The sequence below is a fragment of the Balaenoptera musculus genome, chromosome 17, assembly GCF_009873245.2.
Source record: "Balaenoptera musculus isolate JJ_BM4_2016_0621 chromosome 17, mBalMus1.pri.v3, whole genome shotgun sequence".
Lineage (NCBI taxonomy): Eukaryota > Metazoa > Chordata > Mammalia > Artiodactyla > Balaenopteridae > Balaenoptera > Balaenoptera musculus.
In genome coordinates this window covers 2,357,321-2,479,216 of record NC_045801.1, presented here as the reverse complement: position 1 = coordinate 2,479,216, position 121,896 = coordinate 2,357,321, and the positions used below count along the sequence as shown (strand labels likewise).

Here is a 121,896-nt window from a genome sequence, read left to right as displayed (position 1 = left end):
CGGGGCTCCGGGGCGCGCGCGCGCGCCCGCGTCTCCCCGGTGTGGGGAGAGCTCCCATTGGGCCGCGCCGCCCACGTGATGCGGCGGGCCCTGCCCGCGCGCCCGGAGCGGGGCCGCGCACGCGCCCCGGACCCGCGTGCACGCGCACGCGCCCCGAGCCCTCCGCCCGTGAAGCCGGCGCCCGGACCGCCAGGTCAGTTTCCTCGCGCCCGCTCGGGCGGGGGCGCGCGCGTGGTGCGGGCGCGTGGCGGGGCGCGCGCGGCCCGAGGGCGGGCCGACTCCCCAAGTCCAGGGACCCTGCTCCTGGCGGCCGCTGCGGCGCGAGCGCGGGCCTGGAGGCTGCCACGTGCAACTCTCAGCCCGGGGGCCGGCTCGGGACTCCGCCCGCCGCTTCCCCCCGCGGCAACGGGACAACCGGTCTGGGAGGCGTGACCCCCTCCCCCCGCCCCCGATTCTGGGGGCGGGAGACCCCCCCCCACCCCGAGTACCTCTTCCCCAAGGGCCGGCAGGGTGTCGGGTGCTGCCCCCCATCCCCTGGCTCAGTTTCCTCCTCCGCACAGTTTGGGGGGACTTGGTCTCTAGCGCTCCTGCCCGCCACAACCCCACCGGATTCCCTGCGTCGTGATGGCGGGGGGTGCCGGCGAACGTCGCCGAGGCTGAGCTCCAGGTCCCGGTACAGGTCCGCGCCCCGGCTTTCAGGCCACTCTGGGGCTGCTAGCCCGGCGGTGCCTCATCTGTCCAAGCAGTCCCCCAGCTTAGAGCAGGTCTCAGCCTTGTCCTAGGCGGCTCGTGATGCGCTCCTGTGTTCTCCCGGGCAGCTAGCTGGTGGCCGGCTGAGTTGGGGTGGGTGGCGTGTCAGCTCCAGGCCAGTAGAGCAGCTGTCGCCCTGGTCTGGCCTTCCTGGGTGGAGCATGGTGACTCCACAGGCCGGAGCCTGATAGCGGGTCTGAGGGTGGGTGGAGTCCAGGCCAGCTGGTCACAGTGTGCCGGGCACTGCAGCCCTGGCAGGTGGGCATGCGCTGTGCCTCCTCTCCTGGCTGGCTGGCTCTGTGGTCAGCCCTGCATGTGATGGTGGGTGCCTGGGTGCTGGGCATCAGTGGTGTGTGGACTCCAGGGGGGCCTGCTCCTAGGCTGGAGCAGTGTGGGGCTGTGGACCAGAGAGGGTCAGCCGACACAGGATGCCTGTGGCCTTGCCCAAATGGAGACCCCTTTGCAGCTCTGTGCAGGTGCCTTACCTCACTGACCTCAAATCCTCCCATGAAGTTCTTAACCCCACTTCTCAGATGAGGAGACTGAGGCCCAGAGAGGTGGAGTCATATCCAGCCCCTCAGCCTGCAGACCTCACCAGAGCCTTGGTTTTCCCACCTGTGAAGTGGGTGCTGGTTGACCTTCCCGGCAGGCTGCTGTGAGGAGTAAATGGGCCCTGAGGCAGGCGTGGGGGGTCTCCCCACGGCCACCCAGGCCTCCCTTGCTGCAGGTATTCAGGAGAACAGGCCGCCCCCCAAATGTCCCCCTGGGGAGCTGACCACCCCCCAACACCCCCATAGTGCTTGCCACGCACCATGTGCCAGGCCCGGTGCTGGACTGAGGGATGGACGATGGCAGGTCCCGCCTCAGGCCGTGGCGCTGTGCCTCCTCGTGTCCTTGTCGTCTGGGTGGTGGTCCTCCGTGGGGTCACAAGGTGGTTTGGAGTCTGGCTCTGAGCAGCCCGTCAGGCATTCCTTTCTCACTGAGTCACCAAAACTTGAGCACCTACTGTGTGCCAGGCCCCGATAAGCTGTTATCAAGACTGACCTGGGCCCTGGCCCCGTGGAGCTGGCAGTCAAGTGGAGGCGCCCACACACACAGGTGGCTGTGCCGTCTTGGGTGTGTCCCCGCCGAACCTCACAATACCCTCCTCTCACTTGGGACGGTGACGCCGTGTGACGGGTGGGGCTGTGTGTGCCCACTGACGCATGTGGCCAGGGTCCACTCTGCCAGGTGGGGCTCCGGGCACTGAGGACCAGGGAGCAGAACAGGTGTGACCCTGCTCTCCTGGACCCTGCCTTCAGTGCTGGGGGTTCTGGCGGGTGGGTGGGTGGGCTGCCGGGCTGGCTGGAGGGCCCAGGGCTTGGCCAATGCACCCTGCCGTTTTCCTGGCCAGGAAGCTGGGCCTGGAGGGACTCTGAAGGCTGGAGGGAATGAGGGCAGGTCCGTTTGTGTGGAGCAGGGCTTTGTCCACGTCCCCAGGGTCACAGCGTCTCCTGCCGCCGGGACTCTGGGAGAGGGGTGGTGGCTCCCCTTCCGGGTGGGGAAGCCGAGGTGCAGAGAAGGTAGTCACCAGGTGTGTTGGGTGCCTGCTGTGGGCCGGGCCCCTCCCCCATCCTGGTCTGTCCCGCAGCAACTGGAGTCATTGTCTACCTGTCCTGCAGCGAGAGGCCAAAGTTCAGCAAGGCTCCTCACTTCCTGAGGTCACAGGGGCTCTGGGCGGTGATGGCTCAGGGAGGGGGCCCCTCTGTCCGACCCCACCTCTGGCCCAGTGCCCCGAGTCCCCCGGGCAGGCTGGGAATTGTTCCTGTCGGGACTCTGGAAGGCTGCCCAGGTCAGGGGTGTGTGGAAGCCCCAGCCAGGCCCAGTTCCCGCCACAGTGACTGTTCTGCTGCCTGGGGTCTGTCCCCTCCTCCGCCCAGGCCTCAGTTGGGAGTGTGTGTCCTCTGCGAGCCCTCGCAAGGCAGGTGGTGTGTACATTTGTTTTTTTTTAATATTTGTTTATTTATTTGGCTGTGCTGGGTCTGAGTTGTGGCATGCAGGATCTTCGTTGCTGCGTCCAGGATCTTTTAGTTGCAGCATGCGGGCTCTTAGTTGCGGCATGCGGGATCTAGTTCCCCCACCAGCGATTGAACCCGGGCCCCCTGCATTGGGAGCGTGGAGTCTTAACTGCTGGACCACCAGTGAAGTCCCTGGTGTGTACATTTGGATGTGAGGACCTAAGCCTCAGTGCCCGAGGGTCTCAGCGGGCAAGGAGGTGGCTTGAGCCTTGTGGAGGCCAGCGTTCTCATCTCTAGAAGGTGACGACCCCCCAGGATGGCTGGAGTGGGGTCCCGCTGTCCTTGGCCATCACAGCCAGAAGGGAGTTGAGGAGAAACTGGTCCGGCAATCAGACCTGAGCCCCGCGCGGCTCCTCCCGCTGCCCCAGCTTCTCAGGCCTCTGTGCCACGAGCCCCCTCTCTATCCTGGATCTTCCCGGCCACCACCTTTATTGTGCACCTACTGTGTGCCTGGCCGGAGCTTGGCTGAGTCCTGGATGAGTCCAGGGGTGGGTGTCACCACCCTGGGTCTCCATTCTGCACCAGCAAATGAGGGACTGGATCAGATCCGAGGTTGTCAATGGGGGAGGTGCTCCCAGATGCTTGGTGCTCTCTGAGGTGCGCCCACACGTCCCCCAGGAGATGCTGATGCCCCCGGGAAGGAGGCATGCGTGGCTGATGTGGGCAGGTGGAAGGTTGGGAGCCCCCAGACTGTGTCGTGCTGTGGTTCTATTTCCTGACTCAGATTCTGAGGCAGGGGGCGGCAGGAGCCGTGGAGTGTTCTAGAGCAGGGTGGAGGGATGGTCTCTGGTGCGTGGCTGGGGGCTGATGTGCTGGAATAGGACTCAGCCAGGATGTCCGTGGGTGCTGCTCTGGGTCTCCCCAGCACCCCGGCCTGGCTGCCCAGAGCCCCCTTAGTCAATGAAAGGTCATTAGCCATCTGGCTTTGGGCCAACTTTTCTCCTCTGGGGTCTCAGTTTCCCCTTCTGCAGAAGGGGGGCTCTGACCTGCTGTCACCAGCTCCTCCATCCCCCCAGCCCCTCCTGGGAGCTGCAGGAGCCCGTTCCCATGGCCTCGCTCGCCACAAAGACCCCGAAGCAAGGGCTGGCCCAGCTGGAGGAGGCGGGCGGGCAGGCAGCCCTGCCCTGTCCCCTTCCCATGGGATTGGTGCTCCCGGCCCCTCTCCTGGCCCCGGGGCCCCTCTTGTGACTCAGGCTTCCTGGAAGAGGCGCGGGAGAGCGACGAGGATTCCCCGCCACCCCACCCAGAGTTCCCGCAGTGACCGCCTGCATGTCCCGTCACCGCCCCACCGCTACCTACGGTGGGCTTCACCTGCTGTCTGCTCTGCGCCTGCCCCCAGCGGGCGCCCCTTCCTGCTGCTTCCGCTGCCACCCTCTGGGCATCGTCTGGTGGTGCTGGGACAGGCCCCTCCTCCTCCCTTGCCTGGACCAGGCCCTGCCAAGCCAAACATTTCCTCCCCTTTCATCTCCCCATGGGCTCAGCTGCTGAGCCTTCTCCTGGCCTTCACTTCTCTCTGGCTGGCTGCCCAGTGGCCCATCTGCTGGGAATTGCCATGCGGAGCTTAGGGGGTGCCCGAGGGTGCCCGGGGCTCCCCATGGTGACCTAGCAGTCCCCTCTGCATAGCCCTAGGGAGCCCAGAGCCGTGGCCCCATCTCTGCCAGGCCTCTCTGGGTGACCCTGGGCCGGCCCCTGCTCTTCCTGGGCCTCAGTTTTCTTGTCTAGAGAGTGGAGAGCTTGGAGCAGACCTTGGACCCCACAGCAGACTGGGTGGGGGGTCAGGACAAAGCTGGTAGTCTTGGCGGTTAAGCCCAAGCCACCTGGGCCAGGCGACCTGCTTGCAGCCCTGCGTCTACCCCTTGTGACCGGCCCGGCAGACTTGCCGTGTACAGTCTCTGAAGCCTGCAACCTCGGGAAGGGCCGTCTGTGGGTGTCTCAGTTCCCCTGTCTGTCAAGTTGCGCTCTTGGGCCAGACCCTGTGCAGGGAGTGGGCAGAGAGGGCCTGGGGCCCTGCCGTGACGGTACCTCCTGGGCCCAGGAGCTCATGTTGGGGGCGGGGACCATCCAAACAGCGCCCCATGTTGTTGTTCAGTACAGATTCGGTGAGGCTCCTTACGAACAGTCACACAGCCCAGGAAATTCACAGCTGCTCTGGGCTCTGGGCTGCGGGGCATATACTGGATCTCACAGGGACAGGCTGCCCACGTGCAGCGTGATGTATCTCACTTGAAATTTCCCTCACCACTGACTGTGGGCCTCTCTCCTGATGGCACTTGGGGGCCCGGGTCCCGGGTCTGGATGGACCCTGTTTATGAATCAGTACCCTCGTGACGGCCTCTTCTAAACAGGGCCCTGCATCCCTCTTGCCCCCGTCACCACCAGCTTGGCTGCTGTGTAGTGGTGTTGGGGAGGCAGCCTACTGGCTTGGCCTGGCTCCTGCCTTCCTGTGCCCCTTGAGGGGCTGCCAGGCCTGCACTGGCCCCTGTAGGGGATGGGAGAGGGCGGAGAAAGGTGGTCCTGACCCCAGGTGGGACCATGGGTGAACAGGACCTGCAGGAGACGACTGTCACCTTCCTGGAGCGTGTGTCCCCAAGATGTTGAGGTCGTGTTGGCGCAGGAAGTCAAGGTAACCTTCTGAGAGGAGGTGGTGTCTGTCTGGGGCTTGAAGGATGTGGGTATCACAGTCGCTGGCGGGAGGGGCTCCAGGAAGGGAGAGCTGGGCGAAGGCAGCTCCTGGGAGCTCGGGGCCTGAGTTAAGAGCGCCCCTCAGGGGCCCTGTCGTGGTCTCGCTCTAGGCCGGAGTGGAGCTGGTCCAGCGCACGGCCTTCATCCTCACGGCCAGCTGTGTGGCAGTGGCTGTCACTGCCCAGTCTCCCAGGCCACGTACCCTCTGCCCAGGGTGGCAGGCGCGTCTGGCTGGTACCCCTCGAGTCGGGGCTGTGCGGTCCTTGTAGAACGGCCTGGAGCCAGACTGTCGTCCCCTCGTTTACAGATGAGGGGCCTCCAGGTGTGTGTGGGACCGGGGGGCAGTGGACCTCACCCCAGTACAGCCACCGGCTCATCTGGCCCGGGAGACCCTCCCCTCTCTGGCCTCAGTTTTCCCTGTTTCTCAAATGGGGCTGGGAGGACCTGCCTCCACGGGTGGGTGACAGTCTGATAAGGAAGGGGCATCTGGTGAGCAGGAAGCCCTGCTTCTGGCCTCTGGTGTTAACGTGCCGGTCCGTGCCTCAGTCTCCCCCTCTGTAAGTGGAGGTGTGCGCCCCTTTTGTGGGCGTGTTGGGAGGTGTAAAAGGGGGCCTCCCGGGGTGTGCAGAAGGTGCCCTGCTGAGGGTGTAGCCCTTCCCCGCTGCTCGCCCCTCCGCCGTGGCCTCCAGGGCTGGGCCGTTCCCACGGTCGCCGGGCAGCCGCAGGAAGCCATCTGGAGGCCTTGTTTACCCCTCCTCCCAGCTTCCCTGGCAGGAAGTCACCGGAAGGGCCGTCCCGAGGGGCCCCCTGGCCTGTGAGGACAGCCAGAGGCTGGGGGTCCCTGGGTGGAGCGTGGGGGGCAGGGAACGCGGAGGACAGAGCCAGGCAGAGCCCGCTGGGCGTGTGGGCTGGAGTGCAGATTGAACCATTCATCAAGGGTGTTCCTCTGTCCGTCCACCTCGTCAGCTGCCCCTGCCCCCCACAGGCCCCCGATGAGGCCCAGCATGGCCACAGCCCACGAAGTCACGGTCTGCAGACAGCAGTGAGGCCACCGCAGCCTCGGCCCTGGGTGGACTGTGTGACATTAGGGGAGGTGTGGGGTCCAGGGAGCCGGGGGAGGAGCCCCTAACCCCGGGGAGGGGTCAGAGGAAGGGACTTTGGCGCCAGCTGAGGGTCAAGGGGGAGGCGTCTAGGGGAAGGGCTGGGGGGAGAGCGCTGCAGGTGGAAGGGGGCAGCCTCTGGGGCGTTAGAGGTGGAAGGGGTCTGGGGGCATGGATGGTGACGGTAGGGGTGGTCGTGCCCCACAGACCTCTTTCTCTCGTCCCCTCCCCCAGCCCTCCCGCCCCTCCCCCAGGACCCCCAGGAGACCCCCAGATCAGCCTGCAGGTCTGGACGTGGTTGGAGCAGGGTCGGGGCCTGGGCTTCCGCCCCTCGGGACGTGCCCAGCTGCCCCGGCATTTGCTGCAGCCCCGATGCCCACTGACTGGCCTGAGTGTGGCCGGCCGGGCCTGGGGACTGTTCCCACAGACACTGCCAGCTGGGCCTGCCCGGCGCTAGGAGGGACGCTGACCCCTCAGGGCCTCGCGTCCTGTCTGCTTGGCTGCCTTGTGCCTGCCTGGGCCTCCTGTCTTCAGAAGGAGCCTGGTGGGCTCAGGGGTCAGACAGCCCTGCCCGGCCAGCCCTGGGGAGGCCAAGGAGCACCCCACCTTGGTTTCCTCCCCGCCCACCCCCTCGCCCGCCTCCCCTCCCCCCCCCTCCCCCTCCGCCCCTCCCTCCCCCTCCCCCTCCTCCCCTCCTTCCCCCTCCCCCTCCTTCCCTCCCTCCCCCTCCCCCTCCTCCCCTCCCTCCCCTCCTCCCCTCCCTCCCCCTCCCCCTCCTCCCCTCCCTCCCCCTCCCCCTCCTCCCCTCCCTCCCTTTGGAAGGCTCTGGCGCAGGTTCTTATGGGCAAAGCCTCCCAGAGAGTGTGCTGGGGTTTCGGGGCCAGGGTGAGTTTACGGTACCCCACCCCGGGGAAGTGAGCGTGAGAACCAGGGCTTCGGGCGGATCGGGGATTCAGGAGCATGCTGCCGGGAGGCGTGTCCACCGGCCAGTCCTGGGTGAGACTGGATGGTCCAGGGGCATCCATGGGCATCCATGGGCCGAGGACAGACACCCGTGAGCCTGTCCCGGGAGGGTCAGTGACCGTTCCCAAGCCTGCTGCTTGCGCTGCTTGCACTGACCCAGCCTCACGGCCGCGTGGGGTGTGGGTGCCCCGTTTGTGGAGGATCAGCTGCCTCCCGGCGGTAGAGGGCCTCTGACCCCAGGTCCGAGCAGTGTCGGCCTCGCTCCGCTGCCTTGTAATGAAATGCCACGTCCAGCGGAACGTGGAAGCAGAGGGAAGGGTGCTCTCTTAAGAGACGTTGGCTGCGTGCGTGAGCAGGAGTGGGGGAGGCAGCAGGAGGCTGAGGCTGGGCTCCCTGGCGCTTGTTGGGATGCTGCTGAAATGGGAGAAGCCTTGAGGGGTGTTGGGGGAGCCCTGCGCCGAGAGCCGGGAACCTGGGGAGGCTGGGGGGAGGCTGGCCGAGGGACGGTGGCTAGCCTCAGCGCCCAGACCATTTCTTCCTGGGTGCTGCGTGCTCTGTTGATGGAACGTGACAAGATAGTGCTCTCCACGCCCCTCCCCTTCTGCCAGGGCGTCTGGGTAGAAAGTAGGTTGAGATGGGAGCTTCTCAGTGCGTCTGGAGTCCAGCTGGGGCAGGGGCTCCTCCTCAGCCAAGGGCCTCTCTTCTTCTCTTGCTGCTGCTGGGGCCATGGTCTGGGGGCGCCTGGCCCTCAGGGTCACCACCTGGTTGCCGTGGCCAAATTGGCTGTCATGCTAGGAACTGAGCTTTTCTTCTGGAGAGCTCCTTTGGACCCAGAGCATAGCCAGGGCATCCAGTAGGTGCTCAGTAAGTGTTTGTGAGCTGGTGAGCCGGCCTCCAAGGAGGTGGGGTCTAGACAGGCACAGGAGAGCCAGGAGGGAGTCCTGGGTAGGTGGCACCCATAGGCAAAGGCCTGGTGGCAGTGTGGGATGGTGCAGGGGCAGAGAGCTGGCAGAGGGCACAGTAAGTGCAAAGGGCCGGAGGCAGGATCTCAGAGGCAAGTTTCAGGAACAGCAGGAGGGCAGGTGAGGCTGGAGCTGAGGAAGGGAGTGGGGGGAGGAGGAGGTCAGTGGGGTGGGGCCTTCTTTCAGGCCTAAGGACGAACATAGGCTTTCCTTCTTCGTGATGTGGGTGCCGTGGGAGGGTTTCAGCCGAGGAGGAGAGGATGGACTCAGCTGTCACCACGTAGGGAGTCGGGGGCAGGGTTGGGGGGACCTGCGATGCCAGCGGGGGTCTGGTTCTGGGCAGATGCTCCTCAGATTCCTGGTCACCCCAGGTGGCTCCAGGCACCTGGGCCCAGGTGTTGCCATCTCACCACCCATGGCAGCCCTCTTGCCCCCGGCTGGGGATTCTGGGGAGTTTCCATTTCCTTACCTTGAGCTTGATTCTGTGACACGCCTGGATTTGGGATTCTGAGGACCGGTGCCCACCGCAAGCCCGCCTGCCCTAGGGACCAGCTCCCTGTGGTTCCCCTGAAGGCTGGGTCACCTTTCTGCTCCCTGCCCTTTCCTGCCTCGTGGCCTTTGCTCAGGCCATGCCCTCCGCCCAGACACCTACCCCATTCACCCAGTTGGATCTTTTAAGGCAAAAGGGGGACGGCGTGTCCTTCTGTGACTATTGGGTGCCGCCCAGCAGGCCGCCTGGGGCAGTCCAGCTCTCGAGGGATGTCCGTACCTGCTTCTGATTGAGTGGGGCCTGGATTGGGGGGGGGTCGCATGAATGTGCAGTTTTGTCTGGTGGAGGAGGTTGCCTCCCTGGGGCCCCGTCGAACACCGCCGGTCTCTTCTCCCCTCTCCCATTTTAGCTCTCAGAATCTGCGGGCTGAAAGCACTCAGTGCCGTGAATTCTCGAACCAGCGTTGCCCCCTGCCAGCTCCGTCACAGATGATTGACTGGATCTCAGACTCATAGTCACTTCATGTGTGATAGTTGTGTTTTTAACTTCTAAAAAGGCTTTGACAAACCTTTCCCACCCTTGAAGGCCAGCACTGTCCCGCCTGGAACCCTGGAGGGCCCCTCCCCGTCCGGCTGGCTGCTGGGGCCTCTGTCCCTCCCAGACAGGCCCAGTGCCCTCGGCAGCTTGGCGCAGCCCTGACGGGCCGGGAAGGGGCTGACCGGGTGCCCCCAGGTGTGGACCTGGGTCCTCTCTGCCCGCCCACCCTGTGTCACCTGGACCCCCCTGTCCAGCACCGCTCCCCTGGTACGTGCTGCTGCCCCGTCCCTGTGGGTGAAATAAAGACAGACCTGGAAATGACCCAAATGTCCGTCAGCTGGAGAGCAGGTCACGCAAAACGTGGTCTCTCCGCACAGTGGCCTAGTACTCAGCAGCCTGACCTACCCTGCAGCCTGGGTGACGCTTGGAAGTGTCATCCTGAATGAAGGGGGCCAGACGCAAAGGACCACACGGCGATGATTCCATTTGTGTAAAGTGTCCAGAACAGGCAAATCCATAGAGAGAGAGAGAGCAGATTCCCGGTTGCCAGGGGCTGGGGCGGGGGGATGGGGAGTGACTGCTAACAGTTGTGGGTGTCTTTAGGGGGTGATGGAAGTGCTCTGGAATTGGTGGTGGTGTGGTGATTACACGACACTGTGAATGTACTAAAAAAACACCGAAGCGCACACTTTCAAATAGTAAAATGGCGAACGTCACGTTAGGTGAATTTTATCTCCATTAAAAAAAAATGTAAACGGCTCCCCTGCCCCACACAGCCTGGCTTGAGCAGGCTCACAGTTAGTCTGCAAAATAGGATTAACCCAGCTCTGTCCCAGGGTTCGAGCAGGCAGGGGCTTGATTCGCTTGCAGGAGAAAGTGAAGCAGCCCCTGTTCGCTGCTTGGGACGTGGGCTGCTCAGCGGGTGCGGGAGAACAGGTGGGCCATCCTTCCTCCCTGGCCTGAGTTTTGCTGAGTGAATGGAGGAGTGAGGCTTAGGGGCAGGTAGACGGCTGTGTGCAAAGTCCCCGCCCTCCCCTGCCCTGTGACCCTCATCACCCTGATGCGTGGGGCCCGTCTTCTTCTTTGTCTGGGATCTGTCTCCGGTCTCTCCCCTGCTTCAGTCCCCTGAGCCCGGGCAGCAGGGTGCACCGGGGGGCGCGGGCACAGAGCAGCCCCTGCCCTGCCCTGCTCTGCACCCCGGGTCCCTGCCCCGTGCGGAGCTCACAGAATCGCCGAGGGGTCAGATGGAGCCAAGAGGGCACCCGCTTGGTCACCTCTGAAGTGTGCCCCCCTGCCCATTCTGTCCCTGCATACGTTTCTTTTTATGTTGGCCTTGCTGGGCCTGGCGAGTAGGGCTGCCGGGCCCATGCACCCACCTGGCTCTGGGCACTTTTTTTTTTTCAATTGAAGTATAGTTGATTTACAGTGTTAATTTCTGCCGTACAGCAAAGTGATTCATGTGTGTGTGTGTGTGTGTGTGTGTGTGTGTGTGTGTATACACAGACATTGCTTTTCATATTCTTTTCCATTATGGTTTATCACAGGATGTTGGCTATGTCAGTAGTTCCCTGTGCTCTGCAGTAGGACCTTGTTGTTTGGCTCTGGGCGTTTCTGCCCGGTGTGAAGGTGCAGCCCAGGGGCCTCCTGGTCCCCGAGGGGCTGACCCGCGGCTGCCCCCCGGAGTGCTGGCCCGGCTCTGCTGCAGGAGGCCTGCGAGCCGCTGTGTCCTTCTGACCGTGGGAATGGCCTGCAAGATGCTGCCAGGTGGAGCCTTTCCTGCACCCTGGGGGCCACCCTCAGGCCAGCTCGTCCAGCCCGCAGCCCGCAGCCCCTCCCGGGAGGCTGTTGTGCTGTGCTGTGCAGCCCGGGGAAAGGGACTGAAGTTGGCCCCTGGGCAGGGAGGGGTGGAGGGGCTGGAGCAGCCCGCGGTGCCTGGCGCAGGTCTGCCCTCTGGCCCGCAGCAATGCCCAGAGCCTCCCAGGGAGCCAGGGCCCGGTGCAGACCCCAGGCTGGAAGGCGCCTCAGCCCCTCAAAAAGCTCAGGCCCGGGAGAGGAGGGGTTTCCCTCGGGTCATCCGTTCTGATGGTGCCTTGCTTCCTCCCCTGGGAGCTGGGCAGGTGCTTACGGCGGGTGGTGTAGGCAGCCCGGGTCCTGATGCCCAGCTCCCCAGGACGCGCTGTGCCCGGCCCTCTGCTGCCTTCTGTCTGGGAAGGCAGCTCTGCTGGCATCGGCGGGGCTGCTGAGGGGGCGGCAGGGGCTGCGGGGAGGGTGGCACGGCTGGGCGCTTGGCGGGCACTGGGCTCCCTGTGGCTGGGGCCTTCCCACTGCCCGCTTGGGCTGGGCATCCAGCCTCGGCCGTTCTCAGGGCAGGGGATGCCTGCATCCAGGAGCTAATCCTGCCACCCTCAGGTCATTGTCGCCACGGCATGGCCAAGGTGGGGACACAGGGGAAGCGGGGAGGGGTGTGTGCTCTGCCCCCACCCCTGCTGTGACGTTCACACAGTGACCGCCAGCGTGGCCCGCCTGCAACACTCCTCACAGCCACGAGTCTTCATGGTCCCTCTTCACAGATGGCGCCCAGGCTCAGAGAGATGGTCCCAGACACACAGATGAGCAGGAGTCGGGGGGGGCCAGGCCAGGAGGCTCTCCGACCCTCACAGCTGGGAGGCTGGGGCCCAGGGTGCCCTAGCCTGGCGTTGCCGAAGTGGGGTTCTGTGAGGTGCCTCATTGCTAGGGCCTGGCTTCAAATACATTCTGGAGGGACTTCCCTGGCGGTCCAGTGGTTAGGACTCCGCGCTTCCACCGCAGGGGGCACGGGTTCGATCCCTGGTCAGGGAACTAAGATCCCACATGCCGTGTGGTGCAGCCAAAAAAAAAAACCGCATTCTGGAAATGCGCCACTGGCTGCCCTTCAGATCTTCAGGTCCCCATGTCTGTAGAGACATCCTGCGGGCAAGAGGTCCCCTTGAGTGTCCCAAGGAACCCACTGGGAGAATCATGAACCTGAACGTGGACCCTCCTGGGGGTCCCAGAGTCCTGTCAGAGCCCCCGTGGGCGTCCAGCACGGTGGGAGCATTCGGGGGACGCAGGCAAGGCTGCTTGGGAGAGGAGTGTCCTTCTAGACCCGGGAGAAGAGCCAACGGCAGCTCCGTGAAGGATGAGCTTCCAGTGAACCTGTTCTACCGATGAGTAAACTGAGGCACAGGGAGGTCGAGGGGTGTGCCCAGGGTCACACGGCTTGCAGGGGGAGCCAGGACGGGAAGCACGCCAGGCTCCCGAGCTCGGGATCTGCTGGGAAGGGCAGACTCTGTGGGCAGGAGCAGCTTGAACAAGGCTGTGGGGCAGAAGCCTGGGCCTGGGGTGATAAGAGGGAACTGTCCCCTCCCCCTCGGCCCCCAGAGAACCTGCCTGGCCTGGCGGTTTGAGTGAGGCTGCACCTCAGGGTCTTCTGCCCTCTCTGGGCCTCAATGGCCCAGAGGCCAGAGGTTCCCATGGGCCAGATGGTCATTGGTGCCCACAAAGTTATGGGGGTGGTGGGGACCCACATGGGGCAGGTGGAGCCCCAGGCTGGAGGCTGTGTGTGGTAGGGTGCAGTGCTGGCATCTCCGGGGGTGTGGCCCGGCAGGGCAGGGGGTGCCCGTGTGGGCACGGGTGGGGGGGGTCCCTGCCACGGTCAAAGCCTCCTGCGGCCCTGTGCGCTTAGGGTCGAAGCCACTGGAGAGCGGAGAGCAGAGCCCCCGCTTGTTTCAGGGGTCGGATGTGGTTCTTTGTCCGGCCAAGGGCCCAGCACAGAGCTTGGTGGCCGAGAAGGCCCTTAAATGCCAAGGGGACCAACGTGACCCTGACACACTAATGGTGCCGATGGGCTTTTTGAAAGGGAGCCAGCTCAGAGAGGACGGACAGCGGCGCGGGGTGCCCCAGCAGGCCCTCGGCCACAGGTAGAGACCCCGCGTCCTGGGGCTGGGGCCTGCCTCGACCGCCCCTCTTGCGCCGGCTCTTTGGGGGCGCTGGGGGGCTGCGTCTTGCTGCCAGGCTGGCCCAGAAATAGCTGTGACCTTCCGCACCCAGCTTGGCAGCGTCTGGGGCTGAGAGTCCTACGTGCGCCCGGCTGAGTCCTTGCAGGGCGGTGGGGCTGGTTATTTTGGACGTGGCCTGCCGAGGCCAGGTCAGAGCTCTTTCCCGCGGCTCCTGCAGGCCCCTCTGACGTGCATCCACCAGGGCCTTGGCCAGCGGCCCCGGCCACCTCTGTGATCTCGTGCCCCCTTCCTGCCCGCCTGACCATCAGTGGCCCTGTGCTCCGGGCGCAGCAGGGGAGGGGCGGGCCCGGGGACTGGGGCAGGCGCCGGGTGATAGGGCCGCCTCCTGGAGCCCTGACATCTGTTGGAGGCTGGGCCTCAGTTTCCCTCCAGGGGCTGTTTGAAGGAGAATGTACACAGAAAGTGCCCACCCTGGGCTGGCTGGGAATCCTGGCCTGGAGCCTCAGGCAAGTCACTGATTGCATGGTCTGAGCCTTGGTTTCCTCATCCGTAAAATGGGGTGGTGGGTGTCTTCCAGTGTGGCTTTGGGGACAGATGTGGGGAGCGGCCTGTGACGAGGGCACGGTGTGGGGCCGTTACATGGAGGGGTCCTTGGGCCTTCTCCCACTTCATGGGGCTGGACGCTGGGCCCAGGGACGGGACATACATGGGAGGTAGGAGGAGGGCGGAGCTGGGTAGTGGCTGAGTGTGTCCTGAGGCTGCTGGGTGGCCCGTGGACCTGGGTTCAGCTGGGCTGCAGTCTCCTCTCTTGTGACCTGGGCAGAGTGTGCCTCTCTCCCGCTCTGGCCAGGCCCCTGGGTGTGGTGGTGAGCGGAAGTGACCACCACATGCTGACGCTCCAAGGTCCACTCACCCCTGGGGCCCACAGGCCCCCCGGGCACCGTGCTAACAGGTCCAGCCGTGCAGGACAGGCCAGTTCTGCTCCCCGCCTCCCTGGTGGGTGCAGAGTGTTTGGGTGGGCACAGGGGACTGGCTGCCCTGTCTGAGGGCAGAACCTCCCTGCCGAGGGTGCTGGGGTGGGAGCCGACCCTGCTCCCCGTTGGGACTGGGGCGCCCAGGAGCGGCGGGGAGGGGCCGCATCACTTGCGGGGTGCTGGCTGCAGCTCACAGCCCTTCTCCTCCTCTCAGTCCCTCCTCACCCTCGGGGAACCGTCCCTGCACTGTCCAGGGGTCCCAAGGAGTTAGCCATAGCCACTACTCCACGAAGAGGGGTTTGGGGCCGTGGCCCAGTTTGATCAGGCTTCATTCTGCAGAGTGGGCTTCGCTGGAACCTGCGTGTGCACGCCACCTGCTACCCTGCAGGCCACGTGAAAACTCCGTGGGCACCTACGGGGTACAGTTCTGTTTTCTTATCTTTCAACGGGCCTGTTAACTCCCGCTTTGTGCTGGTGACTCAGAAGGCCCAGAGAGGTGAGGAGATGGGCCCAGGGCACACAGCAGCCAGGGGAGGACTTTCTCAGCCGTCGTGGGCATCCCAGTGGGTGCTCCTTGTGGGCCTTGTCCCCTTGCCAGCTGAGGACCCTGTGGGGTCTCCAGCCGATCCTGGTGGGTGAGGATTTGGTGGGCAGCCTCCTCCCGGCCAGTGAGAAGGCCTGTTAGGCCACATGAACCCTCTGTGAGGGCCCCGGCACCCACCCCTGTTCTCTGAGGCCCCAGCCCGGGAGCCCAGTTTAAGCCCGGGGTTCCCTCTGCTTGTTGAGGGTCCCGTGTATGCGCTCGTGGAACAGGACGGGTCGGGGCTCTGCCTGGGGAGCACTTAGCTCTCGGGGAGGCCAGGATCGGGGGCCTCCTCTGGGCCTCCTGGGGGCCTTCACTTGAGCAGGGGGGCCTGGGGGGTGCGAGCGCCTCAAAGGGGCCGTTAGCTTCAAGTGGATCCGTGAAACTCCATGCCCTGCTGGGACGCCACGCCCGTTCTGGACAGCGGCCTTTAGGGGCCTTGGAGACGGGGTGGCATGGTGCCAGGAGTTGGTGCCAGCCCCACGGGGCCCAGGAGGAACGCGCCGGGGCCTGTGGGTGCAGGTCCAAGTCCGAGGGTGGGGCAGGCTTTGAAGCACTGCTCCTCCAGGCTAGAATCCCAACCCAGCGCCCCGTACTCCGGAGTGACGGGCTCTGCATCTCAGATAACCAGAGCCCTGGGACTGGGGGCTCTACAAGCAGGGAGCCGGGGGCGCGGCGGGGCCTACAGAGCACTGCTGCCAACTGCCCGGGTCAGCCCAGCTGCGCGTGTGAATGCAGATGCCAGGGCCCCGAAGGGGGTGGTGAGGCCTGGGCCTCAGAAAGGTGGGCTACCCATCTGTGTGTGGAGGTCCCTGGCAGTGTGAGGCTGGAGGCCTGGGTGGCTGGGGAGGGCTTTGGGGACTGGCCGAGGCACCGGGGTAGCCATGACGGGCTGAGCCTGGGTGACGGGCCCTTAGGAGGGGCCTCCGTCTGGGGGTGGCAGCCGGTGGGAACCAGTGGGGACTTGTGGATGTGGCAGGGGGTGGGGAGGTTATGGGGTAGCCGTCTGGGTGGCATGGGGTAGAGGCCCCTCCTACAGCTAGGAACTGACCCCATTGCTCACCTGGCAGGGAGCAGGCATAGCGTGGACTTCTTGGTGGCCTCCCTCTGCCCCCCAAGAAGTACAGTCCTGGGGGCTGGGTGGGCCTGAGATACCCCCCCCCCCCCCCCCCCCCCCCCCCCCCCCCCCCGCCGCCATGGGCTCCAGCCCTCCTGATGTCACCATGACTGGGGCAGCATCCTGGTGGGGGAGGGGCAAGTGACCCTGACTCTGGGAAGCAGGAACAGTCCCTCCCCCACGGTGGGGCTCCCACTTCCTCAGTGCTTTTGTAGGGCCAAGGATCCCAGGCCTGGGCCGGGGGGGCTAACCCGCCTCTTCGCTGGAGGAAACAGGAGGAATTGAGCGCCGGGCTCAGTGGGGCTCTGGGCAAACCTGGCTGCCCCCTGAGCAGGCTGGGGTGGGCACCAGGGGGCTGCTTAGGTTGGGGGCAGGCTGCAGAGGGCTGGGCTCTTTCTCTGGGGGTGGATGGGGGTGCGGTGGGCTCCCCACCCCAGCGAGGGAAGGGCCCTGGGACCCCTTTTCCAGCCCACAGGCGGCAGTGGGGAGACACGCCAGAGGCCCGGGAAGCCTCCAGGCTGTCGCTGCGGTCCCCCACCCTCCCAGCTGCAGGGCCTGGGCTCTGGTGCCTCTGACCCCTCCCCGCTGTCTCTGAGCTGGCCCCGCCTGCCCCTGCTGCCCCCGTCAGCTCTGGCTGCCAGCAGTTACAGGGCTCTGGGGACTGTCCTGCCCCCTGCGGGCCCCGGAGCCCGGCCCAGCAAGGGAGGGGGGCTCTCCTGCCTTCTTCCCGGGACCAGGGTGCCCGCCGTGACCTCAGACTTGTGCCCCAGCCCCCCTGCTCGGCTGCCGGGCCTGCCCTGGGAGACGGGATCCTTCCGGGGCTGCCCCTGCCTGAGCCCCCGCCTCCCGCGCAGGCGGGTGGTTCCAGGGCCTTTGACGTGGGGAGGGCGGGAGGCCAGGAGGCTGGGAGGGAGGCCAGGCCGGGGATAAAGCTGGGCTGGGGGCCGGCCTCTGCGGACTCCAGGACTGAGGACGGAGGGTGAGTGTCTGCGGGCTCGTGGCAGGCTCAGGTGGGGGGGGGGGACCGGGAAGTGGGCAGACCCCAAGAGAGGGCGGGGCCCAGGGGTCCCCAGGCCTTTCTGTTCATGCTCGCAGCTCAGCTGGGAGCCTCAGTGGTTTCCTCCGTCAAATGGGGCGAGGGGTCCTTTTCCTTCCAGAGCCCAAACTGGACCACGTGGGAACGTACACCCTCCTCCCAGGCTCTGTGATGTTGTTGTGCAGCCCGGGCCTCTGGGTTGTGGTACCCCCTGCCTCGGCGGTACAGGGGGAGGGTGACCAGCGGTCCTGGTCACACGGTCAGAGGTGGAACAGGGTCACAGTGCAGAGAAGGGACTCAGGGCACATCGGGGTCCAGCCTGGTTCTTCTGCCCCTTGGGTAGTGACCGAGCCCCCTCTGCACCCGTGCCCTCATGTTAAATGAGGGTCACGATACAGTGACCACACGGGTGATCACGTATCATCACGTTGGGGAGTGAAAGGAGGAGGTGCTGTGAATAACCACTCCTCGCCAGCTGGCGTGAAGGGAGCCGTCCGGGGCCACCTGGCCAGCAGGTGCCCTTGGAGGTGCTGCGGGGGCTGGAGAGAGCCCAGCCCCCATGCAGTCTGTGGTTGGTTTGGCCATCAATGCAGATTCGGAGTTTGAGCCTCATAGCAACCAGTGGGGCCGCGTTAAGTCCCCTCGTACAAAGTGAATCAGTGGAGCTTTCAGGGATGCAGAACCCCCAGCCGATAAACAGAGGACCTCACGATCTGTTTGACCCTAACAGTCTTTAGGCTCTGTCAGAAAGCAGGTTCTCGACAAGGGGTAACTGCCGTTATTAATATTTATTGTTAATAAGTGGTAGCTTAGATTGTCATCCATTGTTATCTTGGGTTTTAATAACCCCCTGAGGGGGTTGGAAGTATCCCGCTTTCTAGGTCGGTCATAATTGTGTGCAAAGCAAGAGTTGCTGGGCTCTGAGTTGAGGACCGGGAGCTCAGTGGCTGATGCTTGTGGCTGGGCCTCCTGGCATCTGTTCCGGCTGCTCTGAAGGCCTTGTCTGTATTAACACTCCCCCGGGCTGGGCTCTGCATGGATGACGTTTGCATTGATTCATTGGGGTGAAGAGAAGGAACCCTAGGCTTAGAACCAGAAAACCGGGTTTCGGGTGGCTCTGCTCCGCCTCTCTGTCTGGCCTCCGTGTGGAATGGGGCTCATAAGTCTTCGGCCTCTGATGGGGGTGCGTGTAGCAGTGAGGGTGACAGAGACAGCGGGGGTGGAAGGGGTCCTGCGCTGGCGAGCAGTGCTAGACGGGGCACGCTGTTCTCACGGAGCTCACGGGGAGTCTGATGTGTCCCCGCTCGGGGGCCCCTGCCATGGGTGTGGGTCCTGAGTCTCTGCCCAGAGGCCACCTCCTCAGAGAGGCCTCCATGTCTACCCCCTTACCCCCCAGTCAATGTCCTTTCTGTCGACCTCAATCCATCGCCTGGTTGCGTGTCCCCCCACCGACCCCCGCCCTGCCCTGAGGGTAGGGTCGTGAGGGTTCGCTTACCCCTGACCCCCAGTGCCCACATGGATGCTGGGTAGGTACACATAGGAATAAAAACCCAGGCCTGGAGGGCACCGAGGGCTTCCTGGAGGAGGAGGGCACCTTCACCTGTTCTTGTGGGTGAGGAGTGTCTGGGGGCATTTTGGGCCCCAGAAAGAAAAGGGAGATTGGAGGCATGAATCCTACAGCCCCCTCCTTCCCTCCCCCTACTGAGGGTAGAGGGGCAGGGCTGAAAATTCAGAACTTAGTTTCCTAGGCTATAGGGAGCCATGGATGCTGTGTGGGCAACAGCAGGGTGGGCGCCACCATACCATCTCCCGCCCCAGGCCAGGCCTCGCTGTGGTGACCACTCACTGGGGGTGGGGTGGGTGAATGACATGGGACCTTGATCCCGGGTCTAGTCTGGGGCTGGAGGCAGGATGGGCCCCCGTCAAACCTGTGTTGAGCCTGCCTCTGAGATAAGAACACACGTGTCTCTTGCTACCCACCCTGGTGGGGAGGGTGGGCCAGCTGGTTGGGTGGAGGTGGAAGAGAGAGAAGGGAGGGGTGGGGGGCTGGAGGTCCCTGCGATTCCCCTCCCCTGATGGGGGCAGGGTGGGCGGGCCTCCTTTGAGGACAGCTCTGTGTCCCGAGTTTGGGTCTCGGGTGGGGTCCTGAGCTGCCTGGTGGTGCTGGGGTGGAAGGGGCATAGCAGCACGGGGGAGGGACCCGGGGAGGCAAGGCCCTGACACGGGGGACGGGGGTCGAGGGCTCCGCGTCCAGCCTCGGAGGAGGCCGAGGCGGGTGGCCACGCTGAGACTGGAGGAGGGGGCGGCGTCTGTGCTCCGGGGTGAGGGTACCACAGGCAGTGCTGACGGCCAGGCTGTGGTGGTGCTCCGTGCCAGGCCTTGTCAGGCAGCTGCTGTCGTTTCCCTCTTTGCAGATGAGGAAACTGAGGCACAGAGAGTAGCCGCGGAGGTCACCTGGTCAGTGCAGATTCTTGGAGGAGACGGTGTTTGATCTGGAGCTGGGGAAGGTGGGCTGCAGGGGAACACGGGGTGGTCCCGGGGAAAGAGGCTCGCGGTCAAGTGCCTGGAATTCCATGGGGGCGATGCTCCCCTGGCAGGAGCCAGGGGAGGGGAGGCTGGGCCGGTGGCAGGTGTGGCCCAGGTGGGACCTGGGTAGCCCAGTGACAGGTGGCGCTGCGAAAATGCTACGTTCTAACCCTTTAAGTGACAGCGCGGGAAGCTGAGGCGCAGGGTGGAGGGAGGTCTCTGCGAGGAACCCAAGGGGCTTGGCTCCAGGGGCGAGGTGCCCCCAGGCTCAGTAGTGCTGCCTGCATGGGGGGCACTTCCACCCCCTCCTGGGGCAGCTGCAGTATTGTAATTAGCCGGCCCGCCCGTGCCCATGGGAGGTGGCTTCTCAGGGTAGGGGTGGGGTGGAGGGCGGTCAGCAGTCCCATTTGGGGGTGGGGCGGGAGAGGGTTGGGCAGGCTTTATGCCTGTTCTGGTGACTTCTTCCCCTGTGTCCCCCAAGCTTAGCCCAGCACCCGGCACTGGAAGATGCTCAATGAACATTCGTAAGTTGGATGAATGAATGAATGAATGAATGAATGAACGAACGGATGCTGGCTCCTCTGTCCCCCTTGGAGGGAGTCCTGAGCTCTGGGCCGGGAGCAGGGGAGGCTGCAGGGAGGACCCTGGTGGCAGAATGAGCTCAGAGCCAGTGCTGAGGCCTCGGTAGGTGGGCAGTGTGGGAGTGGGGCGTCTTGGGCAACGATGGGTGAACAGTGGAGCTTCAAGCAGAGGCAGGCAGCCCCAGGGGTGCAGTCCCCCATGTACCTGGACACCTGCGTGAGCTGCGGCCAGTGTGTCCCCGTGTGATGTCACAGGCGGCCTGGCCAGCAGTAGCCACACCTTCCAAGCCATCTGTGCCCCCAGCTGTAAGCCCCCAGCAGGAAGCTGGGTCTGGGAGGGAGGGGTGCTGTCTCTGGCACCCAGGCAGGGGACCTCCCCCCAGCGGGGTGGCGGAAGGGGCACCTGCAGGGCACCTGGCGGTCCTGCTTTCCCTGTTGCACCTCAGTTTCCTCGTCTGAGCTGCTGCATGGTGGCCACAGAGGCCCCGTTTTCCAGCCGTCAATGCCTGTCCCTTTGTCCCCTCGACACCCCGGCAAGGCAGGGCTTGTCATACCTTTTGGTGAGGAGCCGGGGCTCCGAGGGGCAGGTGGTCACAGGCAGCTTTGGGTTCAACCCCAGACCCGCGAGCCCAAAGCTCTGCAGGCAGATCGGCCCTTGTCCTCCTGCCACTCCTCTGCTCAGCCCCCCTCCTCCGGCCCTACTCCTTTCCTCTCGTGCCAGGTCCCTTCAGGGGAGTGTCCAGGCCCAGCAGCGTGCGGCCAGGCCAGCTGAGGCCAAGGCGGGGAGGGCCAGGGGCCTGGGAGCCCGGCTGTGGGGAGGCCCAAGCCCTCGCCAGGACTGGGGCAAGGGCAGCCTGCAGAGTGGTAGCAGGCACCCTTCACCACGTGGGTGCCTGCCAGGTGGGTGCCGTCGAGGCCAGGGATATGCTTAGCGTGGGCCTGGCGAGCTTGGCGTGCCCGTGGGGCTCAGGAGACCCGGGGTGCCTGGTCTGGCTCTGCTCTGTGCCTGCCACTGATGACAGCCAGGGTGGAGCACAGCGGCCTTGCCCACACTCACGCCAGTGCCCACCTGCCTGACCACGGAGGTGGCAGTTATGGCTTCTGGGTCTGCAGTGTAGCTGCGGCCGGCCCGGGCAATGCTGGCGGCTGATGGCATGTGAGAGCGGGCCACTTGGGTTGGCAAGTGGGTACCATGCCCCACGAGGCACCATTAAAGCCACGGTGTGGTGAGGGCGGCCCATGCAGCGCCCAGGGGCAGTGGTGGAGCTGCGGGGAGTGTGCTTGCAGCCCTCCTTCCCATCTCCAGATCCTGGAGGGTAGAACAGGTGCCTTCCCCGGCTGGAAACTCAAGCCTACTCCCAACAGCTCTGCTTCCAGGTCACAGCCTGGGCGGCCCCTGACCGGCTTGGAGCGGGCCCCATTGGAAGGTGCCTTCCCTTCCTGGCAGTGTCACCATTTGTACAGGAGGCCTCAACCCCAGAGAGAGCAAGCGTTGGCCCCGGGCTACACAGGGAGTCAGGGCAGCTGGTCAAGCCCTGATGATGAGGTTCCAGACACGAGGAGCATGCCTGTTCCCCTCGCCGGCCAGCTCCTCCAGGAAGCCTTCCCTGACCACCTGATCCTCCAGTTCTGCCCTTCACAGCACCTGCTGTGCTGGCTTATTCTGCCCCAAAACTTTCCTGCCGCTGGTCCCCATCCCAGCAGGGGGCACTGAGGAGGCCATAGAGGGAGGGATTCATAACTTGGGGAGCTGCCCGAGGGTGGAAGGTGCTGCCCAGGAGCAGTGAGCCCCCTGTCACCGGAGGTGTGCAGGCTGGCGATCAGATGGCGTAGTGACCTTTGAGTTTCCTCTGGACTTCAGGGGCTGGGATCCTGTGATGGGTTCTGGATGGTTCCCGGATCTGGACCTCTGCCCAGAACGTTGGGTCACTTGTTCCTTCCACAACAAGTGGGGAGCCCTCCTGGTGCCAGGCCCTGTGCTGGAGGTGGGTGGAGTCGACAGCCTCTGTGCCCCTCCTTCAGGACACCACCTACCCTGGGGCCAGGACTCTGCTCTGAAGGGCATGTGGCTGCAGGGAGGGGTGGGTGGGGTGGGAGTGGGAGGCGGTGGAGCTTGGTCAGCGATCGGGGCTGGACCCTCGGTGCCACGGGTCCAGAGGCAGGAGGGTTCTGGGAAGGTTTCCTGGGGGATCAGCGTGGACTTGGCCTGTGGGGTCTCCCCTCCCGGCCCCCGAGCAGAGTGTGGACTTGGGCTCGTCTGGGAGGGTTCCAGGAACGGCTCCTGCCTTGATAAAAATAGACTTCTCTGAAGGGCTTGGGACTGTGCCAGCTGCAGCAGGTGCCCCCCAGGCCTGGCCAGAGCGGGTGCCCCAGGCGAGGGTGGACAGGGGTGCCGGGGCCCAGGCTTGCAGCCTCAGCAGCATGGTGGGCTCTGGGTCCTGGGTGCAGTGTCACAGAGCCTGATGGGACCTTTCACCTTGTACGGATGAGGATGCAATGTGGGGTGGTAGAAGCAGCTTGCCCAGGGCTCCTCTCTCCCAGAGGGCCAGGGTCAGGATGAGCAGGGTCTCTGGGGCCCAGCAAAACTCAGCCCAACTTTGGTTCTTCTGTTTCCTTGGGCAAGTCCCTCGACCCCTCTGAGCTGCTGTTTTATTAATACAGTGTGGCCGACGTGTCTTGTTCATGGGACACAGTGTCCAGCATGGTTGTCTGAGGGGACAGACTCTCAGAAGTGGTCAAGGTGGGAGAGTGGTGGGGCCCTGAGCGCCCAGAGCTGGCCTTTAGGAAGAGGCTGCCCGGAAGTGGGGACCCAAGAGCACTGGGAGTGGGAGTCCTGGCCCGAGCCCACCTTGGTTCTGGGTGGAGGAGCCCTTGCTGTGAGCCGGTGGGCAGGCCACCTGGCTTGGCTGGGAGGGGGCTCCGGCGGGCCTTTCTGCCCTGTACACAGCTGTCCTGTCCTCACCTCCTCTGCCTGCTTGCCCGGCTGAGGGTGGGAAGAGTGTGGGTCCCGGCATGGCTGACACTCTGGGTATGTGTGTGGGGAGAGCCTGGGAGGGGGCCGTGCTCTGGGCTGGGCCCCTGGCCAGTTCCTCCCACCCCGCCCCTGCGGCGCTGACCGATGATTGCAGGGGCCAGGCTGGCTGTCTGGGAGCTGGGCTCAGAGCCGGGTTCCCAGCGAGGCAAGGCCTCTGGGGACCCTGTGTGCTGGGGGCTCTCCCCACCCTGCTCCACCCCCTTCCGAGGGCCTCCGTGTGGGCCGGGGCAGGTACAGGGTTTGACTGCGGCGCCAGGCCTGCACTCTCGGGCTCACAGGCTGGGGAGCACTCGTGTTCCTGACATGGTGCTTCCAGGAGGTGAAGCCAGGACCCTGCTGGTGGGGGCAGGCCCGGACCCAGGGAGGGCTTCCCATCACAGAGGGCCTTGTGGGGAGGGGGCGTCTGCACTGAGCATTGGAGGATGAGCGGGATGTGGAGACCGCTCCCTGTGTGTGCGGGTGCTTCGGTTTCCTCACCTGCATACGGGGGGAGGGGCGGGAGGGGGGAGGGGCGGGATGACAGCACCAGCCCAGGGGTGTGGTGAGGATTCAGTGAGGGACAGCAGCGTCTGGCAAGAGCTGCCTGGGCCACGAAGGGGGCACACAGTGGAGGGGCCCCCGGGTTTGAGGCTGGAGAGCTGGGCAGGGCTCTGAGCAGGAGGGCTTCAGGGCCAGACCAGGTGGTCGGCCACCATCCTGTGGGTGTCACCCTCGGGAACCCACCTGGGCCACAGGCACCCTCCTTCCCATTTGCAACGTAGGGAGCGCGCCCTCTGGGCCTTGGCTTGTGCTGAGGTCCCCGCCAGGAGCCTGGCTCCACGCTGAGCTCCTCACGACCTGGCGCCGCCCCCTCTCCGCAGAGCGAATCCTTCCTTGGAGAAGGAGGGCCATGGGGAGCCCCAGAGGGTTCAGGAGGGCGCCGGAGCACGGCGGGAGGAAGGCGGGGTGCGCGAACAGCGCCCCCGCCCTTGCGTTTCCCCTTCCTCCGCGGCGTTTCCTCTCCCGGCTCGGCCCTCCGCCGCCCCTTTGTTTGCCCCTGCGCGCGGGCCGGGTCGTGGTTATATTTAGGCGGCAGGTGTGGGAGCCACTACGAGCCGGGTCGCTCGCCGGTCACCGGCCACGCCGCCCACGTGATGCCCGGGCGCTATAAATAGCCCCCGGCAGCCTGGCCGCGGAGCACCCGTGGGGAGGCCGGCGCGCCCCGCGCACTGGGTCTCGGCCGCCGCGTCCCGGCCCTGCCCGGCCCCGCGCGAATGGAGGCGGTGGAGGCGGGACGCCTGCGCGCCGGTGAGCCGGACCGCGTGAGGGCGGGGGGCGTGCCGGGAGGACCCCAGCCCCGCCCCGGGGAGGGGGGCCGCATCCCTCGGAACCAGCCCCCCACGCCCGTTTCCCCCCACCCCACCCCCGCGCCCTGCTGCTCGAGCACCGCGGGACAGGATGCCCGCGCCCAAGGCGCCACCGGAGCCCACTGGTCCCAGCCCCGCCCACGGTGCTCCCATGCCCGCCCTCCTTAGCTCTCCTGGGACCCCACTGAGCCGTGGTCCTCCAGCCTCCCCCCATATCATACAGGGTCCCGGGTGCAGAGAGGCTGGCGCTCTCCGAAGCCCTCTGCAAACTCCAGCTTCTCAACCAGCTGTGCCACCAGGAGTGAGCCTCCTGGACTTGAGATTGGAACGCCCGCGGGGAGCACTTCCCGGGGCCTGGCTCGGTCAGGGCCCAGAGAAGGCCCTCCAGCTCTCCCTGGCTGGTTTATTCATCGGCAGACAGGGGCCAGGATGGGGCCTCCCCTAACGGGTCTGGAAAGGAGGACTGTTCTGGACATAGAAGAGGGCTCAGAGCCGGCCTGGGTGGAGGCCGCTGGGGTCGCAGCCCAGCAGTGACGTGGGGCCGGTGGTAGGAAGGCCAGAGGGAGGGGCCTTGGGCTCCCAGAAGGGCTCCCGCATCATGGGGGGTGGCGGCCAGAAGCAGTGGCTGGTGGACTTGGGTCAGCCCTGCCTGGGGGCCTGCTCAGTGACCTCACTGAGGGGGTGTGGTTAGGAGGGAGGGCCCCTCCCTGGGCGGGAGGCCACAGGCCTGGTTGAGCCACAGGCCTGGCTGCCTGGGGCAGGAAAGGGGGCTTTCACTGCTTTGCTCTCACCTGGGGGTGTGGGCCCTAGACATCGAGGAGACAAGTGGGGTGTGTGGCTAGACCCCGACCCGGCCTGGGCAGTGATCTTGGTCCAACCTCGGCCCAGACCCTGACCCCATTCTATCTAGGGCCGGGCCCTCTGACCGCAGCCAGTCTGACCCCTGACCCCTGCCAACAGGTGACCCTTGAGGCTCACGTGGGCAGCAGTGTGGGGTGGCTCTGGGCCCTCAGCTCTGAGGGCCATCCAGGGACACTGGCAGAAGAGCCAGGCCATGTGCCCTTGCCCCTGGGGTCTCCCCAGGTGCCCAGCAGCTATGGGCGGTGAGGTGGCGGGTCAGGCCCTTGGAGAGGCCTGTAGTCCTGTGGCTTCCTTGGGCCTTTGCCCTCCTTTCCTTCTGGTAAACACACACGCACACAGGAACAGCCCGCAGCCCCAGGAGGGGCAGGTGTTTGTGTGCTGCTCAGGGCGCCCGCGGCTGGCTCTTTCCTTGCCTGCACTGGGAGCCGAAGCTCGCTCTGGGATGGTGCGGGATCCCTTCTCCCTGTCTTTTGCCCCCTCCCCGGGGACGCCCGCGTAACCCTCCTAGACAAGGCACGGAGCAGAGTGTGAGCCTGGGAGCAGCGCTGGAGGCCCTCCACCGCGTCCGGGTCCCAGCTGCGGGCCCTGTCTGCACCCAGGTTGAGGCTCCAGGGGCCCAGCCGGCCTGGTGGGCAGCTGGGGAAGGGGGTGCTGGGCGGGGCAGAGGTAAGAGTTGTCTGCCGCGGGGGATGGAGGACCTGCCGGGTGAGCAGGTGGGATTGGGCCAAGCCCCGTGGCCAGGGGGGTCTGCTGACCACTGGGTTGTGCCGGAGGGACCTTGGCAGCATCTCGTTCGGCCCCTCACTGTACAGATGGGGAAACTGAGGCCGGTGACGTGCCCAAGTTCTCCCAGCCCGTCTGTGCGGGTGGGAGTGAGGCTGGCTGTGTGCTCCTGCTGGGGCCCCTGGCCCTGGCCCTTTGGGGCCTAGAGAGTGAGAGACAGGCATGAGGTGCTTGATGGCTGTCTCTGAGGCCCAGCAGCGTCCCTCCTTGAGGCCCTGTCACAGCGGGACCCCACTCCTGGCCACCTGCACTGTTACCATCTTGGCAAGCACCTGGTGGCCGGCCCTGGCCCTTTGGCCCGTGTGGTCTGTTCCTGCTTCTCCGAGCTACTGGAGGGCAGAGCCGCTTGTTTACCTCCGGTGCGTGGCCAGCCCTGTGGGCGAGTGGTGGACGGTGGTCCAGGGCAGAGGCTGACCAGAGCCGGAGGTTTCCCCGGGGAGCCCTTGAGAGATGCGTAAGGTGGCGCATGGCTGTGAGTGAGGCTGCCACACCCTCACCCCGCTGTGCTCTGGCGCCTTGGCCTCCCCGCCTGAGCCCCTTTCCCGGAGGACTGGCTGGCCCAGAGCAGTGTGGGCTTGGAAATGCCACAGAGGCCGGTGTTCTGCAGAGGAGGGGGTGACTGTCCCGGGGCGGGGGTGGGCATCTTGGGGTGGCCGGGCTCAGGGGATGGGGGCTGGGCCTCTGTTACCACAGACTGCCCTGAAATCCGTGTGTCGGGGTTCAGCACGCTCCCGGGGGAGGGGTGTGTCCCTCCCTCCGTCCCTCTCTGCCCTGTCCTGGTGGCTGTCCTGTCACCTCAGGGCTCTGGGTCAGCCCTGGCAGGAGCCGTCCTTCCTTGTGCTCCCAGATGGGGAAACCAAGGCCCAGGGAGGGTGGCTCGCTCAGCGTGGCCTTGCAGCAGGGCCCGGGAGAAGCACCGGCCGGGACCCCGGCCGGGACCCCTCCCGGGAGTTGGGGCGCCCAGGGACCCCTTTCCTTTTCATTTCTTGTTCTCCCCTCCTCCCCAGACGCTGCCTGCCGCTGACCAGCCCGGGATTTATGGAGAGGGCCGCAGAGGGCCGCCCTGAGTGCTGCCGCGGCCTGCATCGCCGCCGCGCCTGCTGCTGAGGCCCCGCGCCTCCGGCCCTCACCATTGCCCTCGCCCGCCCATGGCCCCCGCCGCCCGGCCCGGGGCCGGCTCTGCCGCCTGAGCCCCCTGCCCCCTTCCAGGACTCGCCGTACCCCGATGGGGTAACGTGACGGAGGCCCCGTGTCACAGCCGCCTGCACCCACCCCAAGGCCGCCCCGTTGGTTCAGTTCGAGTTCATTCTTCCTTTGGTCCTTGGGGGTTTGGGGCCTTTGAGTGAAGGCGGCCGTTGACCTGTCCACGGATGCAGACGGGGCGTCCCCAGCGACAGGACAGCGCTGGCCACGGCCACAGCAGCCGGACTCACTTTGGGCTTTTTCGAGTTTTCTTTGCTGACTGTTTTTGGTTGTCGTTATTTTTGCTTTTGCCCCCTTGTAATTATCCAGCTCCGAGAGGCAGGAGCTTGGGCTGGTCCATTTTACTTCCGGGGGGCTCTTTCGTTCCTTTCGTTTTTTAAAGAGTTGGGTTTTCTTTTTTAATTATCCACCCGTTAACCCGGGCAGCATCCTCCCCCCTCCCAAGTATTTGCACAATATTTGTGCGCGGCGTGGGGGGCAGGTTTTTAAAGAAGCGCTTTCTCTCTGTTGGACGAGCGCAGGGACCTCGTTCTCCTTGGGTTCTGGGGCGCTGCCGGGGCCGTCTCCCGCCCGCGTCCCCGGCGCCGCCCCGCCTTTGGGGCGCAGCCATGGCGCGGATGAACCGGCCGGCCCCCGTGGAGGTCAGCTACAAGAACATGCGCTTCCTCATCACGCACAACCCCACCAACGCCACCCTCAGCAGCTTCATCGCGGTGAGTGTCCAGCACGTCCGGCCGCGCGGCCGGGGGCCTCCCGAGGGCCGCAGGGTGAGCCGCAAAGCTGTCGGCCCAAGGACCGCGCTTGGGAGCGGAGCTGCCAGCCTGGGCACAGGGTCCCCGGGGGGCACCCGAGGGTGTCCTTCCTGCAGAGCTGGTGTGAGGACTGCGGGGGGATCAGCTGGGCCCGCTGGGGCCTGCAGGGTGGGCAGCGGGAGTCCACGCTGCACGAACAGAGGCAGGTTCAGAGGCAGGAGGAGAAACGGGCCTCGCCTCCTCAGGACGTCACCTGTGGCCGGGGCAGTCCCGAGCCCTTTGCTGGCCGTTTGGCCTCTGTGCAGAGGCTGAGCGAAGGAGGAGGGAGGGTCCCCCAGGTGAGGAGTGGCTGCTTAAACAGCCTGGACGCAGGCGGCTGCAGGGGGCTGGGGCACGAAGGCCACAGATATCTGCGTGAGGAGGGGCTGGGCGGGAGTCCGAGGCGGCCACGGGAGAGAGTGACCACTGTACCCTGAGAGCCAGCAGGTTGAGGTGTGTGCTGCTCATGGCCCCAGCAGATGGGGCCAGATGTGTCTGCGGAGCCTGCGGTTCTCCACATGGCCCCTGCGGGAGACTGGCCTCTGTAGTGCTCCTTGCTGTTTGCAGAGCCTGTGGCTGTGTGCAGGGCCATTTGTGGCCTCAGACCTCCAGCCATTCCCTCTGCAACATGAGAAAAGCTCCCTTGAGCGCTTGTCACGGTTGAACAGGGGCCTGGGCACGAGAGGACTTCAGCAACTCCATAGCGAGAGGCAGTGGGCGCCCTGCCACTGGGGGACCTGGACCCTGGACATTGAGCTGGGACCCTGTAGGGGAGGGCTGTCCCCCTGTATAGTCTGTGATTAGGGTCAGGGCTGAGTGTGCCCAGGATTAGGGCTCAGTGTGTGACCAGGATCAGTGCTCAGTGTGTGATGAGGGTCAGGACTCAGTGTGGGACCAGGGTCAGAGCTCAGTCTGTCACTAGGGGCAGGGCTCAGTGTGTGACCAGGGTCAAGGCTTAGAGTGTGACCAGGGTCAGGGCTCAGTGTGTGACCGGGGGCAGCGCTCAGTCTGTGATGAGGGTCAGGGCCCAGCCCTGGGCTGGGTGGAAGCACCCTCGGCTGCAGGCACAGAGGGATCTGAGGTACCCCTTCGGCCTCAGAGCCCTGCACCACCGCCCCCTGCTCCCCGCATTCTCAGAATAGCTCTGTGCTGTCCTCACTGTGTCCAGTGTCCCCGTCACATGATGAGCAAGGTCCAGCAGCTGATTCCTCACTGCTCCTAAAATAGCTGCTGGGAGCAGGTCGGGGTGGGTGCAGCCCCGGCACGTGGACCCCATGGAGTGGAGCCCTCCACCCCAGCGTATAAATATCCCTACGCCTGGCTGTGAACTGCCTTGACCTTCTCCCTGGTAGCCCGGGGCTTCCCCGCTGGTGTGCAGGGCCTGGCTCCCTCCTGGGTGCCATCTGGGCAGGTGCCTGCCCTCCCCGCCCCGAGACCTGCCCCGCCGAGACTCTGAAGGCCCCTGATTGGGGTCTGGCTATGCCCCTTGACTGGACTTGTCCCTGCAACCCTGGCTGGGAGGGCTGCCCAGAGCAGGGACCATGCAGGGGCTCACATGTGGGCTGGTGGCGTCCTATCCCTGCCTGGGGAGCCAGGATCTTTGCCTGGAAATTGCTGATGTGATCTGGGGTCCTGAGCACCCGGGAGGAGGGAGGTAGTGCTAGGAAGCTGGCTCCCGGCTGAGTAGCCACGATGGCAAGGAGGGTCGGTGGGCCCAGGGACAGTTGCCCCAGGAGCATCAGGAAAGACTGTCCCACCCTCGGCAAGTCACTGAGCCTGAAAGTCAGTGAGCCACTGGGGATTCACGCTGGGGATCAGCCTTTCTGTCTGGTCAAGGGGGGCATGGCCTGGTCAGGGGGTCCGCAGCCCTGAGCCCCGCAGCCCTGGCTCAGCCCTGCCTTCCTCCCCCTGCCAGGACCTGAAGAAGTACGGGGCCACCACCGTGGTGCGTGTGTGCGAAGTGACCTATGACAAGGCCCCGCTGGAGAAGGATGGCATCACCGTCGTGGTGAGGGCTGCGTGCTGCTGCGCGGGGTCGGGGGGTGGAGGTGGCTGGGGCTCCTCACTGGGAAGCAGGCACGCGTGGCCTCTCTGCGTGCCCCCTGCCGCGCCCACCTCGCCGTGTTCGTGCCCAGGCCTCATCTCTAAGGGTCTGGGCTGCCTCAGGGGCGCATCTCTGTCTCCCTGCCTGGCGTTTGGGGCCCTGTCGCCGGGCAGCGGGTGCCTCCGGGAGGGGGGGCTGGGGGCACCTGGCGGGCCCCTGGGGAGGCTCTACTGAGGCTGTGGGGAGGGACCCTGGGGGCTGTTTCCTTGGTCCCCGGTGCTGGGGACCGACGTCTAGGCGGCAGGCCCTGTGGGATGGGCCACGGGTTTCCCGGTGCCTCGACCAGAGCCCTGGGGCCAGCCCTCTGGGGAGGACGCCGAGCCAGGCGACTGTGGTGAGAGTGGTGGAAGGGTCGGAGCCTCGGGGTCAGACGGGCCTGCCTGAGTCCCGCCTCTGCCCCTTCCCCGCTGAGTGACCCCAGGTTCCTCACCTGTAGAGCGTGGGTGCTTGAAAGGCACCAGGTGAACGCTGTAAAGCGGCCCGTAGTACAGGGAGTCCGCAGCCTTTCCCACTCCTCCCACTGCAGCAGGAAGGATTTGGGTTAGACTTACAGCAGCCAGGCAGACCGGTTTCCTCCAGGGGTTGCTGAATCCGGAGTCCGGCAGCAGGATTAGATGACCCGGGGGCCTAGCCTTGGTGGGCGCGTGTGGATGCACTAAACGGCACTGAGTCTGCTCCACTGGGACTTAAGTGTCTCCATCCTCACTGGGCCCGGCCTGCTCTGTGCAGCTGTGCTGGGGGCTGGGGACGCAGACAGGCACATGTCAGCCACGTGTGTGGGCCAGACCCCTTGGGCCTCCTGACCCAGAACCTCTCAGGCTTGGGTGAGGGTCAGGCTTTGACCCCAGAATCGCAGTGTGGGCTCATGGGGAGGGGAGTAGGGCTCCCGGGGCCCCTCAAGGAAAAGAGCAGGGTGTTCCGGGGAGGCTTCCTGGAGGAGAGGACGGCCGAGGGAGCGGAGAGGATGAGGAGGAGCCTTGCAGTGGGGAGCTCCCTGGCCCTGTGCCCTGACCCTCACCCTCGTGGGCTCCCGACATCCTCTGCGCTTCTCAGGGTGCCCGTGGGCAGGCCGGCCTGCGCCCCTCGCCCCACCGTCCGGTGTGGAGGGCCCTCACGGGCTGCTTCCTTCTGCAGGACTGGCCGTTTGACGACGGGGCGCCTCCACCCGGCAGGGTGGTGGAGGACTGGCTGAGCCTGCTGAAGACCAAGTTCTGTGACGACCCCGGCAGCTGTGTGGCCGTGCACTGTGTGGCCGGCCTGGGACGGTGAGCTGGCCGGCGGGGCAGCTGGCTCGAGCCGGGGGACCCTGTGGCCTGGCTCACTCTCGGATGTGGGCGCCGAACCCACATCACACGTGACCTCCTTCCTTGGAAGTTCCCAGACCTGGGCGGGGAGGAAGTCCTTCCCACAGTCTGACCCTGCTCCCTCCTGCTGTGGTTGGGACTGTGCACTTGAGCAGGAAGGAACTGCCAGCTCCGCCCCTCTGCAGGCACAAAGGCCCTGCCCCCAGCTAATAGCCTGGGTTTCACTGAAGGACCCAGGTGGTGGAATCCCCGTTTGCAGAGGGACTGGCTGAGGGGGGTTGATAGCCAAGAGGCAATCTCTTATCCACAACCAGACCTAAGCCCAGCGCTTCGCTCTCCCTCCTTCAACCCTCCCACCAACATATTTACACACAAGGAGCCTGAGGCACAGAGAGGTTGCCTGGCTCACCTGAGGTCACACAGCAGGGTTGGGAGGAGCAGGGCACTGGGGGAGTCTGGGCAGCCCTCAGGCCCCAAGGGGGAAGGCATTGCTCTGTGTCTTAAGTAGGCGGCCTGTCAGGGGACGGGTTGGGAGCAGAGGCTCGGCTGATCTGGTTCTGCCGTCCACTCTAGGGCTCCGGTCCTCGTGGCTCTGGCCCTCATCGAGAGCGGGATGAAGTACGAGGACGCCATCCAGTTCATCCGACAGTGAGTGGCCCGTGGGGGAGGGCGGTGGTGAGTGCTCAGGGGTCCGGGTTGAGGGGGCCCGTATCCTGTGCTCCCCGCCCCGCAGGGGCCCAGTGCCCTGCCAGTGGGCACTCCTGCCCCCTGGCCCCGGGCTGTCCTCTGAGGCATCCCCCAGTCCAGTGCAGCCTCCCATTGTGGTACCTACGCACCGCTCAGGCCGCCTGGCCCTCACTGAGAACTGGTCCCTGAGTGCGGCCTTCTCCCCTGGCTGGGAGGTATGAGTGAGGAGAGGCTACAGCGAGGGCCTGGCTGGTCCCATCTCCGCGGCCCGCGGCTCCCTCGGCCTGGGGCGCGGCAGTCAAGGCAGGCTGGGCTGCGTTGAGTAACGAGCAGGTCCACGTAGGGAGTTGGGGCAAACAACTCTTTAAGCCTCCAGCACTCCTGATGTGGGGTGTCATTCTCCTTACCTGGGAGAGGAAGGACCCCCCAGAAGCCATCCAGCCCAGCCCCTCTGTGAAAGGAGCCTCCTGTGGCACCCTGCCCACCTTCCCTAACACCCCAGGGACGACTGACACATGGGGGTCTTTTGGAGCCACCCTTCCAAAGCCCTGGCCCCTGGGCCCTCTGCCCCAGCTTCTCAGCCCCCACAGGGGTCTCCCCCCCTCCCCCTCCTCGGGTTGGGGGCTCCTGTCTCCCCCACTGCTCCTGGGAACAGAGCCCGGGTGGTGCAGGGTCCTGGGGTGTCAGCAGGGACAGTGGGGCGGATGGCAGAGGACCTGGGCCTGCGCTGGGCCCAAGCCCGCCCCCAGCCCAGCCGCCGTGTGCGTGCATGCGTGCGTGTGTGTACGTGTGTGTGTGTGTGTGTGAGAGAGAGACACGCACGCGCTCTGTGCCTGGGTGTGTTCTTGTGCTGCCTCCCCACTGGCGGCTCCCAGGGCACAGCCACCTCTTTCTCCCAGAGGCAGGCTTGTTTACCAGCCAGGCAGCCAGCCCTGCGTGCACCCGTGGGAGCTCAGGCCTCCTCGGGAGCCCGGCACTCCTTCATACACGCACACACACTCGCGCACACAGGCACACGCTGTTTCTCTCCGTGAGCCTGTGTGCAGCTCTGCGCCTTGGCGCAGATCCAAGGGGCACCAGGGGGAGGGCCGGGCCTTCACCAGAGCCCTTCCCGCACCCACCGTGGTGGCGGTTCCCCAGCTTGAGGCGCGAGGCCCGTGATGGGGGGCTGGGCCCAACCCGGCGACTCAGAGAAGCACAGGCTTGCTCCTCCCCCGCTCACGTTTCCTTGGCCAGAGCAAGTCTGTGGCCACGTCTGAGGTCACGGGCAGGTGGGGACACATGACCTCCCGAAGCGCCCGGTGGGCAGCCCTAGGTGCCCTCACACCTGGGCAACTGAGGTCCACCTCCCCCCTCCTCTACTCCCCCTCCCAGCCAGCTGGGATGCCCAGGCTCCAGCCCTGCGGCCTCTGGGGTGCCAGGGCCTGGGCGTGAGGTGGTACCCAGGTAGACATGGGGGCCTTGGAGGGTGGGGGTCAGGGAGCCAGCCTGGAGGAGGTGATAGCCAGGTGAGTCGAAGGCCAGCTGCGGTGACTGCAGGTGATGAGGGAGGGTGATCCTGGCAGCAGGAGCAGCCCGGGCAAAGGCCTAGAGGTGGGACGGGCTCTGCTGGCCACGAGGACCCGCTCCAGCCCCACTGGACTCTGGTGCCTCGAGGCCCTGGGGCAGGGCAGGCGGCCGAGCCGGGTCCCGCCTGATCCCCACCCCTGTTCCGTCTGCCCAGGAAGCGGCGTGGAGCCATCAACAGCAAACAGCTTACCTACCTGGAAAAATACCGGCCTAAGCAGAGACTGCGGTTCAAGGACCCACACGCGCACAAGACCAAGTGCTGTGTCATGTAGCTCAGGACCTTGGCGCCCTGGCCTCGGGCTCAGCGGGGCTCCATCTCCCTCCTCTCCAGACGCCTCGGCACACCCGCCACCAACGATCCGGCCCGCCCCACGCGCCCTTTGCTGTCTCCTGTCACCGTCCCCCTGCGTCTGTCCACACACACGTGCAAGTGTGTGTGTGTGTCTGCTCGCACCACTGTCTGGTCCATCCTTCCTTTTGTCTACATGCCCCGCGTCTCTGTCTCTTCCTCGGTGTCCTATGTGTCTCTGTCTGCGCCCTCGGCTCCTTCTGTCCCTCTGAGGCTTAATTCCCCCCTATTCTCCCCCTCACCCCGCGCCCCTGGCTCTCCTGCCAGTGCCCTGCCCCTGGGCAGCTCTCCTCTTTGGCCCGTTTGTTTGGGGGCTGGTGTATTTTTTAACCACTGGGCCCGGCCCCTCCTCGGCAGCCCCTCACCCTGACCTGTTCTTGGCACCTTAAATTATTTGGTCTGGGGCGGTCAGATGTTCTGGACACTCGAAGGCAATAAAACCGGACCCTGTGGCTGTGTGTGCTTGGAGAGTGGGGTCGGGGGCCAGGCGGCCTCGAGGGAGCAGGCGGGGCCCCGGGAGGCCCCTGAGCAGGACGGGCCGGCAGCCCCTCCGGCCGGCTGTGCTGGGGCGCCCCCTGGCGTCCACGCCGGGTCCCTGCGCTCCCTGGCTTAGGGGCAGGAACCATCCCAGATAGAACAAGGGCTGTGGCCTGAGCGGGCTGTGGCCTGAGCGGGCTCCGCCCGGTTGCCATGGTGCTGTTTCAGGGCCGGGTCACCAGCGTTGCACCTGTGCAGCACAGGGTGGGTCCCTTGGTAATTCCGTGGGGCTTGTGTCCAGTGGGGTGGCTGCCCTGCCCTGCCCCCACCAGGTGCCCTTAGAGGCCCGGAGCAGGGAGCGGGTGATGGTGGCCGACGGCGTCTGCCGTGATAGGTCAGAGTGTGTGTGGGCGGGGCAGGGTCTGCCTGGGGGCATGGGTTGCCCTGCTCCCAGCCTCCCCGTGTGCAGCTCTCAGCTCTGCGCCTTCCCCAGGTGGGATGGTGGCCCACCCACCAGCTCACAGGCCCTGTCTCCCCGCCCCTGGTCTGCTGTGGCCGGCCTGGCAGTGAACTGTTGCCGCTGGTACGGTTCATGGGGCACCTCCCGTGAGCCCGGGTCTAGAGCCCCCCGCCCTGCTGGCAAGGACCGGGCTCCCTCCACTTGAGACTTCTCCTGTCTCGGTTCTCCTGGGGGCTTGCCCAGTCACCGTCGGCTCCAGGAACCTGTTGGGGCCAGGCCCACCCAGCTCTAAGCTTTTACTAAACCAGACTTCCCAGAGGGAGGGTGAACTGGGACCGGGTGGAGGGATGTGCGGGAGGCCTGCCTGCCCACTGCCCGGAGGTGGCCAGGGGGCAAGTGCTGGGTGAAACCAGGAAGACCCCCCCCGCCCCGTTTCAGGAGAGATGGCACTCCCACCCACCAGCTGGGCTGAGGGGATCCTCCCCCTCAGGCCTCTTGGTCCTGAAGGAGTGCACCCCTCCCCCCCAGGCAGGGGGTTGCAGTGGAGGAGGGGGGGGCACCCACGGAGGTCCGTGGACAAGATGGAGAGTCGTGAAAAGGCAAACCCACCCAGAGCTCCTCCTCAGATGCCCTGTTCAGAGGTGCACAGACGGGGAGACGGGGCTCCCGGGTGGAGAGGGGCCGCCAGCCCTACCGAGAGTTATTTCCTCCTTTCCCCAAACACACCCAAGAACACAAGTGAATCTGGGGCGTTTCCATGAAGTTGCTGTATTTTTTCAACCCACCATCCAAGTTTTGGGGTCTCCTGGGTGCCAGCCCTGTGCAGCCCCATCCCTGCCCCGAGGGGCTCACAGTCTAAGGGGCGTGGTGAGCCGGGTAGGGGGGGGTGCCTGGCCTCAGGAGGGGCTGACCGAGGGGCAGGGAGCCTTGTTTGGCAGGCCCTCGAGGGATGGGGCTTGTGGAGGTGCCGAGGCTGGGGATGTGGGCAAGGCGCTCCGGGTGGAATCTCTGCCTGGGTGGAGTGGGGAGGGTCAGGGAGGGCACGGGGCGGGGTGGGGGGGGAAGGCGGGGGGCAGGCTGGGCTGGGCTGGACCTCCTGTTGGAGGGTGGCCGGCTGGGGTCCCGAGAGAGACACCTGGGGGGAGGCCCTAGGGAGGACTCAGGCAAGGGAGGGTCTCACAGGCAGGGAAAGGGCCCACCTGCCCATTGCACAAGTGGAAAAACCAAGGCAGGGAGGGGAAGGACCTCCTGAAGGTCAGGTGGGTCTCCAGGGGCTCCCTGGGAGTCAGGGGACCCCTTCTAGACTCAGCCCTCCAAGGGGTCTTGGAGGAAGGTCTTACTACCCATTTTACAGATGGGACAGCTGAGGCTCAGAGCTGAGACCCTCGCCTCAGGCCACACAGCTCATCCAGGATGGGCCAGGCCCACCAGGAAGGTCTGACTCTGGGCCAGCCTGGTTCCACTGCCAACCCCGGCTGCCAGCCCTGACTGGACTCAGGAGGCTAGAGATGGGGGTGGAGGGAGACATTGAGTCCCCTGGGCTGAGGGAGACCAGCCAAGGGGCCTCTTGCCCACTGTCAGCACCCCCGTGACTATGGAGCTCTAAGCTGGAGACAAACTGAATGCCGTCGGAGTGCCTTGGTGAATGGCTCCACTCAGCCGTGAGCCCCGAGGGCCAGGGCTGCCCTGGGAGTGCCCTCCCAGCGCCCAGGACACTGGCAGGCCATGGCTTGGGCTCTGGCCAAGGGGAGCCCACCTGATCTCCATGAGGGGAGGGGCTGTCACTTGCAGGGCGCTGCACAGACTTCCCAGTTTGTCTCTGGGGGACACGGTCTCTCTGCCCTCCCGCAGGCCTGCCAGTGTCTCCTGGGGCTTGCCTGGTTCCCCTGGGGACCCACGGAATGGTGGGCGGGGAGCGTACAGGTGTGACGCATCTTTGTTGAATCTAGATCTTTCTTTCAAATGGAAAAATGTTATGCAACCAAGCTCTGTGTGGACAGGGCAGGGCTGCCTGACACGGTGAGCACGGGGCTGGGGGTGGGTGAGGAGGAAGGTGAGGGAGGACGGCTGGAGGTCACCGCGGTCTGGCTGCCATCTGCTGAAGGAAGGAGGACTGCCTGGTGGCAAGTTCTTGGATGCCGGGCTCTGGGTCATTCTTAAGATCCTCAAAAGCTCCAGGAGAGGAGAGACAAGTCAGAGGTGCCCCCTACGGTCCCGTCTGCCCACAGCCCCGCCCTGACAGGGTAGCGCCCTCATTCCCACCTGGGGTGCGGGGGGGCAGGTTGGCACCCAGACCCCACCTCCTGGGCCTTCCAGGCCTGGGTGCTCCCCTTCCCCACTCCCACCCCCTCTCAGCCCCGCGTGTTTGGGGGTCCACCCTCCCTGCGACACGGGTGCGGGTGTGGACGGGCTGGGGCCACTTAACTGCAGAACAGCAGCTTCGTGTCCATGTCCTTGACCATCTGGGACACGGCCTGGGGGTGGTGGCAGGTGGTATAACCTGCGTGACAACGAGGAGCACGCTGGCCGGTGGACGGGGGCTCGGACCCGCTCCTGACCCTCCGAGGCCCCCCCGCCCACCCCACCACCTTTCCTCTTGCCAGTGGCCCTCGAGCTCCAGCTGCAGTGGCGTGGCAGGCGCTGGGCGGGTGAGGCTCAGGGTGCTCAGGCGGGGCAGGCCCGGGGGTCCCCGAGCCCGGCCCCCGCTCACCCATGAAGAGCACCCATGCCCAGGTCTTGATGTGACGACGGCGGCTGTGCAGGTAGCTGGGGGCCTGTGCCAAGTGGATGCTGAGACCCTCCTGGCTGTGGCTCATCTGGGGAGCACGCCCGTCACTCGCTGGGGCCAGAGGGCTGGGCCCGCACAGAGCACGGACCGGAGCCCCAGCCCCGGGGAGCCCGGCTCCCGGCCCCCCTCCCCTCCCGCCCCCCGCTGCGGCCCCTAACCAGGCGGCTCCGGGGGACGTGGCGGGCGCTGAGGCTCGCCTCCCAGGCCGGCGTGCAGGAGAGGGTGCGCCGCCGCCGCCATCGGGGCAGCACTGAGCCGCGGTGGAAGGCGAGCTTGGCCTGCTGTGGGGACCGCAGGGGAGGGCCCGGGCTGGGGTGGGGTCTGAGGAAGCCGCAGCGCGGGCGCGGCCCCTCCTGGGCTCCTCGGCTCCTTCCCGCTGCCTGTGAGGCTGCGCTCAGCCCACCCACCGCCCTGGCCGCGGCACCAGGCCCCGCTCCACCGAAGGCAGTACTCGGCCCCCATCGGCTGGGAAACCGGCCGCTTATTATCCATCTCCCTGGCCGCTGGGAGCTCCAGGAAGGCTGAGCTGCGTCTTAATGGCCTGGCGTGGGGCACGGGCTGGCACACAGTAGGGCTCAGCCCATATCTCAGCAAGTTCAACGAGCAACCTGAGCCCCGACTACAGGCCAGGCGCTGGGGACACAGCAGTGAGCAGGGCAGACAGTGTCCTGCCCACAGATGGCACGGCCACGTGTTTGCACGTGTGTGTGAGTGCACGTGTGTGAGTGCACGTGTGTGCACATGGGGAGGGGCAGGGAAACCAAGGAGGGGGCCAAACCTGCTGCCCCAGGGAGCACCCCCTGCCATCTGCAGACCCCCAGCCCCCAGCCACCCGTGGGTCCCCAGCCCCGCCCGCCAAGGCGAAGGCCCATCGGGAGGCAATGACCGTGACGACGGCCCGGCAGCTGTCCTTCAGGTGCAGGAGCAGGGCCACCATGCTCTGGTGCACCTGGGTTCTCAGGCCACTTTGCTTTCTGCCTGTCATTGACGCCACCGGCTCCCCGGACAGTGCCATGGCCGCTGCCCGGATTCCATCCCGCTCCTGCAAGGCAGAGGCTCAGGGCCAGAGCCAATCCTGCCTGGGGGTCCTGACCCTCCACTCCGTGGTGGGGATGGGGCTCAGTCCCCTCAGTGGGACCCTTTCACCTGGGCTCAGGGCTCTCAGGGACAGGGCTCTGCCTTCCCCCTCAGACAGGGCTCCTGGGGAGGGTCACAGGCCATCCTCAAGGACCTGAAATCATTTCTCTCTCATGCTCACAGTCACATCCTGACAACCCGAGTGTCATGAATGCAGCTGGGGGGCGGGGCTTATCCCTCTAATTTCCCAGTGAAGGAAAATCTGCCATTGCAAACGTGCTGACAGGTCAGGAAGGTGAGGACAGGTGGGGTTGGAGAGAATGGATGTCGGCGCTAGTTCAGCCCCATGGAGAAGGGCGAGCGCCACCTGGTGGCCTCCCGGCTGGTCCACTTGCGCCGGTGCACACCCAGGGAGCTGCCCTGGACCTCCACCTCCCCGCCCCAGCTGGACCGTGGCCTGGGATCCTCCCCGCCTTCGAGGAAGGGAGCGGGGGAGGCACAGGAGGGCCACGAGATGGGGGCGCTCGCCCCTTCCTGGGCGCACTCACGTCGTCGGAGAAGGAGCGGGCGTTGATGGCGATGCCAAGGCTCTGGGCCTCTGTGCTGTGTGCGCCCAGGCGGTGCAGCACGTCCGACACGGGGCCCATGACGCGCACCACCACCGGCTCGCTGCTGTGGAAGAAGCCGTCGAGGAAGGGCGGCGGCAGTCCACGGAGCAGGTGTCCCTGGGGGAGGTGGGGCCGGTGGGCCGAGGGTGCTGGGACACCTGCCTCTGCACCCCCTGCACCCCAGCCCTGCCGGGTAGACCCAGAACCAACTCAGACTCTGCCCTTCCCAGACCCCCATCCAGGCCTGGGCACCTGCACTGTCCCCCACACCCTGCTGGATCCCGCCCTGGCTCTGCCCATGAGGGAAATGAGCTCCGAGCCCTGGTCTGTCCACTCGGAGCTGTGGACAGACTGCAGACAGGCTTCTCCTCCCTGAGCCACTGGGGGTCCTCCTGGGGTGAGGGGAGCATTAGCCCCGTGCTAGTTGGCTCCCAGGTCCTTCCTGTCTGTCCCCATGCTGGCCAGAGGGCCCCCACCAAGTCCTGGAGACCACCCTTCCCTTCCTCTGCCCCACCCTGCCTTTACCCCCATTCCTGGCCTCCCCATGGGTCAGAGAGGGCCTGGGGGGCTGGAGGAGACAAATTTGGTCAGGTGGGCACACACTGAGGTCGCGGCGAATCACATCATGGGGAGGTGGGTGCACCAGTGGTGGCTCCAGACCTTCTATGCTGCAATGACCATTTCCCTTTTTTACATTACTTTAAAAGAAAAAACTAAGCTCACTTTCGGCCAATTCTTTCTGCTCCTCTTGTGTGCAGTGTGCTCATGAACTGTCTGGATGTACATGTCAGAAAGTGACATGTCAGCAAATGGATGTTTCCCACCATCAAGCCCCTTATCAATGACTTGTGCAAACTAGGCTGATTTTACAACTTTTCAGCAAGTTTTAGGCAACTTCATTGGCTTCCTAAGCTGTGTTTAGTTTTACAGTATTAAATTCATTTCAGTGACAAACACTTTCTGAGCACCAACTGGGTGCAGCCAGGGTGCTGGGACCCAGGTCTGGCAGTGGACTGGAGAAGGACCCAAAGTTAAACATACAACATGGCGTGTGTCAGTCAGTGACGAGTGGTATGATACAGCAGGGCAGGGCTGGGACCGACTGGGGTGGAGGTACCAGCAGAAGTGGTGGTTATGAAGGTTTTTTAAAAATTATTTTATTTATTTATTTATTTATTGGCTGTGCTGCACGGCATGTGGGATCTTAGATCCCCGACCAGGGATCGAAGCCGTGCCCCCTGTATTGAAAGGCAGATTCTTAACCAATGGACCACCAGGGAAGTCCCTAAAGTTTTACTTTTAAGTAGGATCAGAGCATTTGTTACTGAGAAGGTGAGAGCTGAGCAAATTCTTACAAAGAGGTGCTGGAAGAGCTTGCCAGCAGAAGGAGCAGCAAGTGCAAAGGCCCTGAGGCAGGAGCACACCTGGGTGTTTGTTGATCGGCTGAACGACCTTACTGTTTGGGGCTGGAGCAACTGGACGGGTGGAGCCCCCATCACCTGAGATGGGGGCTGCAGGGGGAGCTGTTTGGGGTGAGGGGTTCGCTGTGCACACGTTGGGTTTGAGATGCTGCTAGAATCCAAGCAGTTTGAGGGTCGAGGCTGGAGTTCAGGTCCGCGATTGGGATACAAGTGTGGGAGCAATTGGCCAATAGGTGGTACGTAAAGATTGGAAGAGACCACCAAGGGAACAAGTGTAGACCAAGGAGAATGGCGGGAAAGGGTGCAAGAACAGGAGAAGAACCAGTGAAGATGACAAGGCACCACCTTCGACGTGAGGGAGGGGTCCTGGGGCCAAGTGGACGGAAAGGTCACCCAGTCACGTGTGCTGACGGGTCCACTGCGGGGAGGTCACAGGTGGCCTGGACGGGAATGGTTTCAGGTCAGCTGTGGGTGGGAGGGACGCTACCTGGAGCGTGTCTGCCTTCCTTCGACGGCTACACTTGCAGCGTTTCCAGTTGAATTATTTCATTAATATGTAGGCATTACATTGGTAGCATCTTCTAAAAGCAAAATACAATTTCTAACAAGGACAAAAGTGGCCGGGCGCCAGTCCTGAAAACAGCATCCGGATTTTCAGTGCGATCGTCCCATGACTGTCAAGTAGTTTTTAGCCTGGTTGTCTGGATCCCCTCCCCCGAGGTGAGCAGGGGGATCGGTGGAGGGGGCCCTCCTTCCGCCTGCCGAGCTGGCCCCTTGTTCCCTGGCAAGAGGACCCCTCTGTGGCAGGGATGGACTTCCCCGGCCTCCTCGCGTGACCACTGGAGCAGAAGTGAGTGATCAACTTGCAGGTCGTGCCTCAAGGGGCAGGGTGTGCCTGCTGGCTGGAGTGGGCATGGTGGTGGCCGCCCAGGCCCTGCAGAGGAGGGCAGCACCCAGAATGGAGCACAGCAAACGAGGACCGTGCTCCCCTGGGGAGTGCAGAGCAGGACAGCCACAGCGGCAGGAGAGAGATGCACTTCTACTGTGTGTACGCGGTCGGTTTGGGTCTTTTGCACGTAGCTGCTCTCCGGTCTCCCAGTGCACACACCGGCACCCAGTTAGTGCGATTTGTGTTTGACGGTAGACAGAAGTGGACAGTCCTGCGGGGCCATTTGTTCTCATGGGCCCCAGCAGAGGGTGCCTCTCTGGCGTCCAGGGCAGCGACCGCGGCCCCTCCCTCAGCCCTGGGGCCCGCTCCATCCCTGCCCAGTTCAACGTGTCCCCACAGAAGCAGGCCTCCCTGGCTGGGGGGCTCAGGGTGTGTTGTTTCCCCCAGCCCTGCTGTGGTTGGACCCCCCCCTTGGGAACCATCCACCTTCCCTAGCCCTGGCTGTCCTGGTCTGGTAGCCCCTCTGCTCTGTCTTCTCTGTTCCTGCAGGTCCACACTCAGTGCGGGGTAGAGAGAAAGCACATGGACACTTCCTACTGATTGCCTGTCGGGGAGAACACCTGGGGACAGGTGTCTGGGTGGCTGACCACTGACAGAATGAATGAATGAGTGAGAGAGCAAATGTGAATAACTGATTGAGTGAAATGAATGAATGAAAGAAATAATAAAAGAATGACTCATAAATGAAGGACCCAAGGAACAAGAGGATGGGTGGATGGATGGATGGAGGGATGGAGGGATGAATGGCTGACTTTATGAATGGATGAGTGGGTAGGTAGATGGATGAGCTGGGGGGCTGTAGACGGAACGGCCAGATCCCCCAAAGGCAGCATTGCGGGCCTTCCCTTCTGCCTCTTTGGCAATGCTCCAGCTGTTCATTCATTACGGGATGTGGGTTGTCACGGTGATGGGTGGAATCGGGAGGGAGTGAAGCTGAGTCTGCAATGACGGGGGGACCCGCCCATAAGATTCTCAGGGGAGGCTCCTGTCTGCGGGCCAGCCTTGGTGTGCCACCTGGTGGGCTCCTCCTAGGTGCCTGGAGGTCTGCAGGAGCGTCCGCCTATCCCCGGGCGTGGTGGAGACAACGTCCTTCGGGAGGAGACACTGCACCCCTCCCGCAGCCCTGCCAAGAGGCCATCACCAGCGCCATTCTGCAAGTGAGGAAACCGAGCCCCAGAGAGGTGATTCTGTGTCCCTAGAGCCGGGATTCCAACCCAGTGGGCCTTGTCTGCACCCCGCACACCCGGCCGCTCTGGGGGTTGCTCCAGCCACGGCTCCCCTCACCCTCTTACCTTCTCTGGGTGGAAGAGGATGTTTCCCAGGCCCTGGAGTCTCAGCACGCGGACCTCGGGGCTGGGGTCCCTGAGGCTTCGGGCCAGCATGGTCAGGGCGGCCTGTTTGGGGAGCACCTCCAGCAGGGCAGGGCTGTAGAGGAACTGGGTGGCCCCTGGGGCAGGCGGGTCAGTCCTGGCACCCTCTCCTAGGGGCCCTCGTCGGTGTCTGGGAGCAGGGCTGTAGGACCAGGGCCTGGCAGGCGGTGTGGGGAGGGTGGCTGGCCTGCTCCCTCCGGGTATCCTGGTTAATGAGTATTTGAAACCCACCTCCAAGCTGGTTCGATCCTTCAATGTATAGCTGGGGAGACTGAGGCCCAGAGGGGGAAAGGGCCTTGTCTGAGGTCACACAGCGAGGCTGGGAGCAACATACATCAACAGCCTGGCTCGTGGGGCACTTGGGGACAAAGCCTCGTGGAAGGAGGCCCAGACATTCCTCTAGCGCGGTGGGGTGGGGAGAAGCACCAGGCTTTGATTGGGGTCTCTTTCTACTCTTTCACTGCCCTTTTGGCTTCACGGTCCCAGGGGTGGGACCTTGAGTCATCAGGGAGGGGGGTGGGTGGAAAGACAGTCCCCCCAGGCTGCAGGCTGAGGGGGGCCTGGGAGGTGCGGACCCAGCCAGAAGCCCCCGACCGCGGGCCCCAAGGAGCTGGAGGCGGGAAGGAGGGGTGTGAGGGGTTTGTTGGGCAAGTGGGGTCCTGGTGTGGTTCTGGCGGCGGCTGAGGCAGCCGGACGAGGGGGCTCAGGCTGTCTCTGAGGGGCCCCCTCCCCGCACCCAGGCCCCCGTGAGGATGGTGATGGCTGCCTTCCTCCCCCGCTCCTCCTGGCTCCGCAGGTGGGGTAGCAGCTGATGATCAGCGCCTTGACTTGCTTGCAGCGGTTCTGCACCGTGGCCCTGGGCGCAGGCGAAGGGCAGGGGCAGGGCTTGGGCTTGCGGACGCAGCCCTGTGTCCCGTGACCCACACAACCCAACCCAGGGGCCAGGTGGCCAGAGGTGTTGCTGAGCGTGGGTGGGCACATCTCTCTTCGACCGTTTCCTGCTCCCTTTGCACCCACTGGCCGCCCACTGGCTGCCAGGCCCGGGCTGAGCATGGGATGGACAGGGGAGCAGACTTGGCCCTTGTCCCCTAGGAGGCCTCAGGCCGGGGGGAAGACGCCTGCATCCTAGGCTTCCAGAGTGTGCGCGTGAGACGGGGGCGGGGCGCCCGTGCTTTCCGTGCCCTGCGTGCACACGCGTGAGTCCGTGGGGCTGTGCTCGCAGGCAGGCCCTGGAGGTACGGCAGTCCACAGCCTCCTTCTGGGCAGGGGTGACCCGGGCAGTCCCCTTCCCCTGGCCCAGCCCCGCCCTTACCTGGCGGGGAGGCCCACGCCCTGCGGGTCGGTGTGGGTGGCGGCGAAGAGGTCCCAGGCTCCCTGCAGCTCCAGGTGGGCGAAGTCCTGCCAGTGTCCGGCGGCGGGCAGCAGGCCCTGCGGTGCCCCCAGCGACGTGCTGCGGCAGAGCAGAGGGGTCCCCGGCCAGCCGCGCCCCTGGGGAGGGTGCCCAGCCGCCGCGGGTGGAAAGGTGCCTTGTGGTTCCCGCCTGCACTCAGGGCCCGGCAGCACTGGGGCCTCCCGGGGGCAGCTTGTTCCCGGCCGCCTTCAACAGAGATGTCGGGGCGCAGGATGGGGGCGGGCCCGGTTGCGGAGCAGGAGACTGGAGGGGGCCTCTTGGGAGGGGCGGGTCCAGGGGGAAGCTCGAGACAGGTTTGGCACGTGGTCAGTGTGAGGTGCCCACAGCTGGTTTTCCAGGGCTGGGGCTGAGGGGACAGGGCTGGAGAGAGAGAGCTAGGAGGCACCGGGGACAGGTGGTTTCCCCAGTTGCAGGGTGGAGGGGGTCCCAGAGGAGCCTTGATGGGCAGTGCCGTTTAAACGTGGGGCTGAGAATGCAGAGGGGCCCCGGCAGGGGAGGAGGACAGCGGGGGTGTGTGTCATGGGGGCCCGGAGGAGGGTCCACGTGCAGCTCCTGAGGACGCGGGGAAACCAGGTCCACCGGCCGCGTGCTCGCGTGGACTCAAGAAAGAGAGCCGGCCCCGGAGCACGGCGGGACGGGGTGCGGGTCAGGGACCGCGCTGCCCGAGCCCCGTCCGGGTCACACAGCCTGGCCAGGGGCCGCAGAAGCAAAGCGCGGCCAGGCCGCGGGCTCCAGACCTGCACAGTGGTGTCGAGCCACGGGCTCTGGGCTGCCCCGGGCCCTGCAGGCAGCGCACGGGCGGAGGGCCCGGGAATAGCTCGGTGGCCCGTCTCCCTGCCCAGCCACCCCGCGCCTGCTGGCGTCACCTGGACGTGTGAGCGCCCCCAGAGTGAGGCTGTCAGCTTGGACCAGGCACAACTCTGATCAGATTTGCAAAACCAAATGTGAAGGGATGAAATGCCACTCCGTGAAAGTCCCCGGTGGGGCCGACTCAAATGTCAGCTGGCCTGTCATCTTGCCCCCAAGCCGTGCCACTAAAAAGAGGCTGCGTTTTCCAGGTCACTGGTCTCAGCCAGAGTGACGCCGGTTTCAGGAGAAGGCGACTCTGGGCACAGTGGCATTTTGTCTGCTCTGTGATGGGTCTCAGAAGCTTCTGGTCCTGGGGCACGTTGGGCATCGCCTCTCAAGGTTGCCGTGTCCCTGCACCACACCAGGGCTTCTGGAAAGATGGCGTTTGGCTGATTTGGGCATTCTGGGGACTCCCTTGCTGACTCTCGGGGTGAACAGCATCACTTGTGGGGCCCTAAAGCCTAAGACCACCCCCAGCCCAGGACCCCCGGCAATGCACAGGGACCCATGTTGCCTGAAATCCATGCCGCTCCTTGACCGACAGAAGACGGAGGCCCTCGGGTCCGAGCCCGGCCATGCAGGACTCCCCTCCCTTCCTCCTGGGGTGACGTCGTGCCCTCCTTCAGCCTCACCCCAGGGATGCCTGGGGCAGAGCGACTTTGGAGATGAGGGAGGGCTGGAGGGCAGGATGCAGAGGTGCAGGGAGCCTGCGGGGTTCACACAGAGCTAGGGCTTCCTATGCATCAGTGCCACGGGACACGGACCGCTGTTGTCCCGGGGGGAAGAGGGAATGGAGCGCCCTCCTTTCCTTTCCACCTGGTGTCCCCCCATCTGACGTGAGCTGCAGGAGGCGGCTCTGTCTCCTCATCTTTGTACGTCGCCCCAGTGCCGACCGGAGACTGTCATTTCCGCGGCACGGAGCCCCCTGTAGCTCCCCGCTGCTCTGGGGCTGAGCCGTGCGGTCACCTCCTTCCTGCCCCTTCGTCTTTGGGGTCCCCCCGCCTGGAAGGCTCTCTGCCCTCCTTTCCCCACCCAGTGAGCTCTAACCATCATTCAGGTCTGTGCTCAGAGGCCGGGTCCTCAGGGACCCACATGCAGGGGGCGCCCCCCAAGGTCATCCTTTGCAGAGGCTGTGCCTCTCCTTCAGGGCACTCTCCAGGGTGTGTCATGCATCACCAGGCTGTCACTTGACCCCATCTGCATTTCCACGGGGCTGAGCTCCTGAGTGCAGGCATGCCTCTCTGGTGACTGAGCGTGGCCTGTGACACAGCAAGCGCCATCCGTATTCATTAAATAACAAGAGCAGGACACACAGTACACTTAGCAAGTATCGACCAAATAATAAATAATCCGTTAGTCCTTTCTCTCCTCTTTTCGACCAAGAGCTGTGGGGAGCACGGAGTGGAAGAGGGGCCGAGGCTGAGGCCAGGGGCCAGGGAAGGAGGCAGGTCCGAGCAGGGCCGTGGGGACTCCAGACTGGGGCAGAGCACCAACCTTCCCGTCTGTCCCTTCCTGCTCAGGAATCCCTGCTCAACCCCTGGGAAGTCACAACCCCCATGGGTCCGAGGAATCAGGAGGTCCTTGGGCCTGAGACCACGGCACCCCAACTGGGCAAATCGAACAGAAGACGTTTGGGCTGGGGTCATGATCTAACCCTTAACTGAGGCCCCGAGTGTTGGTCACTTGCACAGGGTCACCCTAGCATAGAGGCTACCCAGTCCTCTACGGTGCCTGACCCGCACAACACCTGGGGAGGGGCCAACCCCATCGCACAGAAGAAGAAACCAAGACTGTGAGATGGAGAGGCCAGCTCAGAGTGCTCACAGTGGGGTTAGGAGGAGATCTTAGATCTCAGATCCAGGCCCCAAACAGCATATCATTATTAACTGCTTATTTGTTCCTTGTCGACTGCCAAAACCCAGGACCACGAACAGTGTTTTAAATAAAAGAGCTTTAAATTAAACTTAAAGCTTTAAGTTGAAAAGAGGACTAATCAGGAAGTGAGAAACAAAAGGAAGCACCCCTGTGCCACAGTGAGAGATGACTGAACATTAATTTTATATGTGAGCTTCCTGGCAGCCAGGGCAAGAAGGAAAATATGTTGGATTATACCTATAAGTGGATGAAGGGAGTGTCTTTGAAATGAAGAGAAATGAGATGTCCCATTAGAGTTAAAGAGATTCAGCCCATAATGGATGAAACAAGAGGAATGAGAAGTCCTTTGTTGGGTAGGGTGGACATTGCCTTGAGGAGGACCTGGCTGAGGACCAACCAAAGCAGGAAATGTCTCTAAAAGAAAGGGGTTTTGTTCATCAGAGATGCAAAGGAAAGGGAGAGTCCCACAGGCAGGGCCATCCACGCTTGCTCCTTCCCTGGCAGGAAGCCCTGCCAAACCCTCACTTGTTGGTTCCAGGGGCCAGCACAGCTTAGCAGGACGTCAGGAACCTCAGAGGCCCAGGACTTGTCTGACTCTGCCTTGAGCCTTGCGTGGCTGCCACAGGTGTTCCGTGCCACCCCCATGCTGCCGGGGGCACCCACGAGACAGTGGGCCTCTCGGTAGTGAGTGCCCAGATCCCTCTTCGGCCCCCGTCCCCCTTGACGGTACCACCGCATCCACCTAGTGTCAGACCTGGGACCACAGTGATGCGCCTGGATGGTGCTGCCCTCTGAGGCCCGGGAGCGGCTGCTGACCTCCTCACTGTCCTTGATGGCTGGCAAACATCACTGCCGATTGGCCTGCTGTGCTCTCGGGCCCCTTGGGGTGGCATCAGAGTCACAGTTGTCCTCTGGGGAGGGGGCCCAGGTCCCATCCCAGCTCCAGGGAAGGTGTGGGAGACAGACCTGGTCAGTCAGAGCCCCACATGCCCCTGTGGCCAAGGCAGTTGGTTCAGGGGTGGGCCTGTGAGCTAAGCTGGGCCAATTAGAGCCAATGGACATGCCCAGGGTGGGAGTCTGTCCTGTGGTTGCTGGGGCCCCGCCCTTCTCTTCCGGGAGGACCTGCCCAGAGAAAAGCCAGGACCTGCGAGGTGGGAGGGGGGAGGGCTGAGGCTGCTGGAGCATCTTGACACAGCTGAGCCTGAGCAGAAGGGCCCCTGGTGCTCCCAGAGAGGTGACAGCCATCCTGCTCTCTGCGGGAGCCCTGTGTGAGACAGACATATGTCCCTGCTCCCCGGAGCCCCCATTATACGGGGCACAGATGACAGCTGTAGCTGGAGATGGGCTGGGGGAGAACACAGCAGGGAGGGAGGAGGGCTGCTATTTTAGAGAAGATGGTTGGGAGACCACAGGAGGTGAGGCTACTGGGGGAAGAGCATCCCGGGAAGAGGGCGCAGCAGCTGCAAAGGCCCTGAGGCAGGAGTGTGCTGGGTTTGAGAAACGGCAGGAAGATGCTGAGGCTGGAGCAGAGGGTGTGCCTGGGTGGTGGGGGCGTGTGGCGGGAGCTGAGGTCCTGGAGGAGACGGGCACCCAGATGAGGAAGGACCAGTGGGCCTCTGGAAGGGCTGGGCCCTTCTCAGAGCTAAAGGGGGAGGAAGCAGGAGGGTTCCGAGCACAGGCGAGGCCTGATCTGACTGAGGGGTGGAGGGCAGTGGGGGGTGGTCATGGGAGCAGGGGAGGCTGGACCTCATGGGGCGGGAGAGGGAAGCTGATGGGCCAGGCAGCTCATCATAGCTCTCTCCTAACCCTCCTGTTTCCGGGAGGAGAACGTTTTAACAGCTTATTAGGGAAGATTCATGCATTTTGCATAGTTGATTCGAATAAAAAAGGAACTTGGTGCACATTCGAATTCAGAAGCAATATGAGAGAAGTGACAGTTTTTTTCAGTGAGTGTCTTGGGGAGAGCTGTTAAAACTGACAGCTTGTGTGAAGCTCATCATAATACTAACAAATGAAAAGAGGTCGCCCCGAGGCTTTTAAAGACTCGCTTAATGGATTTCTCAAGATATGCCCCAGTGCAGAGGGAAGGCGAGCCTGCCAGCCCGGGCCACGGCCCGAGTGCAGCCGGCGGGGCGCGGACCCTCCCACGTGGGTCCTGTCCACACTGGCCAGGAGTGGGATGGGGGGAGGCTGACAGCTGTCCACCGCATCAGAGCGAAAACGTGCCAGGGTCCAGCGCCCTGTGCAAGGGAACCCGGAGGGCGTCTGCCTGCAGGGGCCGAGTGGTGGCTGGGCAGGCACCCCTGCCGTTCTATGGGCTCTAGCTCAGCAACGCACGGACATTCTGTGTGGCTCAGAGGAAGCCTCTGACCCTCTCTGAGCCTCAGTTTCCTCGTCCGTCAAAGGGGGAAGACAACATTTGTCTCGCAGAATCCCTGCAAGGACCACACTTGGGTAAGATGTGGTGTTCCGTGTGGGCACCTGGAGTCCCCGTGTGTCAGCTGTCATGGGGTGTCTCTGCTGCCAGGCACCTGCGGTCACAAGGAAGCGTGACGCACGCCCACCCTCCGCGCTGACTGCTGCGCTGGCCACAACTGGTGTTTGGAATCATGTCTGTTGGGGATTCAACTGTGTCCCCAGAAGCTGTCAAAGTCCTAACCCCGGGTACCTGAGAATGTGACCTCATTTGGAAGTTAGGTCTTTACAGATGGAATCAAGTTAAGACAAGGTCATTAGGGTGGCCCTAATTCATCATGACTGGTGTCCTTATAAGAAGAGGGAAGGACTTCCCTGGTGGTGCAGTGGTTAATAATCCACCTGCCAATGCAGTGGACATGGGTTCGAGCCCTGGTCCAGGAAGATCCCACATGCTACGGAGCAGCTAAGCCCGTGAGCCACAACTACTGAAGCCCGCGTACCTAGAGCCCGTGTTCTGCAACAAGAGAAGCCACCGCAATGAGAAGCCCGCGCACCGCACCAAAGAGTAGCCCCTGCTCGCTGCAACTAGAGAAAGCCCGCATGCAGCAACGAAGACCCAACGCAGCCAAAAAAAAAACAAAGAGTGCTTGTTGTGTACAACACACTGCTCCCTCTTAAAAAAAAAAAAAAAAAAGAGGGAAATTTAGACAGAGAAACACACAGTGAAGACGGAGGCAGAAATGGGAGTGATGCGTCTACAAGCCAAGGAACACCAAGGAGGCAGGAAGGACCCTCCCCCGCAGGTTTCAGAGGAGCACGGCCCTGCCAACCCTGGACTTCAGACCCCCAGGCTCCGGCGCTGCGCGAGAATAAACGCCTGCTGCTCTAAGGTGCCCGGTGTGGAGCTCTGTCACTCAGCCCTGGGAAGCCGGTACACCGTCTCTGCCCAGGGGTCTGGGCCTTACCTCCGGGCACTGGGCACGGCTGCCTCCTGGGCCTCCTGGCCGGGCTGGGGCTCCTTGGGCAGGTTCAGCTCCAAGATGTAGTGCATCTGGGTGAGGAGGGCCAGGAAGAGCTTGGGGTAGGCCTCCTGCACGGCCTTCTTGAACTCTCGGGCGAACTGCAGCTCATGCAGCGTGTTCATGGCCTGTCGGGGCAGCAGGGGACACTCAAGGGGTCTGGGGTCCAGGCCTGTGGATCAACCTTCTGACAAAACCCACGTCCAACCACGCCTCCCTGTGCCTGCCCACAGCCTCCAGGACCACAGCCAAGTCCTTGCCCGGGATGTCCTTCCCCCAGGGCCCGGCTCTCTCTCTGGACCCTCCATGCCTCCCCTCTCCCGCTGCTCTCCCTGCAGGCCTGGGTCCTCCATCCCACAAGCCCCGTCCACTCTGCCCTCTGCGCTGCCACTGCCTCGTGTCGGGCCCCTCAGCCCCGTGGGCTTTGCTCCTCACAGTATCCCCAGCACAGAGCCTGGCACACAACAGGTACCCATGAATGAATGTCGAGGGGACACGTGGCCCAGAAGGCAGAGCTACCAGATAGCAGCCCCGGGGTCTCCCGTGCCCAGAGGGGTATTTGGTACAGAACGTTCTCAGGGTCAGGGTCCAGCACTGCGGAGCAACGACAAGGGGAGGGCAGGGGCTTGGGGCGCGGAGGGACCCAGGGAAGGGGGCCCGGGGACGGGGGGCATCAAGGAGCAGGGCTGACGGACGGCCAGGCCCAGAGACAGGGTGGGGCTTCCTGCCGCCGTGGGTTCAGCTGTCACACCCCTCTGCTGGGGGCGGCCGCTTGTCCAGGGCGCTCTGAGCGGGGAGGGGCGGCTGCATGCTCGGTGCTCAGGGGGCTTTTGGGGTGGAGGTGGGTTCTTAGCCTGGAATAAAACAGGGTTGGGGCGCAGCTGCTGCCCCATCAGAGTGCAGCCCAGGGGCAGGTGTGGCGAGTTAGCAAGTGAGCCCCTGCTCCTGGGGCTGTGCAAGCAGGGCCTGGGCTTGTGCAGAAAGCTGGGGGGTGGGCGGTAGGGGGGGTTCCTACAGGAGGTTGGGAGCTACCAGAGGCAGCCTCTAAGATTCCTCCAGAATGGACAATCTCCAGAACCCAAGTATGGGGGCAGGGGTTCACGAATCCCTCCACGCCCTTCCTCGTGCCTGAACCTGGCTGGCGTGGTCCAGAGCCCTCGACCAGGAAGTGGGGAGCCGGGCCTGGACCCAGGGCCTGTGTGGTCAGTCCCCGGCTGGGCAACGTCGGAGGCCCCCTCTGCCAGGCCAGGGTGGGTTTCTTCTGAAACCTGGATATGGGGGTCCCCGTCCCACGGGGCCAGGCACACGGTGGGTGCCCCACACCCATGTCTGGCTGAATGCACACAAGAAGGCAGCTGGGGACAGCGTCTGGGGGTGTTGGCAGAGACTCACGGCCATGGAGCGCAGGTAGGCCTTCTCCGTGGGCCGGGGGCTGCCGTCACTGGTCCTGGTGCGTAGGGGCCGCTCCAGCGCCCAGGCCAGCAGCTCGACCAGCACCAGGCAGCTCACGGCTGCTCGGCCCCCAGGGCCTTCCACAGCCGGAAGGCACGGCTGCGGGCAAAGGGTGGCCGTGAGGGCAGCATTGAAACTCTGGCCTGGCCAGGCTGGGTCCCAGCTGCGGGCCGCCATGCCCAGGGCCTCAGGGGCCTGGAGTGGGGGCCGGGGGGGAGGCCAGGCTGGGTCCTGAGCTGAACCCTGGCAGGACAGGTGGGTGAGGGGTGGATAAGAGCATATTGAGGTTGGGGGAGGGGCAGAGGGGCGGGGCCTGGACAGCAGTGTGGCCCGGGGGATGCAGAGGTTGGGCCAGCGGCCCTGGTCCGTGTTTCTGGGTGTCCCCTCTTATCAGGCCCCTCTTACCCCAGCTGCAGACTCTGTCTGTCACCCTCCATGGCTCCCAAGTACTGTCAGGACAAGTCCAGCTGGTGCCCAAAGCCATCGCCCTCTGACCCCTGCCCTCTGACCTCCAGTGCCCGCCTGCTTTCCCTCCTCTCCTGCCTCTGGCCTCCTCACCTGGCCTATTCCCGCTCAGCCTTTAGGGCTCGCCCTACAGTCACTTCCTCCTGGAAGCCTGCCGTGGCTGCTTCCTCCTAAGCCTGGGTTTGCTGGGGTCCAGCTCCCCTGGCACCAACCTGGGTCAACTTAGGGGCCATCACTGGCATGTGCAGAGCTTTTCAGTGTCCTTGTGCCCATTTTGCACATGAGGAAACTGAAGACTGGGGACAGGATGTGCTCTGATCAGGGCCCTGCCTCGTAACCGGGAGATGGCGCAGGAGGTCAGGCCTGCCTAGTCCCACAGCCTTACTGCCTGGTTGGGGGGAAGCACGGCCCTGCGAGACCGGGGGAGGCAGGGGGCACCCGGGCTCTCCGGTGTCAGTGGCCATGACGGCCCTCTTGTTTTCTGTGCTAGGTGTCTTTGGGCCTGAGTGCTGGGTGGAAGGGGCTGGAGGGGCAGGAGGGACCCTGGAATGATGGGGTGTGGGCGGGGAGGGCATAGTTGGGGGGTTTGATGAGCTGCAACCCCCAGCTTTCAGAGAGACCCCAGGGGGGCTGCCCTTGAGCGCTGGGGAGGGCACCCCAGTCCCATCTGACCCTAGCTGAGTGGGCTCAGAGGACTCTGGGAGATTCCAGAGTGAGGTCACCACCCACCTAGGAGTGGGGCCTTTGGAGTGAGAAGGGCCTGGATTCAAATCCCTGCTCTGCCCCGTCCTGGCTGGGTGACCTTGGCCAAGTCACTTCACCTCTCGAGGGCAAAGCTGCCTCGAGGGGCTTAGGTGAGGTGGCTCCCCAGGAGCGAGGGTGCACAGAGGGCCAAGGCTTCTGTTCTTCTCCCTGTGGGTGTCTGTCACTCAGTCGGCACCTCTGTGCTGGGCACTGTCACGGTCAGGCAACGTCCCAGGGTACTGAGCAGAGACAGACCCAGTAAGAATCCTGGGCGTGACCCCCCTAGGGTTTGACTTGGGCAGCAAATAATGGTGCGTCAGACACTACCCCACGTGCGTAAAGCAGGGCGGGAGGGGGCACGGCAGGAGGATACATCTGGGTGTCCTCGATTGTAAGTAGGGCAGTCGGGAGGCCTCCACTAAGAAGGGGGGTGCCTGCAGAGACCTGAGAGCAACGGGAGAGGCTGCAGCTCTGAGACGGTGGCCTGCGTGGTGTGTTCAGGGCCAGCGTGGGCGGCGTGGCATGAGCAGCGGAGGGCGGGAAGACAGTGAGGTCGTGGGGCGACGTCACGACTTGTTGGGTGCTGTAAAGGTTTTGGCTTTGACTTTGAATGACATGGGGGCCACTGGCATGTCTGGAGTGGAGAAGAGACGTGATCCGACCTAGTTTTAAAGGACCACTCTGGCTGCTGGGACGGAGGGGCTGGAAACGGGCCAGGACGCGCAGTGAGAGCTCGTTATGTCCTAACTAGGGTGGTGGTGTCAGCGGCTGGGGGAGATGGAGGCAGGTGGACCGCAGGCAGGTTCACCCCAGAGGATGGGCTGTGGGGTGGAGAAGAGAGTCAAGGCGACACCGAGAGCTTTGGCCTGAAGCTGGAGGGTGAATCGCCACGTCTGACACAGGAGCTGGCAAGACGAACGGGTGCAGGGCAGGGTCAGGGGGTGGCCTGGACGTGGCAAGTGGATGCCCGTTAGACATCCCTGTGCATCCGGCCAGGGCGAACATTCGAGAGGCGCCTGGGCTTAGGTGATATTTAAACCAGGGGGATGTAAGTGGCCACCAGGGCAGGGAGTGTAAGTGAAGATGGGGCCTGAGGCTCAGCCCTGTGGCCCCTGCGTTAAGAAGCCAGGGAGACAGGAGGAAGCAGCCAGGAGGCTGAGCTGGAGCGGCTGGGGTTGGGGGGGAGGAGCCAGGCGAGGGTGGGCTCCGGGAGCCAAGTCAGGAAAGTGTTCCCAGCCCAGAAATAAGCCCACGCAGACGTGGTCAATTAATTTACAACAAAGGAGCCAAGAACATGCAATGGGGAAAGGACAGTCTTTTCAACAAATGGTGCTGGGAAAACTGGGCAGCCACGTACGAAAGAATGCAACTGGACCTCTATCTTACAGCACACACAAATATTAACTCGAAATGGATTAAAGACTTGAATATAAGACCTGAAACCATAAAACTCCTGGAAGAAAACCTAAGTGGTAAGCTCCTTGACGTCAGTCTTGGCAGTCATTTTTTGGATCTGACACCAAAAGCAAAGGCAGCAAAAGCAAAAATCAACAAGCGGGACTACATCAAACTAAAAAACTTCTGCACAGCAAAGGAAACCATCTACAAAGTAAAAAGGCGACCTAGTGAATAGGAGAAAATATTTGCAAATCATATTTATGAAAAGGGGTTAATATTCAAAATACTTGAAACACACACACAGCTCAATAGCAAAAACAAACATACAAAAGCTCCCCACACAATCCGATTAAAAAATGGGCAGAGGATCTGAATAGACATTTTTCTAAGGAAGACATACAGATGGCCAACAGGTACGTGAAAAGATGGTCAGCATCACTCAGCATCAGGAAAGTGCAAATCAAAACCACAGTGAGGTATCATCTCACTATTATCAAAACGACGAGAAATAACAAGTGTTGAGAAGGATGTGGAGAAAAGGGAACCCTTGTACACTGTTGGCGGGAATGTAAATTGGTGCAGCCACTATGGAAAACAGTATGAAGATTCATCAAAATACTAAAAAGTGAACCACCACGTGATCCAGCAATCCCTCTTCTGGGAATTTATCCGAAAAATACGAAAACAGTAACTTGAAAAGATATATGCACCCCCATGTTCATAGCAGCATTATTTACAATTGCCAAGATATGGAAACAACCTAATTGCCCATCAGCAGATGAATGGATAAAGAAGATGTAGCATATATATATATATATATATAAAATGAAATATTATTCAGCTATAAGAAAGAAGGAAATCTTGCCATTTGAGACAACATCAGTGGACCTTGAGGGCATTAGGTTTAGTGGAATAGGTCAGACAGAGGAAGAGAAATACCGCATGATCTTGCTTACATGTGGAATCCAAAATGAAAACAAAACCCAAACCACACAAACAAAAACTCAGCTCATATCTACAGAGAACATGCTGGTGGTTGCTAGAGGTGAGGAGTCAGAGGTAAGCGAAATGGTGAAGAGGGTCAAAAGGTACAGACTTCCAGGTATAAAATAAATAAGTCCCGGGGACGTAATGTATGCACGGTGACCATAGCTGTTAACGCTGTATTGTATATTTGCAACTTGCTAAGAGAATAGCTCACCACAAGAACAAAAAATCTGTAACTATGAATGATGATGATTGTTAACTAGACTTACTGCGGGGATCATTTCACCCCACCGCCCCTCCCAAAAAAAAGAAATAAGAAAGAGAAAGAGTTCCTAGGAGTGAGAGTAGTTGCCATGAAGACATAGAGGAACCTGAAAGCATGTCAGAAAGTGACAGAAGCCAACCTGAAAAGGCTACATACGGTATGATTCCAGCTCTATGACATTCTGGAAAAGGGAAAACCATGGAGACAGTCAAAAGATCAGTGGTTGCCAGGGGTTTAGGGGGAGGGAGGGATGAACAGGCAGAGCACAGGGGGTTTGGGGGCAGTGAAACTATTCTGTATGATGCTATAATAGTGAATACTTGTCACTCACTGTACATTTGTCCAAATCCATAGAATGTACACCCCCAAGAGTGAACTGCAATGTAAACTATAGACTTTAGTTAATAATAATATATCAGTATTGGCTCATCAATTGTAACAAACATACCACACTAAGGCAAGATGTTACCAAGAAAGGAGCCTGGCAGGGGAGGGAAGTAGATGGAACTTTGCACTTTCTGCTTAACTTTTCTGCAAACCTACAACAGCTCCAAAAAAAGAAAATTCTATTTAAAAAAATGGAAAGAGACATACAATGCAATACTAAAGAAAGGAAAACTGGTGTTACTAGATTTAGATTAGAATAGACAATCAAGATCTAAAAATCTACATTAATATCAGGCCGGTGAAAAAAGGTCTCCAAAGACTACATGCAGCATGATACTCTTTATATAAAATTATTGAAACTACAAATAAAATGTTTTTAAGAATATGTTTAGATGCAATCACACTATATAAAAAGAAAGCAACAGAAGGAAGACCCTTGGGTGGATGAGCCAGGGGGGAGGCAGCAGTGATGGTGGGCAGCCCCGTCCTTAGATGTAGTTCATAACTAGGGCCCTGGCTTTTGTATGGGTGACAGCTTCACAAGTGTGCATTCGATTACTGAGAAGAATCCTTGCTCTAAGTAAAGAACTAAATTAACGCAGGCCATGCATAGAGCTGTGATGGATGAGTGTGCCAAACCAAGGATTATTCTTAGTCCAGCTTTGAGGGCCAATGCAGTAAAAGCAGTTGCCCAAGGGTGAAAGAGGAAAAAGAGAAGACGAGGAAGCTGGGCAATGATTCTAAAGTTATGTTGAAATGCTAAGGGCCAAGAATGGCCAAGACAGTCTTGCGGAAGGAGGAGGGGAGACCTTCTGGATCGGGGAGGTGAATTAATATAAAGTTGTAGGAATGAGAACCTTGGGTGTTGGCCTAGGCACAGACAAGCAGAGCAGTGCCGAGCAGGGAGAGCCCAAAGGCAGGTCCCTAGCACGTAGCCCTTTTTTTAAAAAAAATTTATTTATTATTTTATATTTATTTTTGGTTGTGTTGGGTCTTCGTTGCTGCATGTGGGCTTTCTCTAGTTGTGGCTCGTGTGCTCAGTAGTTGTGGCATGTGGGCTCCAGAGCACAAGCTCTGTAGTTGTGGCACATGGGCTTAGTTGCTCCGTGGCATGTGGGATCTTCCCGGACCAGGGCTCGAACCCATGTCTCCTGCATCGGCAGGCGGATTCTTAACCACTCGCCACCAGGGAAGTCCCTCAGCACACAACCCTTGACTGCAGGAAGCAAGTACCCAGAGCTGCAGGAACAGGGTTGGGCACTCGATAAAGGATGCTGGACGTTTAGAAGAAACTGGAGCCCGATTCACATCTCCATGATGTGGGTGGTTGGAGGGCTGAATGAGAAAGGCAAACTCTAGGATTTTTATAAGGTAACGTCTGAGAATGAATGATGGAACTTGGAACTCCTTTTCGTCAAAGGACCTAGTAAGGGAGTGAAAGGAAAGCTGCAAAGTGGAAGAAGATATTTAACATAAAATCAACTGAGACCTTGTATCCAGATTACTGTACATAAAGAATTCCTAGAAATCGATAAGAAAAAGAGGGACAACCCAACAGATAAATGTGCAGGATACTTGAACAGGCATCACCATAGATGCCGTTCCAATGGCCAAAAAGGGCATGAAAAGATGTACAACCTCATTATTTAATCAGCAAAGTGAAAATTAACATGGAAATATGATTAATACTACCCACCAGATAGGCTAAAATTTTGATGGTTGACTAGAAAGTTGATATTAAGTGTTCCTGAAGATGTGCAGCAACAGGAACTCAAAAAAATACTGTGGGAATGAGAGGTGGTTTAAGTACTTTGGAAACATTTTGCATCATATGTTAGTGTTGGTGCCACACCTATACTATGGAAATTGAATGCAGATGTGCCTCAGAGCACATGTATGAGCAAATTCACAGCAGTGTTAACCACAGACCTAAACCCAAATGTCCATCCGTAGTAAGAAGGGTAACTGGTGTTCATAGGATGGGATACTACACAGCAACCAAAATGAATGAACTCCAACTATATGTAACATATTGGGAGGAGTCTTAAGCACAAGATGCTGAGGGAAAATGCCAGATAACAAAAGAATGCTGGAAGGGCTCATATCACCCAATTCTGTTTATATTTTAGGACACGCACCATTATTTCATGCACTACTAAGAAAGAAAAGTTATCCAAGATGGGGAGTCTAATAGGGTCCCCACCAAAAAGGCTGGACCCCAAGGGCTGTGTGTACAGCGTAAATGTGATAAAGCAAAAACAAAAGGAGATAAAACCCCTGCCTTGCAGAAAGAACAGCACGAAAACCCATGCTCAGGTCAGCACACTGTGGGGAAGGAGGATGGTTCTCCTGCGAATCCAAACCACAAACCTACTTTGGGGTCTGAGTCACACCACCATTGTGCCCCCCACCAAAACACCCTCCAGCAGAGACTTTTAAATATGAAGTGGTCTCAGGCTGAGAGTGCCCCCAGGTGACTGAGAAGCCTACATCATTCCAGGTGTAAGGCACCATCAATGTAAAATGTGCTCCTACTTCATAGATGCTGACGTGTGAAAAATGTGCTTCTTAGAACTGAGGAAATTAGATATAAATTCCAATACAGATAAAACTGAACTATAGACCTGGGCAGCTGAGGACAACGGTGGCTGCCTGGGTCCCCCCCCACCAGCCTCTCAAAATTTCCTTGAAAACAACACCAGCAAGAAGAGAAAAGTAAAACCACTACAATGTGACCTCAGAGAACACCCAGACTTCAACACAGTATAAGCAGAAGAGAACTATGCCAGCCCCGGCCTGCGGTCTCCTCACACTCCCACCCAACCCCTGCTCCCCCACGAGACTCTGTGGCAGATAAAAGGAGGATGAGAGAAACTATGGAGAGGAGAGGAGACAGGACCTGGCAACAGGGCTCAAAGTTGTTCTAAATCACCTTCAGGAAGACAAGGTCCATCTTAAGTCTGAAAATACGAAAACAATAAAGAAGAAAGACACCAAGGTAAACCAGAGCACTGACCACAGGAAAGGGACTGAAAAGAAATGCGCATTTGAAGGGCGGCCTTCAACACACGCAGCCTTCAGCACACCCAGCTTTGGGGAGGAAAAAAAGGGCAAAAAAGAAAGAAGTACCTTTGAAATGGTTGGTGAAAGGTAAAGGCACAAAGAGGAAAATTTAAGGGCCTACAAGAGAAAAAGTACCTCCCAAACTGGAGGATACATAACCCTTTCACCTACCACCAAACTAAAAATCTGCTAAGTTACCTGGACTTGCTTATACTGACAGAAGAGGGTGCCATTGACTTGAAATTCTACAAAACACTCTAATAGTGTTGTATATAAACAGGAGAAAAATTAATAGATCCATAGAGTTACTGCAAAAACCCCTGGAAACAAAAGCACACATCCAATGAGAAAATTCCTCCCCTGAAAAACAACCATGATTCAGATAAAAGTGTAAGACACACCCACAATGCAGGCCAATATACTCAAGCAAGCCTTTAAAGATATGAAAAAACCACCTTGAATTATAAATTTAAAAAGGACCAAAAAAAAAAAAGCCTCTAATAAGAAGGAAAAGAGAGTTGATTGAATTCAGAAGTGAAAAAAAGAATTCAAGGTGCTCAAGAGAGATAAGACTCAAATGAAAATTAGAAAGGGGCATTGAGGAAAAGTAGAAAGACCACCAAGAGAATAAAGATGAATTTAAGAGAAGTAAAAAGGGTCACAGAGAAAGTAGGAGAAATGGAAGACAGGCAAGGAAAGACTAGCATTTGAATTACTGGAGTCTCTGAAGAAGAAAAACAACAATGGAACAGAACTAATATTTCAAACTATAACCAAGAGAGAAATAGGTGAGGGAGATTAAGAGGTACAAACGTCCAGTTACAAAATAAATAAATCACAGGGATGAAATATACAGTGTTGGGAATATAGTCAATAATAATGTAATATTTTTGTGTGGTGACAGATGGTAACTAGACTTATCATGGTGATCATTTTGAAATGTATAGAAATATAGAATCACTACGTTGTGTACCAGGAACTAACACAGTGTTGCAGGTCAATTATACTTCAAAACAAACAAATTCATAGAAAGAGAGACCAGATTTGTGGCTACCAGAGGTAGGGGTTGGGGGAGGGGGAATTAGATGGAGGTGGTCAAAAGGTACAAACTTTCAGTCATAAGATAAAGAAGTACTAGGGATGTAATGTACACCATGATTAATAGAATGAACACTGCTGCATGTTATATATGAAACTTGTTAAGAGAGTGAATCCTGAGTTCTCATCACAAGGAAAAAAAATTTTTTTTCCTTTTATTTTGTATCTATATGTGATGGTGAATGCTCACTAAACTTATTGTGGTAATCATTTCATGATCTATGTAAGTCAAATCATTATGCTTGTACACCTTAAACTTATCCAGTGCTGAATGTCCAATTATCTCTCAATAAAACTGGAAGAAAAAAATTACAACCTAGAGAACTTACCAGAAACAATAACAACAAAAGACTTAAATCTACATATTCAAAAGACTCACCAGGTACCTGGGAAAATTAACACAGAATGATCAACTCTGAGACATTTCTTAGTAAAATTGTTGTATTTCAAAGATAAAGAAAAAAGTTCCAAGGTCTCCAGGCAAAAAGATCAAATAACTTACAAAGGCAAAAAAAAAAAATTTTTTTTTTCATCAGACTTTTCAAAAACAAAGCAAGGCAACAGTTGAGCAGCATTAAAAAAATACTTAGAGACTTCCCTGGCAGTCCAGTGGTTAACACTCTGTGCTCCCAATGCAGGGGGCACGGGTTTAATCCCTGGTCTGGGAATTAGGATCCCACATGCAGCATGGCATGGCCAAAAACAAAAACCAAACAAAAACCAAACAATAAAAAAACTTAATAAAAGAAAGTGTGAACCAAGGATTTTATATCCAGCCTAGCTGCCCTTCATAAAAGAACCTAGGGTGTTCTGAATCCATGAGCCTTCTTGAGGAATCTGTCAGAGGATGAGCTTTGTCAAGCTAAGAGATGACTAGAAATCTTTGGCAAAGGGACTTACGGTGAGTGTGTGTACTCACTAAAAACAAACGTGAGGAGGAAGGTAGATGACATTACAAATTTTGAAGTGTGCAAATGAAAACATAAAAGGAGAAGGGACGAATAATCTCACTGGTTGTTATATGGGCAATAGATGGGAGTTTAAGGATATCAATAAAAATGGGTAAACCAGATATTAAAAGGTTAAATAAGAAAACAAGGGACTAAGGGCATTAAAATAGGTTAGGAGTACAGACGTAGCAACTAGAACAAAAATACAACCCTTCCTAAATTAAAAAAACAACCAAAGCTCAAAGAATACACATCTCATAGAAAAAAAACAGCAAATAAAACACATGCAATTACAAAATATTATGACAGAGTTGAGATTCAGCATATCAGTCATATCAATAAATGTGAATGGACTTAACTCATCTATTAAAATAAAAAGATTTTCAATTTGGATTACAGATCAAGACCAAACTATATGCTATATATAGGATGATACCTAAAGCAAATGGATTCTGAAAGGTTAAAATAAAAGCATGGACAAATCCATACTGGGCAAATGGGAAAAAATAGGAAAGCAGAGGTAGTGATGCTGATAAGAAAATTCAAGCCCTCAAAGCATTAAATGTGACAAGGCAGGGCACTTTTTAATGCTGAAAGTCCCAATTCATAAAGAAGATATAACACTTATGAATAGGTGTGCACCAAATAACATTATGAACCTTATGAAGTAAAAACTACAGGAGATGGAAGGATACATAGATAGAAACACATTAATAATAGGAGACTTTAACACACCATTCTCAGTACAAGACGGATCAAATGGACACAAATTAAGTAAGGAGGTAGAAGACCTAAACAACACAATCAGTAAAGTAAATCTTACAGGTATATAGCAAGTCCTACACCTGATAATAGAAAAAAACACCTTTTCAAGTGCCCATAGACTATTCACGAAAACAGTTTAAAAGATCAGTAAATTCCATACAGTAGAAACATTAGATGACATTCTCTGATCACACAGTGCAATAAAACTAGACATTACTAACAAAAACAAAAAGGCCCTTCCATATGGAAATTAGAAACCTTCCTGGAGACAAGTCTTGGGTGCTGGGAGCTTGTGAGAGTTCTCTTCTGGTGGCTTCTGGTTTTTCAGTGGAATGGAAGCAAGGTCAGCGGCTGACTGTGAATAGTGAGCAGAGGTGTTGGGGGCTGAGGAGAGGGGAGGGGTGGGAAATGCAGCTGGTTTCCAGGCAGCACCGAGGGCCCCGTGGAGATGTGTGGTTGGGAATTTAAAGAGTGGTGGTGTGCTTTTTCCTGCACTTGGCTGCACAGCTGCAGGTGTGGAGTAGGTAGAGCCAGGTTTAACTGGAGTTGGGTTTTGCCAGCTGAGTGTGACAAAGGGGACAAGGGGCTTGGGGTGTGTTCAGGGAGTTACGTTGACACTGGAAGGTAGATTCTCTGCTGGCGAGGAGGGAGATGAGGACAGGCGAGGGACCATGAGAAGGTGGGCAAGGCAGTGAATGTGGAGGTCCTGGAGGGCAGAGGCTCACTGGGGTACCAGAGGGAGTGAGGTGGGAGGTGGTCAGGGCTAGGGAGAGATGCTTGAAACTGGAGGTGACCGAGCTGAGGGTATGACTGTAGTGGGTGGCCTTGAGACGTCTGGGGAAAGATGGTGAAATCCCCAAGATCAAGACAGAGTGAGCGAGAGGGTCCAAGGAGTGACCCAGGGCAGGCATGTGGTGGGTGGGTAGCAGGTGGTATAGACTGAGGACCTGGGATTCAGAGCTGGGATTTTAGGGAGAAAGAGATATGGTGCTCTCCTGCGGGGGACATGCAGCCCTGCCCTGGGAAGTCTGAGCGGGGAGGCATAGTCCTGCCCTTGGTGATTCTGAGGGGAGAGACACAGATCTAAGAGGGAAGTCTGAAGGGGGAGGCACTTCCCTGCCCTGGACGCCTGGTCAGAAGGGGAGTCCCAGGCTGATGGGGAGACAAGTTCCACTAGCTTTTGCATGGCATTTGGGGTTGTCCAACTTTGTCCAAACGTTGCCCAAGCATTGGAAGGTCCAGACACACCCACCTCATCATGTCCTGATCACCCCTTCGGCACGTGCTGTTCTGTGTGCCTGAAAGGCCCCTCCCCCCTTCCACTTTTGGGTCTCATCAATTAATGCCCACCTCCAACAGCACCCCCCTGAGGCTTCCAGTCTGCAGTCTTGGCATTAGTCATCTTCTTTCTGGGGGTGCCACCCCAGTGGGTATACTCCTTTGCCTCTGCATTTACTATGCTTCCTCCTTTTCTGTCTGGCGTCAGACTGTCTGGGTCCAGGCTGTGCCTTCTTCCCCCAGCTCATTCCCATCCGAGGGCATGGAGCAGCCGCTCAATCCACGCACGTCTGCCCCAGACCCTGCAAACACCGCCCAGGGCCCCGGACACCTGCTTGGGCCATTCCCTCATTCAATTCATTCACTCACTCACTCATTCACTCATTGGAACCTATCAGAGTGGCTCCTGCTGAGGGTGGGGTCAGTGTCCTCCCCCATCAGGCCCAAGCTCAGGAACGTGGCCGGGGCCCAGAGGCTCTAAGCCCCTGGGTGCTGATGCTGAGCCCTTCCCTCTACCCCCTGCCCATCCTGGCAGATCCTCAGCAGGGGCGCCAACCCCGTCACGGTCTCTGCAGCTTGGCCCCGTGCTCCTGGATGGCAGTGAGCAGCGTGTCGGCGGCCGCCTGCCCGCGGAAGGGGCTGGTGGAGCCCAGGCTGTCCGCAGCCGTCCAGATGAGGTTGGGCAGCTCTGCCATCGTGAGATGCTTCATGATCTCCTGTAGCAGCGGGATGGAGGCGGCTGTCACCATGGTCACCTGTGCTGGGCACCCACCTCCCCGCCTCCATCGTAGCCCTTCTCACTTGCTCCAGGCTCCCCAAGTCTCTGAGCACTTCCAGTTGCCTGAGCCCCGCGCCTCTGGGTCCCCCAACATGTGCACCCATTTTGCAGTCTGCACATCTCCTGCACGTCTCTCTGCGCCAACCGCAGCCCAGGGGCAGGAAGAGAGGGCGTGATGCCCAACAGGAGGTGGGGACACGGCTCCCTTCGTCACTCAGACCCCAGCGCTTGTCCCGAGACACTCGTGGCCGGGCCAGCCTCCTCTCTGCCCCTCCTCTGCCCGGTCCTCACTCCGTGGGATCCCTCACTGGCTGGCCTCAGCCCGGCTGGGTGCTCGTCTCGTGCCAGGCCCCAGTCCTCCTGCTTACAGGGTTTTAACCCAGAGCAATTGAACTTCTAAGGATCTTCAAGGTGACCTTGGCCAACCCCCAGGCCTGGGAAGGCGTGTGGGCTGCCCTCATTCATGGCGCCTGGTAGGGCTGGGCAGGACCAGGCTGAATCCAGAACCCGGGGCTCCTATCCCGTAGCAGAGTCTGCCCAGGAGCCCCACCCTGCTCGCTGCCCATATTCTCCCAGGAGTGACCCTAAAGGTCCAGGGAGGTGGGTGTCACCTCCCACACCAAACCCTGAGCAGGATGCAGGGGTTCTCGGGAAATGCCAGGTCGGGGTGGGATCCCTGCTCCACAGCCTCAGACCACAGTCTCCTAGGGGGAGACTGCCCAGGCAGAACCTTCTGGAAAGACTTAGAGCAGGGTTTCCCAATATGGTAGCCACCAGTTATACCAAGTTATTTAACTCTAAATTTAATTAAGTAAAATTTAAAATTCAGTTCTTCAGCTGCACTACCACAGTTTTTTTTTTTTTTTTTTAATTTGGCTGTGCCACGCAGCTTGTGGGATTTAGTTCCCCAACCAGGGATGGAACCCGAGTTCTAACCACTGGACTGCCAGGGAACTCCCTGCACTACCCACATTTCAAGTGCTCAGTAGCCACATAGGGACAGTGGCCACCTTGAAGAGTGCAGATACAGACACTTCCTCCTTTCAGAAAGTTCTGCTGGAAAGCTCTGACTCTGAGCATCTGATAACCAAAGGAAGACAGAATGCTGGTGATGGATATACTTGGGAAGCCTGATAGACAATTATAATGCTTGCAAGGATGTTAAGAGGGTAAAATGTTCCCTTGCATGTTAGGATATTTGTTGAGATGTTTGAAAGTCTGTTAGGATGTTTGCGTGTATATTAGATACAAAAAATAAATATTAAATAATGGATGTGAGAATATTTATTACAGTCTTATTCTTCTAAAATTTTGGGAAAATGTTTGTGAGAATGTTAGGTTATCAGTTATTGGTTAGAATGTTAAGATAATTTAAATGGCATATTTGTAGCTAAAAATAACTTCTTGTGTTAGAACATCAGGCTATTAAAAATGTGGTTAGAACATTTGTTATAAGATTACATTTAAAATTGTTTGCTAAAATGTTAAATTTTGGTTAAAGTTCTAGTACTTAGAATGTTTTTGAAGAAATTCAACTTGAAATGGTGGTTAGACTCTCAGAATCCCAGAATACTACAATCTCAGGATTGGTAAATACATTTGAGGTAACTTCTTTTAACCCAGAGCATGAATAAATGTGAGATGGAAGTGGCAGTGATGGTGGTGATGGTGGTGGTGAGGTGGTGGTAATGGTGGTAATGATGGTGGTTCTGTGGTGATGGTGGCTGGTAGTGACAGTGATGGTGGTGATGGTGAGGTGGTGGTGGTGATAGTGGTGGTGATGGCGATGGTGCTGGTGGTGATGGTGGTGGTGATGGTGTGGCGCTGGTGATGATGATAGTGGTGGTGATGAAGGTGTAAGTATACAAGACCACATGGGGAATAAGACCAGGACAGACTTGGGACCAGAACCCAGGTCTGTTCTCCATCCAAACCTTCCCAGCACTATCATCCCTTGACTGGCAGACCCTCCCATCCTCTCCCCCTTCTGTGCTCTGTGCATTGCTGCTTCCTGTCCAAGGAGAGCCAGGGCTGAACACCCACTCCCTGTGCGCAGGGACCATGCGGAATGGGGCAGGCTGCCCTTCTCAGGTCCTGGACCCAATGTTCCTAGACACTCAGCCCACCTGAGAGCCCAAGTGCTCCAGGGCCCCTTAACTGCTGGCCCCCACTGAGCTGGCCCCCAGGGGACCCTTCCCCCCAGCCCCGTCTTTGCCCCCAGCCCGGGTCCTTTGGCATAAACTGAAGCCATACCACATTTCCCCATTCTGGCCCTGGACAGCTGAAGTGTTGGCCCCAGGACTTTAGATGTTTCTGTACTAAACTTTATCAGATTGACTTCAGCAGGCTGACAGCCCACTGTGGCCACAGAGAGCACGGGTTTGGGAGTCAAACAGGGCTGGATTCAAAACCCACTGGGCACCTACTGGCCAAAAGTGCTGCCACTTTTTCATCATCTGGTTCAACTCGGTTCCACCTAATGGGTGTTTACTGAAGCCTGGCTCTACCACCAGGGCCTGTGCTGGGCCCAGACGAGACCCCACTTCTGGCCTGGGGAGACTGACAAGCACAGCACATACAGGGATCTTCATTAGTCATGGGTTCAACGCAAGAAGGGACCAGCTGAAGTCACCACAGCGGAGACATCGTGAACTGACCACTCAGAACATGAGGCCCCACGAAACACGGCCAGTCCAGCCAACGCCAGTGTCAAGCCCGTGCCCTGTGCCCCAGTCTCGCTCATCTTCAGAAAAGACACAATGCACATAGGTACAGACGGTCACAGAGACATGGGATTTCACTGGGATGATGAAAGGGATGCCAGGGAACTGCTGGACACCCCAAGCCACGGACCGAGGAGGGTCTGGCCACGGGAGATCAGATGACAGCAGAAAGGGGGAGACACGATATGCCTTTGAAGAAGGAGGGTTTGGCTTTCAGAGGATGATGAGAGGCCTCTGGGAAAATGGGGAAGGCGGGGCTATATCTGCAGATGGTCATCCTGCAAAATCAGTCTCAATGGGAAGGACATCGTATGGTGCCTCAGAGGACACCTACCATGGGAGCCACCCTGCCAGTGCCATTTATTAGGAGCTCCTGGTGGCTGGAACCTCTTTGGCACCACTCTGCCCATTTCACAGAGGAAGACTGAGGCTCAGACAGAAGGGGTTTGTTTGCTCAAGGTCGCACAGCCACGAGAGACAGAGCTGGGACTCAAGTCTGACCCCAGAGTCTATCTCAAGCCCCTCCTCCAATTCCCCCTCCCCCAACTCCCCCTTCCCAGGCCAGGGGCCATGCACTTCCAAAGCTCTCAGTTAATCCCCAGAGATGCAGGCGAGATCCCGGCCTTGGTTTTAATACTCACACCCTGGCCCCAGCGGGAGCCCGGTCAGAGGGGCGGTGGTGGGGCTTAGAGCAGAGCATGGCCACGCCCCCCCACCTGGACTTGCCCAGGATTCTAAGGGCTTTGACCTTGATGACTTGGGAGTTGCCGGGCTGGAAGACTCAGTCCTTCGAGAGCGCCTTCTCCCAGGGGCTGCGGGGGGGGGGGGGCGGCCTTCTGGTCCCTACCGCTCCAGAGTGGGGCTCCATCCGCGCTGGCCTGGGAAAGCTGCTCGGGGGACGGTGCTTGCACCTGCGAGGCTTCCCCTGCTGGCCAGGGGCGGGATTGGGCAGGGTTGAGGGCGGGCAAGGGTGGGCTTGGGGTCTAGGTTGGGACCCGTAGGAGGTAGGGCAGTATCATCTGAAATCAGGGTCATGCCTGTGTCCAAGTTTGGGGTTGGGAGTCAGTGGGTCTGGGGGTCAGGACAAGGCCATTACTGGGCTTATGGCTGAAGTTAGAGGGTGGGTCTGGGGGAGATTTGGGTTGAGTTGAGTTCAGGAGTGCTGGTGTGGGTTCGGCTGAGGCTGTGGTTAGGGGTGGGAGTGGGTCCACTGTGGTGGTCCTCAAAGGCTCACCTCTGTGGCGCATCAGGAGTTTGTAGAGATGGCCCACCCCTTCCAGGCTGGAGCACTGGGTGGCCTTGTCTGGGTCCTGGCACAGGATACCCAGCATGCCCACCAGCTGCCCAATCCGTCTGAAGTCCTCTTTTGGCTGTGGTGAGAGTGCAGGCGAACCACTGACGCAGATCACCACCCTGCCACGTACTTACTCCAGCACGGCCAGTGCCAGCAAGGATCCCCTCAAACTGTGTGCCAGGGCTGGGATTCGGGTCTGGGAAAAATGTAAGGGGTGGCCAAAAAGCTCAGAAGTCAAGAGAAATACTGTTTTAATGTAATATTTATAAAAATCAAAATGAATGTAAAAGATCCATCAGGAACAAAGTTGCAAAATTGTAAATAAAGACAGGATCTGAGCCTGCACTTCCATGACCTTGCCTCACTCACCTCTCTCTAATCCCGGCCCTGGTTCCAATAAAACTTTATTCACAACAACAGGTGGCCAGCCCATGGGGCATAGTTTGCTGATTTAATGGTTTAAAACATCCCACTAAAATATTTATCTTGCTTGCAGAGTGTTTTGGCACCTCCACAAATCTTGTGCCAGAGGCAAGTGCCTGACTTGCCTCTCCCAGACCCGGTCTTGTGTTGCAGAAGTTGATTTTGAGTAAATTGAAGACACTTTGAACCCCTGGAGAGGGATCCTCCTCACCAAAGGAACGCTGGAGGGAGGTCTGTGCATTGCCAGCTTGCCTGTCCATCTTCATTAGAAAGGCACGCCCGCCAGGCGCCAGGCTGACGAACTAATTTCCTCATCTCTCCCGTGAGTCTCCGGGAGGAATTGATGCTGATTTTGGTTGATAAACGCAGAACCACTCACTACCTGAGCACGTGCTGATGTTCATTCAACCCAAGTGCGTCAGTGGCAGATGGTGGTTAGGCTGTGATCCGTGAAACGATGGCGATCGTGATGGACGAGGGCGGAGGAATGCTGGCTGCTCCGCGCAGCGCTGCCAACCCTAGTCTGGGGCACGGCTGCACACTTTATGGGCCCTTTCATGGTCCCCCACCCCCATCTGATTCCCCCTGTATCCCTCTGACGAGGACTGTTTCCTCCCGTTTCCCTGAGAAACAGGCTCAGGGTGGAGAGCCTGCCTGAGGCTTCAAGGTGCTTTGGCAGGAGCCCAGTCTCTTGAGTCAGGGGTCAGGGCGCCTGGGTTCAGCTTCCAGCTGGGAGGCCTCGAGCAGGGGTCCCCAACCCCCAACCCAGCCTGTTTCCTTGTGTGTAAAAAGGGGGATTACTTGGCCAGGCCACAGGGGACTCGGGGATCCAGCCTGTCCTGGTGGCAGGGACCCCGTGCGCCTCGGCATGCTCTGGGAGAAGGGCGGCTTGGCAAGCGCAGCAGAGGGGGTGTGGATGTGGCGCCAGAGGGCCGGGTACTCACGTCCAGGTAGTGGTGTGGCTCAGGAATTTGAGGAGGGCCATGCAGCTGTGTATAGCCCGCTGCCGCTCGTGTGCCTTCTCTGACGCCAGCCAGACGTACATGTGCTGCAGGTGGGCGGGGGCAGGGAGGGGTGCTGCAGCCTGGGACCCCGGCTCTGGTCAGGTTCCGCCCCCAGCTCAGGCCACGCCCACCACCAGCCCAGACCACCCCCCTGGGTTCAGGCCCCACCCACCTTTGGCCCAGGCTCCACCCATCAGCCCAGATCACACTTATCCTCAGCCTGGGCCACACCCCTCGGCTCAGCCATTTCCTTGGCTCAGGCCCAGCCCACCCTGGTCCCAGGCTCCGCCCACCGGCCTAAGCCACACCCACTCAAGACCAGACCACATCCTCAGCTCAGGCCCCTCCCACTCCCAGCTGAAGCTCAGGCCCCAGGACGGCCACCACTCCCCCCGTCCAGCCTTCCTTGTCCCATTTCACAGCCTTGGCTAATCTCTCTGCTCCTGGCAGCCCCGCCCCAAGAGAAGGAGTCATTTCTTTCTTTTGTAGCTGACACGCCCCTCCTGCTCAAAGCCCTTTGAGGCTCTTGGTTTTTAACCTGTTTCCCCCGCAATGCACCTCTTTCCAGAGCAATGCTTTTCTGTGCACACCATAAAGGCACAGAATTACAAAGGAATACAAAGGCGTATTGAAACAGTTGTGCTGAACACTTTAAACCACATTTGAGCCTCTTCGTTAAGGGGATGTATGATTAGAGTTAGTGATTCTGACGTTGGATGAGGATAAAGTGTTGGGAGATTCTGTGACTCGGTCACGTCCTGTGACAGCCACCGTGCCTTCTGTTGGTGGCAGACAGCCACTGCTGGCGCTGCTGCGGTCTGCTGCCAACACCCCCAGGGAGGGGCATGCTACTTTGAAGCTCGAGGTGAGGGAAAATGCAGACCGTGTTTCCTCCTGGCCATTCTCATACACCCCGACTTCCTTCCGTGCACCCCAGGTCGGGAGCCCCTGCTGCAGCGGCTCCCTTCACCTCCACAGGGTCCCCAAGCCTGAGGTGGCCTGGCCCCTGCTGACCTAACCTCACCCTGACCCACTGCCCCCTGTCTCCGCTCTGTCCCCAGGCTCCAGCCACGCAGACCCTCCCTCCATTCTGGCTCACTGTGCTCGCTGAGGCGGCTCAGCTTTGCCCCCGCGTGCCCTCTGCTCGAGGGCCCTCCCTGCCCCTCCTCTCCCCTCCCCTCCTGCCCATCGGCCCTCTCAATCCTCACTCAGGAGGAGCCCCGCTGGCCCCGACCTCCACCCTCCCAGCAGAGACGACCTCCCCTGACTGGGCCTCCCCCGACCCTGGACTGTCCCTTTCTGTTGGCTGGTCTCCCTCTTACCAGGGAGGGACATCCAGAGGGCAGTGACAGAGTGGGTGCACTTGTGAGACCCCTCGCAGCTGGGGACCTGCTGCAGGTGAGGTTCTCTCAGGCGGAAGGAGGGCAGGTCCCGCCAGGGCCATGTTTCCTCATCAACTCCCTTTATTGTGACATTCACGGCCCACTGGCCACCAGGCTGCACCTGCTGCCCCCCCCACCCCAGCTTGTCCCAAACTACTGTGATCCCTCACGACGGACAACCCTCGAGCATCTGTGTTCCTGGACCACTCCCCACCCCCGGTTCAGGCCCTGCCTCCTCTGTCCACCCTCTGCCCCACCTGTGCCAGACCCGCACTGCTCCCACCGCCCTCATCGACAGCAGGAAGTGCAGCTCGTCGGCCGTGGGGTTCTGCACGATGAAGCTCTGCAGCATCTGGTCCAGGGCCTCCGAGGTCTTGTTGCAGAGTCTGCGCAGGGACGTGGAGCAGCTCAGGTGGCGGCCAAGCCCCGGTGGGATGAAGGGAGGCCTGAGGCCTCCCGAGGGGCCTGCGTGCATTGGCCTCTCAGGGCCAGTGGTGCCCACTTCCTGCACACTCCCCAGGCCGGGCTGCACACCAGCGAGCTCACACCATGCCCAGGAAGGGCCCCCCATGATCCCCACTGGGCAGCTGGGGAAAGTGGGCAGGGGGGGTCTGCACCTGCCCCAGGGCACAGGTTTCTCAGCGGCCGAGGGAAGTTCATTTCCAAGTTCACGGGCGTGCGACCTGCACAAGACCTGGCTCAGAAGGCTCCACGTGCTCAGTTTAATGCTCTGCTGTCGCCACCTTGACATTCTCAAAAAGGTTTAAACAAAGGCTCCACGTTTTCATTTTGCACTGGTCCCGATTCCTGGGTCTCATACAGGAGAATCCCCCCCTCCACCACAGTCTTTGCTGCTTGGCTAGCCAGGACTGTTCAGGGAAGGAGGGGCCACAGGGAGTTCTCACTGGAGCAGAGCCCTGGGACGCTGGCCATCAATTCCCTGCGGGCCCCGGGCAGCTCACTGAGCCCACCTTTGCCACCTCAGTTACCCTTGTCACTTGAGAACTAGGCTGGAGCCAGCCCCCTGCCAGGGTGGAGGTGGACACGGGATGCAAATGAACAGGTCCCACAGCCCAGTGCCTGGCTCCCGGCTGCATTTCCTGGGGGAGCCAGCATGAGGTCGTCATCTGGTAACTGGGGCGCCCTGGACTCCCGCAGGGCTGGGGTGTAGGCAGACGACACCCTTCTGGAGGGCAGCTGCAGTGGTGTTGCCCTGGGTCCGGGGGGCCCCTCACTCTCGCCCTACACCCAAGCTGCTTCTCTGTCCGGTTCCAGCCTGGACTCAGCCTGGGGGTGTGGCATGAAGAGCAGGGCCCAGAGGGCAGGGGTGGAGTTCAACGCTGATTCTCCCTCCAGACACCTCCATTTCTCTGAGCTGGTTTCCTCGCTCTCTGGACGGGTCGCTGCTGGGAAGGTGAGCTAACGCACATGCTGGGCCTGGCACACAGCAGGTGCTCAGTTAACACCGGCTCCCTGCCCTTTGCAGGGGACTTAAAGTGGGCGCAGGGCGGGAGTGGGGCCGGGCCAGACGGCACGCGCCCCCTGGTGGCGGCTTCCCGCAATGGCAGGCGTCTCCCCGCAGTTCGGCTTCCCTTTAACAGAACTCGGGAGGGGATGGGCTTCTGGCCGGGGGTAGAGCGCGTATCAGAGCTCCTTCCTCCCGCCACTAGGGCGGGCCGGACCAGACCAGCTGCAGTAGATGCATCGGTGACACTGAGCTGCATGCTCTCAGTGCCGGTAGGGAGGAAGAGAGGCCACTTATATTCCTATTTACAGAGCGCTGCTCTGCTCCAGACACGGGTCACCCAGGGTCTCCTTTCACTCCGAGTGTTAAGACCGTTAGCTCTAGGATTATCATCTCCATTTTACAGGCGGACAAACGAAGGCTCAGAGCAGTTAAGAAACACACCCGGGGTCCCCCCAGCCCTTGCCTGAGGCGGGGGTCAGGGGCCCTGCCGGTCCAGCCCGTCCCCTCCCAAGCCGAGAATAGCAGGCGGAGCTGGATACCCTTCCCGAGGAGCCCCCTCCAAGGGGGGCAGGCTCCAGGTTCGCACCTGTGTGCTGCGCGGCTCCAGAAGGAGGCAGGTGTGTTTCTCCAGGACTTCCAGCTGCGGCAAGGACAACACGCTGTGGAGGCTGATGGACAGAAGCCGAGATCTCTTCTCCAAGGCCAGGGGCGGCCTCATCTTACCGTGTGGAGGGCAAGGCGGAGAGGGCGGGGCCTGGGGGCGCTGCTGGTCAGAACGGAGGGGAGTCGGCAGCCCCGAGTGGCAGCGGCCCCTCTTGGGAGCCAGTGCCTCCTGTTTGCCCAGAGGCTCGTGTGCACACTTGTGCCTCCCGGCCTTCTGCCCCCAGGGCTGTGTTGATCTCCGGGCAGGATTTGTAAGGGACTCCGGGCCTGGCTGGGAGCAGGGGCTTGAGAAGCCCTCAGCCCAGCTCTCTTTACTGGGCAGGCTGGTCTCGCCTGAGCCCTACTTACACCTTTGGGACCTTAGCAGTTCTGTTTTGGCAAATGATGCCAAACTTTCACTCTGAGATCTGAATGAGTAATAATACCGTTTATTGAGTGCCTCCTATGTGCCAGGGCACCTGTTTTACCAGGGGTAGGGCTGCAGGACCTTCCCACGGCTTCTTGAGACCCTCTCCTGACTCCACTTTCCCTCCAGGCAGCCTGCCTCTCTCCTCCCCCTTATCCCCCAGCCCCTAGAAGGGTGGTCTGCACTGACCTCCCAGCTCTCTCCACCCCGCCTCGAGTCCAGCCAATCCGATTGTCACCCTGAACACCCCCTAGTCTACCTAGCGGATGCGAGGCCGTGTCTTGGGCGGCCATCAGTAGCTTTGATGAATTGATCAGCTCCTCCTCAGAACTCCTTCCCCTGCTCCCTGACTCATCTCTCCCCCTCCCCCTACGTCCCCTGTGCTTCAGCTCTGCCCCTTTTCTCACCCTCTCAGCCCCTGGGGCCCCAGCCCACGCCTTGGTCGGCTTCTCCTTTCCATCCCTGGTCTTAAATGCCATCTGGATGCCGACGACCCCAACCATGGGTCTGCAGTCTGGGCCGCACCTGAACTCCACACTCACCGCCCACTGCGCGGTGCCATCAACTCACCATCGACTCAAAGGACAGACATCTTTCTCAAATGTAATCCCCACAAAGGCCGCACCTTGCTCAGCCAAGAGCCAATGTCCCTGCAGTGGCCTGTATGACCTTCCCTGTGACCCCTGGGACCTCACCTGTACCCGCCCCTCACTCACTCCACTCCATCCACTCTGGCCCTTTGCTAGTCCTCCAGCACCCAGCTGTGATGCAGCCTCAGGGCCTTTGCGTTTCCCTTCCCCTTGGCCGGGTACCCGCAGGGCTCACTCTTTCAACTTTCAGGTCTTTGTTCAGTCTCCTTCTTACAGAAGCCTCAGGGTGCTGGATGCACCGGGGTCACTCAATCAATCAATCCTCAGTCAACCAACTTTCGACTCAGCGCTGAGCCTCATTTACTCCATGAGGGTTTTACATTCCCTCCCTGTCTCATCACCCCCACCTCATTTTTCTCCATTATTTTCATCAGTCCTTGATACGCGCGGTCTGCTCATTCCGTGCCCCCTCCCCAGATGTCAGCTCTCAGAGAACGGGGACCTTCCCTGCTGGCTCACAGCTGGGTCCCCAGAGCTCAGAACAGTGCCTAAACATTGTAGGTGCTCAGCAGTTATTCATGGAGTGAATGACAGAGGAATCTGGGGCTTGGAGAGGTGAAGTACCTGGGCTACCTGCTCTGGGGAAGGCCCACCCAGCTCCACTTGCCACCCTGCCCAGTGCAGTGTGGGGCCCTCTGCAGTCTGAGAACAGGCAGCTCTGAAGTCCCTGGCCTCCACTTCCTTGGCAGATTCACCCTGTCCTGGCCAGGTGGGGAGGCTGGTACAGCCTCACCCACCTGTAGCTTCACTGCTAAATCAGGACCCACCTGTGGCCCTGGGATTCCCTCTGGACTCTAGCTTCCCTCCTTTCCCTGGGATGTTGGCTGGAGTCTAGACTCAGTTTCCCTTTGCAATTCCTTGCCCAACTGCTAGAGCCTGCTCTAGACTCTGCCTGTGGCTGGGGTCTTACCATGAATGACTGCTCTGACCTTGAGTGTCTGGGTGGGTCAGCTCACTCTGGAGAGTGGCTGTGCCCCAGTGGCTCTGGCCTCCATAAGCTGCCCACCTCCTACCCACTGTGGCCTGCACTGGCTCAGGTCCCTAGCCCTGCCCAGTAGGGTGTTGATGTCTGATCTCTCCCCTCTCACTGTCCTGCTGGTACCAAGCCTGAGCTGTGAGGCTGCTGTTTGATGCTGAGCAAGGTCCTGTGTGGGGTTGGGGAGCCTACCAGAGGCTGGAGATGATGTGGATGGCCTGTTGGCGAGTCGACGTGCACAGCATGTCCTGGGGCTGCTTCTCCATCAGAAGCTGGAAATCCCAGGTGAAGGCTGAGTCACTCACACCTGGGCCTATCCCACTTCTGCCACCAAGTCTCAACCCTGCCTAAAGACCTTGGTGCCCAGCACCCCCTAACCCACAGGATTATGCTCTAGATCCTCACCTACCCAGGGGGTGTCTCTGTGGCCTGGCCCCCACTTAGACAACTAGAGCATAGACTTTAGAATCAGACAAGTCATGTCTGAATCCTGGCTACTCCCATACGAGTTGCATGACCTTGGGCAAGTCTCCAAACTGCTCTGAGCTTCTTTTATTCACAGATAACATGATGTTGTTGCCCTTGTGTTACACATGAAGCAAGGAATGAGAAGCAGAGTGTCTGAGTCACAGCAGGGGCTCAGTAAATGAGAACTGTTATTATTTTTATTATCACTATATAATTGTCCATCACTTGTGTGTTTCCTCCACTACCCCAGGGGTTCTGTGAGGCCAAAATCTCTAGTAACTAGTGGTGTGAGCTAGGTCAGTATTAGCAGAGTGGATGGTGCTGGCCTTTCTGGGTCTCGGCCACATCAGCTGTGCAGTGGATGTAACTGGCCAGCTCAGGGTCCCTGTAGGAACCACGTCATGGGGGGGCCATGGATGTGCTTCCAGGTGTGAAAGCCTGTGAGGGGCTTGTACACGCTCTAGAAATCCAATCAGCCCAACCTTTTCCAGTGGGTGCCTCTCATGAATGCTGCTGCTCTGAGGGAGCTGCCCCCTCTGTCCCGGGAAGCCCTTCCTCTGCCCCAGGACCTTGCACTCACCATCAGACACTCGAAGAGCTCAGAGACCTGGGAGAGCTCGTAGCTTTGGGTGCCCTCGTTGCGGCTGACAGCCCCCACCAGCATGAGGATGGCCGTGAGGAAGCTCTGCTTCAGGGTTTCGTCCTGGCAAGGGGTCAGGTGGTGGAGCAAGGGGGCGGGGTCAGGGAGTGGGAACACCAGAGGGGCAGGAGAGCCGCAGTCACATGTGGCAGCAGGGCCTCCGCTCAAGGGGACTCAGCAAAGATCACCAGCTCTGGGGCCACGTAGCTGGGGTTTTTTTGATGGGGGAACTGGTGATTTTGTTTAACAATGCGAATACGTTGATGATGCTTAAGCATCAGGAGGTGCCTGTAAGAACCCTTCCTCTGGGGGAGCGGTGACAGGAGGTGCCCCAGACCCTAGCAGGGTCCTGGAGGCAGGGTGTTCTGAGGGGTGATGGGCCTGAGTTTATCTCACCAGGAAAAGAGGGGACATGGAATCGTCTCTCTAGGGCGTTGGGTTGGGCCTTGTGGGGTCACCTGGGGGTGTAGGTGGAGGTGCTTGGTTCTGTCAGAACTGGCTGGATTCCAAGCCCCTCGCCCTCCCGGCCCTGTGGTAGCCCCTTCCCCAGGAGCCCAGGGCCTGTCCCCACTTCTACCCTGCCTCAGGCTGTTGGGGGCCTGGGAGGGTCGTGTCTGGTACTAGAGAGATGGGGATGGGCCGCCCAGAGCTTTGGATCTGGGTGAGACCCAGAGAGTGGGGGGCGCATCTGGGACTCTCCCGGCTGTCATCTGAGGACATCATGGTTCTGTTGCCCATCAGTGACTAGACCTTCTCTGAGGGTTTGAGACTCAGGTCCCAGACCCTGCTCTGCCACCTGCCGGCTGTGGAACCCCGAGGAGGAGGCTGGCCGGATCCTGGCTGTCCTCTTTAGTTATGACTCTTGCCCACTTTGTCCTAACCAAGCTCCCCTCGTGTGGTCCCTGGCACTGCTTCCACCCTCGGGAGTTATCCGGATGCAGCAAGGGCCGGGTGGCTGCACTGTCCATCGGTGGGGCCCCGGGGCTGACCTCTGGCCCTTGTCTCATGTTTCGGACAAGGCGCAGGATCAAAGAGCCATTAACCAGCACACAGCAGGCACCACAGCCAAGCCAGAGCTGTCACGCAAGTCCCTGTTGTGTTGGCCTCACAGCCAGGCTTGCTGCAATCCCGGCCTCGGGAGGGGGAGATTATTATCCAGGAGGAAGAAACTGAGGCACGGGGGCCACGCCGCAGGTGGGCGCAGAGGTGGGACCAGAGGCCAGGATGCAGGGTCCACAGACCGTTCCCCTAATCAGCCCCAGGATCCCCACCCTGGAGGCCCAGCCCTTCATGCAGGGCGGGTCCCAATGTCCCAGTCCCTGGTCGAGGCCTCTGACAGCCCGAGAGCCGGTACCTTCGGGGAGAAGCTGTGCAGTCTCCACTTGACGGGCGTGCTCCGGCCAAACTGCTCCAGGACGGCCCAGACGTGGTCCAGGTGGCGGGCTGCGGCAGCCCCACAGTGAGAGCGATGCCCTGCGGGGGCCGGGAACCAGGGTCACCGATGTGGGGTGGTAGGATCAGGCCTGCCTCTCACCTGGGTGTGTGGAAACTGAGGCCCAGGAAGGGAGGGGACTTGTCTGAGGTCACAGGGCATCTGCCTCCCATCCCTATGCTCTTTAGGACGTGCAACTCTGAGCCCAACCTGGTGGGGGGGGCATCTCTTTATGGGGGCTGGAGGGGGGGTGGGGCAGGAGGGAGAGGTGACTCCTTGGAGGCCTGTTACCCCTTCTTCCCCCACCCCCACCTCTGAGCAGCCCTGTCCCCGAGGTGGGAATGAGGGTCCAGGAAGCAGATGTGGAACAATGAAGAGGACACAGCTGTGATGGGCTCAGCGCGGGACCGGGGTCAGGGCTGAGGGTGTGACCGGGGTCAGGGCTGAGGGTGTGACCGGGGTCAGGGCTGAGGGTGTGACCAGGGTCAGGGCTGAGAGTGTGACCAGAGTCAGGGCTGAGGGTGTGACCAGGGTCAGGGCTCAGAGTGTGACCAGGGTCAGGGCTCAGCATGTGACCAGGGTCAGGGCTCAGAGTGTGACCAGTGTTAGGGCTGAGAGTGTGACCAGGGTCAGGGCTCAGCATGTGACCAGGGTCAGGGCTCAGAGTGTGACCAGTGTTAGGGCTGAGAGTGTGACCAAGGTCAGGTCTTAGTTTGTGACCAGGGTCAGGGCTCAGAGTGTGACCAGGGTCAGGGCTCAGTGTGTGACCAAGGTCAGGGCTGAGAGTGTGACCAGGGTCAGGGCTCAGCGCGGGACCAGGGTCAGAGCTCAGAGCGGGACTGGGGTCAGGGCTGAGGGTGTGACCAGGGTCAGGGCTGAGAGTGTGACCAGGGTCAGGGCTCAGCGCGGGACCAGGGTCAGGGCTGAGAGTGTGACCAGGGTCATGGCTGAGAGTGTGACCAGGGTCAGGGTTCAGGCTGTGACCAGGGTCAGGGCTCAGGCTGTGACCAGGGTCAGGCTAATCCTGTGGTCAGGGTCAGGGCTCAGCGTGTGACCAGGGTCAGGGCTGAGAGTGTGACCAGGGTCATGGCTGAGAGTGTGACCAGGGTCAGGGCTCAGCGTGTGACCAGGGTCAGGGCTCAGCGTGGGACCAGGCTCAGGGCTCAGGCTGTGACCAGGGTCAGGCTAATCCTGTGGTCAGGGTCAGGGCTCAGCGTGTGACCAGGGTCAGGGCTGAGAGTGTGACCAGGGTCATGGCTGAGAGTGTGACCAGGGTCAGGGCTCAGCGTGTGACCAGGGTCAGGGCTCAGCGTGGGACCAGGCTCAGGGTTCAGGCTGTGACCAGGGTCAGGGCTCAGGCTGTGACCAGGGTCGGGGTTCAGGCTGTGACCAGGGTCAGGGCTCAGGCTGTGACCAGGGTCAGGCTAATCCTGTGGTCAGGGTCGGGCAGTTAGGGGTCGGGTGATGGCTGGGTCCTCCCCTCTCTCTGCTTGGGCCACTGGTGGGACGTTTCCAGGAGGGTTCTCAGGTGTGTCCTGACCGTGGTGCTGTTCTCCTCGGCTTGAAGGATCAGCCCAGAGTAGATGAGCAGGAAGGCCTGGGGGAGGGTTCCGCTTCCTGTCCTGAGCCTGACGTATCTCTATCCATCCCTGTGCACCCCGGGCGGCCTGCCACTTCCCCTGTCCAGGCTCCCTGGGCCTCCCTGGGCTCCTGTAGCTGCCCTACCGCCCTGCTCTGGGACTAGCAATCCTCCACCTGGTGGTGAAGCTTCAAGGGTTTGGCTTCAAGTCCTGCTGCCTCGCCCCCGCCCCTCTGTTTCTTTCTGGGGCCCAGGCTTTGTTCTAGGTGTGTGTCCCATGGACAGAGCCCCTGGGCCTGTGAGGTGGGTGGCAGGGGTGCTTGTGGCCCACCTTCTCCAGGGGTTGCTCCTGATGTGTCCGGTCGGGCTTGCTGAGTACCCCCAGCAGCTCCTTGGACCACACTTCTGTGTTCAGAAACTGGACTGGCTTGACGGCCATCTGTGAGCAGATGGGGGCGGGCAGGGCTGGAGAGGTCTCTCCCTCCACCCTGTGAGCCTCTACCAGCCCGGCCTACCCCCACCCACTCCCCACTGGAGCCTGACCATGTCCCCAGCACTGGGCAGGGGCTCGGCTGGCATAGATGCCCAGTGAGTGTCCCCTGAAGGTGGCCCCACCAGCGTGTGTGTGCCTAGAGGGCAGGGCTTGTCTCGTTTTCCCATGGCTGTCTCCCTAGCACCTAGACCAGCGCCCGGCAAGTAGTTGACACTCTGTGAATATTTCTTTGAATGAAAAAAATACTAATAAAAAATATTTTTTTGAATGAATGAAGGAACGAATGAACCAATGATCAAATAAATGAATGAAATGTTTCTTCGAAATATAAAGTCCTAAGATTTCTGCTGTAACGTCGCATGATTTTATCATGATGTACTTCATGGTTTCTCTATTTCCAATGTTTCCACAATTCAACAAGTCTGAGATTTCTGATCCTAAGATTCTTTGAGGTAGAGATACTCCTGATTACGCTCCCAGCCATAAAGTAGAAAAGAAGAAAAGATTGGTAAATGTGAATATACACATTTCAAGACCTTTGTTCCACCAAACCACCATAAATTAAGTTGAAAGACACAGTAGTTTTTTTTTTTTTGTGACCTACTACCCAGAGTTAACATCACTGATAAAGAGTACTTTATAAACCTGTAAGAAAAAGATGACAATCCACTTAAAAATGGAGATATATAAACTTAACCTTGCTAATATTTAAGGAATGGAAATTAAGATTATGTATCATTTTGGCCAAGACTGGCAAATAGCAAAACCACCAAATTTTGTCAAGTAAATGTCCTTTGGTGGGGAGGTGATTGGATTGCACTGAAGTGCAGGTTTGGGCAGTGTTCATTAAAATTTATAACATGCATACATTTCCCCAAGCGATTCCGTTTCTGGGAATCTACCCTAAAGGCGCACTAGCAATGCCATACTTGGAGCACAAGGGCATCCCGCAGCCTTGTGGGCCCGAACACCTGCCCAGAGCGCCCCCTGCAGGCAGGACCGTTTGCACCCCCTCTGGGGTTACTCCCTTGGACCCTGAAATAGAAATTGCTCCGGCCTACATCAGAATTGAGAGGAGCTTGTCTGCCCTGGTTATGTCCCCCACCTGGTCCATTTGCAGAACGCTGGGGTGCAGCAGGACCCGGGTGGCTCTCTCACCCACCCACAGAACAGGTGTCTGCTTAATGCCCAGGGGACCCTGGCTTCCTGGAAGCTCCTAATTTCTCCAGAAGCACCAGGGGCCCCTGTCCCCTCTCCCAAACCTTTGTTGTCTTTTGTTCGCTGCTGCATGTACCAGCGTTTGGTGGCCAAAGCGGACCCAAACTGATGTGGCACTATTTGTGGGAATTAGTGTGAATTTTGCATGTTTCTGTAGCAGATATATTCATATATTTAATTCTGCATCTTCCCCAGACCCTGCTAAGGGTCTAAGGGTGTTTATATAATATACAGGGTGGGCACCATATTCCTTTAAAAAAACCTGAAATTTTTTGAAATTTGAAGCACGTCTGTTTCCAAAGTTAAATTTTTTTGAAGCTTTAAATATTTTTAAAATCGAGGTACATTTAACTTACAGTGAAACACACATATCTTTAGTGTGTAGTGCAATGAATTTTGACAAATGTACAGACCCATATGTCTCATCCCATCAAGAGCTAGACCATTTCCCACCACCCCGGAAAGCTCTCACATGAGCTCCTTCCTAGTTAATCCCCATCCCTACAAAACAGATATAATTTAGTTCACCATAGGTTACTTTTGCTTCTTCTAGAATTTCATAACAATTGGAATCACGCTGTGTGTACTTTTCTGTGTCTGGTATTTTTTTCACTTAGTATTTTTTTTTTTTTTTTAATCAGTCATCAATTTTATACACATCACTGTATACATGTCAATCCCAATCGCCCAATTACTCAGTATGTTTTTGAAATTTGTCTGCATTTTTTTTAAAGGATTCATTTCTTTTTATTTTTAAATTAATTAATTAATCAATTTTTTTTTTGGCTGCATTGGGTCTTCGTTGCTGTGCGCGGGCTTTCTCTAGTTACAGCTAGCGGGGGCTACTCTTCGTTGCGGTGTGTGGGCTTCTCATTGCAGTGGCTTCTCTTTTTGCAGAGCACGGGCTCTAGGTGCACAGGCTTCAGTAGTTGTGGCACATGGGCTCAGTAGTTGTGGCTCGTGGGCTCTAGAGCGCAGGCTCAGTAGTTGTGGCGCATGGGCTTAGTTGCTCTGCGGCACGTGGGATCTTCCTGGACCAGGGCTCGAACCCCTGTGCCCTGCATTGGCAGGCGGATTCTAAACCACTGTGCCACCAGGGAAGTCCTTGTCCGCATTTTTGCATGCATTCTCAAGTTCACTTCTCTATTTCTGCTGTGAATTTTATTATTTCATTTCTGCTGCTTGGTTTCAGTTTTTTAAAAACAATTTAATTTAATTAATTTATTTTTATACAGCAGGTTCTTATTAGTTAGCTATTTTATACATATGTGTATATATGTCAATTCCAATCTCCCAATTCAGTTTAACTCGCTCTTGGTTTCAGTTTAACTCGCTCTTGGTTTCAGTTTAACTCATTCTTCTTTCTCTAGTTTCCTCAGGTGGATCTTTGGGAGGGAATGAGTGTGCCTAGTACAGATTGTTTCCAGTTTGAGGCTCTTATGAATAAGGCTGCCGGGAACATGCTTGTATGTGTAATTTTGTGTACGAATGTTTCATGCCTCTGGGGTTAATACCTAAAAGTGGAACTGGTGAGTCATAACTAAGACAATGTCGGTTTTCCAAGGAGGTGTCACCATCCCACCAGCAGTGTGAGTTTCCCCGCCAGCATTTGGTGGATTCTTTCTCTTTCCTTTGAGCTCTGTCCTGGGTGGGTAGTGGCAGCTCCCGGGGTTTTAACTGACATTTCCCTGAGGATTCAAGATGTTGACTGTTGTTTCTTTGGCTTTTGGTCATTCATATGCCTTCCTTTGTGACATACCTATTTAAATCTTTTGTTTCCTTTTGCAATTGGTCTGTTTGTCTTTTTCTCCCTGATTTTGTAAGAGTTCTTCATTTATTCCGGATACAGTCCCTTGTCAGATATATGTCTTGTGAATATTTTCTCCATGTCTGTGGTTTCCCTTTTTTCACTTTCCTCATAGTATTGTTTGATGAGCAGAAGCTTTAATTTAGATGAAATCCAATTAATCTATTTTTTTTCTTTTTATGATAAGTGCTTTCTGGGTCCTAAGAAATATTTACCTACCCCAAAGTTGGCAAGATTGTCTCCTGTGTTTTCTTCTAGAAGCGTTTTCGTTTTTTTATATTTAGGCCTTGGGTCCATCTCAAATTAATATTCGTGAATGGTTAGAGACAGGCATTAAAGTTCTTTTTTTCCCCCTAGATACGCAATTGTTGTAGAACCATTTGTTTAAAAGACTCCTCATTGAATTACTCTGGTACCTTTGTAAAAAAAAATTAATCGACCATATAAGTGTGGTTTTATATTGGAGTTTCTATTCTGTTCCATCGATTTATTTGTTTAATCTCTGTCAATTCTCACTGTCTTGTGGACTATAGCTATTTAGGAAATCTTGAAATCAGGTAGTGTAATTCTTCTAACTTTGTTCTTTTTCAAGATTGTTTTGGCTATTCTAGGTCCTTTGAAATTTCCATATAAATTTTTTTTTTTTTTTTTTTTTTATAAATTTATTTATTTATTTATTCATTTCTGGCTGCGTTGGGTCCTCGTTTCTGTGCGAGGGCCTCCTCTAGTTGTGGCAAGCGGGGGCCACTCCTCATCGCGGTGCGCGGGCCTCTCACTATCACGGCCTCTCCTGTTGCGGAGCACAGGCTCCAGACGCGCAGGCTCAGTAATTGTGGCTCACGGGCCCAGCCGCTCCGCGGCATGTGGGATCCTCCCAGACCAGGGCTCGAACCCGTGTCCCCTGCATTGGCAGGCAGACTCTCAACCACTGCGCCACCAGGGAAGCCTCCATATAAATTTTTAACTTATAGATTATGTTTAATTCTATAATAAAGTTAGTTGGGATTTTGATTGACATTGCATTGAATCTATAAATCAATTTTGGGAGAATTGACATCTTAACATTATTGACTCCTGTTATCCATGATCATATATCTCCATTTATTTAGGTTTTCTTTAATTTCTTTTTGCAATGTTTGTAAAGATCTTGCACATATTTTGTTAGCTTTATCTGAGTCTTTTATGTTTTTCATGTGGCTGTGTCATTGTGTTTTTAAACCTTATTTTCCAATTGTTTGTTGTTAGTATATAGAAATTCAATTGACATTTGCATATTGATTTTGTATCCTGAGATCTAGCTAAATTCAATTATTAGTAATTAATAGTTCTAGCATTTAAAAAAAAAACTTTTGTGAGATTTTCTGTGTATGCAATTATGTTGTCTGCAAAGAAAGATGGTTTTACATTTTCCATTGCAATCTGTGTCTGTGTTCCCCTTCCTCTTACCTTACTGCGCTGGTTAGGACCTCAGTGCAACGTTGACCAGAAGTGGAGAGAGTGGACATCTTTGCCTTATTCTGATCTTAGCGGGAAGGTGTTCATTTATTTGTCACTAGGTATGTTAGTTGTAGGGTTTTCATAGATGTCAGTTTCCTCCTATTCCTACTTTGTTGAGAGCCTTTCTCTTTGTGATATTGTGATTTATAATAAAAATATATATTTGGTCTTCATCTCTATTTTCATCTGGCACAGAACTTCTAAAACACTTTCCTAAGTGATTAGAGCAGTAAAGGTGTCTTTTGTTGTTCATAACAAGCCCGGTTCCACTTTTGGAAAGCGCTTAGGTCACCACAGACTGGGGGCAAGTTGCCAGGGGAACCAATCATGGTTAGAGGGTTGGAACTTTTCATTCACTCCTCAACTTTCAGAGAGGGGACAGGGGCTAGAGATTGACTTTAATCACCAGTGGCCAGTGATTTCATTAATCGTGCCTATTAACGAAGCCTCCGTTAAACGCCCCAAAGGACTGGGATCCGAGAAATTCCAGGTTGCTGAACATGTGTGGACTTTTTGTATATTGCCGGATTTATTTTGCTAATATTTTGTTAAAGACTTTTGAGTTCATCTTCATGAAGGATTTTGGTCTGTAGTTTTGTTGTAATGTCTTTGTCTGGCTTTGGTGTCAGAGTTGTGCTGGCCTTATAAAAAGGTTTTGGAAGTGTTTCTTCTTCCTCTATTTTCTGAGAGAATTTGGATAGAATTGGTATTACTTCTGCCTTAACTTGCGATAGAAAATTAACCAGCAAATTATCTGGGCCTGGAGTTTTCTTTGTGGGAAGGTTTATAAAATATGATTCCAATTTCTTTGATACAGGACTTCTCAGATTTTCTGTGTCTTCTTGCGTCAGTTTGGTAGTTTGTGTTTTCTAGGGAATTAGTCTATTCAATCTAAATTGCCTAATTTATTGGAATCATATTTTATTACCATTCCATGTTTAAAGGATGTGTAGTGATATTCTTTCTTTTCTGATATTGAATATTTTTTATTTTCTTGATCAGCCTATCAAGGAGCTTATCATTTTATCAATCTTTTTGAATAACCTACTTTTGGTTTTATTCACTCTCTACTGCTTGTCTGTTTAAAAAATTTCTTTGATTTTTACTCTACTTTTTATTATTTTCTTCCCTCTACTTACTTTGGGCTTAATTTGCACTTTCGGGGATAGTTTCTTAAAATGGAGGTTTAGAAAATAGATTTTATACACTTTTTTATTTTCTAATATAGGCATTAAAAATATAAATTTCTTCTAAGCATTGTTTTTTGTTGAACCCCACAGATTTTCAAATTTTCATATTGTGTTTTACTTATCATTCAGTTCAAAGTATTTTCTAATTTCCTTTGTGATTTCTTCTTTGACCTATGGATTATTTAAAAGAGTGTTGTCTAACTTCCAAATATTTGGAATTTTTCCAGATGTATTTTTGCTATTGTTCTCTAATTGATGTTCTGGGCAGAGAATGTACTCTGTTTGATTTCAGTCCTTTTAAATTTATTGAAACTTGACATGTGGCCCAGCAAATGATCTATCTTGGTGAATGTTCTATTTACATTTGAAAGGAACGTCAATTAGATCAATTTGGTTAATTACATTGTTCAAGTCTTCTATGTCCTTGTGATTTTCTGTCTTACTTTTCTATTAATTACTTGTATTGCTGCTGCTGCTGGTGTAATTTCCACTAAGTGCCATTTAATTACTACTATTCTGCTGCTACTATATGATACTAATAACTAATGTAGGGAGTGAGGGCTTCCTGTCGGGCACAGTGCCAAACACTACACGGATTATTTCCTGTCATCTCACAATGAACATTTGAGGTTGGTACTTTTACCCCCATTTGACAGACGAGGAAACTAAGGTACGGAGAGACAAAGTAGGTCACCCGACACGCAGCTGTGATTGGTTGAATCTGGACTTAAACCCAGGTCTGCCAGGGCCCCATGTCCCTTTTCCCTGCCACACAAACCCTTCACGTGGTGTGTGGTCGGAGAGGGGCCGGCATGACACCCATCCTCGACTGTGGCAACTTCAGTCCACGCCGACCTCTTCCTTCCTCCCTTGGCCTCAGATCTGGCCTCTGCATCCTCTCTGGGCCCCTCAGTCACAGATCCAGCCCCCAGGGTGGGTGGAAAGGACACTTACTCTGTGCCAGGTGCCTCGAGACCAAGGTTCAAATCCCAACTCCGCAGGGACCAGTCCCATGACTGTGGTCAAGTCCCCTCCCCTCCAAGCCTGCTGCTCATCTGTAACAGCCTCGCCCTGCCCCCCCCCGTCCCCTCCCTCCCCCTCCCTCCCTGATCCCCTCCCTCCTCCCAGGGCTGAGCGGGTGCCCCACCCACGTTGGTTTGCTGCCTGCTCCCCGGGTGCCTCCCATCCCCCATCATCCCGCAGAGGGCCCCGTGGCAGAGCTCCCTCCCTACCTGGGCCAGCTGCTCTTCCCAGCAAGCTTTCTCTCCCTCCTTGAAGAGCTCCTCTGTGGGAGGGAGGGCGGGTCATTGGAGGCCAGACCCGATGTCCACGGCCAGGGCCGGGTCTTGGGCTCCATCTCCCCCATCCCTTGGACACGACTGAGTCAGGGTGACATTGTCCTGCCTCTGCCCATTCTGGCTCCATTGGGGAGGTGAGCTCGGAGGATGGTGAGCCGGACTTGGGCTCAGGGTCCAGAAAGCTGGGCTGGAGTTGTGGCCCTGCCACTCTTGCTGTGTGACCTCAGGTAGGTCACGTTCCCTCTCTGGACCTCAGGCTCACCAATGGTAAATGGAGGGTTCCCTCTGGGCATGGTTGCTTAGGATGTACTTGGGTCTCCTCAAGGGTGGGAAAACGAGGCTCAGAGAGGGGCACATTGGGAGGCTGGAAAGCTTTTAGGGAACTTTGGAAACCCAACCTCAGAGGGAGCGGCTGCTTCAGGGATGGCCCTGGGGGTTTCAGACGTCACCCAAGGCAAAGAGGGACCTCCACCCAGCCTGCCAGTCCCAGGCACGGGGTGCAAAGCTGAGCCAAGAGTCCACACTCCCAAGCACGGCCTCTGAGGCCTCCCCGCCAGGCTTCCTTGTAGAGAGCAGGGTCTGCCACCCCCATTTCCTCCCCCTGACCTCAACCCCTCGCTGAGGCTGCTGACCAGCTCCTCCCTAAGGCCCTGAGGTGTACTCACACCATTCCCTCCTCAGACTCCTACTCATCCCTCAAGGCATGGCTCAGACTTGGCTGCCTGCTCCGGGAAGCCCTCCCTTGTGGCCACCAGGGCCGCCCGGTACCTCCCCCGCTGGGCAGAAGTGAGCTCAGCTCATGCTTGTGAATGGATGAATGAGTGAGGGCTGAGAGTTGGCACGTGCCTGCCTGGCGAGGCTGCGAGCTCCTGAGGGCGGAGCCGGGCACATGACAGGCGCTCAGTGTTTGCTGTCTTGCATCAGCTGAGCCTCATCCTGGCAAGACCCTTCCCTGTAAGTCCTCCCTGGGGGTTCTCACAGACCCCCGCTATCCAGGCGGTCCTTCCAGGGGCTCAGAGGCAGCGGCTGCTGAGGAGACACGGAGACCCGGACCCCGCAGGCCCAGGACGTGCGGCTGGGTGACCCAGGCCCGTCGCACAGCCTCTGTGAGCTTGGCCTCCGTCTGCCGGTGATCCGGGGAGAGGCCCACGTGGCAGGGCAGGCCTGCCTCCTGGGCCTCCTGGCTGCGTCCCGATTCTGTCCAGGCCTGTTGTCGAAGTGCTGACAGCAGGAGCGCGGGCTAGCGGGGATGGGCGGCACAGCTAGCCGCTGGTGCCCTATCCTGGGGGTCCCGAAGTGGCCCAGGCTGGCCGAGGGGAGGTGGCCGTGGGAGTGCTCGGGCCGGAGCCCGTGGCCCTCTGGCACGGGGATGCTTCACTGTCGCACAGCCTGCGTGTGTCCCGCGGGTCAGCAGACCTGCACGCCCCCTCCTGCTCTCTCCTCATGACCTCCCCCTCCCCCTGCTGGCCTGGGGACAGAGGGTGGCCAAGCCCAGGCCCTGAGCACGGGACGTACCGTTAGAGGTCAGGACGCCCATCACGTAGAGGAGGCTGCGGGGCGGGAAGACGCCCGACAGGACCTCGGTCTCCAGGTGCCGGGCCACCAGCCGCCACACGTGCCTGCAGATGGCCACCAGCACGTTGCTGGCCGCGTCCCGGTGGGCCTCCTCCAGCTCCTGGGTGCGGGCAGAAAGGAAGAGTGGTCTGGTTTGGTGGGCAGGACGGCTACCGTCAACCCAGTTTTTCGATAGAAAACTGAGACTGAGGAAGCCCGATATACACAGCTGGCAGGTGAAGATCAGGTCCAATCTCAGGGCTCAGAACTACATGTGACTGTCAACATCCCTGGTCCTCTTACTGGTCCAAGGACCCATCGTCATCCTTCCTGCTTCTGAGCCTTTGCTCGTGCTGTACCTGCTGCCTGGCGCACAGTTCCCACTTGCCCCGTCTATCCAAGCCCTAGCCCTGCATTTGGCGGCGTCTGAAAGTGAGGGGTCTCTGGTCTCTCCCCACGTGCCGCTGGTCCCTGTGATGCTGTTTGATCATCCTATGAAATTGTTACATCATTTATAAATTTTAAAATATTATTTGTTTTATTTATTTATTTTTGGCTGCGTTGGGTCTTCATTGCTGCACGTGGGCTTTCTCTAGTTGAGGTGAGCGGGGGCTACTCTTCGTTGCGGTGCGCAGGCTTTTCATTGCGGTGGCTTCTCTTGTTGCGGAGCGTGGGCTCTAAGGCACGCAGGCTTCAGTAGTTGTGGCACGTGGGCTCAGTAGTTGTGGCTCGCGGGCTCTAGAGCACAGGCTCAGTAGTTGTGGCACACAGGCTTAGTTGCTCCGCGGCATGTGGGATCTTCCCGGACTGGGGCTCAAACCCATGTCCCCTGCATTGGCAGGCGGATTCTTAACCACTGCGTCACCAGGGAAGCTCTATAATTTGTTGAAAGGGTGGATATGAGGGCTTCTCATTAAGATAGTGGATTGAATGTGATTTTGCTCTTTCAAAAAAAGCTCTCAACTACACTACATTTAGGAGATTTTTGGCAAGGGCAATAGCCACCACGCTCTGAAGCTGGAAAGGAGATGGGTGAGGCAACTGTGCTGAGTGCTAAGCTGCTGGGAGGGCAAGCTGAGAACCAGCCCCCCCAACACCACACATTGTTTGATAGAAATCCTGAGGGTTGTGTCTCCCAGATGTTTACAGCTAGGGAGGCCGGGGAGAGGGCCAAGACGTTTAAGGAGTAGTCAGGTGCCCAGATGCCGTCCCCACTCTGCACACCTGGAGCGTCTCTGGAGAGGCCAGGCAGAGGGACTCTGGGCGGGGAGGCCAGGCCTGCAAGCTCAGGGGACAGATACTGCCTGGGCCAGGTCCTCCACAACGCTGCCCAGGGCTGGGCCCCGGATCAGGGTCTTCCCTGGGAGATGTGGACAGCCAGGGAGGAACGACACAGAGGTGCTGATACGGGGGTGGGGGACATGGGGAGGCCAGCAGAGGGCTCACCTCATAACTCTACGGTGGACCTCCAATCCCATCTCCCACCTGTGTGCTCAGAGCGCCTCATCAACCCCTAAGCACAGGCAGACGGCCACGCAGAGAAGGCCATGGACGCGGGAGGGAATAAAACCACAGCCACAACTGCAAACCCGATGAAACCCAGAAAAAAGCTACTTGGAAGAAGTAGAGGCCAGAGAGATGAAACTTCAAGCAAAACACTTCCTTTAATATCCTGAGAGATGAGAGAAGATACTGTATCCGTGAAGGTATAAACAGGATGAAACGGGAACATTCTGAGAACAAAAATCGAGATCTGTTGAAAGTTAAAGCCTCATGGACATGAGTGGAAAACTCAGTAGAAGTTCTGGAAGATAACGGATCTTCAGAGAGCGGAACAAAGGACAGAAAGATGGAAAAGGAGAGGCAAGATGAGAATATTAGGAACCCTTGAAAGCTCTGCGTCTGAGTGTTAGACATTCCCCAACCCTAGAACAGAGAAGAACAGGAGACAATATCATTAGTAAATTAAGTAAGCATTTTCCAGAAGCAAAGGACTCAAGTAGCCAGACTGCAAGGAAGCAGGACCGCCAAGCACGGAGGCTAAAACAAACCCAGAGACGAGCACACGCTGGGCACGGCAGAAAGTGCAGGACAGAGATGCCACGAAGCAGGGAGGAAGGACCAGGGTTCAGAGTGGCTTGGGTTCTCTACAGCAGCACCCGGGGCCGGAGGACAACGCGACAATGGTCAACAATGCAGAGTCCGGGGGAAACGGAACAGAGCTATTTCCAGAAATTCGTGGTCTCAAAACTGTACATCCCTAGGGGGATGTGAATCCAGCACAAGAGTAAATCAGGATGGAGGAAGGCTTGGATGTAGGAGAGGGGGGTCCTGGTGGCACTGGGTAACCGGAATCCCAGACTCCGAGATGCCGGAAGACGAGTTCCGCCGGCCTTGACGTGCCCGCTCTCCCCTGTGAGTCCTGGGAGTCCTGGACCAGCTCGTGGCACCCGCAGAAGCGCCTGCCCCCACCTGCTGGAGAGCCAGAGATGGGCTGAGCTGTATTTAGAAGCAGAGAGTGAAGAGCAGTCTGGCCTCGGGGCCCTGCTGGCCCTGGCCCTGCCTCAGGCTGCCCCAGAGAGGCTCTTGTCACCCGGACACCTGCGGGCTTTGCTTGTCCTGCAGCCCTGGTCAGCCTGGGTCCCTGCCGACCGCCTCCCCCCCAGCTCTGTATGACTACTGTGCTGTGAACGCTACAGAGATGCTTTGCACTTTTAAGTTATCCCTGACACGTGTCACCCTCATGAGTGAAAAGGTTTTTTTAATTAAAAAAAAATAATTTTAGAAAGAAAACAGTTATAGTGGATATGGACTTTGTTTCCCGCTTTTCTCCGATATTCACAGTAAGATGGACGCACGACGTGTTTGTGGGGTGTGTGGGAGCTTGCCACCCCTGCTCTTTACCAGCTGCGTAATTCCTCCAGGTAAGTGTCTTAAACTCTCTGAGCCCCGGTCCCCTCACCTGTAAATAGGTGTCATAAACCCGTGGTGGGAGGATTAAATTACGCCTGTTCTCACTTTGTGGGGTGCCAGGGCTTGGTCGGTGGTGATGGGTCTTGGTGGCTGGTCACAGCTCTCCGACCACGATCACCACGTGTTTATTGCCCTAGTCGACCACGGGGCAACCCTGGGCTGGTCTGTCTAAATAAGAGCCGCTGGCCCCCAAGCCCCTGGAGCAGAAATCAGCCGAGACCTTTGCTGGGCCTGGGGCAGCCCTGACTGAGCTGGGGGTGGGAGTGGGCGGGGAGGGTGGCAAGGGATGTGCGGTTCAGGTCCAAACCTGTGGTCACCATCAGGCAGACACCCTGAGGCAGGCAGCCGAGGGCTGAGTTACAGCCTGGGGGGGGGGGTGATGCACAGACCAGCAAAGAGCCTCGCCTTTCTCATCTGTAAAGTGGGTGCATGACGTTGTCCCTCTGAGGGGGCTGGTGGTAAGAAAATAAGAAAATGGGCAGAATGGCCTGGTCAAGCACAAGGCTGGGTACTCCTGGCATTCTTTGGGTCCCCAAGGCAGCTGCCTGCATCCCAGAAGCCCTTGTGGAACAGCCTGTTTGCTGGTGGGGGCGGCAGTGGGAGGCCCACCGTGGTCTTGGTCATGTTCTCCAGGGCCAGCTGCATGAAGGTCTTTTCCCAGGTCTCCTCCAGGGACTCACTGGCTCCAATGACAGCCTCCAGGACGTGGAAGAGCCAGAACTTGTGCCAGGCGGAGATCTGTGGGCAGCAGAGAGGATAGAGGCTCAGGACGAGTTGGGTCTGATCATGCGGGGAGTCGCCAATGGGAGCATTGGTGGGGGAGGGGGAGGAGGCCAGAGGGGAGAGAGCACAAGTGGATGCTTTTGGCCATCTGTCCAACAACCCCTTCATGAACAGGCCCTGGGCTAGGTTCTGCAGAGACAGATGAATAAAAATTTGTCCCCATCCTCAGGGAACTGCTAGGGGGTTTTAAAAAGCATTCCATCAGTTCCTCCAGTCATTCTTTTTTTTTTTTTAAATAAATAAATTTACTTATTTATTTATTTATTTTATTTTTGGCTGTGTTGGGTCCTCATTGCTGTGCGCAGGCTTTCTCTTAGTTGCGGCGAGCGGGGCTACTCTTCATTGCGGAGCACGGGCTCTAGAGTGCAGGCTTCAGTAGTTGTGGCGCACGGGCTTGGTTGCTCCGCGGCGTGTGGGATCTTCCTGGACCAGGGCTCGAACCCGTGTCTCCTGCACTGGCAGGCAGATTGTTAACCACTGCGCCACCAGGGAAGCCCCTCCATTCATTCTTTTATTCACTCATTCATTAAAAAGCCAGACAGAGCTTTCCCCCAATCATCTACCCAACCATCCATCCCCTGTGACTTTAGACAAATCATTTCCCTTCCCTAAGCCTCAGTTTCCTCATCTCTGGGGATCATAATAATCTTACCGAGAGATTGTTCAGAGGATGGTGCACACGTCTTCGTCCACTGTCCTCCCTTCCCCCTTGGTTCACTGGACACATGAGATTGACTTGCCCCAAATCATGGCGCTGCTGTCTGGAGGAACCAAGGTTTGATTCCCCTTTGGGATCCAGCCCTCCCCTCTGCTCCCCACGCCTGCCCTGAATGGCCCGAGCAGCTCCCACCTCCAGGTTGTCTACAAAGTAGTCATGGATGGTTTCCGGCACCAGGTTGGGGTCCCCGTGAGCCACGTTCTTGATTTTCTTGATGATGTACTTCAGGTGGAGGGGTTCTGAACTATTCAGGTCCCGGAGCATCTTGAAGCAGATGGCTAAAGCAGATGGCAAGAAAGTGTGAGGATTGGTGTGCTGTGGGAATGTCACATTGTGCTAACAGGGCTGGGTGGGCAGGGAAGGGGTAGGGCTGCGAACGGGAAACAGTGATCTGAAAGGGAGGACTGGGAACTGAACACACTGGGAGATCCTGGGCCTCCTGACTTTTCTGTCAGTCCTTCCGGGGTTCAAGGTAGGATGAGAAGCAAGAAAGCAAGCAGGGAATGCATCCTTGTTCACCCATGCATATTTCCATCCATGCATTGATTCATCCTCCTTTTCATGCATCCATTTCCCCGTTCATCTCTCACCCACCTCTCCTTCCCCTTGCTTGCACACCCTTATGCTCGTCCATGAATCCAACCATTAATAAATGTATCCATCTATCTACCCATCCATCTACCCATCCACTCATAAATTCATCTATTCATCCATCTACCCACTCTTCATCCATTTAAAAATCCATCTACCCATCCACCCATTTATCCCTCCATCCACCCAGCTATTCATAAATTAATCATCCATCTCTCTGTCCCTCCAGCTATTCATTCCTTCATCCTTTCATCCTCCATCCAGTCACCCAACATTCAATGATGTTCATTCACTGTGTGGTCATAAGGCTGTGTGTGCGGCTTAAAGGGGAGTCAAGGTCCAGCTCTGTTCTGAAGGAGCCTCCAGCCCAAGGGAGCCCCTACCCAGTATTGGTGGACTTTAGTTCTGTGGGGGAGTTGTATAAAAGGCCCTGGGCACACAGAGAGGGGAGGGGTGATAAATCCTGACTAAGGTGGAGAGTCGGGACTGTCTTCTCAGAGGAGGTGGCACTTTAACTTGGCCTAGAAGGATGAGGGCAAGTCATCCTTTGAATGAGGGGAAAAGCATTCCAGTGAGCGGACCAGGGGTAAGCTGAGGTTCTAAGGTGTGAAAGGTGCTGGAGGAGAATGGAGGGTGACGGGTGAGAGAAGGCATTTTGGATGGTGCCTCAGGAGACATGAAGAGGCCAAGGAGGATGGGCAGGAGTCTCTGCTGAAAGCTGCACTAAGTCCACACTTCTTGACACCCCAAGGTCCTGGAGAGTGCACTTCCTCTGGCCTTCGTCCCCAGGACTTCTTCGGGTGGAGGGACTGAGGGGCTCTGCTGGAACCTGACTGCCCTGCCTGAGTCCCGGGGCCAGTGGTCACCTGCGCTGTGGGCTTCCTCCATGAGTGTCTTGTGCTCCTTGGGCACCAGGCGGCCTGGCTGCTCCGTGACTTGCAGAGCAGGGTGGTGGCGGGGCGCCCCGTCTGTCCCCGCGGGTCGAATCCTGAGGCACGTTTATGTAAGACTGGTTCTTCGTGGATTCAGAGATGTGGGAGGAGATTCTGAAATGGGAAAGGGGTTCCTGGGTGTACGCATCTGGGTGCCCATGTGTGCGTTCATGGACGCAGGTGCAGTAGACGCCGAGAGCCACCTTGGTCTGAATCAGGCTTGGCGACATTCTTCCATGCACCCACCCTTCTGTTTAATAGACTGACTGAACCCTGGGAGGAGGGCAGGGGTCTGGAGGCCCCAGGGACACGGTTGAGAGGGCAGCATCACCTGTGGGCCTGGTGGGGCCTTGTTTCCCAGCAAGTGTTGGTGGGACAGACATGGCTGGCAGGAATTAGAGGGCTCAGGGTATGGCAGCCCCTCTTAATACTAATATTAAGAGGGCCAAGCCCTCTTAATATTGAACTATGAAATGTGTGTCAGATAAAGTCACTCAAAATCCTCCCATGGTTTCCCACCGCACTCAGAGAAAAACGCAAAGTACTAAAAATGATGAAGATGACACTGGTGCTTCCATCCAAATGGAGTCCCAAGGACAAGATTCACCCTCCTGCCTTACACAACTGGAAAACTGGAAAAAATATACAAAACCATGAATAACAGATATTAGGCAGAAAGCAGGGCAGGACAATGATTCCTGATGGATGGAAAACCAACAAGGCTAGCTCCAAATTGCTGCAGCTTGCTGCCTGAAAAATTTCTAATTTGCAGTACAGGGGGAGGGAGCCCAAGAAAACCTAGTGGTCTACTTGAGTTGGGGAAATAGAGGTGGAAGTTTGGGGAGGCCAAAGCAGCCAGAGTTTGCAGGGAAGAATAATAAAGAGCTGCATAGGGAGGGACAATGAGCTCTGGACATTTTCAGAGCACCCCCTCCCCCCCAAGTCTTTCTCTGCATGCTGATCAGTACATGTGTGAAAAGAAAGCACCCGAAGGAGCAGAGGAAACAATTCTTGGAGTTTACACAGTCTGAGAGTAGTTCCTTTTTTCATCAGCCAGAGTGGAAAACCTTGTAATTCATAGGGCATTGGTCAGAGTACTATGAATGGTATTATCTCAATAGTGGGGAAAAATTTCAGCCCTAGACAAGAATGCTTTGGCCTGCCCTTATAAAGCTTAAAGGAATGCCTCGAAAGGACCAAATTGTTTTTCAATAATTTAATTATATGCCAGAACAAAGCTCAAGAATATTTATAAAGTACAGGAATATCCAGTACCTGAAAAGGTAAAATTCACAATGCCTAGCATTGAATAGAAAATTACCAGGCATGCAGAAGTGGCAAGAAAATATGACCCATTATGAGGAGAAAAATCAGCAGATCAAAACCAACACATAAATGACACAAATGATAGAATTAGTAGGCAAGGACATGAAATATTATTATAATTATATTCCATATGTTCAACATGGTAGATTAAAACATAAGCACACTAAGGAAAGACATGGAAAATATAAAAAAGACGAAAAACACAATGCATAAGATTAAGAATACACAGAATGAGTTTAACAGCAGATTAGACACCATAGATGCAAAAATTAGTGAACTTGAAGACACAACAGAAACTATCCAAAAATGTAACACTAATAGAAAAAAGATTGAAAAAAAAAAAGGAACAGAGCATCAATGAGTTGTGGGACAACTACAAAGGGCCTATTTGAGTCCTCACAGGAGAAGAAAAGAGGACAGAGAAATATTTGAAGAAATAATATCTGAAGTTTTCAAGTTAATGAAAACCATAAATCCACAGATCCAGGAAACTCAGTGAACCACAAGGAAAAGAAACATGAAGAAAACTACACTAAGTTACATTGAAATAAAGAGGAAATCTTAAAAACAGCCAGAGGAAAGAAAAGACACATTTTATACAAAGGTATAAAGATAAGAATGAGAGCCATAAGATTAAGAATTAGTTCTGTTCTTGTCAGAAACAGTGCAAACCAAGTGACAGTGGGGCAACATTTTAAAATAGAAAAGAAAAATAGAACAAAGAAGAGATGGGACAAAGAGAAAACAAATTGCAAGTTGGTAAAATAGAAACCCATAATAGAAAGAGAGATGGGAAATCCCCAAGCATTTGGAAACTAAATAACACATTTTAAAATAAGGCACAGGCCAAGAAGAAATCAAAAGAGAAAGTAAAAAGGATTTTGAACTGAAGGAAAATAAAAACACAACATATCAAAATGCATGGGGTGCAGCTAAAGCAGTGCTTAGAGGGAAATTTATAACATTAAAATTTATAGTACTAGAAAGGAATAAAGGTTTGAAATCAATGACCTAAGCTTCCATTTTAAAAACTAGGAATAGAAGGGTATATTAAAGCTAACACAAGAAAATAAAAAGTAGAACAGAAATTAATGAAATCGAAAACAGAAAAACAATAGAGAAAATCAACGAAACCAAAAGCTGGTTCTTTGAAATGATGAAAACATTTGATAAACTTCTAGCACTATTTATCTGAGGAATACAAGGCTGGTTGAACATTTGAAAATCAATCAATGTGGGGACTTCTCTGGTGGTCCAGTGGTTAAGACTCCATGCTTCCACTGCAGGGGGCACAGGTTCAACCCCTGATTGGGGAACTAAGATCCCACATGCCATGTGGCATGACCAAAAAAAAAAAAAAGAAAATCAATCAATGTAATTCACCGTATTGGCAGACTAAAGAAGAAAATCATATAACCATCTCAATAGATGCAGAGAAAGTATTTGACAAAATTCAACATCCATTCACAATAAAAGCAGGAATTAAGAGAACTTCCTCAATCTGATAAAGAGTACTTACAAAAATCTTACAGCTAATATCATACTTAGTAGTGAAAGATACTGTTTTCCCCACATAATAGGGCATGAGGTGAGGCTGTCTGCTCTCACTACTCCTATTTGACATTGTACTGAGGGCTTAGTCAATAGAAAGTGGTAAGAAAAGAAATTAAAGGCATGCAGACTGGAAAGGAAGTATCCATATTTGTAGAGGATGGTATTATCTAAATAGAAAATTCCAAAGAATCCAAAAAAACCCTACTAGAACTAAAAAGTGAATTCAGCAAATTTGCAAATATAAAGTCAGCATACAAAAATCAGTCATGTTTCTATATACCTAGCAATGAACAATTGGGAATTAAAATAAAAAAGGTACTATATACAATAGCACTAAAAATCATGAGATATTTAGGGATAAATCTATCAAATAATTGCAAGATCTATATACTGTAAAATATAAAATATTGGTGAAAGAAATCAAGACTTTAATAAGTGAAGAGGCATACCATGTTCACAGATTGGAAGACTCAATATTGTTAAGATGTCTGTTTTCTCTAAATTTATCTAAATATTCAATGCAATTCCAATCAAAATCCCAGAAGAATTTTTTTTTAGTAACCAACAAGTTGTTTTGAAAATTTATATGGAAAAGTAAAGGAATGAAGATAGCCAAAACAATTTTGAGGAAGAACAAAATTGGAGGACCGACACTACTGATTTGAAGATTTATTATAAAGCTATAGTAATCAAGACAGTGTGGTACTGATGAAAGCACAGAAATATAAATAAATAGGACAAAGCATAGAGTCTAGAAAAAGACCCACACGTATTTTGATAAAGGTGCAAAAGCAATTCAATTAAGAAAGGATAGTCTATACAACAAATGGCATTGCAATAATTGGATATACACATGTAAAAAAAAATCCCAATTTATACTTCACTACATACATAAATTAACTCAAAATGGATCATAGACCTTAAAGTAAAACCTAAAATTCTAAAATTTCTAGAAGAAAATATAGGAGGAAATCTTTGTGACCTTGAGTTGGACAAAGATATGTTGTACATGACACCAAAAGCACTATCCATAAAATAAAAAATTGGTAAATAAATTCATCAAAATTAAGAACGTCTGCTTTTCAAAAGGCAGCTATAAAAAAATGAAACGATAAGCTTCGGACTTGGAGGAAGTATTTGCAAATCACATATCTGATAAAGGACTGTATCTGAAATATACAAATAACTCACAAAAAACAAAACAAAACACAAACAACCTAAGAAAATACAGGCAAAAAATTCAAATAGACATTCCACTAAAGGAAAAAAGCAGATGGCAAATAAGCCCATAAAAACGGCTCAACACCACTCCCCACGAGGGAAACCAATTAAAACCACAGTGGGATATCAATACACATCTACTAGAATGGATAAAATAAGAAAAATCAGAAAATACCAAGTGCTGGTGAGGATGCAGAGTAACTGGGGTCTCCATCATCGCCAGTGGAAATGCAAAATGGTACGGCCAGTGTGGAAAGTAGTTTGGTACTTTCTTAGAAAGTGATACCTACATTTACCATCCAAATCAGCTATTCTACTCCTAGGCTTTTACTCAAGTGAAATGACAACTTCACACAAAAATCTGTACACGAATGTTTATAGTGGCTTTATAATAACCCCAAACAGAAAAAATCCAAGTATCCTTCCACTGGTGAATGCATAAACAAACTGTGTTCCATTCACATAAATACTACTTAGCAATAACAAGAAATGAATGTATGTAAATAAAAAAGAAATACTGTAAGTAAAAAAAAAAAGAACAAAAGAAATAAGAACAGAAAGGATCCCCTCCACCTCATTTCCTTCTGCTCTTTCTCACTAACTCCATCAACCCCAGGTACAGTGAGGTCTTGATGCTCCTCCACCCGCCAGGCACACTTCTGTCTCAGGACCTTTGCACTGGCTGTTCCTTTGGTCTGGGGAGCGTCCTTCCTTCAGAGAGCTGCTCGGCTCAGTCTCTCACCTCCTTCAAGTCTTTGCTCAATTGTTTCTTTCTTGATGAACTTCTTTAAAATCTGACCCTCACCCTGCACTCTCTACCCCCTAAACTTGTCAGTTTCTTTCCATATCCCTTTTCACCTTGTAACATCATATAATTCACTGTACTATGTCTCTGGTTTATTGGCTGTCTCCCCCACTGGAATGTAAACCAGGAGGCAGGGCTCTTCATGTCTTGTTTCCAGCTGTGTCCCCAGTGCCTGGAATAGTGCCTGGTATGCTTAGCAGGGGCTCGGCAAATGTTTGTGGAATGAATGGTAGAGCGATGTGTCCAAAGCAGCCATCGGCCCTACCTGGGTCTTCTGGGTACAGCCCTGGGACAGCCCTCCCAGCTCGCTAGGTTCCTGGTGGTCTGTCCCCTGCAGCCTCCACGCCAGGATTAGCTGCCGGAGCCCTTTCCAGCTGACCATGGGACTTTGCTCTTCCCTCTGCCCAGAGCATGTGTCCTTCTTCCTTGTCCCTTTGCGAGGCCACATGAAGTCAGCCTTCAGCCTTCCTGACTTGGTAAGAGCATCCTAAGGCGTGTCCCCCGGCTCCCTGGCTGACTGATGGCCCTCCTTGGCTCTCCCTGAGCTCCTTGGAACCCTGGTGGCACCACTGACTAACCCCTGGTCCTTTGCCTTCCCAAGTTTCCCTGGGGATGTGCTGGCTGTCTCTGGGTCCCCAATGTGTCCCAGGGCAGGCCCTGAGTAAAGGTCGACTGAGTGAGTGAATGCTGCTGAGGGCGTGCTCTTGGGCGGACCTTCCTTGGACAGCGGGACTGTCCTCCTCCCGTCCACCTGGAGCTGCTATCAGCAGCCCTGCCTCCTTCAGCTCCCTTCCCACGTGGTGTCCCTGCTTGGAGTGGGGGGGGCCCGTTCCCCATCCCTTGGCCAAGCCCAGCCTGAGGACCCTCCCCCGTTCCCCGCCATCTGCCTCTTTGGGGACCAGTGACCGTGCGGCCAGGCAGGGGACACTCCTGGGGTTGCCCGAGATGTTGCTTTCCTGCATGTCTGAGCTGGTGACACAAGAGGACTCAGCCCTGGCCAGGGGACTTGCTGGGATGAAAGGGTTTGTAAACTGCAGGGAACAGAGACTGGGTCGGGGGGGCACTTGGCTTGCGGGTGGCTGACTGGCTCCGTAGTCCCCGAGCCCGCACAATGCCCTGGGCGGCATCCTTCCTGCCGCCTCCACTCACTCAGTGCGTATTCAGCAAATGCTTACAGTGTGGCGGGCACCACTCCAGGACCTGGCGGTTCATCAGGGGACAAAAGCACCCAGAAACTCCTTCCCTCGTGGCACTTATGTCCCGGGGACAGTGAGAAGGACGAAGGTCAAGCAGGACAGGGAGTGGGTAAGCTGTGGGGGTTATTTTAAGCAGCCAGGTCAGGGAGGCTTGGCTGGTAAAGTAGGTGCCCAGAGTGGGTGCTGGATGACTGAGTAATTGAGTGGTGAATGAGTGAAGGCATTCTGGGAACAGGGCAGCTCGCCCCTGCCCGGGAGGGATGGCTACTTCCCTTCCCGTCACCTCTGCCCCGCCACCCATCTCACCAGCGCCTCCACCGCCACCAACGAGGATGGCCATGTGTTGGGGGCTTGATCATGTCCACACTGTCCTCACACCAACCCTGCGAGGTGCTGAGACACAGAGAGGTTCAGGGACCCGTCCCTGGACACACAGCCTCTGCAGGACAGTGCACGTTCAGATCTGCCCAACTTCAAAGCCTGCATCCCGGGGACGTGGCCACCGGGGCTCAGTACACACTCGACCCCTGCTGGAAGGCCCTTCTTCCTACGGCCTCTCAGAAAACCACTCACTCCCCTGCCGCTCCCGGCGGGCTCAGCCATTCACACAGAGCCTGGCCTCCCTCTGAGCCCAGGAGGGGCCTCGGGCTGGTCCGTGATGGCCACGGCCACAAGTGAGACCCCTGTCTCACCACAAACACGCATCCCAGCCCCACGGTGACCAGGACTGAATGTATCTTTAAAGATAGAAAAACAGTAGGAACACAGCTAGCAAACAGCTGCAGGGGGAGCGTTTTCTCGCCATAGACGTGATGCAGGGTGCGCCGGGGTGAGGGGGGAGACAGGCCTGACAACGCAGGCAGAAGCAACGGTGCAGAACAGAGGAGCTGCGTTCAGAGGCGGGTATGGGCTGCTCCCCTGGGGACAGCCGCAGGGATGGGAACACAGGCGGGAATCCCGCCCTGGAATCCACCCCCCGAGGGACGGCCTGGAGAGCCATGCCTGAGTCCCCATAGGGCGCACCCTGGGCTGGGGGGCCGAGGAGGTCGGGGAGAGAGCCTGCATGCCAGGCTCCGACCTGCGACTGGACACAGGAGGTGGAACTGCCCTCGTGCCTGCCTGGGGCGCTGGGGACACGAGACCGAAGTCCCCAGAGGAGCCTTCCTTGGTGTACGTTCCTTGAGTCTGTTAGGTCACGGGCTGCCATATCCTCTCGATGAAGTCGGGGTTCAGGGAAGCAGTGGACAGTCTGTCTGTCGTCTATCCATCCGTCCACTCATTCTCATACCTCTGGTCCCCACAAGCAGTCAGCAGCCACAGGTGGCGCGATGGCAAAGGCTGTGTTGGAATTCGAGTACCCCCCTCTCCACATCACCCCCCAGCCTCCTCTCCACCAAGTCAAGGGGACCCTAGCTGCCGGACCCCTCTCTCCTCGGCTCAGGGCCTGAGGGTCAGCCCCCTGCTGGGGGGTGCTCTCCTGGAAGACCACATGGGGGTCCCCTCCTGGGCTCCCACGTGCCCCTGCCTGGCGCTGGGCTGACCTGGGGTTCTGGGACCTGGCTGAGGAGGTCCTGTCGGCCATGGTGTGGCTGTGTGGCTTTTCTGAATGCTGCCCGTCCCTGTTGGGGTGCTGCCAGCTCTGTCCTCATGCCCGGCGGAGCAGTCCTATCTCTGGGCATGCCCTCCGCCACCCCAGCCAGCCCTGACCTCACCCCTGTGGTCACAAAGTTTCCAGCACCCAGCACACCTTTCCAGGTGCTATGGAATCAAACACCGTGTTCTGGGCACAGCATGTGTGCGTGTGTGTGTGCATGTGTGTGTACACCTATGTTCCCAGTGTGGCCTCGGGCCCGGCCTCTCCACTTCTGGTTCTCAGTTATCTCCTTCTGGACACCCGTGGAGCTGGCCCCAGCTGACACCTTGATGCACCTTTGAGACGCCCCAAGGCAGAAGGCCCAGCTAATCCCTGCCTGGATTCCCGACCCAAGCAATCGTGAGGCAGTAAATGTGTGTGGTCTGAAGTCCCTAAGTTTGGGGTCACTTGTTCCATAGCGATACATAAGTAATGCGTGCCCCGTGCCAGGGAAGAGGTGGCAGAGCTGGGACTCTGTATGGCCTCCCAGCAGAAGCTGTCTCTGGGCGGTTCTGGAGCGGAGCTCCTGCTTGTGGTCCCCTGGTCCAGTTCCATGGCTGCAGGGGAAGCTGGGTCCAGAAGGCAGACCGGGACTCCCAGCGTGGACCCCTGTCACCACATGTGGCTATTGGAGGCCCTACCATGGAGGAGGCCCCAGGGCCCACGGGCTGCTGTGCCTGGACCTCCTGCTGGGCCAGCTTGCTCCGGGGCCACGGGCATCTTCCTCTGCCCAGCCAACCCACACTGTGCCTGCAGCCCCTGCGTCCTGGAGATAGTCACGAGGGGACCCGGGCCACCATGGGGGAAACCACAGAGACAACGGGTGGCCACTGCCCACCGCCGAGGCCTTGGGGGCTCCGGAGCTGGCCCAGGGTTCAGACCCCAGTTCCGGTTCTGCTGGCCAGATGACCTTTCAGAGGCCATGACCCCTTTAGAAACAGGGGCTGACAATGCTCGCTCCCCAGCTTGTTCTGAGACTTAAATCACTTTTCCCTGAGAGGCGCTTGGCACGAGACGGACGGCCAGTGCAGCACAGCTGCCTGACATCGTGGGCGGCCTCACCACGTCTAAATGCGACTGAACTTCACGACCTTCTGTGAGATGCGCATCGTGGATTCGCACCCCGTGATGGGGAGGAGACCGAGGCTGGGAGGGGCGAGGGCAGAGTAAGCAGGAGGGCAGGTTTCTGGAGGCCTCGCCAGGGCCCCTGGAGTCTTCACCCTCACCGCGCACCCAGGAGCTGGGAGCTGGGACTTTCTCCAAGCTGTTTGCTCAGGTCACTCTAACTGGGGGTGGGGTGGTTCCTGCACGTAGCCCAGTTTGCACTCTCCCATCCTCCCAGCACCATGAAGGGGACTGTGCAAAACTGGGTCCATAAATCCATCTGTGAAGGAGGGTCCCTGGGAGGCCCGATCCCTTGCAGCGGCCAGAATGGGCATTTGGTGGTGCCCCTTCTCTGAGAGCTGTGTCCCCATGCCTCAGGGTGTGCCGCCCGCAGCCTCTCTGCCTGGTGGCCAACAGGCTTGCGTGACTGGGGCTTAAATTCTCAGCGATTTTGAGAGTTGGTTGTTAAATACTGCCGTAGAAGCTTACAATTCAATGGACTCTATTAGAAACAGAGGTAGTAAGTACCCCAAACTCATCACTTCCTGCTTATTGGACTATATTTTACTGTCACCTATGTCCTAGAGATTATTTATAGCTGTGTCTCTGTCTATATACGGTGAGGTACTGTGCATCTCTGCCAGACTCCGCGTGCTGTGCCATCACAGTGGCAGAGGGAGATCAGCCGTGGTGGGAGCATTTACACCATGACCATGGGCAATACTGCAAGTCAGGGCCTTTGATTTCTTTCTTTCTTTTTTTTTTTTTGGCAAGTCGTTGTTGGACATCGACCAGGCTGATTGGGCAAGGTGGGCCAACCAGTTCCCCCCCTTAGGAATTTGGAATTGGGGCCAAGAGTGAGGCGTGGAGGTTGGGGTCCTCTACGGCTGCCCCCCCTCCTCAGCATTCCAGGCAGAAGGGAGGAGAAAGTGGGGTACAGAGAGAGGCTGGGCCCCGAGGGGGATGAGCTCGAGGGACGAGCTCAGGGGATTTCGTGGGTCCTGGTCCCAGGCCTTCCTCTTGGGCCTTCTGGGCTCTCGGAATGCACCTAGATTACAGTGAGGCAGGTTTTCTGCAATCTCATTTCCACAGGAGAACTTTCCAGCAAGCCCTGGCCGGGTAATGAATGAGCTGCCTTAGAGGGAGTACACTCCTATCCCTGCAGGGTCCCAGGGAGGCCGGCTGTTGGGGGGTGGGGGGGATTTGAGCATCATATAGGTGGTGGGGATGGGAGTGGGAGTGGATGAGCCTCCTCTGTGGACAGACAGCCCCAGGGGACACGGGGAGGGACACCTGTTGAGACCTGGGATCTGACCCGTGTCCATCTCCCACTACCCCTCACCACGTTTGAAAATGGTAGATGTCAGGGTTGCAGGTCCCTGGCTGGGTCATGTCGCATGCCTGCTTCCCCCACGAACCTCTCAGGAATTGGGGAGCACCTTCAGCACTGGGGGAACCACCTCTGCTGGATGTGGGGTCCCAGCCTGGCGGCCACTTTTCACAGCAACCTGGGAGCCAGATTGCTCACCACCCTGGGATTGGGATGATGCTCAGAGAGGGTCGGGAACTGACTGGAGGTCACACAGCAGTCGGTGGTAGAGCCAGGTTCAAATTCAGGCCCTCAAACCTCAGTTCAGGGTGAGCATGGTGCCCATGGACCATCTCACACCCGCCTCCCCAGGGTACCAGGCCCTCCCCAGAGCAGAGCTCGCAGGGGCCTCGAGGCTGCTCCCGCCCGCGCCTCCCTGTTCCGCCGGCAGATGGCGCTGCGGGCCCAGGCAGGACTCGAGGCGGAGGGACACGAGGGGAGGGCGGAAGAGACGTTCCTGCAGTGATGGGCACTCCCCCTCCCCGCAGCCCTCCCGAGCCCAGACAGCAGGTCGTGGGGAGGGGGCCCTGGCATCCCACCGCCCAGGCACCTGGCACACCTGGGGGTGTGACCCCGCTACCCCCTGGGAGGCGGCAGCTACGGGTAGAGTGCCGGCTCACTCCCACCTCCGAGCCTTTGCACAGGCCCCTCCCCCTCCTGGGCTCCCTCCAGCTCCGGCTCCTGCTGGAAACCTGACAGGAGGCTGCTGTTACTGCCCCAGAGAGGAGGGGGCCTGACCCAGGGCCCAGCAGACCAGCCCCTGCCCTGCTACCCGGACCCGGTCTCTCTGCCCCCCTCCCCTCCACCGCAACTCAGTTCCCAGCTGCAGCCAGGTCAGCCCTCTGAGGCTTGTGCAGTGCCTTCCTCCTGGAATGCCCTTGACAAAGATTCTTGGTTTCCAGAACCTTCTCCTGGGCCCATCTGTGCACTTCCTCGTAAAATACTGTTCTGGCAAGAAACCCCCTCCCCACTGCTGTCCCCTGCCCTCCCCCCCTGCATCTGATCAGGTTCCTCACCCTCCCCCCTCCCCCAGGTGAGGTGTGAGCACCTGGCCTGCCTTCAGTGAGAATCCTGGTACATCGGTTTAGCTAGAATCGCCCTGCTCCTGATATTTCCTCTTAGTAATTTTCCATCTATTGACCGCCCCCCTGCCCCCCGCCCACACCCCATCCTGCTCCTTGGCTGTAAATCCCCACTGCCCGTGCCGTATTCAGAGCTGAGCCTGGTCTCTCCCCCGTACACCCCCATCACTGCGGTCCCTGCACCGGTAGTGATAACCACCCTTGAATAAGTCTGCCATTCCATCTTCAACCAGTGTCAGCCCCGCCCCCCCACACCCCTGCTTTCCTAAAGAAACTCCTCGCACTTTCCTATTCACCCTTGGAGACCCCCAGCTCAGGTCACCTCCTCTGTGACGCCACCCCTGATTTCTCTGGGCTCCCATAGCATTTACTGTCGCTGCTGAGGTTGGTTCAACATGAACTCTGAGCTCTGGGACACAGGGTGGTGGAGGCTGGGGTACCTACAGGAGGGGCCAGGCAGACAGACGCTCCCCCCTGGATGGTTCCCAGGAGCACAGTGGCTCCATCAGACCACCTGGCATCCTCCGGCGATGTTTAAGGCCACTGAGCACACTCAGCCCAGCCTCAAGGAGCAGAGCTGGGATTCCAATCCTGGGCTCTAGGACTTCCTGGCTCAGGGAGTTGCTGCCCCGCTGCGTCTCCTGTGCGGTGGCAGTCAGAGCCCCCGCCTCACAGGCCCACGTGGTCCCCAGGCCCTGGGGTCAGTCCGTGTCCTGCCAGCCCACCCAGGCCCACTTGGTTCTGCCCATGCGTGCCGCCCTCACCTGCCAGAACCCTCCCTGCCCCCTGCCTGGCCCTGCTCCAGGCAGCCTTTGCCCCTCCCCCAGTCTCCCAGCCTTGGGGATCCCCCGTTGTCCCCTTCTCCCCACTAGACCCTGTGCCCCACGAAGGTGGAGACCCGGAGTCCCCTCCCTGCCGTGCTCTAGCATGTAGTAGGCACGCACAGAATGCCTGCTGGGTGAAAGCAGCAGATGCGCCCCTTTGAAGAGGCTGCCCAGGGAGGGGTCCTGCCTCGTGTCTCTGGGGCCCGTGGAATGGGGGGGAACAGAGTCAGCAGAGCCCCTGGGCCCCCATGCAGGCGCACTGCCAGGGGCGCCTCCTCATCTTCCAGGCTCCCTCCTTCCTCCACGCCCCTCTCCTAAGCTTTCACAGGAAAAAAGAGGGGGAAAAAGGCCAAAGTAAGAGGTTTTCTCCTCCACTTTCTGAAAATGAGATTTTAAAAATAACCAGGAGGCGGTGGCATCACCAGGAGGGGATTATGTGGGGAGCGGGGACTGCGCGGGCCTGCCTGCCCCTCCTCCTCGTGCGCCTCAGCCTGGACCTCCCACTCTGCCCCTCCCTCTCCTGACGGGGGAGGTGGGAGGGAAGCCCGCAAGGGGGGAGCTGCTGAGAAGGGAGGTGACGTGGTGGAGGAGGAAGGAATGCTTGGGTTGGGACCCCAGGCCCCCGCTGGCCTCCCCACTCTCCCTTGGTGCCCCCTCTCTCGGCTCACGGCTCAGCAGCCACCTGGCCTCCTGGGCTGTTTCTCATTCCTTGGGGTACTGTGCTCCTTGCTGCCACAGGGCCATTGCACGTGCACGTCCTCAAACTCTCCTTCCCTCCCTTCATGCGACATCCCATCTTTACCCTCAGCTTCAATGTCATTTTCCCGAGAGGCTGACCTTGACTACAGGATGGTCTATGGGTGTTCCCCCTGTCACTGCCAACCTCAGGGTTCCCTGACAGTCTCCTCCCACATCCTCATCATGATTGGTGTTTATTTATTGACTTGACTTTTACTTCTCTCTCCCGCTGTGAGCCCCTTGAGGTTGGGGCTGAGGAGCAAATGATACAGGTCTCTCCCACCCCCATCACCTGGGCTCTTCCTATTTCTGTAGTTCAGGGCCAGCCCCTGTGTTTCTTTGTCTGAAGTGCTCTCTGGCTGCTGGTGGAAGATGCCAGGGAATCAACTCTCCTGGGAGCAGCACTTAACTCATGACTGATGGGGTGGGAGGGTGACAAGCCCCTCACCCCTCAGACAGGATGGCCCAATGAGACTGAGCCCCAGTGGCTCCCAGAGGAAACCACTTAGCTGATAACACCCTTGATCACTGGCCTCCTTCTGTCCCTACCACGTGCGCTGGGATCACTTCCCACGTGACCTCCTGTCCTCAAATCATTCCTTAGGGCCTGGAGCTAGGCTGAATAATGACCTCCCAAAGAGATCTGTGTTCCAATCCCTGGAACCCGTAATTGTTACCTTGTATGGCAAAAAGGGGCTTTGTGGCTGTGATTAAGTTAAGAATCTTCAGATGGGGAGATTATCTGGATTATCTGGGTGGCCCCTTAAAGCAATCACATGCAGCCTTATGGAGGGAGGAAGGGGGAGTTTTGACACAGACGGAAGAGGAGGGGGCCATGTGACCACAGAGGCGGGGACGCCAAGGGATGCTGGCAGCCACCAGAAGCCAGGAGGGGGAAGAGCAGATTCTCCTGGGAGCCTTGCGGGGAGAACGGCCCTTGACTGCATCCCGGCGATACTGTCCTAAACCACCAAGGTCGTGGTGATTGTTACAGCGGCCCTAGGAAACAATACCACGTGCTTCAGGGGGAGCCGAAACTAACGCGTACTGGGTCTGTCTTAGTTACGGTGACAGGCTGGCAGTTGTCCCTCCAAATGCTGAGCACCTGGCCGCCCAGGTGTGGACTACATCCCCCAGCCTCTCTTACAGCCGAGAGCGACCACGTGACTTAATTCTCACCCTGGCATTTGATTTGAGAAGTGAAGGGCACGGTTTCCCCTCACATTCTTGAAGGAAACTGCTGGCCTGTGACTGCCCCCGCCGTGAGAATGCAATGGGGGCATCAGTGGATAAGACCACACCCTTGAGGGGCGGAGCCACAGCTGGAATGAGCCTGGGCCCTGGATGCCCTGGGGAGCAGGGCCGCCTCGGCCTGGACACCTGGACGGCTGGACAGCTGGACACCTGCAGGAGGGAGAGCAGGGCTCCCCCTTATTGAAGCTGCTGCACTGGGGGCTCTTCGTTAGCACAGCTGAGCGATCCCCCTGCTACGCTGGGGTTGAGCAGCCGCTCACAGGCCTGTCCTGTCCACAGTGCTCAGTGCCCATCTGTGGGATGAGAACGTCAGTATCGGGTTTTTCTCCCGCATCGGCCCCACCGTATGGACAGCGAGCCACCCCCCGCGGCTCACCAGGCTGAACTGAGCCGGTACGACGCTTGCCCCCAGGGCCGGTGCTTGGGGCCCACGTGGCTGGAGCACGGGACCGTGGAAAGCACGGCCGCTCCTGTGAAGCACGGGCGTCGCTCGCCCACGGCTGCCTTTGAGGCCCGAGGGCTGGCTGTGCTCCTGTCCACCAGCGCCTTGAGGACCGGGTCCTCAGCCTCCCGGGCCGCCGCTGAGCCCCAGCCTGGGGCCTGGCTGGGCAGGGACTCCGGGAGTGCTGGTGGGGTGGGCGGCAGCGAGCGCCGGGCAGCGTATCGGCCCTGCATGGGGGCTGATGGGGCTCCGGGCCGTTGCGCCTCAGGATCCCCGGCGGCACTCAGGACCCGGGCCTCCCTGGTGGACGCGGGCCCCAGAGCCGGTCCTCGGGGCTCGTGCTCGTGCCGGGGAGCACCCTGGCCATCGTGCCGCGGGCCCACGCAGGAGGGTGAACAGGAGGGCACTGTGCCGTCCTCTCTTGCCGGCGTGGGGCACACAGGGGGATTCTCTTCATGCCCTGCGCGGCCTCTGTCGTTCTGTTAGTGAACGTAGAAGATACTCACGAGGGCTGTCAGAGGAGAGCTGGAGACCATCCGGCCCCTCGTGGGGCTCTGAGGTTCAGAGCAAGCAGGGAGGGATTCCTGGGGCTGATTAACCTTGGTGGGTCGGTGGGGTGGGGACAGAGGTCTCTGAGTGCCGGGGTGGGGTCCCGACGTCTCCTGAGCAGGGTCAGCTAAGCTGTGGGAGTGCGGGGGAGGGGGCCCTGTGCCTGCTGACCCTCCCCCTCCCAGACCCAGCCCACTTCCAGGTGGGGCTCCTTTAAATGCAGGGTTCTCTCCTCCCCAGAAGGCCCCGCCCCCAGTCTCCCGGGCAGCCAGGTAAACAAGCCTGACCCCAGGCTGCTGACATGGCTTCCCCCCGTTCCGGGACCCCAGCCTGGCAGGTCTGCCACCCTCGTCCTGTAGCCACTCCAGGTGAGACGCGTGGTGGGGGGAGGGACGGAGGAGAAAGGGGTGCCCGCGGCAGCCGGGGCTCTGAGAAGGTGGGAAAGGAGGCAGTGGCTCCGCCCCCTCTTCCTGGGGAGCGGCTCCTCCAGGGTCGCTGACCAGGGCAGGGCCAGGGTGGGGGCAGAGACCTCATCCCCTGACGGTTCTTCCTGCTGTCCTGCAGCCCTTGGACCCTGAGCCTGGAGGTGGGCCAGGGTCCTCCTCACTCCTCAGGGTCCCTTCCTGTTCATTCTCTGGCCCCCCTCCTCCACCCCCTCCCTAAAATCCCAGGGCTGGTCCCAGGTCCTCAGCGGTGCACACCCACTGCGTGCTGGGGAGGGCAGTCATCCACGCCCACCCAAGGTCATCCACGCCCACCCAAGGTCATCCTCCTCCACCCCTTGAATTTTGGACTCTGGCCACTGACCCTCTCTCCATCTCTGCTGTCATCGCATTGGTGATCTCCTCCTTCTCCTGGCCCTTCAGTCCCCCCACCCAGCCACCTACACCCTGGTCATGTCCTTGGCCTTGTCAGCATCCAGACTGCAGCTGGGTCCTGACCCGGATCTCAGGACCGGGACCCCAGCACTCTGTGGGCGGAACCGCAGTCCACTGTTTCCAGCCTGTTTCCCGCCTCCTCCAGCCTGTTCTGCTCCCCCCCCACCCTGCTCATCCAGCTCTGCCATGATCATCACACCCTCACACACATCCTCCTTCCCTGGGCCCTCTCTCGTTTGATTGTACCAGCCCCACCCCCCCGCCCCCCAGCTCTCCGCCTACTCCTCGCCTGCACCCATACAGCTGAGCGGAGCTGGGGATAAACTCAACCACGCTAACGCTCTCTTTAAATTCCTGACTGCAAGCTGCAGGGGGACCTGCGTGAAGAGCTGCGGGTCCCACTGCATCCCTCCTCCCGTCCAGTCCCTCCTCTCTCCTAGCAACCACCTTGCACCTCCCTCCACAGCCCCCATCCCGCTCTCCCTCCTCACATTCAGCTGCTGGCCTCGCTCACTCTTTCACAGAGAAAGAAGATTCCCACAGGTTCCGGCACCTCGGGCGCACCCCACCGCACCTGTGCCCTCGGGCTCTGTGCTCCCCGCCCGCTTCCTCCACCACCCACCCCTCTCCCAGCCAAGGCCATCTTTCTGCTTGTCCCAGCCTTGCCTCCTGCCCATGGCCATGACCCCAGCACCTCTCCACCCTCCTCTCCTGCCTCCTGACATTTTCTCTCTCATGAGATCTTTCCCATGGACCTAAAAGCATGCGGTTATATATCCTGTCTCCTGAACCCCACTTCCCTTTTAGCTACCGCCCTATTTCCTGCTCCCCATTTTTAGCAAAACTCCTGGAAAAGGTTATTTATACTTGCTGTCTCCCAGTCTTTCCCTCCATTTGCTCTGGAACACACTGGAACCCAGTCCCTCAGCTCCAGCAGCTCTGGTCGGGGTCAGGGATGACCTCCACGCTGCTGAAACCCGAGGTCCGTTCTCTGGTCCCGCTGGACGTGACGCGTGGGCGGTGCGCGGCTCAGGACCTCCCCTCCTCCTCGCTTGGCTCCCAGAACCCCGCGCGCTCCCGGAGGTTCTCCTCTTGCATCCCTGCCGGCTCTACCTCCTCTCCCTGACCCGGTGAGGGTAGGGCCCAGGCTGACTTCTCAGGCCTCTTCTCTTTCTTCTCATGATCTCATCCAGTTCTGTGGCTTTTTTTTTTTTTTTTTTTTGTGCGGCTTGTGGGATCTTAGTTCCCTGACCAGGGACTGAACCCAGGCCCTCGGCAGTGAGAGCGCAGAGTCCTAACCACTGGACCGCCAGGGGATTCCCTGTGCCTTTCAATACCATCTCCTCGGGGTCTGTCTGTCTCCAGCCTGCAGCCCGACCCCGCCTCAACTCCAGACTCTAGCTGACTATCCTCCGCACCTCGTCCCCAGCCTGTCTGAAGGTATCACCTGTTCAAAATTAGACGCTTGACACCCCAGCCCCAAGCTGCTCCTCTCTCAGTAAATGGGGCTTCCTTCCTCCAGCTGCTCAGGCCAGAAACCTCGGTGTCTTCCCTTTTCCCCACTCCCCGCCCCCAGCACCAGCCCCTCCATCAGCAGATCCTGTGGGTTCCACCTTCCAGACACAGTCAGAATCTGAGCACTTCTCTCCGCCACCCTGGCTGGGCCCCCAGCCCCTCTGCCCTGGCTGCCTCACGGCCTCTGTGCTGCTGCCCTTACCCCTCACCTGTCTGCCCCACAGCCACCGGACTCACCTAGCTAAGTGTAAGTCAGAGGGTGTCACTCCTCTCCTGTGCCCCGGGGCCCACTCCTCTCCTCTCCTGGAGGCCCGTCCACAGTTCCCCTCTTCTCCACAGCTTTTCTCACCCCCAGCCCACAGCAACACGCCACAGCCCCTCCCGACAGCCCACCCACCTGCTGGTACTGAGTGTGCGGCCAGGCCAGTGCTTTGGACACCAGGGCAGTGCTGTGCCTCCAGTTGCTCACCCTGGAGGTCTTCAGGGAGGAGGTGTCCTGGTGGACAGGGCAGGCTGCCTGGGATGGGGGCATCACCATTCTGCCCATCAGAATCTGAGGCTCCTGCAAGGCTGCCTTGGATCTGTCCACGGTGCTGAGTGCTATGGGCCCCAAGCCGGCCCCTCTGGCCTCACAGCCTGCTCAGAGCCAGTCCACCACCTCTCCCACCTGTGTCTGCGGCTCTGGGAGCAGCTGCTTTGGTGTTGCCTGCGGGACTGAGCCACGAGAGCACTTTCCAGTGACAAGAGGTTCGTCATGGCCTCATCTCCAAGGGCGGCAGATCAGGCTTGATTGTTTCCATTTTTCAGAAGGGGAAACTGAGGCTCAAGGAAGTTATAAGACTAGTCCAGGCTCTCCCAGGTGGAAGGTAGGACCCCTGACCCAGGTCTGCCGGCTCCCGGCCCTGGCGCAGGAGAAGCTGAGTGTGTGTTGTTCACAGCTGCGGTGGAGCCGGGCACACAGTAGGTGCCCCAGGGCACTTGTGTGAATGGAGGAGAATCACCATCCAGAGGCTCCTGAGCCAGGTGGGGGTGGCCCAGTGCAGCGTGATCACATCGCGCAGCTGGGGTTGCGAGTCAGTTCGGCGTGTGTCTTCTCTGGGTCTGTATCCTCACCAGTAAAACGGCCTGAGTACTGTCACCCCCTCGCTGGGGTGCTGGGAGGAGGAGCTGAGAATTCATGGTCAGAGGTTCATTCATCACCTCCTCCAAGGCCCCCCGGTCCTGCCTGTCCCCGGGGAGCCTGAGGCTTGTCTATACCCAGAGAGGGCCCATGGCTGCTTCGTTCAGTTCAGTACCCCCAGAGCTAAGGCTTTGCTGAAGGGAGGAAGGAAGGAAAGGTCTCCTGAACGAGGGGCCCAGAGCTGGCTCAGCAGCCCAGACAAGGTGTGGGCGTGGAAGAGCAGCTTGGGCTGCTGCCTGGGGCCGTGGATGGGCTTCAAGGGTGCAGGGACCCCAAACCAGGGCACAGTGCTGTGTCTATACACACGTGATTCTCCGAGAGCGGACCCCTAGATTTCACCAGAGCCCCGCAGCCTGGGAATCCTCGTGTGAGTCACAGAGATCAGAGATGTCCCCATTTCTCTTGGGACGTGCTCCTGGGGTGGGGGTGGGTGCTGTCCAACAGGCACAGACCAGCCCAGCTTCCAACCTGACCCCTCTCCCGGGTGAAGCTGCTCTGCCCGCTGCGTCCCAGGGTCGCTGTGCCCAGGCAGGGCTCCTCCCCACCTCCATCGACAAGGCCCTGCACTGGCCCCTCAGTGTCCGCCCCGCTGAGTACTCATCCTGTGCTTGTCCTGCTTCATCCTGGATCTGCCCCGACCTCCAGCTGGGCCGCCATGGCCCATCCTCTGCAGGGGCCCAGGATCAGCTTTCAACCAAGAGCCACCAGGTCACCCCTGCCCCAGTCCACTGTCTGGGGATGAACCCATGTCCACAGCAGGCCCTGTGTGGTCCCGCCAAACTATCCAGACTCCTCTCCTTCTGGAACTTTCCGCCCAAATAGTATTTAGTAGCCGTACTCTACACCCTTAGGGCCTTTCTGCCCCTCCTAGCTCCTTGGTGCTGTCCCTGGGGATGCGCCTCCCCTGCCCCTTTCAGCCTCCACGTGGCCTCTCTTGGTCTTCACGGTTCAGCCAGGTGGCGGGTTCTCCCTTCTCTTTCCTCGACACCCCGACAGTTTCAGGTGGTCGCGTATCCCGGCCGCTCCATGACCCCTTCCCGCAGGTCCCGCCGCGACCCCGGAGCCCCCGTTCCCGGACATCTACTGCGGGGACGCACAGCTCTGGGAGGAGCACTTCCGCGGCATCGGGCGCGCCTACTGCGCGCTGGGCAAGGAGGACGACTTCGCCATCCGCGTGCTCACGGAGGACTTCACGCTGCCTTTTCCTTTCGCCTGGCCCCCAGGGCCCGACCCGGCCCGCGGGCCGCTCTTCTACGACCCGCACGACCGCACGGGCTTCGACTTCCTGCTGCGGGGCCCGGACGCGCCGCCCCCCGCGCTGCTGCGGCCCCTGCACAACACGGCGCAGGCGGCGCTGCGCAGGCGGCGCCTGGAGCAGCTGGCGCTGAGCTATGTGCACGCGGGGGGCGGCCCCCGGCCCGGCCTCCCGCAGCTCCTGCCCGCGCCCACCCCCGGCAGCGCCTTCCCGGGGCCCGTGGGGCCTGAGGCCGCCTCCCCCGGCGGGGGCGCCCCCAGGCTGGGTTAGCGCGGGGCCCCGAGAAAATGAATAAAGAGTGCCTCTGCTTCTCCCGCTCCGAGGCTCTTTGCCGGACACACCCGGACGGGCATCTGGTGCCAGCTAGACCCCCGGGGCCGCCCGGGGGGGCCAGACAGCGTCAGCGGTGGTGCGGGAGGTCCACTTTGTCCCAAGGGGATAATGAGCGAGGGGGGTAAGTGGGACAGGCCGCGGGGGCGGGCTGGCCAGGCCAGGAGTGGATGTGGGAGGGAAAGGACCCGGGATAGCAGGGGGTGGTGGCCCTCTGGGGCCCGGCCATTGCTCTGTGGTGGGCATTAGCGCTCCCATCCTGCAGGTCGGGACCCCAGGTCCCAGCTCCTCCGGGATGCAGCTGGGATTTGGTTCCCATGTGTCTGATTCCAAGTTCAGCAGGCTTCCTGTTTTCCATGACAGAGCGGCATCAGGATCTGGGGTGGGGGGTAGGTGGAGAGACAGAGGGAAGGGCAACGGGTAGCAGAGCAGAGGGGAAGGGCCACCCGGAGTTGGAGCACAGGGTGGGTGGGGGAGGGGAAGTGACAGGGAAAGGGATGCCGGAGTGGGAACACCACAGGCACAGTCCCCAGGCTTCTGCTTTCCTGCTGGCCTCCACGCTGGCTCTGTGGAGAAGGGCGTGCGTCCTGCCCCCCGTCCCCTTGTGGGGCTGAGAGAATTGGCTGGGCCGGAACGGCCATCAGTGACCTGGCTTCCATCCTGGGTGCATCTTCCTCTGTAGGTGACAAGCCCTGGCAGGGGCCTGTCTACTGTGGGAGGTGAGCGGCCAGGCAGAGCCGCTGCATGCAGGACCCCAGTGGTTTCCTCCTCTGACCTGTAGACCAAAGGCCCAGGTTTCCTCTTGTTGGGGGTTTGGATTCCAGGTGTGCAGGCGAGGTGGGGTGGGCTGGGAGGACGCATTCTCACTCGAGTGCAGATGGAATCAGAGCTTTTCTTCCTTTCTTCTAATCCAGGAGTTATTTATAGCTTTCTGGTCGTGGGCAGAAATGGTTTCTCCAAAGTCTTGCTTGGTTTGCAGGAGAACCGGTGACAGGAAATGTTTAGCTCTGGAGGAGAGGGGCTCAGCCTCTCCAGGAGGGGTCCTCAGCTTCCCTCTCTTCTGCTGGTGGCCCCATAAGAACCCCAGCCCTGCTCCGGATTCCTTTCCTCTTGTGGACTCCTCTCTCCAATTTTACAGAGACGCGTGATGGTTACACTGTAGTCCTTAAGCATGTGAATCCTGATGGGGTAACAGCAATTAACAGTAGTAAGGATCGTATATCCTATGTTGTGTATTAATTGTTTGGGTTGCCCCAGAAGCAGTCCCTAAACGTAGATTTGAGTGCAGTGGTTTATTTGGGAGGTGACACTTGGAAACACAGGTAGGGGACGGAGGAAGTGAGACAGAGAAGGGAAAGAAGCCAATAAAGGGCGTGACGTACAGCTAGTTAGGCCTGTGGGCGACTGGAGGTCCCTCTGGAGACCCTGGGAGACAGCGTGGGGCATGCCTCACTGCCATCCCACCCCGGGGACAGGGAAGCCAGTGTTTTTTTTTTTTTAATTTATTTTTGGCTGCGTTGGGTCTTTGTTGCTGTGCGTGGGCTTTTTCTAATTGTGATGAGCGGGGGCTACTCTTTGTTGTGGTGCGTGGGCTTCTCATTGCGGTGGCTTCTTGTTGCAGAGCATAGGCTCTAGGCGCGGGCTTCAGTAGTTATGGTGCCCGGGCTCAGTAGTTGTGGCGCACGGGCTTAGTTGCTCCGCGGCATGTGGGATCTTCCTGGACCAGGGCTTGAACCCGTGTCCCCTGCATTGACAGGCGGATTCGTAACCACGGTGCCACCAGGGAAGCCCTGGGAAGCCAGTGTTTAATCACTACCTCCCTTGTCCTGCGGGGACCAAGCACGCACCTTGCCCGAAAGCAGCAGAAATGGGGAGTAACCATTTAGAAACTTTTACAACAAGTTGTCAGAGTAGTTTTATGACTGTAAAGTGTAATAATAAGAATTTGGGGTTTATATTTAGTATATTCTTTAAGTAGAAATTTTTCTAGAAATGTAGTTTATGAAAGTATTGGTCTGTGACAGATTGGAAATAAAAAAAGGCGGTCCTTTATCACCACTAGTTTGAGAAGCACTGACCTAGGGGAGAAAGACCCCAAATAAGTAACCTATTAAAGAAACAAATGTGATTTTAAAACAAAAGCAAAACAGCAGTAAGTACTATGAAGAAAATGAATAAGGACAACCCCATTTCAAACAGGGTGGTCATGAGGGCCTCTCGGAGGAGGTGGTGCTTGAGGTTGGAAGAGTGAGGAGCCAGTCATGTGAACTCTGGGGGAGGGTGCTCCAGGCAGCGGGGACAGCCTGGGCAAAGGCTGGGCAATAAAAAAAGCCTCAAGGGTCACAGGACTGGAAACAGGGGCTGTGAGGCCAGAGCACGGTGAGCAAGAAGGGAGGCTCACTATTCGGTGAACGGCCTCCCCGTTATGGGGGCACAAGGCTCTAGAATCCCAAAGCCCTTTCACATTCACTGCATCATTTCATCCTCCCTGCAGTTCCGTGAGGTCAGTGGATGGAAGAGGACCCTGGGGCCTAGAGAGGGGAAGGGACGTGCCCAAGACTGTAAGCCAGCATGTTATTAGAACTCCACGTTATAGCCACAGAAGGCCTGGCTTCAACAGGCTTAGACCACAGAAATTTCAAAATGGTTCATGTAACTGGACGGTCCAGAAATAAGCTGAGCTTCAGGTAAGGTGTGATCCAGGGGCTCAAGGTTTGCTCTAGCCCTCAGACTAGTTACCTCAATGGTGGCAGCATGGCTGATGCACCTCCTGCCTTTTCAGTCTCCCTGGCCGCTGAGAAGGAGAGAGGCCACTGGTTCCCCAGAGCTCTCATGGAAGAATGAACCTGCCTCAAGCCCCAGGAAGCCTCCCTGAGTGGCCTGTTGGTCCAGTAAGGTCATGTGCCCACTTCTGAACCAGAGAGTACCCTGTATTGATTGGCCTAGGCCTGTGTTTCCTGATCCAATCCCTGTGACCAGAGGGTGGGATTACCTTGACTGGATTCTAAGAACAAGGCCAGGAGCACTATGGTGGACCAGCTTGAGGCGGATGGAAGGGATGGTGGGGAGATGACCGCCGTGTCCATCATAGCCAGGAGATGTGCGCACTGGGATTTGGCCCCAGGGCTGACTTCTTCTGCCAAATCACGCATTTTCTCTTCCAATTAAATATGCTGTTCCCGGGGAGAAGCTTGGTCAGAAATGGCGATAGTAGGCCCTCTGCTGTTTCATGTGAAGCAGTGTTGATCATATAATTTGTCTGCTGACCACCCACTCAGTGCCGGGTCCAGTGCTAGGGCAGAGCATTTGGAGAGGGAAGACCTCCTGCGTCAAGAAGCCCCTGGGTTGGGGGTTGGGAGACATCAGGACATCTGCTCGTTGCCCCTTAGATGCATGTCTGGGCAGTCCCTTCTGGGACACAGGGTCTCTTGCTGCCCTCCACCACAGGGAGAGCCATGGAGCCCTTACCTTGCCCTTTTTGCTCTGGCTGCTGGGATGCTCAAAGCACATCTGTGCCCCGGTGCTCTAACCTTCCTCAGGCATGATCTCCCAGGCAACGTGCCTCTCCCTCTGGCTTCACTGTCTTATCCTGGGCTGGCTTTCAAGTCTTAGGCTGAGGGGTTAGAATTTTAAGAATGATGCTTCCAATTATTTTTGGAAATTGGAGGGAAACACTTTTGAAAGTTGCAGACCCTGGATCTGGGTGGCAACCTTTCACCCACACCGTCCTCCCATTGACTTGCCAGAAGGTTCTGCTGTCTTCTCAGAACAACGCCTGGTGGTCTGCACTGAATATTGTGGCTGTTGTGTCAGGGGCCGACTGCTGTCATGTTGGGCCCTGGTACTCCCTGGGGTGGGCAGCGGCTGCAGTCCAGGCTCCGGGGGACGACGGACCTCTGCTAGGATACTGGGTCCTCCACCCACCGGCCTGGCAGCCTTTGGTCATCACTAATCTGGGGCTTCAGCAGTAGGTAGGAGCACACTCACGGTGCCTCCGGGCGGGTTGCTGGGGGGTGGAGGTGGGCGATCTCGTTGGTCTGGCCCCTGGGTCGGCCTGGCACACGGTGAGAGCCCACAGAGAGGCAGCTGATTCCACCGGGATCGTCCACTCTGCCAGCGGCTAGCACTTGTTCCCTTGTCTTCACCCAGGGTGGCCGCCCCTCCTCTGTCCAGGGTCCTGTTTCCCCACCCTGGAGCCCAGAACACACCTCCTCTCCACGTCCCCTGCTCAGGGCGCCGGCAGCCTTGCCAGGTCATTCGCATCACCGCTGGCGCAGCAACACGCGGGGCAGGGATGTGACCTGTCAGCATTCACGCGGGACCTCTGCTCCTAGAACCTGCTCGGCAGCAGTGGGAGCTCTGAATGTGCGAATGTGACCCAGGGCTGTAACCTTGCTGTGCAGAGGGGCTGGGCAACTTGGGGGTCCCCAGGAGGAGGGCAGTAGTCAGGGTGCAGGGTAGGTTCCCTCTACCTCCCAGCCACCACGGGGTTCCCGGGGAGACAGGAGGCTTCACTTCCGTATCCAAAGGAGGCGGCTCCCTTTGATCCCTGGGCTGCTGGGAACAGGGGTCAGGGCCCCCCTCCCCCACCTCTGCTCCAGTTTCCGGGGAACAGACTCTGAGAAGCAGTGAGGGTGCTTAATTAATTGCAATTACAATCTTCAAAGGAAGCCGGGAGTTGAGAGTTGTTCCTAATTACTGTGTTATGATGTCGGCCGGCTCCCCGAATTGATCGTGTTAGAATTTCCGATGGAGGATTAATTGAGTTGCTGCGAGGACCACTTTGGGTCCCTCCCCCTTACATGCAGTCCGTGTTCAGCCTGGAATGACAATGAGGGTGGAGGCTGGTGGCAGCTGCGCCTATGAAGAGCTCAAGGCCGAGGTCAGGGCCTCCCCCTCGGCTCTGGCTCGGAGTAGGGCTGTGGGACCAGGGCCAGAGCGGCTCCCTGCGGTCCCTAGTGTCCTTCACCAAACGCCTCCTGTCCTGCCCCTGGCACTTCCCCGGGTGGCGGCTGCTCTGCCAGGCCCCTGCGGCTGGGTGGGGTCGGTGACCAGTGCTGGCCAGTGAGTCGCGGTCACCATGCCATCTGTCCCTTCTGGGCCAGAGCGCTTCCTGCCAGGGCGAGACCCCCTGGAGTCCTTTTTCCCTCTGCCACGTGACAGGTGGCACTGGGGACAGTGCCTCCTCCACCACCCTGAGTCCCGGAAGCACCTGCAGCGTGAGTGAGAAATAGCCCATTGTTGCCCCAGCCCCTGAGACCTGGGGGGTTGTTTCCTCCTGCAGCGAAGCTAGCCTCTCCCGACTGACACAGGCAGGGGCACCTGCAGAGTGTGCAGGCTCAGTGCAAAATGAGACGGGGGACAGGGGGGCCCTTGTTCAAAATTAGTAAAATTGCAGGAGGGCGACAGCAGAGCGTTAAACCAGGCTCATCCTGCCCCGAGGCACCTTCTACTGCCTTTTTTTTTTTAAAATTAATTATTTATTTATGGCTGTGTTGGGTCTTTGTTTCTGTGCGAGGGCTTTCTCTAGTTGTGGCAAGTGGGGGCCACTCTTCATCGCGGTGCGCGGGCCTCTCACTATCGCGGCCTCTCTTGTTGCGGAGCACAGGCTCCAGACACGCAGGCTCAGTAGTTGTGGCTCACGGGCCTAGTCGCTCCGCGGCATGTGGGATCTTCCCAGACCAGGGCTCGAACCCATGTCCCCTGCATTGGCAGGCAGACTCTCAACCACTGCGCCACCAGGGAAGCCCACCTTCTACTGCTTTCCATGGTGTCACCAAGCACTTGACGGGCTCTCTGCTCTGGGACCTGGCAGGGAGCGAGGCCAGGAGCCCCTGCCCTGCGGGGTGGGTGGCGCAGGCCCACAGGAATGCTGCCGTCCAGGGGTGCTGAGAGGCTCGAGGGGCGTCGGGCGGGCAGGCGGGGGATGGAGGCCATCAGAGAAGGGAGATTCGATCAGAGCCCCCAGGGAAGGGGGGGGAGGCAGACTGGGGGAGGGGAGCCCAGGTGGGCGGAAGTGGAGGGTGCCGGCTTCTCCTGTGGGATCAGGACCTGATTAATGGGACTTTGGCTTGTCCCATGGGTGGGTTTGGAGCAGAGAAATGACACCGTCTCATTAATGCTTTAAAACATGGACTCATGGGCTTCCCTGGTGGCGCAGTGGTTGAGAATCCGCCTGCTAGTGCAGGGGACACGGGTTCGAGCCCTGGTCTGGGAAGATCCCACATGCCGCGGAGCAGCTGGGCCCGTGAGCCACAATTACTGAGCCTGCGCGTCTGGAGCCTGTGCTCTGCAACAAGAGAGGCCGTGATAGTGAGAGGCCCGCGCACCGCGATGAAGAGTGGCTCCCACTTGCCGCAACTAGAGAAAGCCCTCGCACAGAAACGAAGACCCAACACAGCCATAAATAAATAAATAAATAAATTAAAAAAAAAAACAAAAAACCATGGACTCATAAGGGGGGTTGGTGATTTTGCCCCCAAGGGGAAAACCTGGTTCTTGGCGGGCGGTGAAGAAATTTTACTCTTCATGCCTGAAGCACACATATGCATGTAGTACATGCAGAGGTGCACAGTTCATCTGTGGTATGAAAATTTCATGGGGGGCAAATCAGGAAAACATGTCTAAAAAGACTCCTTAGGTGTTGGGGAGAGATAACGGAAGAAAGGCTGAGAAACACTGGTCTAGAAGGATCACTTTGCTGCCATGGGTTGAAATAGGTTCAGGGGCGGGATCCACGGAGGAGGGGAGAGCTAGAGTCT

At 58.2% G+C, this 121,896-nt stretch overlaps 2 protein-coding genes across 2 annotated transcripts; one reads left to right on the top strand and one right to left on the bottom strand.

Annotated features, from left to right (window-relative positions):
• Window positions 1–24,540: 24,540 nt before the first annotated feature.
• PTP4A3 (protein tyrosine phosphatase 4A3) lies at window positions 24,541–34,818 on the top strand. The gene is made up of 6 exons (XM_036830722.1): window positions 24,541–24,656; window positions 27,367–28,275; window positions 30,269–30,361; window positions 31,592–31,722; window positions 32,335–32,409; window positions 34,172–34,818. Exons 2-6 carry the CDS (start codon window positions 28,171–28,173, stop codon window positions 34,287–34,289), a joined length of 522 nt encoding a protein of 173 aa, XP_036686617.1. The 5' UTR covers window positions 24,541–24,656; window positions 27,367–28,170; the 3' UTR covers window positions 34,290–34,818.
• A 2,559-nt stretch (window positions 34,819–37,377) lies between these two features.
• On the bottom strand, window positions 37,378–112,908 carry LOC118883785 (maestro heat-like repeat family member 5). Its single transcript, XM_036830929.1, is given in 37 exon segments — window positions 37,378–37,475; window positions 37,729–37,803; window positions 38,014–38,119; window positions 38,250–38,372; window positions 38,978–39,133; window positions 39,717–39,893; window positions 43,439–43,582; window positions 44,259–44,329; window positions 44,332–44,372; window positions 44,829–44,966; window positions 45,471–45,476; window positions 51,035–51,216; window positions 52,481–52,596; window positions 52,599–52,639; window positions 64,505–64,679; window positions 68,223–68,369; window positions 68,676–68,811; window positions 70,103–70,113; window positions 70,116–70,206; window positions 71,828–72,070; window positions 73,599–73,730; window positions 74,707–74,710; window positions 75,900–75,979; window positions 76,756–76,878; window positions 78,170–78,282; window positions 79,721–79,844; window positions 80,158–80,265; window positions 87,264–87,316; window positions 88,845–89,004; window positions 92,466–92,594; window positions 93,490–93,635; window positions 94,815–94,865; window positions 94,868–94,915; window positions 94,918–94,994; window positions 102,524–102,601; window positions 109,363–109,907; window positions 112,768–112,908. Coding segments are annotated over 37 exon segments (4,389 nt in total).
• Between the last annotated feature and the right edge of the window lie 8,988 nt (window positions 112,909–121,896).

Excerpts from the sequence above, each read along its gene's own strand:
- PTP4A3 (XM_036830722.1), top strand. The coding sequence starts at position 28,171 with ATGGCGCGGATGAACCGGCCGGCCCCCGTGGAGGTCAGCTACAAGAAC. Across the intron at positions 30,362-31,591 it reads AGGATGGCATCACCGTCGTG|GACTGGCCGTTTGACGACGG; the intron begins GTGAGGGCTGCG and ends TTCCTTCTGCAG. Across the intron at positions 32,410-34,171 it reads GCCATCCAGTTCATCCGACA|GAAGCGGCGTGGAGCCATCA; the intron begins GTGAGTGGCCCG and ends CCGTCTGCCCAG.